At 37.8% G+C, this 144179-nt stretch overlaps 3 protein-coding genes across 6 annotated transcripts; all 3 read right to left on the reverse strand.

Annotated features, from left to right (window-relative positions):
* Positions 1-33284: 33284 nt before the first annotated feature.
* LOC113097461 (annexin A2-A) lies at positions 33285-38863 on the reverse strand. Its single transcript, XM_026262688.1, has 13 exons — positions 38749-38863; positions 37927-37987; positions 37744-37834; positions 36639-36733; positions 36434-36547; positions 36243-36333; positions 36090-36169; positions 35941-36000; positions 34817-34910; positions 34642-34737; positions 33988-34046; positions 33735-33857; positions 33285-33652 (listed from the first exon to the last, which is right to left on the reverse strand). The coding sequence occupies exons 2-13, from the start codon at positions 37975-37977 to the stop codon at positions 33593-33595; spliced, it is 1014 nt and encodes a 337-aa protein (XP_026118473.1). The 5' UTR covers positions 37978-37987; positions 38749-38863; the 3' UTR covers positions 33285-33592.
* A 2452-nt stretch (positions 38864-41315) lies between these two features.
* LOC113097463 (little elongation complex subunit 2-like) lies at positions 41316-52873 on the reverse strand. Of its 4 annotated transcripts, none has more exons than XM_026262691.1 (16): positions 52723-52872; positions 52506-52607; positions 51106-51355; positions 50901-51020; positions 50674-50808; positions 50457-50573; positions 50046-50202; positions 49763-49947; positions 48561-48899; positions 48059-48410; positions 47049-47215; positions 46501-46630; positions 43922-44006; positions 43637-43687; positions 43074-43314; positions 41316-41670 (listed from the first exon to the last, which is right to left on the reverse strand). In XM_026262691.1, the coding sequence occupies exons 1-16, from the start codon at positions 52734-52736 to the stop codon at positions 41470-41472; spliced, it is 2646 nt and encodes an 881-aa protein (XP_026118476.1). In that variant the 5' UTR covers positions 52737-52872; the 3' UTR covers positions 41316-41469. The 4 variants fall into 4 exon arrangements, with proteins under 4 accessions (XP_026118476.1, XP_026118477.1, XP_026118475.1 ...); XM_026262692.1 differs by having other exon boundaries at positions 48711-48899; positions 52723-52871; XM_026262690.1 differs by having other exon boundaries at positions 48059-48899; positions 52723-52871.
* A 1086-nt stretch (positions 52874-53959) lies between these two features.
* On the reverse strand, positions 53960-120764 carry LOC113097462 (nuclear receptor ROR-alpha-like). Its single transcript, XM_026262689.1, has 10 exons — positions 120450-120764; positions 73547-73632; positions 71418-71559; positions 67960-68355; positions 67113-67234; positions 66613-66745; positions 64194-64301; positions 61599-61709; positions 61367-61479; positions 53960-60303 (listed from the first exon to the last, which is right to left on the reverse strand). The coding sequence occupies exons 1-10, from the start codon at positions 120478-120480 to the stop codon at positions 60139-60141; spliced, it is 1407 nt and encodes a 468-aa protein (XP_026118474.1). The 5' UTR covers positions 120481-120764; the 3' UTR covers positions 53960-60138.
* Between the last annotated feature and the right edge of the window lie 23415 nt (positions 120765-144179).

Genomic DNA, 144179 nt, shown 5'->3' on the forward strand with positions numbered 1-144179 from the left:
CGGCTCTCACAAGACATTTCATCCCTAAATTGCCAAGATACACAACACAACCAATAATATAAAACATTGCCAGATTCACATTCATCTGTTTTGGATAAACCACAATATGCTTTTAGTGCCATTCAATTGACATTTCTATTTGAATGTGCTGCAAAACATTCAAGAAACAATCTAATATCATTTTGCAGAAATGTTGCAACGTGCACGCTTTTTCAATGAGCCTGGGTCAGTTTCTAGGGTTTCAACTTACTCAGCTGATTTGAAAAGTCTGGTGGTTTTAGCTGGTTAGTTTGGTGGTTTTAGCTGGTTAATTGGTTTTCTAGTCTGGCTAACTGAGAAGAACCTGAAACTCCACTAAAACCAGCCTACAGACCCGTTTGATCCAGCTGGGAGACAAGCAAACCAGGATGTTTTTCTTCAACAGTTGGGAAAACTCAGGTCTCAGGTTCTCAATATGCATATTTACATGCATTTCATTTAGTGAGTTTGTATTTGCTATCATATTTACAAGAGGCCTGGAATTTTTTTTTATGTGGGGGTATGTCTAACCTGTATTCCAGGCTGAGGAGGAAGATGAATTAGTCAGTGTACCGCTACCCCATCATGTGGTCTCTCTGGGGAGTTTCCCACTCCTTCTCATCTTCCTACAACTGATAGACACGGTGGATAAACATGGATAAACAACCCAAATTATATGTCTTTAAATCCTATTAATCTTCTTTTGTCATAGCTCCCTCTTGCTTTCCAAACGCTACCAATTGCTGTGTGATTTGTTTAAGTGCTGTCACTGTAGGAAAATAGACCATTTTTAATTTCCAAACTGTTTAAAACATAGGAAATTATTAACTGAATGCACTCAATCTCTATGAAGAGACATTTATGGAAGCCACCACAATGTAGGTTTTACCAAGCTCTATATTAGCAAAGCTAGAACCTCATGCTCTTTTACCTATGCATTTATCAGCTATATTACACTATAAAATAAAGCATATAAAGCAAAAACTATCATAATAAAATGAATTCAGTTGAGCTTCAAGAAAAAGCACTGCTAGTAATGCTAATGCATTAGCAGAGTTGGAACGACACAGTGCAACTAACTTTAATGATTTCAAGAACACTTCCGCTGAAGTACGATCATAAAACCTTTCACCTCTCAAGTACGTCGATTACTCCTTGAGCTACCAAACAAACCTAATGACTATCAAAACCCATAGATATGAAGCTGGATGTGTGATGCTAATCAGTTTCCTAATTTCCCAGCATATTAATATTGTTTTGAAGTCATAAAATGATATTCTTTAAGTAATTGTGTGAAAATTACGCTTTATTAATCGAAACTGTAAATTTGTGTGAAAAGAAATAAATGGTGTCAGAGTTTTACTGCCTCTAGTGTTCATTTATTTAGGAAACTGCAGTGATGTGTACTTATTGGTACGTATTTCGCTTCTCGATAAAAAGTGCACCCAGGTCCATTGTGCCATGAGCCCAGGTAGCCCTTTTCATACCTCAAATTGAATGTAATCAGAACATTTTACTTTTAGACACAAAAATGTTTTCATGAAGTTGGTTATTATTGCCCATGTTTCAAAATGATGTAACATCTACACTAAACTCAACCTTTAAATGTAAGTAATATTAGTTCATGAAAACAAATGTGTGATAAAAATGTATTTGTTGATGCAAACATGCCATTTTTTTAAGCCATTATTGAAACGTATTTTTCACTGTACTCGAGTGTTTGGCATTACAAGTACAATGCTGTACCAGGTGAACTTACGAGTAAAAACCATGCATATGGAGCAGGTTATGTGATGCAAACATGACAGTGTATTCGTTTGAAACCATGCATCATTGTATGTTAAACTAAGGTATGGAAATACATGACTTGCAGTGTTGTACCAGGTGCGCTACCAAGCAAGTTTTCTTTTTTAGGAAAGCCATACATATGTTGTAGGTTATGTGACAATTTATTAGTTTTCAAACCATTTACAAACTAGACAAGACTTTATTTCGACAATCAACAGTCTGGCTATGTGAAAATTAACCATCTTCTTGAAATCTCAGTTTCAACTTGACCTAGAAAAAAAACCCTGAAGAAAATACAGGCAGCGAGGTTGTGCTGTCTCAGATAAATGAAAGTCATGAGTCATCTACTGAAGAGTTTGCACCTTCTAGCACCTATGATAGCTTGACTTGAAACTTAGGCAGACAGATAGCATGCTAAAGGTTACATCGAGGTCAACTCAAAAGTGAAGATGCCCCCAATGCATGATTTTCTCTCATTTTCTTTTCTGCTGCCAAATCACTGTTCTCCATCCTTGGAAAGGGGGACTTGTTAATTGCCCTGTGATGCCATAATGCTGTGAAGCTCTATGACAAAGTGAGCTAGCGTACCATCTGTAGCAGCTGCTAACTGCAGGCGAATGCCCTGGGAGCCAGCATGCTTCACTGACAAGGCTTGCGAACTCTGAAATGTGTGGGGAGCAGTAGGTCCAGCAGTCCCATAGGTTAAATTATTCAGCCTTTTAAACTTGGAGCAGTCTGCACAAGCCACTCTGAGGCAAAAAGCCTCTCAGAGTCTCAGTAGAAACACTTGAAAGAGATACACATGTTCCAATTAGATGTTTACCAACCTACAAAGCAGATGACTCCCTTCATTTGTTGCTCTGACCTGTCAATCTGAATAGGTGTATGACTTAATGTGGTGATTTACCTGAACTACATTTGCGATATTAAGTGGTGTTGGCTAAGACTGTTGCAATCTGTCATACTTATATTTTTCGCAACAAAACTTTAGAGTAAAAATCATGCCTATGTGAAGGAGACCTCAAAATGCATGGCTTGACTTCTATTATCTCCAAATATTTCTAGGGATCAAAATATCATAGAGAGTTGGGGTGGGTTATATTCACTTGAGACTGTAGCCGGTTTTCCGTTACAGATCTACGCAAAACTTTTGCGATGTTTTGTAAAAACGAATTGCAAATTGACTGGGTTTCCATTAACCGATCTTATGCAGCTAAAATTAAATTTTTTCCTCTTGTGATAAGAAATGGTGACGGATGTTGGTAGGTTTATGTATATTGCAGTCGTCGAACTAGCCACTATTTTTTAATCGAAGAAGGCATATGCATGTATCTTTAGTGAAGCAGCATGGAGAGTTTCTTCTGGGACGCTTCTAAAACATCCCGCGGCACAACTGGTATAAACACAAGTATTGACTACAGTGACCGTGTTGGAGTCGTAATGCATTGCAAATGTGTGCAGTGTAAATAAGGGGGTATCCAAGCATTAATGGCAAGGAAAACCCTTTGTACATGAAAGCGGCGATGTATGAAGTGTTTCTTGGAGGTTATAGTACATAAGAAAATGACCATGTGACTTTAACATACACCAGGTGCACCCTAACAACCACCCAGAAGACCATGCAGACTAAAGGTCCTTGTACACTTGAGTCCAAAATTTGCGTCAAATTTTTGCACGTTAAAAAATAAATACTGTCTCCGAAACTTTTATCCATTATTTTAAAATAAGTTGGATCCGGTTTTCAGCATTGTTTGCATCTGTAGCAAACATTTTGAGATGTGTTTTGACAATTCAGAGCCACCGTATAAGCGAACGGAAAAAAATGACATCACTGTATGACAAAACTAATTTTAAAGCAAAGTTCTAGCAAAGTATCAAACTGAGCCACTGACATCCTGAAGTAAACTCTCAGTTGCTTGAGATATTCCTGCAGCTCCTCTCTACGAAATCTCAAGTTTGGATGGACACGATAGTTCCTCTTTCTTTTTCTTTTTCCAAAAATAGAGATGACTCCATTTTGTTTTGTTTTACAATTTTTTTCCGCAATGGATTAACTGATAAACACATCAGACGCAGTGTGCGAGGACCTTAATATACATTTGCATTTTTGACAAATAGACAGCCACAGACTGACATGCTTCTGTCACATTTTTGGATTTTGAGAGCACAAGACAACACAAAGTGAAGAAGAAAATAAGATCCACAAGTATGTGAAAAGGGACTGGAAGGAAAGTCCCAAATGGCCGACAGCCGGATTCTGTTTGATTTCATAAATAATTTGAGTCATCAGGGACGCACATTGTTTTAGGCTTAAACATGTTGTTTACTGATGCCACATGTTTGAGGGACAGACACCGCTGTTAGTACACAATAAGAGCCCTTCAGAGTTTGGAGAGAATGAGAATCTCACCCTAGGCTCCAATGCTTGGCATAGATATGAAAGACTTCTGGGAGTGCTGGCTGTGTGTGAGTGTGTGTGTGTCTAAAATGGTGTTCGTCCAAAATACCTAGAGGTGCTTTTGGTCCCAGTTGAATGATCTGCATCGCCTCAGAGCACCATCTTAGATGCATTAATGAGACACGCCTCATCAAACAATGTGGGAAATTAATCAATTCTTCAAATATGTCTCTGTCCCTGCCCACCCACACCTGTTCACCCTCAACATTGCTGCATGGGACGTTCAATTATTTAAGCATTTGGTTAAAAAAAAAATGTTTTGATTGAGTTCCCATTTTGAAATCAGTCATGCGTAGACAAAAATCTAGTTCTATTTTCCTCTTTAGGTTCAAGACCAAAAGTTTTTGCAGGACTTCTATTCATTTGCCACAGAGCAGGAGTACTGTTTAAAGGGGTCATCGGATGCCCGTTTTCGACAAGTTGATGATATGATTCCTTAGAGTCTTAATGAAATGTCTATAACATACTTTTGGTTAAAAATTCTCAATTGTAGTGTAAAACAACACCCTTTTACCTGGTCAAAAACAGCTCTGTTCACAACGTCCCATTTTGGTGCATGTCCCTTTAAATGCTAATGAGCTCTGCTCACCCCGCCCCTATCTTCTGTAGGGTGATGAGTAGTTCTCATGAGACTGTGTACACTTTAGCTACATTCGGCAAAGAACTTGCTAACTAGCACATTATTAGGAAAGGCGATTTGCAAAGTTTCATAAAAATAACGTATACTCACTTCTGTAGGTGAAGCTGGATCACGAATGATTTGCGCGAACATAGACTGATTTAGGTATCGGATTTGGGATCTGGGTTACACTCCCTTCAAAATGTCAGGGGTAAATTACAACAACAAAACACATCCAATAACGAAACACCTAAATCGCTCAGGAGCCATTCCTGTTTGCACCTTGGCTTTTTTTTTTTTTTTTTTTTTTGCATTGTTTGTCCACCTGGTGGATGGTATATGAACAGCAAAACAAGTTTACCATAACAATTCAACAGGATATTTATCTGATGTGCTCCAATATAAAACCCTACACATCATCATCACATCACATATAGCTCTCCCAGTGATTGTTTTTATGCCATGTTTGATCAGAATTTCATTTCCACATCAGAATTTGCGAGTCAGTGGAGAAAAAAGATGAAAGATTTTTCTGTCTTTGCCATTGGCCAAACCCCCACTTCCTGCACTCTCAGTAGACTGAGGAACTATAGGAAAACAATAAACGTAATTTCATTTCCACCAGTATACTCTGAGGCATTTTGGCATAGAAAGAAAAAAAAAGATTTCATTTAGAAGTGCTAGTTTGAGTCGTCTCTGCATGTCTCATGTGAACTGATGCTGGTTTGGCATGTTGTGCAAAAAAAAAAAAAAAAAAAGCAATGTGAAATGGCAGGAAGCACACAGCATTCATCTTAAGATATTTCAGTCAGTGTCATGGCTCAATCACCAAAAACCATGCCATCAGGTTTAATATAGCAATTAAAATTTTTGGTCTACAAATTATGGAAGACATCCGCCACATAAAAAAAAATGGCTTTGGTAAATCACAATAATGAGATAAAAAAGATGAAATAAAAAGATGACATAATAAGATGTTTGCATACTTTAAGTATAGTTTATGCCTAAGATATCTTGTCCTGCACTTGTAAATAAAAGGAGGTGAAAAAAAAGTCATAATTACGAAAAAATTCCAGAAAGCAGCAGCCTTAGATATCTATTGTTGTAAAGTTCCATTGTTACTAACGGTGCAATTATTCTGCATTTCCTGAAACCAACAAACATTCGCAAACAGCTTCAGAAACTTCTTTGATTAGAACTTCAGCTCTCATCCTGTGGTTTGAACCAAAGTTTCTTGTTATCATGACGTGGACTTCCATATCTTTTAGGCACAATAAGCACACTAACATGCAGTACAATAAATATTTTTCATTTAAATACATGCAGTCATTTTAATTTCTGATCTTGAATCGATTAATTAGTTGAAGCAATTACTCTACTCCATCTCACGTCATTGTAACAACACATTTTAATGTCGTTCAAACAATGGAGGTGAGACCACATCACTGCTAGTTAACAGCCACGACCAGCTAGTTAATTCCCCCAACGTTGCATCCTACCATGCTAGTTAAGCAGCAAATCACGCTGTTTTACTGTTTGGGTAGCTACCTAAACAAGACTGATATTTGAAGTTAACAGTAGCACCCCCAGAAGTTTGCTACTGCTACAGAGAAGCAAGTACACTGGCCAATGCATTTGCGTACTTGTGTAAAGTAGGCTATGTTTTTGACCCTAGTTATCTTGTCCTGTGCTTGTAAACAACAGAGTGTGGATCAAGCTGCCCTCCTCATCCTTTCCACAATACACTTCAGCGAGTCAGCGTGGTGCCAATTAGTATGTTTGAGATAAACACATGCCATATTTTGAAGAAAGCATATAGATGGTCTAAATTACAGAGGACAAAAGATTGCTGAGTGTTTGTATGTAAATGCTTAATTAACCCATGTCTAGATTATGGTCATAGTATAGACTGCAGGTGTTAATCCACTAATAGCACCAGTGACTGCAGAGGGGAGCGCGAGCAGCATGACATATTAATTGTCAACAGTGTGATGTTTCACTTACATACATTAACATAGCCAGTAATTCACAGTCTAATAGGATGTTTGTGTTTGTGCTTTCTCCAGCTATTCTAATGATAATAATCCTTCCAGCAGGTTCTGTTAAAATGTCTAAGGTCAAACATTTTTGTTTTAAGTACATTGAAATATTAAAAAAAGATTAAAAAACGAGAGTACACACCCAAAGTCTTGCAGGTTCAAAGCAATTGTGCAGGTATTTTTGTCTAGACTTTCAGAATTAACAGTTACTGAAGGCCACTGGATATGATGATGAAATAGTCTTTCACAGCTAGTAACTTGCATAATTTGTTTTAGTTTCATTCATGGTCCTAACTGCTTGAGAGATGCCTTTTTTTCTCTCCTTAAATTCAAATTTACACAACACCGTGAATATACTCCAAGATAAATGGCATGACACGTTAGGAATTTTAGAAAGGCAAAAAAGAATTAGGGGAGATCTATAAATTATGAATAATGAGCTGCCATTGTGTGAATAATATGTAATCGTAATCCACAAAAAGTAACTGTATTTTAAAATGTAGCGTACTCTAATAACAAGTACTTAATTTTTGGAATCTGATTATTAAATCCAGATTATGTGTAATCGGTTACCTCTCAGAACTGCATATATGTATATTTTGTTGATTGTACAGCTTTCTATTTATTATAATATTAACATAAATATAACGATTTGAAACTTCTGATAACCCACAGCAGAATTAATAAGCTTAAAATGAGGTAAGCCATGTTTTCACATCTTGGGCCTCCCTAAATCATGAAGCACATGAAGAGGGGTACAACGACTCTGTCTCCAAGGAGTATGTTGTTTTGCCTCCGAGGTATGAGTTGGGTTCTATGCGTTTTTTTTTTTTTTTCATTTAATCACAGAGTGCGCGAGTTTGGCAGTATGGGAGATGGCAATTATTTGCACCAAAACCACCGTCCTGTACATGCGTGACTATACCCAAGGGCAGTTGAGAGGGGGGCACACGGGGCAGCCTTTCCTGCCATGAAAGGCCTGACAGAGATTCCCCTCCAGAAAATACTGCAGCGAAGTGGATAGTTACCAAGGCTGCCTTTTAGTAGAAACTTAACTTCTGCTAAAATCTTCACATGCTAAAACTCTGATTACAGAGAATCGATAAATGCGGACAGGTTTTTAAGTCTTATCTACAGGCCTGTTTTCTTCAACAAAACACACTTTTCAAGGACCAAATGCTGTTTAGTAGGCTAGCTGTACTGCGCATTCACTTGAAACTCCCGAACTTTATGTTGTTTTAAAGATTTGCCTCTTCGTGCTAATAGACAAACACCCTTTGACATATCACACACAATGAAATCCTCATGAATATTTAATAGAATTAAATATAAAGACTCCGCGACTTGTTTCTGCTCTCGCGCTACTGTTTGCTTCCTTGCAGATAGCAACATAAAAGCTAACCTCAGCTAGTCACAGAAAACAATGCGCTTTGAGTCTGCTATTCAGAGCGAGCGGAGCGAAATAAAAAAAAGCTAGTGCTCGAAAACTTCATTATAAAGTCAACACACGTATATAAAGGAACGAAGATAAGTAGATTTGAAAATAAAACAATGATAAAAAACCTAAACAAACTCCTCCCTTATTGAGTAAACATGTGTCGACAACACCGTCACCGTGGCTCGTTTCCCGCGCTTTTCAAGCTGCCCTATTTCGCCTGTTCTTAATGTCAACAATCTAAAAAGTATTAAAAAGCGGTCTAATGATTAGAAATTAGACGACGTGATTAATTATTCATAGCTATCACGAGCTCAGCCTTCCTAAACAATTATAGTTTTGCCGAACGACAATATACCCGCTATATTTCTGAGCGCTCAGGGAGACAAGGTGACGTGGGGAGGCACTGTTTGTGGGAGGAAGGATGAACCCCGAGGAGATTTTCACGGAGAGAAATGATACGCTCTTTTCACAGCCGTCTCGGAAGTATGCGAGAGATCATATTGTCAAGTCTTTGCCGCGTCTTCTTGCTTCTTTTGTTTTCTCCTTGCATTCAAAATAATCCCCCGAGCCTACAGCAATCAGAGCAGCGCACGTCCGATTCAGACGGGAAGCGTCGAGGACGGGGTGGGTCTCTGGTCCCGCGCACCGGGGGAAAGTGACAGGCTGTCTAATTGGGACTAATCAAGCAACTGGGCCCGCACAGCGACTGTCGCGATCAGAAGAGAAGCGACATTGACCCACAGAAATAGGTACCGCCGTAGGCTGCGTTCATAACAGCCTGACTGCATATTAGATCCACCTGCCTCATCTCTTTGGTCAATAACAAAAAGCAGAGAGAGAGAGAGAGAGAGAATGCACGAATGAGAGAAAGAGATGCAGTGAAAAGAGCCACGCTTGACAAATTTCCCACCGCACATTAAAAAGGCGCCGCGTTCTGAGGATAATGCTACATTATTCTTTTTTATTCTTTCACTCAGAGCTATTGCTTTGAATTACAGAGGAATCTTTGTTAAGAATGAGAAGGAACAGAATCAAAAATTCATCAGAGAGAGTTCACGATGGGCTGAGGAGAATGTATTTCTGTGCTGGAACCAACATTTGCGAAAGTTCCATCTCCTTAAGCAATTATTAGCGGTGATAGTTTGACATGCTCAAGAGTTGTCAACAACTGACTTTAAACAAAGTACAAAGCAGAAATAAACAGAGCCTGGGGCAAAATTAACTTGGGGACCAGCAGCCCTATGAATTATAAATGGTTATCCATTTACCACGGCGAATGGTGATACCAGGAGGCCCTGTCAGAGCGGAATACAGCTGGGAAGGGTGTGAAACAAAGCAGTGCAGAGAGAAAACCAGCCAAACACTGTGTTTTGCGTGTCGTAAAGATAGCAAATAAATGACCCTTGCTGAGTGGGTGAACTTTCCTTAACTATGGCCCACTTTTCTGAATATATGATGGGATGTGCAGGTTGTGCGGTGACGTACGTAACTTGCTCCAATTATGTTTATGGCTATATCAGGTCTATATGTGGTCTGAAACAGTGTTTTTGTGTTAATTAATTTGTACCAAATCAGACAGACCAAACAAAGCCCAGTTTTCAACATCTATTTTTGGGTTAAATGAAGAAAGGTTGACTTGATTTAAACCAAAAACATTTCAACGTCTGGTGCTGGGTGGGGGAAGACTGCATCCATTTATTCACGTTACAAAAAAACTGGGCTCTATTTTAAGACTTTTCAAATTGATGCAGTTAAAATGTAAATGTTAATGACAATTTTACAAAAAAGAATGGAAGATTAATAATTATGCAAAATACAGTCTAGAATTGTCTGTGTAATTTCACTGCCAAAAAGACTTCATGAGTTTTAGTTACTTCAAATTTTTTTGTTTAACAGTATTTTTCAGACCTTTTTAGATTTTAAGTGACACAATCTGCCAGAGCAGTAAGACAGAATACAATTATATTCAAGATATTGCATTATATTCAGTGTTCTGTTGTTGTAAAGAAAATGTACTTAACTCACTCTTTACTGTTTGCATAACACCCGAAAATTACCTAGCAACTACCCAGAACACCCCATGCAGCAAAAAACCCTAGCACCAAGAACACACTAGCAACTGCATACAGCAATCATGCATGGCTAATTTTTTCTTCTGAAAACGTAAAAGTCAAATTGTATTTAATGTGTTTTGGTACTGTAAATCCTGTTATTAATTTAGCTGTTGATTGTGCTTTACTTAGTATAAATCATTATACACTGGCCTTCTGTGAAACATTGTCTTATTAGCAGGTTGATCAAAAAGGGTTCGCACCTCTAGAGGTTCAGATTTATACTGTGAAGAACACATACCTTCAGAGCATATTGCTTTTGGTTTAATCTCAGGATACAGCGGTGGCCCACATATTGACCCCTGCCAGCAAAGAACTGGGAGAAGACTCGCTCCAAAGGTGGATCTCTTAAGATATGCCAACCAAAGTGGTCAACATTGATAAAAGCCAATCGATTTGACAAGGGACCCATGACTGCAGGAGGGTGAACGACTTGATTGGCACCAGGGATAGAAGTTGAATTCCGCGTTTTCCGTCCCCACAGAACTCCACCAAAGGCATTGTAGGCCGAGCAACCATATCCTGAGACATCTCATTAATGGGATACAGGAACTAAAGAACGTGTAGCAGGTACTCCCAGCTGGCATGTAGCAGGAGGCTTTTTACATAATTTAAAAGTGAAACTTTCATATCAGACATTTTCAATTCAAAAGTGTACGGATTTATTCGGCCTGTCTGACTGTCTGTGGAGAACGAAACCCATCCCTGATGAAAAGCCAAATCTTTTTCTTGCTACACCTCTGCAAACTTCAAAAAGGCTGTAAATACAGTCTGTACAAAAAACACTTGAGAGAGAAAAAAAAAAAAGAACAGAACTTCTGACTTCATTTGAAGTAAACCCAACATTTGCTATCAAAGTAATGAAGGATCAACAACCCACTACTACGATCGACGGGTCTCGGTAATCACTGTACGTTTCCGTGTGCACATAATCGCATTATGATGCGTTAACCAATATATTTATTTATCATTATTCTGTTTAGTTTCCTATCTAAAAACACAACCCATCTTCAAAAGTAGCTGTGATGCTCGCTGTGCCGTATTATTTAAGGCTGACTTGAAATAGCATTGTTGTGCAAGTGACGCGCACTCAAACAACGAACCCTAAAGGTGTTGTTTTGGAAGTAAAAATATCTCTGGTTTGTTTTGAATTAAAAGTCGCTGCGAAAATAAATAGTAGGAGTAAACAGCATTAACAATTGTATAACGGCATCACAGTGTTCTGCATCGTATTTATTTATTTTGCACAGAATTATTTATGATAAATTCATGAACGCCTTGATGTCTTTGACAGTGATTACTGGCTTAAAATATATCTAGAAAAGAGACAAGCCAAGACATCGGTCAAACCAATGTGCCGCATAAACCAGAGCATCTTTGTAGACACCTAATAGTCCGTTGTGCCTCCGAGACACAAAGATGGAAGGTTTGAAGACCAAAAGGCGCGCTTGTATTTTGCATATGCATAGGGAGGGCCCAAGCATGAGTGACGGCCGTCATCTTACAGTCATTTTGTTCATAATTAAAATGAGCACTTTGTTCTATTATCCATGAGAGAACGTGTGTTAACAGACTACCACCCTTTCTTTGGTCAAACCTGTCAAATGCCTCTCCACACTTGAAGGGATGCTAACTCTACGACTCCACATCAGGTAATTACCACTACATACTTTACACCGGCTTTGGGCAGCTCCCTGAAGTATTTGCATTTTTATGTATAATTGGCCCCAAACATGGCAGTTTTTGATGCCATGAGGACTTCAGAGGAGGACCACGGGAGGGACAGATGGTGAAACGTCGTAGTGAAATGCAGCGTTCCTCATTCATCTGTGCTTCGCTTGTGCATGAAAGAACACGATGCTGTCGCACAGCTCTTTTTGATTGATTATTCAAAACAAAACTCCACAGCACGAGGCCCAGTGTTGAGCCACTGAGAAGTGTTCAAATAGAAAAGGAGAGCAGAGGTCTGAGGAGGTTTTTTTGAATAGCTGAGTAGCCAACGGCGGGCGTATCCTCATGCTTTTAGATCTTGTTTTAATCTTTCCCCTGCTTTTAATGATCTGCTTCCTTTCCTAGAGTTAAGTTCTTCACATGTCAAGTTCTTGCCTTTGCAGAGTGCTTTGAAATGAAATGTAAGCATATATTTATTTTTATAGTTTAATGGACTCAAGGCCTTGGCAGAAATACACATTTCAGCACTGGAATTAATAACCATCGTGACACTTGAGCACTAGCCAAAGAGGCTGCAACTACAAGCTTTACTGGACACTTTTAATTATTTCTTAATAAAATTTCAGAGAAATAAAGGTGAAACATGGTAACCAAAATACTGGACTGAAAAAAAATAGAGTCTTGCCCCCCAAAATAGCCCCACCATCTGACAGACAAGTAGATTAGGCATTGATGAGAGTTGCAGATTTTTTTCTTTCTTGTATGCACATTTTCATGGTTAAAAGGTGCATTGCGTACCCAGATAGTCAAATCAAACTTTGGTGAGAAATTATATTCCAGTTTTTTTTTCTTTTATTTAGTTTTTAGTTAGATATTTTTTATCTTAGTGACAGTTCTTTTGAATTCATTCATTCATTCATGCATTCATGCATTCACTGGTTAATTCAGTGGCTCTTTCTGTAAGTTACATTGTTACACCAGTATGTGGCGTTATTATTACGTCAACTAACAAAAAAAAGAGATCAGACGAAATGTGCTCTTTTGAATCAGCAAAACGATTCATCAAGATATATTCAATGATTAATTCAGTGACCTTTTGTAAGTTACATTGTTACGCCAGTAGGTGGCATTATTATTGCATCATTTTTAATTAAACAATTGTATAATTACATAATTGTACACAATTTTGAATCGAGTTTTAATAATACATTAGTTAAACAAACGCAAAGCTTCCACCAAAAAAAAAAACGAAACAAAAAAACGGTACCTAATAGAGTACTGCACCGACTACAGTTACACGGATGAGCCTGTGTTATCAGCTTTTACCGGTTGTCATTGAGGAATAACATACCCAATCAGAATCAAGTATTCCACAGAGCCATGTAATAAATCTCAATATTTTCTGGGATTTTCGATAACGATAACTAGACGATATTTTGCTGAGTGTGTTATTGCACTTGTATCTTAAGAACTATCGTGGATAGCTGACTTCTGACGTTTTTGATATTCTGCATATTCTGTGTAGTGGTCAGTTCCCAGCAGTGATCGAAATAAATCTTTTCCAATAAGTTTAAATGGATTTTTACCTTTTCTGGGCATTTTTTTTTCTAAAAGTGTGAATCATCTTTTAAGTCAAATTCTTAAACTGAATCAGTCATTTGGACTGTTACCAAGCAAATTAAATCAGTACTGACAAAATTATTTTTGCAATGCAGAGAAAACACAGAAGCTGTATTTTAGGGATTTACACACTGTTTAATGCAGGACATTAATGTTTTAAACCTGCAGTTATAAATGCATTAATACTGTTTTGATCAGGGCCGTGCAGATACCTTTGGAGGGGCAGGTGCTCAATGTATAAAATGGGCACACTGAACAAGGTTTAAATAGCGCGGTTCAAAATATCAATACAGCAATACATTGTGATGCATTCTTTGTCGATTCACGTGTCGATATGGATGATTATGTATTGATAAGGCAGCAAATGCTGTGATGCACTTTTGAAAAAGAAACAGATTAGAAGAGACAATTTTAAGTTTAAAAGTAAAAAAAAATAATAGCTCCTAATAATACTCCTAATAGCTCCTAATAATCTACCTAATAATAGCTCTGGGATTAGAAACTGAAATGTCTTAAACTGTCCCAACCTGATGCCTTTTTCTTCTCTGTTCCACAGAATAATTAAGAACAGCTGTTGTAGTAAAACCTATAGAAAACACTTGCCTCTACATTTCCTCTTTCTCACCAGCCTCTTCTGGCTTGCTGTTCCCTGCTCTCTTTGTCACTACATTTCCACTTTCTTGAAACAACTGATACACTGGAATATAGTGATTAATATTATTATTACTGTAGTAGTTCTTGTTTTCTAAAATTGAACACCTTTGCAATGTTAACAAATGACAGGCTACATGTGTTTATTCATCTCCTTGACACTGCACTTTGATGGCAGGGCAGGTATATTATTCATTTTTACTGACATTGATATTTGTAAATTTATTTCCAGAGAGATATTATTGAGTTTACAGGCTAAAGTGGTCTTGCTGTCGTAAACACTGTTGCTATTGTAGAAAAATATATATTTGTGTCACATTTAAAATATAATTATATTTTAATTCCTTACTGCCCTCCCTTTAATCCCTCTGCCCTCGATGCCTGTGAAACGATTCTCCCTCAAACAGCACGCTAACGTTACTTCTACACTACAGCTACACACTTCAACATATCTGCATGTTCTCACATCACGTCGTTCTTGTAAAAAATAATAAGTAAATAAAAATAAAAATCACTTCGCTGAGAATGAAAAAAACAATTCTAAACATGCTTAATATATCAGGAAATATCTCAATTCTCAAACGTGTAAGTAAACGCGTTTTGCACCTTTACAGATTGTTATTTGATCAATATATGAAAAGTAGTGTAATCTATTAACTACACATAATACCCCGACTTTTTACTTAAGTGCCATATAATATTTTCAATATGACTAAATTGGCATTTAATGTAAATTTTAATAACAATATTGTAAGTTACTTATTTTAACACTTTCATTTTACAGAGAGTAAAGAAAATTGACATTATCAAAGAACATTTTCATTCAGTCTAGCCAGAGTTCAGGCACTCTCAAAAACTCCCATTAAAATCACTGAAGCACTTTACATTACATTATGCACATCTGCACTTTTGTTGTTTCTGATGAGAGAATTCGCTAAATAATTCAGTCAGCGAGCAAGTGAACAAAACACCGCGTTTCAGTGACGACTCTTCTGCACGTCTCTGATTGGCCATTGCATTTATAAGCGCAACAGAATCGTTTCTGATTGGTTATCATGAAGCGTTATAAGAGCGCCTCTGTCTCTGGCTCAGCGCCAGCCAGCGAACACAGATTTGAATTTAGCATTGAATTTGGAAGCTGCATTTAAAATCCACTTTGCCCAGAACTCTTTGAATGGGCATGACGCCTCTGCCCTCGATGCCTGTGAAACGATTCTCCCTCAAACAGCACGCTAACGTTACTTCTACACTACAGCTACACACTGCAACATATCTGCATGTTCTCACATCACGTCGTTCTTGTAAAATAATAATAAGTAAATAAAAATAAAAATCACTTCGCTGAGAATGAAACACCACTTACCAGCTTCCGTGGTGTTGAAAATATCCTCTAGCAATTAAAAAATGCATGCGCGGCGTGACCATAGACAGTAAAAGAATCTTCCCGGTCATCGTCAGGTGAAAGGTCATCATGTGGGTCATCTTACTGACGGCTAAATTATTATTCAGAAATTTTACAAACATTTAGATTGGGCATGGACAGGCATTCACAAAAGGGTACGTTATGACAAAAAAAAAAATTTTGCTTTGACAAAAGGGCACTTTGGGCACCAAGAGGCAAAGGGGCAGGCTCATACCAGCCGATAAAATCGCCAAAAACTGTATATCGTTTGCGCTCTAATTGTTACGCCAGTAGGTGGTGTTATTATTGTGTCATTTTTACAACTGGAAAAAAAGAGATTAGACGAAATGTGCTCTTTTGAAATCACTCATCAAAACGATTTATTTACTGATTCATTCATGTGACCCTTTCTGTAAGTTACATTATGCCAGTAGGTGGCGAAATTGTGTTATTTTCACAATGGACAAAAAAAAATAAATAAATAAATAAATAAACACTGAGGTAAGACAAAACGATTTATTATCTTTAATTTGCGTGCCTACAAAGTAAGTCTCTAGAACAAAATTTAAGCATGTTTTCACAAAAGACAACAGAGCAGATACAAATTATGTAATTATTCGTTCACTTTTTTTTCAGGCCCCCCAACATCAAACTGATACTGCTCAACTTCTCTGGCACACGAATGAAGTATTTATACTTATTCATAATTAGAGAAATAAAAAGGGATAAAAAAAGACAATCAAAAAGGAAGGTGAACAGCCATTTATCAGCCAAGCTGTTAGGATCTGAATTTCAAAGCATCTCTTCTTGATTTCCCAGTGTCCCATACATGCCCACGGAGCTCTGGTCCTTAACTTTTATAATGAAGGACCTTCTTAAGGTATCTGTTTAATGTAATTAGCATGCTTGGCCTTTTTATCCTGCTTGCCCCCTCCTGATATCTCTCTTCCATCGCCCAGCAATACTTCAAAAACTAACCCTTCAAAAAGGATGGAACAGTTAGCATATACCAAAAAAAGAAGAAATAGAACAGACCTTAGCGTAGGCCAGGATTAAACATGGGGATCACAGTACATCGAGCGAAATGTAAAATTTTAAAATGCCCATGACTTGCATTAGCATTGTTACAGAAGATCAAGATGAGAGAGAACAAAATGAGATTCACTAGTACATGAGTGCTGATAATAAGCCAGCAATTTCATATTCATGACTAATTGCATTCATGCAAAGCTTTTCTTATAAGACTACTGTTCTCTTTTTATTTATATTACATATAAACTATTATATACTACATTATATTCAATTATCTTTAAATACACTACCATTCTACCAATTTTAAAGTCATTAAGTTGTGAAAAATAGATTTAATACTTAAATTGTACAGACATTTATAATGTTACAAATCATACTTATGTCAATGGTAGTGTAGATATGGGTTTATATTTGTGATATTTCTGAGATTGCTGAATTTTAGAACAAAAGTCTGCATTCGTGGCACTCCAGACCAGAGTATGTGAGCTAAAATGTTCAGAATGACATCTGTGCACTAACTACATTAGCGAGTTGAGGTGCGGAGTGAATATATGTCTTATTAGAAGAGGTAGAAAACCTCAGGCGTTTGTGAGCGTGTTTTTTTGTCCTCTTTTTGTGTGGGGATATCATGCTGCATGTTATTATTTACAAAGAGTGTTAATTAACATCCCTTTTAAATTCCCTGTTGTAGTTTGTATTTGCAGTGCTGACAGATAAAGTAGTTTAGCTGTGCATACCGCTTCGGGACAGGAAAACAAAACTGGTGATGCTTCTGTTTTTTCCCCATATTTTACCCCTTGTGTGGGTTTGTTGATTAATTATGAAGCAAGAAAGGTAAATGAGATTTAAGACCACAACAAAATTCCAACACAAACACATATACTTTCCAGTGTTTACATGCTTCCTATTGAAACAGGAAGTCGGGGGAGGAAACCAAGTGTGCCCATAGTTCCAGAAGTAATTTTCCCAAAAAGTATCTGATAAAGAGTTACAAGCTATTAACCAAACGAGCCAGCTGTGAGGTAAATAATAACATGACAAATTGTGCTATGAAAAATTAAAAAATCAGACACAAAACTGGATACTTTGTGTGTAAACATATTTGGCTTGATGTCCACTGATGAGGGGCTTGATGACACAGCTTCAACTCCAGCTCTGATCAATTTTATTTGGCTTATTTGTGTTAATTTTCTATGATATGGGCAAGGCGATGTTTTGGTGACATCTTTGGTGATAACCTTTATTCATCCATCATGAAAGCGCAATTTTACTCCGATTTCCGTCTTATGACACATCCAGAAGAGTTTTCCCAAGAAAACACTTTCTGCTGTCTCCTCCTGACAGTTTTCTGAAAAGAGCAGAAGGAAAACATGTGTTTAAACCCATTTCTCTCCATTTCCTCTGGGTTCTCCAGAGAACGAAGTGCTGGTAGCCATTTTGAAATGTGCTGGTTCAGGATCAGTGTGAGTATCCCAGGGCAGAGCTTTGATCAGTCCTCCTCCAGACTTCACCCGCAGGTGTGTTGTGCTCTCATAAGAACTCCCATCCCAACTAGAGATCACGGATGAAGCAGAGTTCTCCCCCAAACACTCAACCTGCCATCTTATGCGTCTCTAAAGGTCATCATTAGATGTTTATTTACTGAAAAAAGGAAAAAGAAATCTCCATTACAATATTAAGGTGCTGTAGGTGGTTGCCAGTGCCAGTGTAGGGCATTGAATTTTTGCAGTTGCTTAGGTTTTCAGTTGTAAAAATCTTCTCAGTGTTGGACCAACATGAGGGGAGTGAATGATGACAAAATTGTCATTTTTGGGTGAACTATCCCTTTAACACACAACTTCTAGTTGATGTGTAGATTGTCAGCAGTGCAGTTCTGCGCACCCTTCTCTGAGAAAGAAAGTTTGCTTTGTGTTTTTCAGGTGAGGGGAAAAGAGCACCACGTCTGCAAACGTCTTCAAAGAAGAAGAAGCAGTCGAATACTTCTTGCATATTTTGTGTGATTGCTGTAGGGAAGGAACCATATTTTGACACACATTTCCATTGCTGAGAGCGACACAAACGGGGTCAGTCTGTCCAGGCTACATTTAAGGGCGCTAACAAAGCTCTGACAGCGGGTTTGATGTACAGCGATGCATTTTGAGGAAGTCCAATGGAAATAGAGCAAAATGGGATTCCAAAAACTGGTAACTGGATGTCTGCATCAAAGCATATTGGAACAACTTTTGGTCATTACTTTGGCAAACCGTTGTGCTTTCCCTTGCAACGTTGTGTTTCAAACGTACCGAGCGCACCTTCCTCAGCCGAATCAAACAAGTCAAGAATACAGTGAGCGATGTGCGATAAAACAACTGCTTGTGGTAAAGATATTTTTTTTGTCTCCTCCTTTTCTTATCTCACCTCTTGATGTCTCTGATATTTTCTTCTTCAAAGCTGTAACTCTCTACTATGCCCTAGGGTTAATTAAGATGTACCAAACACCGAACGATCAGAGAGAATCCAAAAGCTCCACAGGTTAAGTGTCACACGGGAAACGTGTTGTCAGCCATGGATTCCTCCCGCCCAATCCCCTTGTTCTTTTCAAAGTGTTGTGATAGAGCAAGTAGTGAGGAATTAGCAGATACTTTTTCAAAACTCATTGAAAAAAAAGAAAGAAAAAAAGCTATTTTGGATTCAAACTTTGACATCTTGCCCCACTGACTTGCTGAGTAGACGACACAGCGGTAATATATATTTTTTGTATATTATTAAAAAAAATTAAATTAATCCTTTTATTTGGTGGGTAGGCTTTGAATTTATTAAAAGTAACAGTAAAGACATGTTATGCTACTGTGTGTGTGTGTGTGTGTGTGTCATATAAATGCTGTTCTTTTGAACATTCTGTGTGATGTTAGATGGAGTGGAATTTCCTTATATGGGTCCTAAGGGCACTTCTCCCGGAAGAGCGCGCGCTCCCGTATAGCAGAGCACTGAGAGCACAGACATCCACTGATCAGAGCGAGAGCGTCGCGAAATGTCACAAAAGGAGTGTGTTTTTGGTTGCCAGGGCAAGACAACCCTGCACAGATTACCAAAAAAAAAAAAATTAAGGGACCAGTGGACGGAGTTTATTTTTACAGAGCATCAACGGAGTTGTGCAAGTGTTTGTGTTTGTTCCCTGCATTTCGAAAATGCTTGTTTTACAAACAAGGCCCAGTTTGACGACGGATTTGCACATCGTTTAATTCTTAAGGATGATGCAGTCCCAACGAAAAAGGGTCACGATCGTGTGTTGGAACCGCAGGCGGTGAGTAAAACTGCTTCAAATATCTCTGCCTCCTTGTTAGTGCTTCCGCCTCCCATCGGAGACCCGGGTTCGAGCCCCGCTCGGAGCGAGTCGTTGCTGCTGCTGCTCTCGTTCAGTTTCAGCCTCTGGATCTGATTCTGGATCATAAATAAACGGCTGAATCTGACTGTTAGCCATGGTTTGTTTTGGATGATGGTTTTTTCCTCATGGTAATGTCACAGCTTCCAGACGCTCTCAACGCAAAAGCCTACTGGCGCTCGTGATTCTTTAGCTCCGCCCACACGTCACGCCTCCAGCCGGTCGTGTTTTTCCGGGAAAAATCGGTATAGACTATATTTCTCTTATGAATATAATAAAACTAAAGACTTTTTGGAGTCATGAAGGATGCAGTACTACTCTATAGGTACTCAAGATTAACAGGAGATTGAGTGAAAACGAGCATTTCACCCCTCCTTTAAATGTATTTTACAAGTTGCCCAATTCTTGTAAATGACCTACCCCTGACCTTGTCCCTAAACCTACCTGTCACTGGGGTCTAGAGAAATCATACAAAATCGCACAAGTGAAGACAAACGAATTCGTACAGTAAGAATTAAAATAGATACAAATTGGTTGTGAGATAGTGTTGCATATTAGCTAGTTACACGATCAAACTGAACCATTGACTTGACAGCTACAGTACTTTCACACAGCAGCAGAACTCAGTTGTTAGTCCAGTGTGGAGCTAAACTCTAGTAGCTTGTAGTAATTGTGGTAACAATCATACACAATTAGATTAGAAACCAGAATGACAACCGAATTCTATAACTGAACTGACTCCCTAAATTTACAAGAGAGCATGTAGTCCATAGGCTACATATATCCCTTAAAAGCATATTACACTCTATATTTTGTATCCTGTAAAGAACTCCAGCAGATCAACAGCGATAAGGAGATCTTCAAGACTGTGTGTCATACAGGTAAAAACCTAATGTTTCTTCTGTGGACTAATTAATAGCAGTACTCTTCTCTCTCACTGGCTTGCGGCTGACATTTGGTTCATGCTTGAGTGGATGTGGGGCTGATTTCCATCTTTTGCATGACGGGATTGCTGCGTGTGTGTGGGAATGGTTAAAGCAGTCTAGCGCATGGCTTCACAAGGACACTGGTGACGGCCCGTCTTCAGGAGACAGGATTAAGGTAGCGTGACAATCGTGTATTAAAAGCCCTTTGGCCCAGTCCGACTGCATTCACAGGTTAGAGGTTCAATGGCAGATGGTAGAATTCACACATACAGAAACACAAGGAGACTTATAACAAGTTGTGGTTGTGTTTTTCTTTATAAAATGAAATATGAAGGATTCAGAGCACCTTTAAGCATAGCATAAATGTGACCCTGCAGCACAAAACCATTCGTGAGTAGTACAGGTATATTTGTAGCAATAGCCAACAATACATTGTATGGGGCAAAATGATCATTTTTTTCTTTTATTCCAAAAATCATTGGGATATTAAGTAAAGATCATGTTCCAAGAAGATGTTTTGTACATTTCCTACCGTAAATATATCAAAATGTAATTTTTGATTAATAATATGCATTGCTAAGAACTTAATTTGGACAACTTTAAAAGCGATTTTCTCAATATTTCGATTTTTTTCTGCACCCTCAGATTCCAGATTTTCAAATAGTTGTATCTCGGCCAAATATTGTTCTATCGCAACAGACCAGACATCAACGGAACGCTCATTTATATAGCTTTCAGATGATGTGTAAATCTCAATTTCAAAAAATTTACCCTCATGATTGGTTTTGTGGTCACAAATGTTATGCAAAGCATGATATATTAAATTAATACGATGACATATCTTCCACTGGATGACCTGTGAAATTACCGTTTTTTCTACTTACATTGTCTGTTCAAAAATTATTCTCAAATTCAAGCCCCATTTTAAAAGAACTGAATAAACAGAAACCGCCGCGGCCATGTTTTTTGGATTAAACTCTGACTCTAGAAGCAAACGTGTTTTTCCAGCCTCCCCTCGTTGACCCTGACTCACTCAGGAACAGTGTCTGTTGTATAGTGAAGAAGCTTGTATTAATATGCAACCTCTCGTAATGTTTGCCTTAAACAGTTCTCAAGAAGTTACCATTACAAATATCGTGTCTGTACACAGTCACTGGCTTGCACAAACAAGCCGGAGAGTCGTGGCAGCTGAGCAGATGATTAGAGCCACTTCACGGACGATCATGATTAGCGCCGTTGGCTTCGTGCCACTGACTGCACCGCATGACCAGCACACACCAAACTGAAAACAAACCAAGAATTTGTGTGCCAGAATGTGGTACATCTTTCACAGCACTGAATGTAGATGATCAGTTATCATTCTTGATTTATTTAACAGAAAAATGAATAAAACACGAATCACACATAAAAACGTTTAAGATGTAAAGTAAAATGTTCTCTAAATCAATTTTAATGTGCTTACATGTGGTAAGATTTTTGTTAAAATTTTTGCTTAGGTTTTAGTAATTGTAGGTACTTTGGTGATTTTTATTATTATCTTTTTGTATATAATATATATATATATATATATATATATATATATATATATATATATATATATATATATATATATATATATATATATATATAGACTTTTGATCTGTTTTTAATTTCGGTTTTAGTTTCAGTCATTTTTGTTTAACAAATTACTAAATTAATCTCTTGGACATTTTTCATATTTGTATTTTATTTCAGCTTCATTACAATTATTTGACAATATCAGCATTGTGACTCTAACATGTCAAGTATAAAAAGTGATGTCACATATTCTCTAAAAGCCTTAGATATCATTCTATGTTATGATCAGTTATACCATTTGCTGTCAAATATGATCATTTTTATCTACTTACTGACCCTGTGCAGGTCTACAGCTGTCTTTTCTGTAATATTATTTCAGGTTTCATTGCTTTGTTCTCATATGACAACAAAATGGTTTGCTTGATGTTCTCGAAACAACAGACTTGGACTAAGCAGACAAACATTTTTCCAATATATAATATGCTTAAATATGAAACAGTTTAAATAAAAACTTGTTCGCTACTTATTTTTTATTACGTTTTTTCTAGATCTCAGAATAACTATATCAGCTTAACATTTATGGCACTAAACAGAATTTTATATTGATTATAAAAAGGGTCTATTGTAAAAATGGATGTAAGGACTCAAAAATATAGCATTTTGTTTAGCTTTTTGCAAAATTCTGCACAATTTCAACCAGTCCAGACAACACTTACAGGCTTCTCTGTTGTTTTGCAAACCTTTGGAAAACAGACTCTTTTCTCCAAGTCTTCTCTGTGCAGTAATGCTGCTATAGCGCTGCTCGGGGCGTGAAAAGAGGCTGAGGCAGAGCGAGCTGGAGAAGAAGAGAGGATGAACCCAGGCTTTGCCACAAGCGTCAGCGCACAGGGGAGAAAGACGGGGCTCCCTGTAGCAGCCCTCAAACAGACAGGCCTAAAGCAGTACATACTGCTGATCACACTGACTGAAGGAATCCAGCCATCCCGCCCTTTCTTTGTTCAGCACATCAAGACAACTTCGTCTTTCCAGCCGTTTTCTTTGGTTAAACTAGTATATTTAGGTTTCCCGGCACTGTGTTAGGTAATATATTTGGTGGAGCACTTCAATTAATAGATACGCAAACCATTTTTTGTGTGTTTTTATTTTACACCAGCAAATACAGTTATTTTACAATGTGTATACTGAGCAGTTTTTCCTGCTGTTTACTGCATACTATAATCTAATGCAACATAATAAGCAAAATGTAAACAATAGCACTTGACTCATTTATTTATATCGGAGTTTGACATTAGCATGTTGCTAAGCTAATGACACTATGATCTCATAAAAAACACATAGTATTATAGTGTAAAATCTAATTTTAGTAACAAAAAATTACATTAATGATACTTTTAAGCCCTGAATACAATCAGCATTTTTCTTAACTGTCCGCCATTTTGAATGTTTTTGTTTTATTTAAGGAGCTACTCAAAGTGCACTTTGGGATTTTCTTTTGAATTTAAGGAAATGAAGCATAATACAGCTATCGACATTTTAGATTCTGAAGTCGGCATGAAATGAAATTGAATTGATTTTTCCTTTTACTAGATCTTTAAAATTCTGTCTGTGGACTCAGTTTAGCTGGGTTTTAGCTTAAGTTATAAGTTATACACCCATTATTCACCCATCTTGCTCTATTTATAATCATTTAAAAATAGACATATATTCCAAGAAAATACAATTTTATTACTAATAAAACAATTCATAAAATTAGTATATTTTCGTAGCTATTCCCCTAGTGGCTCTTAAAAGCATTACTGCCCTTCAATAACTACGATTGACCAAGAAAAGTTACCGATTTGTCAAGTTGGAAGATGATGATTTGGAAAGGTCAAAACACTAATCTATAATATAAATAACATCACATAATGTATTTATAATCAATATCAGGAAAACAAGTTTCTAGCGAACGGCGTAAATCTAAACACTCAACTTCCACGGTTTGTGTCATATTTACATGTGATACCATGTATAATTAAGAAACAGAAATAGGCTACTTACTTATGTGTCTGAATGTAATGTTTGACCCAATTAAAAAACACACACACATGAAACAAAATGGTGACATCGAGGTCAAATAATGTGAGGGCTGCATTAGCCAGCCAAGCAACTGCCATTGAGGAAAATAAGAATGCGAACAAATAGCTAATTTCCACATTTGAACTAATAAATGACGAAGATGCATCCATGAGCAACTAATTAATAGCAGCCAGCAACATTAAACAGAGACAGAAAGGTTGCCAGTGTTTTCCAGTGCTATTGTTTCAGTCCTATCCTGTGCCGTAGTGACAGAATGACTTCCTCTGTTGTCTGAGTTTGAGCCTCATAAAAGGAAGCTGTCATGACAACACCAAAGGCACCAGCCTCGTCTTCCCATCCAGAGAGAGAGAGAGCGTCTGCTGGAGACGGGCCACCTCTCAACACGTCAGTCCTTCAGCGGAGCCCGTCTGCCCAGAGGGTAGAGTACAGAGGCTGGGGCCGCTGTTTACCATACGCACCTCCGACTACAGCACTAATGAACCCACGGGACAGCCGAGACCTCCGAAACAGAAAATAATGAGAATTAAGGAAATATTAATCAAACTCTGGTGCTCTCAGACTGCTTGTGTTTTAGGTAGCTGGTGAGGATGCAGAGTAGCTCTTCTGGCCTAGCCTGTGGAAATACAGTCTTCCAGAGAACAAGACGGCAGCAAGACTGCTAGCTGGAGGACATGGGATCACACATGCACACAAATATACTGATAAGCATGCACACTTTGTACCATTATGACTAGGAACTCCCCCTGTTTAGTCCATAATTAAATACCCAGCACTGCACAAGTAGTCAGGCAGGCCATGGGCATCAATAGAGACGACAGGACAAAATCTGTATTATACAACTCCTTATTCATGAGGACCGCTGTCTGCTAGTGTCTGAACAGATGTGCTCTCTTAAGGGGTATTCACACAGAGAACTGTAGCGACGAATCAACCGAGTGCCGTTTCATTGGCTACTCACAGAATAGCATACTAGCATACTATGCTCACTATTGCCACAGTAAAACTGTGCAAATTTTATATTTTTACAGTAGAATTTTATTGACGCTGCTTTACTAAATCACTGTTTGTGTTAGCGGGACGTTATGAAAACAGGCCTACACATACTGTTTTCACTCTGAGATCCGCAGGCAATCTCCTTCGCTGAACACTTAGATTACTGTAATCATATTTGAACATACTTGACACCTTGCCATTTGAAAACGTCAGTCATTTGCTCTTCCCACACCGGCGTGTTTCCAGCGAAGTCTCGCTGTGTTGTTGGTGCTGTGGTCTCCCTTTGACATTCATGGGCTCCAGGTCTTATCTGAATGATTGAATGCCGGCGTTTGCCGAGCTAAATTGCGTCGTTTCAATCCGGGAGAGAGTTGCCTCCGGATTCATGGCGGTCCCTGTAGGCCAGCCTTCGAGAAGAACAGCATGTTGTACATCCACATAAAACAGAAAAAATATGAGAGGTACTCTCCTCTTTATGACACAGAAATTAATCTGTCACTGGAGCTGGATTGTAAATCTCAGGCCTGCTTTGCAGAGATCCGCAGACAATCTCCTTCGCTGAACACTTAGATTACTGTAATCATATTTGAACATACTTGACACCTTGCCATTTGAAAACGTCAGTCATTTGCTCTTCCCACACCGGCGTGTTTCCAGCGAAGTCTCGCCGTTGTTGGTGCTGTGGTCTCCCTTTGACATTCATGGGCTCCAGGTCTTATCTGAATGATTGAATGCCGGCGTTTGCCGAGCTAAATTGCGTCGTTTCAATCCGGGAGAGAGTTGCCTCCGGATTCATGCGCGGTCCCTGTAGGCCAGCCTTCGAGAAGAACAGCATGTTGTACATCCACATAAAACAGAAAAAAATATGAGAGGTACTCTCCTCTTTATGACACAAAATTAATCTGTCACTGGAGCTGGATGTAAATCTCAGGCCTGCTTTGCCAAAATACTGTTTAACCCCTTTACTCTGTATTTTATCTTTTATTGGAATAAACATAAAACAGCACAAAGGGGTAATGTCCTCATCAATATTAAACAGGGCACAGTGGTTCCTTTTAAAATGGAAAAAGAAAAATGTTTTAGAATTTTTTTTTTTTGTAAATCCCACAAAGAATGGCAAGTTTAACTCACTGAATTAAATATTATATTTTAAAAAAAAATTATTTTAAACTAAATAAATAAAAGTACTCTAGTAATCTTTCTTTTATTTATGGTTTAGAAAAATCACGAACAGTACACAGTTGCCTTAAAAAGTGTGATTATCTTTCAGGTAAACTTTTTTTTTTCTTTCTTTCTTTTGGGTAGCTTAATAAAACTGTAATTGTAGAAATAAAAATCTGTTTCTATACAACATTTCAAATCATACACTGATTCTTTGTACCTTTATAAGTAATTTCTATTTATTTATTATACTTATTTGCATAATTTGCATAGTTTCCTATACCCACACACACACACACTTTTATTCTCTAAAATACAATTATTTCTGTATATTTGGTAAATAAAAGCATATCTTTTAAATATGCATTATGTAATATGGCATATAAAGTAATGATGTAAACTGATAGAAATTAAAACATTTTTTTATACAAACAACCTGCATTGTTTCTAATTCATCTTTAAAGATTTTTTAAAATAATTAAAAAACGTATTATAATATAGACGATGCCATGCAACAAATTCTATACCTTTATTAACACATTTTTAAGTACATAATAAATAATCTGTTTCTCTTAATGCATTATTTTTCCTCTCTGCTTTATTTTCTGTATGTGGGAAACATTATCTATGTGAAAACAACGTCCGTCCAGATCTACAAGTCCATTAAGTGGTGAGAGACATCTAGGCCCTTTTTTTTCATCTTCCTCCTCCAAACATTTCTTTCTCATTAGGTTTCTCTCTCTCTGAAGGAATGAGGCCTGCCGGGGCCGTTAGAACTGCATTGTCAACTCTTCAGCGGATCTCACCCTCAGAGACCACAAACTAAACAGGGGAAAGATCTAGTGGAGGAACCTCTTTCTGGTATGCTAATCAAGTTAGCTGGAGGTTAAATTAACATTTTTAATTAAAAAATTAGCACCAAACAAACACAGCAAAACACACTGATGATTAAAACATCTAAATAAAGCCTCCTCGCCGAAGAATGAGCAGGAGGAGGCAGCGTGAAAACTATTTTATTGCTCTCATAAAGCACATCCAGAGAGGAAACTCTCATCTGAATGACATTGAGTCGTTGGCCGATTATGTACGAGATGAATGGACTGGCTCAGGCGTGTCAATATGCTGTGGGTGATTATCATGGAAATGATTGGGTGGTAAAACACGACGCTCGATTTCATCAAGTATCCAGTCAGGGAAAGTGTTTTGTAATTAAAGCCTTTATGTGGCGATATGTGATGCATGTATGTAGAGCATATTTAAATTATATCCCTAGAAGAATCTCAAACACCAGGAACGCGCTCTTCTAATGTGTAAGTTACCACTTTTTAATTTCTTTTAAAATTAAGGGATAAAATATGGTAATTCCAAATGAGATCAAACATGAAGTATTTGTTAATGAATAATAATAATAATAATAAAATAATCATTAAAAAGGCAGTTACAAACATCAAAGTAATCCCAGAGCAAACTGCAGATGGTTTCCGGCTGTGAGCTGTGGCTCTATCGCTCTCTAGTGGAAATACAGTTGAAATGCAACTCACTTCTTAAAACTCATTTATAACTCACAGAAGCCCAGAAAGACTCTGGCAGGGGGTTTACTAACTTTTTGATGCCAGATACCACCTCATATTTGGTGAATCCCTTGTGAAAGCCTCCTTCCTAAAACACAAATATGCAGAAATATGGGACTCATTTATGGTATGTGTAAAAAATAAAATAAAATAATTAATATTATTACAATGTATTATCTAAATAATTTTAAAGCTCTAAAGCTAAAATAAATCAACACATTTTTTCTATGTATTTGTAATGAGATAAAAAATAGTATATATTTTTTATAATCTATTAATAAATAACATTTATTTGTATAGAGCTTTTCACTATAAATATGGGTCCAAAGCAATGCTTTTCTTTTATTTAATTTTTTTAAATCTAAAATTTGCAGTTGATCCCCTTGTGGATTAGTTTTAAAATTTAAGGCCCACTTAAAAATATATAAATAAATAAATAAAAAGGATGTCATTCCATTAGATAAAATTGGTGTTGGGCAATGATTTAATGTTTTTGTGTACATAACATACTGCATGTGTGTGCTTTGTATATTTATTTGTGTGTGTGTGTGTGTGTGTGTGTGTATATATATATATATATATATATATATATATACACACACACACACACACACACGAAAAATGTTTATATATTAAATATATATATATATGTGTGTGTGTGTGTGTGTGTGTGTGTGTGTAAATATTTTCAAAATATATACTGTATGTGTGTCTTTTTATACATATAATATATATACACACACATATATTATCCATCCATCCATCCATCATCTTCCATTCATCAGACGCCCAGACTTCCCTCTCCCTAGCCACTTCTTCCAGCACTTCCGGGGGGACCCCGAGGTGTTCCCAGGCCAGCCGGGAGACATAGTCCCTCCAGCGTGTCCTAGGTCTTCCCCGGGGCCTCCTCCCGGTGAGACGTGCCTGGAACACCTCCCTGGGAAGGCGTCCAGGAGGCATCTGAAATAGATGCCCGAGCCACCTCAGCTGGCTCCTCTCGATGTGGAGGAGCAATGGCTCTACTATGAGCTCCTCCCGAGTGTCTGAGCTTCTCACCCTATCTCTAAGGGAGTGCCCAGCCACCCGACGGAGAAAGCTCATTTCGGCCGCCTCGTATGGTGCGAAATCGTATGGTGCCCCAAACCAGACACTCTCCGGCCCTTGGCTGCGCATAGAAATTCTGTCCATAAAAATTATGAACAGAACCGGTGACAAAGGGCAGCCCTGCCGGAGTCCAACATGCACCGGGAACAGGTCTGACTTACTGCCGGCAATGCGAACCAAGCTCTTGCGCCGGTCTTACAGGGACCTAACAGCCTTAAGTAGGGGGCCGCCGACCCCATACTCCCAGAGCACCCTCCACAGGATGTCGCGAGGAACACGGTCGAATGTCTTCTCCAAATCCACAAAACACATGTGGACTGGTTGGGCAAACTCCCATGAACCCTCCAGCACCCTGGAAAGGGTATAGAGCTGGTCCAGTGTTCCATGACCGGGACGAAAACCACACTGTTCCTCCTGAATCCATGGTTCCACCAGCGGCCTAATTCTCCTCTCCAGTACCCAGCATAGACTTTCCCGGGGAGGCTGAGAAGTGTGATCCCCCTATAGTTGGAACACACTCTCCGGTCCCCCTTATTGAAAAGAGGGACCACCACCCCGGTCTGCCAGTCCAGAGGTACTGTCCCCAACCGCCATGCGATGTTGCAGAGGCGTGTCAGCCAAGACAGCCCCACAACATCCAGAGACTTGAGGTACTCGGGGCGGATCTCCTTGCCACTGAGGAGCTTTTTAACTACCTCAATGACTTCAGCCCGGGTGATGGATGAGTGCTCCTCTGAGTCCCCAACCACTGCTTCCTCAAAGGAACACAAGTCCGTGGGATTGAGGAGATCCTCGAAGTATTCCTTCCACCGCCCGATGATATCCCCAGTTAAGGTCAACAGGTGCCCATCTCTACTGTAAACAGTGTTGGTAGGGCACTGCTTCCCCCTCCTGAGGCGTCGAACAGTTTGCCAGAATCTCTTCGAGGCCAACCGATAGTCCTTCTCCATGGCCTCACCGAACTCCTCCCAGGCCCGATGTTTTGCCTCCACGACTACCCGGGCTGCAGTCCGCTTGGAGTCTGCTGGAGTCCCACAAGCCTTCAGGCCCGATAGGACTCCTTCAGCTTGATAGCATCCCTTACTTCTGGTGTCCACCACTGGGTTCGGGGATTGCCGCCTCGACAGGCACCGGAGACCTTACGGCCACAGCTCTGAGCAGCCGCAGCGACAATGGAGGTGGAGAACATGGTCCACTCGGACTCAATATCTCCAGACTCCCTCGGGATCTGGTCGAAGCTCTGCCGGAGGTGGGAGTTGAAGATCTCTCTGACAGGGGGCTCGGCCAAACGTTCCCAACAGACCCTCACAGTATGTTTGGGTCTGCCGAGTCTGTCCAGCTTCTTCCCCCGCCATCGGATCCAACTCACCACCAGGTGGTGATCAGTTGACAGCTCCGCCCCTCTCTTTACCCGAGTGTCCAAGACATATGGCCGAAGGTCTGATGACACGACCACAAAGTCGATCATCGACCTCCGGCCTAGGGTGTCCTGGTGCCACGTGCACTGATGGACACCCTTATGCTTGAACATGGTGTTCGTTATGGACAAACCGTGGTTAGCCCAGAAATCCAATAACAGAACACCGCTCAGGTTCAGGTCAGGGGGGCTGTTCCTCCCAATCACGCCCCTCCAGGTGTCACTGTCACTGACCACGTGAGCGCTGAAGTCCCCCAGCAGAACGACGGAGTCTCCAGTCAGAGCACTGTCCAGCACCCCTCCCAGAGACTCCAAGAGTATTATGTAAACAAAAACTTTTATTTTGGAAGCAATTTATCGCGATTAATCGTTGCCCAGCACTAGATAAAATATAAACCAAGTAGCATTTTTTGTAATTATATTTTAAATTAAATGGGCACAAACACATTTCAAGCAAAACAGAAATAAATTTGAGTGATAAAGCAATAGATATGAATTAATGTTCATTCATATGGTTTAAGACTAATTTATTGTGTGTGTGTGTGGGGGGGGGTAGTAAATAATAGTCTTTAAATAAAGCACTCAAGCCAAAATAAATGATTAATAAATTATTTTCAATAACGTTTTCATGAAATAGTAATTTAATAATTGAATGAAATAGTAATTTAATAATTGAATGAAATCATATTTTTTTATAATTATTTCAATTACACAACAATTAAACAACTTTAATTTTTGTTTTAATATATTATAATTATATTTTCATTCTTAAATTTGAAATATTTGTAAATGTCATTCTATTAGATAATGTAATCAAATTAATTTTTTTATAATTATTATTTACTTATATTTTTTATTAAATGAGTGCAAACATGCAACATTTAAAAATATACAGCCATTCTTTGTAGTTTTCTAAATAATTTATTTTCTATCTTATACTTATTGAAGTAATTTCAGTATTTACTATACAGGTGCTGGTCATATAATTAGAATATCATCAAAAAGTTGATTTATTTCACTAATTCCATTTAAAAAGTGAAACGTGTTTATTATATTAATTCATTACACACAGATTGATATATTTCAAATGTTTATTTCTTTTAATTTTGATGATTATAACTGACAACTAAGGAAAATCCAAAATTCAGTATCTCAGAAAATTGAAATATTTACTTTCATCAGAGAACATAACGTTGGACCACTCAGCAGCGGTTCTGTCGTTTTTGTCTTTAGACGCTTCTGATGCTGTCTGTTGTTCAAGAGTGGCTTGACACAAGGAATCCGACAGCTGAAACCCATGTCTTGCATACGTCTGTGTGTAGTGCTTTTTGAAGCACTGACTCCAGCTGCAGTCCATTCTTTGTGAATCTCCCCCACATTTTTGAATGGGTTTTGTTTCACAATCCTCTCCAGGGTGCGGTTATCTACCACATCTTTTCCTTTCCTTCACCTCTCTATTAATGTGCTTGGACACAGAGCTCTGTGAACAGCCAGACTCTTTTGCAATGACCTTTTGTGTCTTGCCCTCCTTGTGCAAGGTGTCAATGGTCGTCTTTTGGACAACTGTCAAGTCAGCAGTCTTCCCCATGATTGTGTAGCCGACAGAACTAGACAGAGATACCATTTAAAGGCCTTTGCAGGTGTTTTGAGTTAATTAGCTGATTAGAGTGTGGCACCATGTGTCTTCAACATTGAACCTTTTCACAATATTCTAATTCTCTGAGATACTGAATATGGGATTTTCCTTAGTTGTCAGTTAAAATCATCAAAATTAAAAGAATTAAACATTTGAAATATTAGTCTGCATGTAATGAATGAATATCAACTTTTTGATGATATTCTAATTATATGACCAGCACCTGTATATGTATGCATGCATGTATATATATATATATATATATATATATATATATATGTGTGTGTGTGTGTGTGTGTGTGTGTGTGTGTAATTGCATTATGTATACACATTACATATTTGAAAAAAAATTCACACAACTAGAAATGAAAAAAAAAATGCATTTGACCTGCATTTGTTTTCATTTTTTTTTTTCTAGTAATTTTAGTAATTTCTAGCAATTTAAACATTTTAAGCAATAAAAAAAGACATTTTTAAAGATAAAGCAAGCAATATTATAAATGTTAAATGTGGTTTAAATGACAATTTTTTTTTTTGAGAGGTCTTTGTATCTAAATATAATTTAAATGCAAAAAACGACCAATATAGAGTTGCTAGAAGCTCTTCATGGAAATAAAGAAAGAACAAAAAACTGAAGCAGAGATCAATGGTCTCTGTTCTTTTATTTCGTCGTATAGAAAGGGGTATGTTGTGAAAGAAGTGAATGTTCTTCGTGCAAGAAACTCCAGAAAGCCACCGACATCCTTTCAGATTCACTTTTTTTGGACAGATTCTGTCTCTAAAGGTCGATGAAACCATATAAGGCACATTTAGCTCTTACTTCTTAAAGGAAGCACGTGGTTATTTCCTGTCTAAGTGAGTGTGTGTGTACAGGACGCTGCAGCAGGGCAGGGACTATATTGAAGGCCAGGCACAGTAGATGGATGTCCTTCTCGTGCTCTTAATCGTCTCCACCGCACAGGCTCAACAGAGCCCTCTGGTAGTCTCCCTTTGTGTGCTCCTGAGGAAATTCAACACATTTCAAAATCAGTACATAGGATCAGTTGTATACACTGGCATACAGTAATATTAGAGGAACGTACAGCAATGGTCTGGTACAGAGACTTCCCGTGATGGGCCTTGAACTCTTGTCTGATCTTCTTGAGGTCCACCTCGCACCGGGACACCATGATCCGGGTCAGCACCTTTTCCTTCGCCCCTTTGCTCTAAAAGACAGAACGGCGCACCGTTATAAGAGAAGCGCCTGATGCAATTCCACTGCAAGACACGGTCTGAAACATCAGCAGATCCTTTGAAGATCTGCTTCCAAGCCCATGAAAGAATAAAGTGTGTTACCTTCATGGCGTCTTGCAGTCTGTTGGCGAAATACAGCTGTTTGTTTTCAAAGCACTGAACTGAGGAAGACAAGATTCGGAGATTAGACTCGGCCGCTGAGCTAATAGTAGCTTCCCCAAACTCTTAAACTAGAAAATATTCGCTAACATGGGCCGTCCAACTTAACATTTATAGATCTCTTTCAGCAAGGCCGAGCAAAATATTAATGACTGAGTGGAAGATAGTCCAAATACCAGCTTCCATTAGCAACTTGTTAATAAGTCATTCGTTGTGTTTTTGGCTTTCACTAACACTTATTATGTATGTCCTATTCCAGCATTCTTTTTTTTTAAACTGTCGTCTTTGTTTTCGCTTGATATCTAGGTCCAAGGATAACACTGAAAATTCACCATGGTTTTACTTAAAAACAACAAAAACAACAACAAAAAACATGCTATGCTATGAACTTTTGCTACAAACTGTGGTTATACAAATGGTATTCAATACGCCCCAAAAAATGTACTACTCTTTCAGTATAATAAAACCATAGTTCACTTTTGTAAGAGAAAGGCTAATGGCTAGCTGTACAAAAACAGACTAGGACTTCGTCATATCTCATTCTAACTTCCTGTTTCAACAGGATATACAAAGTGGAGGTTCAAAGAGAAATCTCACCCAAGGTGAGGAAGGACACCTCCAGATCTCCCTTCACCTCTTTGCGGATGCTCTCCTGCATGTCATAGGGGCTGTAGCTCTTGTATCTCTCAAACACTACAAAAGACAACACAAAATCACATTAATAATAATAATAATAATATGTGTGGAAGGAAGGGTTAAAAGGCTCACAGACCTTTCTGGAGGTGAGGGATGCTTCTCTCGGACATGATGGAGATCCAGCACTTCACATCAGTGCCCTTCCGCTTGACTCCAGCCTCAAACAGGGCCTGCACAGCAGATCGAAAATATGGAAATGTTGTAAATAAATGGAATAGGCATAAATCATTTCTATAAAGAAGTAATTTCTTTACGAATTATACATAAATAAATAAATAAATTAATAAAAAAAAAAAAAAAAAATATATATATATATATATATATATATATATATATATATATATATATATATATATATACACACATTTTTTTTTTAGTTATTTATAAATAAAAAATGTAAACTTATGCATTTTGCAGACACTTTTATCCAAAGCTACTAACAGTGCATTCAGGCTCACATTTTTTACCTAAACGTGTTCCCTGGGAATTGAACCCACAACCTTGAACCCACAACCTTTTGCTCTGCTAATGCAATGCGCTACCACTAAGCCATTTCAAAGTTTAATATTTACTTAATGAATTTAATAGTATATTAATAATATATGAATACTATATTATGAATAATAATTTTTCAGAAATATATCATTTATATACATTGCGTATAATTAAACGGTTCGTTTTTTTGTTAGTATAATTGAGTATTTGAATATAATTGCATAAAAGTGAATATTTAAAAAATAAAGTAAACGTAAACAAATAGTGTATAAAATACATTTCAATAAATAAACAATTTGTTTAAATTTTATATGAAAATATTTTTTTAAAGTTTAATATATATATAATGCAAATACATATATAAATAACATGTAATTGTTGTAAATATATAATTTATAAATCTTGTACTTGATAATATATATATATCATTATATGTGTGTATTTTATATTTTTTAAACTAATTTTAAAATATGAATATTTAAATAAATAGTATAAATTGCATAAAAAAATTGTAGTTTTTAGTTTTATGTAATTATATAAAAGTTAATGAATATATTATATATATAAGTTTATAAACTGAAGTTTAATATTTAGGATAAGATTTTTTTAAAACACTGCTGCTCTAATAAATGCTTGATTTCTAAATGTTACATTCAGATATTGATTCATTAATGTTTCAATGAGAGATAAACCTCAGGAACTCACTCTGGCATCTTCATCGATTTTCGGGTGGTCCACGATGGAGCTGGGCTCGGCTCTCTTGGCCTGGTGTGGAACATCACGGTTTGAGAAGTGACAGATACACTCAGGATCTTAATTCAGACACATATTAGTTACACAGCACACAGACCCACCTCAACCAGAGCCAGCAGGAGTTTAGCGAAGTCTCCTGAAGTATCTCCACACACATCCTTCTCCAGGTCCTTCTTGAACACTACAATGAGACACACAGTTCACACCACGGCCTCGTGCTCCTAATAAGAACACTTCTATACTCCCATCCTCACATTCTTTGTAGACTTTCTTGATCTCCATGAGCTCAGCTTTGCTTCGAGAGCAGACGATCTCAATCAGAGACTCTTCATCTGTTCCCAGACCCTGCAAACACACAGACATTAGGTTTCTGACCGTCTAGATTTCACTCCCACTTCATCTACGCAATACAAATTCAATTCAAAGTCATTCATATTGCGTTCACCTTGATGGAGGCTCTGATTTCGGAGGCGTCGTACTGCGCAGTGCTCTTCATGAGGCCCAGGATGACCGTTTCCAGAGAGCCAGACAGCGCCCCCTTCAGGGCCGAGATCATATCCTGAAAGTGAGATGAATAGGAGTGTTATTATGACAAATAATGGACAAGGATATGTTAATACAGAAGCACATGATATATACAGTACACTGACCTTCTTGGCTCTCCTCTCATACGCGAAGGCGATTTCTCTCCGTTGGTTATATGTACGTTTGGTGAGGACATCAATTATGGTTTGCTCATCCACCCCTAAAACAAATAATGTTATTTTTATTTGCTTAGTTATTTATTAAATTAAAATGTCACTTTACTTTTTAAGTACATACTTAAAAAGATCTATTGGTCTAAAATGTTTTTATATAATTTAATATGATTTTTGATTGATTTCTTAGTACATTTAAAACATATTTATGAAGTTTTTTTTAGTAGTTTTGAATCTTATGTGTATGTGTGTGGGTGTATTTACAGATTTATTATAGATTTTAATATCTATCAATATTTATATTAGATTTTATATCTATATAAATATTTTATATAATTTGTGGCTTGTTTATTTTTATACACGTTTGTATAAAATATTTGTATTAATTGTATTTAATAAAATACTTAATATATGTAGCTCTTAATAAAAATATTATAATATAAAAAGCCAAGATTGTTTATTTTTCTTTTTTTACATTATTTCACAATTTTGTTTAATATAACGTAAAACAAAAAACTCCAAATGTAGGGCTCTCTATATATTACTATGTATGCTCAAATTATCACTTTACAATTTCATAAAGAAAAAAATTGCTAAGGTCATAAAACATTTTTTTCTAACAACTGTTAGAAAAATCACAAATTCTTAGAAATTATGCAATTTTTCTGTGGATATTTTTGTACAGTTTGCTAAAAAGCATCGTTCATGCAGGCGATATTTCCTTTGCAAATGTTAGCTGATAGTTTCTAAAGCTAAACACAGCACAGAGTCATTGAGGGGGAGGAAATGTGCTGCAAATGTTCCACAAGCGCTTCGATCTCTTCCAGACCGGATGATGACTCACTTCTACCACTGCTGCCCGTTCTGGACGGTTTTCACCTCATTATGGGCACAGCACACAAAGACGGGCCGGGTTAGAGCACACAACCAAACATGAATGCCTATTGTTGTTTAATGGCCCGTGACCATCATCAGATTACAAGTTTAAACAAGACGCCACAGATGCATCTGGAAGCTCTCATGAGCTCAACAGGTTCCAGCTCTGCTGCTCTCTTACCTTTAGTTTTGATAGCGGTCTCGATTCTGGCAGCGTCCTTATCTGGATCAAAGTTCGGATCCGGCACCACAGTAGGGTATGTGTCCTCCCCCTAGAGAGACGAACAATGTGATGATGTATTCATTTTGTATATAGTTCATCTTCATCTTTAATGCAGATCATTTGTTTTGTATGAAAACTTACGCCGCCCAGTTGCAGAGTGAGCTGCCCTAAGTACTCCTGTATCATCGACATCCTGGACTTCCTGTGGAGAGCAGCCAAAACCATCTGATTTACATCGCTTCTCTCGGCTTTCAGAGGAGACTCTGAGCGTCCGTCACATGCTTCACAGAGTTACGTAATGCAGAACTGCAGAGGGCATGTCAGTTCAGAGAACAGCGCTCTATTGCCCCGTCCTGAGTTTAGAAAAACTTAAAAACGCCTCATCCAACCATAATGAGTCAAGACTGAGCCAAAATCAAATAAATAGACTGTGAGATGAACGAGATACTGCAAGAAAAGCCAGTTCTGGGCAGTTTGCTGCTACATTACAGTTCACTTCTAATCAAATCATTAACTTCCATTGCAAAAAAAAAAAAAAAAAAAAAGGTGACATATATATCTCATTACGTATGATGCCGTTACTAGGTAATTAGACCAAAACAGGACCAGTAAACAGTAATTTTAAAACCCAGCATCTGGTAAAACCTAAGCAAACAGACAGACACACCCTTGAGAGGGCATGCTGGGAAAATTCCTTACAGCAAGTAAGACAGATCCATCCATGTCTCAGGCGTTTCTCACAACCTTATGGTTTTAAAACATTTAAAACGTGCCTTTCTCTAGAAATCTGGTTGACTTGCATGCAAAATTGCTCGTGTTATGAGAAAAGGAGATCCTTTTAGCACAATATATTGTTTTTCATACCATAGAAAGTTAAAAGAGAACATTGATTTGCTTTATGAATGTTGATTTATTTGAATAAAGTGCCGGTTTACCAGCTGAAGGGAAAGGTTTTGAGCTTACCTTGAGTGATCAGCAGATCTCAGATGCTGTGCAGAAGGATCCCAGCTATGGAGGGTGTGAAGGGTGTGGTGCTTAAATAGCAGAGGCGGTCCAGGACGCTCCTCTCCCTGCCCCTTGAGCTTGGAGCTCCTGTTCTGAAGGTGGGCGGAGCTTCACTAAAGGCATTTTTAAACCTCAGAGTATGAAAGGAAGGAGGAAGCTGATCGAGGCTGTGGTTTCAGAAGGGAAATGAAGTATGTCTTAGTGAACCATTGGTTAAGGTGACTTCCAACTAATCTTCGAGTCTTAAAGGTATCAAACCCTCTAAAATGATCAATCGGTCGTCATTTACATATTTTAAATGTGTAAAACTTTCTTCTGTGGAATCTTTGAATATAAACAAATAACTTAAAAACTAAACAAATTTTCCCTTACAACTGCAGTACTAAAAAAAATTTAAACTGCCTGAAAACAAAATGAAACAAAACACAAAAAAAACGATTTATTTAATTCTAAGAAGAGTGCAAATACATGTACATATTAATGTGCTTAATAAAAATACCCTGCAATTGTACTTTTAGTGTACTAAACCCGTATAATTAATGTCTGATCAGTTTGAACAACTAATTTTGTACTTGATGGACGTTAATTGTGTGGAAGTATGCTGAAGAACAACTTAACATATGCTGAGATATATTTAATTGTGCTGAAAGGGAACTGTTGCAATTATACTTCAGGGACACTTTAAATATTTTGTATATAAAGACAGATATTATTCAGAGATCAAACAACCCTCATCAACAGTGACATTAAAACATGTCTTAATATGGAGATATGTGCATCCAAATAAAAGTTTCATTATAATTTTTATGTCAGAAAGTCTACAGCGATACGTCAGTAAATATATGAATAGATTTGAAGTATACATTACATTACATTAATAACTCGCCCTCATGTCGTTCCAAACCCATAAGACCTCCATTTTATCTTCGGAACACAGTTTAAGATATTTTAGATTTAGTCCGAGAGCTCTCAGTCCCTCCATTGAAGCTGTGTGTACGTTCTACTGTCCATGTCCAAAAAAAGCAATAAAAACATCATCAGAGTAGTCCATGTGACATCAGAGGGTCAGTTAGAATTTGTTGAAGCATCGAAAATACATTTTGGTCCAAAAACAGCAAAAACTATGACTAAGCATTGTCTTCTCTTCCGTGTCTGTTGTGAGACAGTTCAAAACAAAGCAGTTTGTCATATCCAGTTCGTGAACGAATCATTCGATGTATCCGGATCTTTTTGAACCAGTTCACCAAATCGAACTGAATCGTTTTAAATGGTTCGTGTCTCCAATACGCATTAATCCATAAATGACTTAAGCTGTTAACTTTTTTAATGTGTCTGACACTCCCTCTGAGTTCAAACAAACCAATATCCCGGAGTAATGTATGCACTCAAACAGTACACTGACTGAACTGCTGTGAAGATGAACACCGAGCCGAGCAAGATAACGACTCGTTCACGAGTCAAGAACCGGTTGCATCGGTTTTCGGATCACCAGTAGTTCTTTCTGACAGTTCGATTCAATAAACCGGTTGAAGAAAACGGTTCACCAGTTCTTTTGTGCTCAACGTAATGACGTCATTGTCAACACGTCAATGTTTTTTGTCCATTCAATGAAAATCAGAGGGGTTTAATTAAAAAAAATGGAACCACTTTATATTAAGTGTCTTTACTACTTCCATTTAAATGAATATTTGATACAATGCACTTGTGTACATACATGTCTTTATTTTGTACTTATATTTAAAAATACCTTCCTATAAGTCATTTCTGTAGTTACATCTATAATTACACTATTTGCCCTACACCTATACCTTTAAACCAGCCTTAAACCTAACCAGACCACCAAACCTGGCCCTTACCTTAACCGTATCCCACCTCAACTGAACACAACAAGTAACCAACATGATCATTTAAAAATCAATATTATCATTATTATTAAAACAGAAACATGAAGCAAATGTGCATGTTTTCAGATCTACCAACGAGTCTGTATGGTGTACAAACATACGTGGACTAATTCTAATCTTGCAATATATTTAGTATTTATAGTATGCAAATTAGAATATAAGGTGGATCTCTAAATACTAAAACACACCCACAACTTTCTCTTATAAAACGGATAATTTTGCACTGGCGTGTCCAACGTGAATGTGTGTCACTAATGGAAAGGGAAGTCGTAGCCTAATGGTTAAGAGAGTAGGACTGGCAATTGAAAGGTTGTGAGTTTGAGTCCTGGGCCGGCAGGAATTGTAGGTGGGGGGAGTACATGTACAGTTCTCTCTCCACCTTCAATACCACGACTGAGGTGCCCCTGAGCAAGGCACTGAACCCCCAACTGCTCCCCGGGCGCCGCAGCATAAATGGCTGCCCACTGCTCCGGGTGTGTGTTCACAGTGTGTGTGTGTGTTCACTGCTCTGTGTGTGTGCACTTCGGATGGGTTAAACGCAGAGCACAAATTCTGAGTATGGGTCACCATACTTGGCTGAATGTCACGTCACTTTCACAAACAAAATAATTATAACAGATGTTATATTAAACAATAATTTATTTATTTTTTATTTCCTGCTGAAGAAATGTAAGCTTGCTTCTTAATGGTAAGTCACTGTATATAATATCAGGGGTAGTAAGTGCTTTTAAAGAATGAATACAGTAATTATACCAAAAATAGATTTTTACAAAAATCAAGGCTTTCCGTCCTTTCCACGTTCACTGGTTTGGGTTTTTTGCTGGTCTTTCATTATCTTAACTCTCATGTTGTCTCTCCATGCTCTCTTTTTTTTGCCTTTTTTACGCTTCTTTGTTGACTGATTCTGGTTGGTTGCTTGTGGCGGTCTCACCGCGCATTTTCCCTGAAGTTGCTTAGGTCCTGTTTCACCTTTTGCCTGTATGAGAAGAAAGTAGAATGTTTACTTTATAGATCGTGGTATAGCACCATTTGCATAGTAGTATTAAAGTTTATCTAAGTAGACTTAAGGTTGTTGGTTCAAATCCCACTGGTGGACATCCATGAACTGGAGAATTACAGAGATCAATCGAGGACAGTGAGAGCACAGAGCTCAATGGTTTACACAATCGACACACCTCCCAAGTTCTGGTGTACGTTTTGCTTCAATGGAATTTTAAGTGTCACGTTTCCAAAGACAGTGCTTCATTTGGGACCAATGTGATGATGCAAGAGAGTTACTGAGCATAGAAAAGGATGGGTGTGATCTCTTTATTACCTGTCCCGACAAGTATCCCAGTCACAAGAGCCTCAGACCATTGAATAAAAGAACATCAACAATCCACAATCTAAATTTACTTTAATTTTTGTAAGAATGAACAGAGTTTGCTATGGCAAGCATCGCTGTGATAACTCAGAACTTATCACAGAACTCAGTAACAACTTAGAAATGAGGTGAAATAAAAGTTAGAAACCACTAAAGATAAGAAACTTTCACCATCAATTGTTACTCAAACAGATTCATAGCATGACAAACAGTCCTGATAGCAGAAAGGGTGTGGTAACTCTGTGCAGGAATGTTATTGGGACATCATCAGTGACTGTTTATGTTGGCTGTGAGTGTGTGTATGCACATACCTTTGAGTACCCTATTTTACGGACTATAAGTTGCACTTCTTTTCATAGTTTGGCTGGTCCTGTGACTTATAGCCAGATACGACTTATTTATCAAAATTAATTTGAGATGAATCAAAAGAAATGAACCAAAAGAAAACATTACCGTCTCTGTGCTGCTCAGTGCTCCTGTCGTCTACACTGAAGACATAGAACGCCCTCTTGTTGTTTTCTCTTTGTTCTTGGTTCTAAATAAATGCAACTTATAGTCCAATGTGACAGGTTTTTCCTCGTCATGACGTATTTTTGGACAGACGCGACTTATATTTAGGCGCGACTTATAGTCCGAAAAATACGGTATATGTTGCATATCTCTGAAAATAGACACTTCTAACGTGCTCAGTGGCTCAAATCATTGCTTGAACCAGCAACCTACCAGTTACCAAATCTTATAACCCAATACACCACACTCTAGAAATAATGATAAAGGTAAGTTGCAGGCTGAATTCAAACCCAAATTTCCCACATAAGCACCACAGTTTAACATATCTGGAGCACACATTTGAACCAACAACCTTCCATTTACCAACTGAACTATAAAGACACCACTTGGTATGCTGCAGGCTAAATTCAAACCCAATTTTCCCAAACAAGCACCAAGGTTTAACATGTCTAGAGCACACACAGCAAACCTTTGGGCTACATTTCAAAGCTAAAAGATGGTCATACCTGAGGGGGTGGACGTGGGGGGAAGGTGCAGGGCGGCCTGCTGTGTTTCAGGTGAAATGGCAGGACACACGAGGGGTCCAGGGGAACCCAGGGAATCCCTGGAGACACTGCTGGGGGTCCGCAGTGTGCGTTCTGCAGGTTGTACACCCCGCGAGCAGCCTTGGTCTCGTCGCTAGCTTTAAAGATGGTCAGGAAACCCTCACGAGGTTTGTGGACTAACAGGTATCGTCCTTCCTGTAATCTGGGGCAGGTGTTAAAAGACACCTTTATTCAATTACAACACCGCAACAGCTGAAAGGAAATTTGTAGCTGATGACACAAGCTTTCCAGCGCAAACAACGAAAATGTCACATCCTTACAAATTCTGAACTACAGCCTCAATACCTAAAGCTTATACATGTCATTTTTAATGTTAAAATGTTTTCAAATATCCGAGCTTAATATGCAGAATTACACACTTTTAAAGTCAGACTGAAAGACAAATTTCACATTACAATATGCAAATCGCGCTAAGGGTAAAGTGACAATTTTTAAATTGATCTAAAAAAGTGAAAGAAACTCACGATGAGACTTTTTTCAGTAAATGGTAGAGGGTGTTTAAACATCTAGCTGGCCTGGGGGAAAAAAATATTACATTAAAACTTTACACAAGAGATGATTAAAATGAATAAATATTTATAAATTATTAAAAAAAAAATACAAATAATTATAAATAAATATCATTACAGTATTTCAGATAAGAATCTGTCAAACAGACATTCTATATATATATATATATAAAAATTCGAAACTTTTTGGAATTGGAATTTTTATTTAAACAATTAAAAATTGACTATAGATTCACTCACTTGAAGTCACAGGTGACGCTCTGAATCCAGTCGTCGGGCAACATCTGCATATGTGCCACTTCTGATGTGTGCGCATTGATGCGACCTACACGGATATCAAACAGTTTGTGAACAACTAGCCTTTGAATGCACATACTACATTAAGTAGATTGCCCTTTTTCTTTTCTTTTTTTTTTTTTCAAGTCTTTAATCTTATCTGATAATACTTCCATTAATTTTATGTAACAGCTGGTTAAGTTACATTTCTGTTTAACTGTCAATAGCTAAAGAGGTTAAATTTGAGAGCCTTAAACCAGCTCACCATCTGAAGAACATCTAAATCAAACTCAGGCTGTGAGAAACACGGCAAATGTTGCAATAATTGTTCCCACGTTGTGTTTGTCTATTGTATCTCTGCCGTATCTCTATCGTATTTTCTCACAACTCGTGTTGAATTGAGTCTATTAGATGAGTGAAACATGTTCTTTTGAAAAAAAATTCTTAAATGTAACTCATATAACAAATACTTGCATACACAGTTTTAAGGCAGCTTTAATAGTCTTTTTGGTAACTTCATAACTTAACAGATGACATAATTACGACATTGCACAGTCGTAGTTCCTTTCGCGCTTTGATATGAAATGATACAGTCTACAGCGTGTGCTAGCACATCTGTGAATGCAATTAAAGAGCATTTGCTACTGTGCTATGAGCACAGTAGCATTTCTACGATAGTCAGACTCGAGCATAGCACTGAGGCGAAGTGAAGTGCGTGTCTAAAAAAAATCTCCCAATGATGTGGTCGTAAGGATGTTCCTCATCTAAATAAACGCAATTCTTGTCAAGAAAAGCAAAACATCAGTTGTGAGTGGGGTGGCTGATCGGAGCTCCACCCCTGTGTCAAATTTTTTAAACGCATTAAATTGAAAAAATTTAAAACGCCTGCATTAACATGCTAATTTGGACAGCACTAGTAATAATTTTCCACAACCTTGCTATTTAAGTGTAATTTTAATAAACTAAATGCAGGAAAAGGGGGCATTGTAGACTTCCTTCAAAAAAATAAAAAAGATCTTATATATGATCTTACTTACATTATTTTGTGACTTACTGCTCTAAACTGCTTCAGTACAATTTTCAGCTAGAAAGTTCTCTTGAACCTTATGTCCGTTACCATTAGGGCTGGATCCTGGACTAGACCCAGAAAAGACTAGATTCTTTTAACAAGCCTAGCAGAATCTCTAAAGCAAACGATCCGCCGAGAGCAAGGCTCTTCTGCATTCTTCTGTGATTCTGAGGTCTGTTCACCTGCAGGCTAAGACTGCTGTCAGGCACATTGAGGACATTCTTCAATTCACTGTCAGTGACACAGGTTTCCTCAGAGAGGATAGAAAATCTCTGCTTCCAAACTCTCCAAACTTAAGCAGTCTCTTCAGCAGAAGAGCAGTCTCCTTCCCTCTTTCTCTCGTAATGGAGAAACCCAAGTAGCCTTACACCCACAGCGATATATCACTCATGCGGTCGCATTCTTCTGCAGCCCTTTCAAAGCTGTAACGTTAGCAGCTATGGCAACCCTGACTCAAAACAGTGAGTCATGCATCATGAGAGAGGCATGCTGGGAGTTTACGGGAAATTCACTTTTGTGCTAATTCCCCTTGTTACAAAAAATAACACTCCAGATAAAACATGAATACTTCTGCCTGTCTGATTTTGCTTCATTCCAAAAATGTTTGTATATATATATATATATATATATATATATATATATATATATATATATATATATGTGTGTGTGTGTGTGTGTGTGTGTATGTGTATATATATATATATATATATATATACACACACACACACAATATTATATATATATATATATATATATATATATATATATATATATATATATATATATATATTCACCTTGACAATTTGTGATTTGCATTTAAGTTTCGTTTTGTTTTTATCGGAGGAAGCCAATGTAGCAAAAAGTTGATTTAAGCAAGAAGTAAAAAATTAAGAAAATTATTTATACATGATTTTTTATTTTATTTTTATTAACGTTTTTATTTGTATTTTAGGACATTATTATAAAACAAAAATATATTTAATATTATCATAAACATTAAATATTTATATTATAAAAATTCATCAAAATCGTATTAAAAAAAATATCTAAATTATAATTTTCATTAAATTTACCCACTATAACGAAGCCTGAAAAATGCTTTAATTTAATATTGCAAATGAATAATCAAGTCATCAATTTTTACCTACATATTTTTACAACATTGTCAAGACTCAAAAATGCTTTGAGTCAATGATTTGTTGCAATCTATTTTTATCAACATTTATTTTTACTACAACATGAATCAGTTCAATCTGTTATGAGCTAACACATTACAATTTTAGGTTAATTTTTATTACACCAGTTTACAAAAACTTGAATTGCTAATGCAAATAATTATTAAATCAGTCAAACAGATTTGTGACATTATTACAGCATATAGCACTATAAAAATAAATACATAATGCAAAAATGCATTTTAAGAACTTTCATGAGAGCTAAAGAGAAAGAGATCAGAGTTCATCAGGTCTCTTACTTATGAAGGACACAGTACTGGAGTGCAGAAGTTTCTCGGCCCACAGCTGACAGGCCTCGGTGTGGGTCAGACTCTCGGCCCCGTAGCACAGCTGATACTCCAGCTTGGGTAAGACATGCACCGGGACGGCCTGGAGGAGAGCAGACTCAATGATTACCCACTCAGACGGCAGTTCTGAGTCACAGTCCTCTATAAACACATGCAGAAGAGAACCATTGTCTGGACAGAGTCTGTTAATACATTGATAAGACTGAAAACCCAACTCTACAGCTCTGCACAGGAAAGCCGAGTGTTTAAAGAAGGGGTGTGGTGGACGTTCCTCAACCCTGGTTAAAATATCAAGATTAATGCTTGACATATTGACACACTAACTCAAATCCAATAAAGGGTGGCTAAAAAAAAAAATCACTGACAATGATAACTAGTAATGATAAGAGTTTTTACACAAGAGCTGAGGAGTTTAATGATGTTGCTCCTCCTGTGGCGTGTACTTCATCATTTTAACTACAGGATCGCTGTGTTCGTGTATTAGCATGTGTCCAGCTCACCCTGAAGGTGTCTTTGTCGTGTCTGGGGTGAGCGATGTCCACACTGCTGCGCACCAGGAGCAGGACGTCCAGCAGACTGTAGAGTTTGTACAGAACGCTGCCCTCTGCTGGAGGATCGAAGTCCATCTCATCCTCAGCACTGCCCTGAAGATCCTCCTTCAGAAGACCTGCCATAGATGGAGAACCTTATTTATTTCTTTCAAATGTAAAAAAAAATATATAAAATATGGGCCCTTTAGATCATAATATTATTATTAAATGCTAGTATTATCAGATTTTTCCCCCTCTTAGATGTGAGACATATCGGTTTTTTGAATGCTAGTGTGAATGGAAAAACCTGACCTGATTTGATTTGAAATGATTTCAATACATAATAATGGACTTAATCTTGCATATACATTAGTTATAAACAAAAATGTATTTTATATATATATATATATATATATATATATATATATATATACACACACACACACATATAATAATAATTCATATTTGATTACATTTAAACCTCCAATATTAAAACAATAATAAAATTAATACAATTAAACATTTAAAAATAAAGTATATAATAATATATATTATTTATTTTACTACAATTATTGTGATTCATCATATATATTATTTAAAAGCTACAGCAATAATAATAATAGTCACTAAATAACATCACTTTTTGGGGAGTTTCTGGAGAACGTCATCTTAATAATATATGTGATATCAGATTCTTGCTACTGTACATTTAAATAATATTTGAACAGGTTTAAATCATATTTACGCTTAATTAAATACTATTTATTTAAATCATTATTTCTACAGTAATTATGCAATTTAACTTTGACATGCACATAAGGTGTATTACCATTATGCCTTCATTTAGTCATTTCTAGAAAAGTGTTTTATCATAGATACAGGTCAGTTTTAAAGCATCATGGGCCACTTTTAAAAGGACGTTTGAATAACCTCACAAAAACATAATTTTTCCCCTTTGAGAGGGTGTTTTGAGCACTAACGTTTTCTTTGAGTGGCTAGCAGCAGAGGAACGTCAGCGGGCAGCGTGGTGTCCTCTTCCTGTCCCTCTCTGGACTCCAGATACGACGTCACACACTGTTTGACCAGCGAGTGGGTTTTCACTTCGGGAGCTTTGTCTTCTGGGACACGAGGCTTCACAGGCTCCTGGTTCTTGCTGGGGGTGGATTTCAGCATGGCGTCCTGCATCTTCAGAATCTGTCCGAGCTGATCGCACTCGCCGGATATTCGGGCTCTTTTGACGCCCTTCTTCGTTCCTTTGCCTGAAGGGTTTGCAGGGTCTGGTGTGGCTGGGTCGGAGGACACCTCTGCAGCCGTCCCCTGGGTCTGAGGTCTCTGTGGGGACAAAATGTGATCTATTACAAGTCGTTCTTCATCAGAATCCAAATCCTGGTCAGTCTTGTCTTTCATCATGTGTCTGGGCCGCTTGGTGGGAGGACACGGAGCAGAGCACATTTCTATCTTCTCCTTTGCATCTTCACTCACACTTTCCTTCCCCGAATTGGCAGTTTTATTCAGCGTACCGTCTCCCTCATCGGCCGAAGTGTCGGTTTCTCCTTGGAGCTTAGCTACGGTCGACTCGAGGGGTTCTGTGGGAGTGTCTCGAGATGTTGAGGTGAGTTTTGTTGTACCTACAGAGTCCGTCTGCCTCTTAAGGCTCGGGATATGTTGAGACGGTGTTGCAGAAGCTGTTTTTGGTTCGTTCTGTTCCTTCACTTTCTTACTGGGCTTGTAGGACTCCCCAAATGACTCCAGGTCTGTTAGATCGGTCCCAAAATCCATACCAGCATCATCCAACCCAGCCACACTCCTGGAGATCTTGTCCTGGGAAGAGTAAAGCAAAACACATACCATTTACAATCTTCATATTTTCAATGTTTCGAACATAACTCACAGTTATTTGGATTTACTTTACATTCATTTATTTAGCAAACACTTTCCTGAATAATAATATAATATACAGACATAAAATAAAACAGTTATACATTATAACATTAAATACAATAAGCACACATAATGTAATAATAATAAATAAAAATGTCTTCATTCTTTCATCATTTTATATATACATTACCGGTCAAGCCTTTGGAATATTAAAGGGTTTTTAAACATTTTTGAAAGAGTCTCTTATGCTCACCAAGCCTGCATGTACATTCTGAATAATAAAAATAGTAGCATTGTTAAATTTTATTACATTTTAAAAGAAGTCTTGTATTTTAAAATGCAATTTAGTCCCGATTCAAATTAGATTTTTCAGCAGCCATTACTTCGGTCTTCAGAAATCATAAAAAATTATAAAAAACAAGAAATGTATTACAAAATAAGGGTTTCCTTTGTAATAAAATAATAAACAGATATTTTAATTAATATCATATAAATACACTATGTGTGTGTGTGTATATATATATATATATATATATTTTTTTTTTTTTTTTTTTTTTTTGTTATATATTTTAATAATATAATTATTTTTCATATATTAATTATTAAATATATATATTTAGCTGCAGTTACTACATTTTGGCAAAGAATATTTTTGTTATCTATTTATTTTTTTATCCAAAACTAACTACAAATAAAGAATAATGCATACTTTATGAAAGTGTTTAAAAAAAAAATCCTATAATTACAATTCTTAATTTATTAACAATAATTCAGAGGGTTCACGGTCTGGTGTCTCATCTTACCTCAGGGGGAGGCTGCGTTTCAACAGGGAGCTCTTCTGAAGTGAGGAAAAACACGGGACGGGATACGGTCTTCTTGAACGCCAGCTTCACGCTCTCTTGATGAAACAGCAGACTCCTCTCTCTCCAGCTCAGCTCCGTCTTCAGCAGAGGAGGATCGATGTACGCCGTCTTCCTCCGACTGCTGCCTGAGAACAACCACAACATTCACCATGTGACAATACTGACCGGATTACGGATCTTACGGTCTACAATGAAGCATTTACAACATGAAGTGACCCTTCACCATTCATGGGATTCTCTCTGACCCAGACGGGGAGCTCCCAAGCTTCGGTGAACTCAGAGTTGTTATTCAGGAGCTGAAGGAAGGCCTCTTTAGACAAACACACCTGTGGCTCGTAAGTAGCGCAGAGTTTTTCTGCATTACTGTCATTGCTGATGGCCTGGAGATATTAAGAGACACCAGGATTAACAAAAGCACTAGATCTAGTTCCCACAGGTCCATCAAAATTAATTCATGAGCTATGGGGATCAGAATCAAATACATCAAGAGTGGAAATTCAAAACAAATGTAACAGTGCCCTCTAGTGGTTAAGTCCACATTTTGCACAATAGAGACCTACAGAATTGTACATTTTAGTTTGCGATTAATTTATCACAACACCCTGTAATTATCCATCTCACACAGGCTACTTACAGTGTGAACCAAAGTTGCTTTTTTAGCTGGAGGAACCACATTTGCCACGGTCTCATAGTCTACAGGAAGTTGGGTGTTTTCTGCCATGACCTTTTTGTCTAGCATGTCTATTTTACCCTGAGGAGAAAATACAGTAGAGCTAGATATAACAAACAACAGTATATCTCACATCCAAGATCATAAAAGAAAGAAAGAAAGAAAGCAAACTAAGCAATACCATAGCAAGAAGCTGTTTCTCAAAGTTGAGAGAGAGGTCACCCATAAACTTTACGCTGGTCAGGCCGCTGATCTCCTGAATGCTGTAAACCTGTGGGTAACTCTTCACATGCTCCAGACAGGCCGTCAAATATTCCTGTCGGGAAAAACACACACAATCAGCATACAAAAAAAGATCTGTATTAATCGTTTTCATTACAATTAAATAGTTCAATAAATGAGTAACACCTCAGTGTAGCGGCTGCTGCCTGGAGGCATGTAGCTGTACCCATCAGAGCATGCTCTAGAAACATCTTGCAGGTATTTCATAAACTCTGTCACCTCGTTCTTCACCTGCTCCGTCAGACACTGTGAAATGAGAAATGAGAAATGAGATGAAGCACACAGCCTTGCATCCACGCAGCTCAATCACATCAAGACGAGAGACGTCTACCTTTGACGCTTTGAAGTAATTCTTGCGGACGAGCATGTTGAGATACATCTTGCGGTTCTTTACGTTGAGGGTGGAGAAGCGAGGGTAGGGCACGAGAGGCTCGGGGAACGCTGCGGTCTCAGCTCTCTTCACGGGTTTGGCTTTGGTTGGTTTGCATTCAGACGTGAGCTCATCTGATGCCAGGACGTTACTGACTGACGGGGGTCCGTCTGGCTTCTTCTCACCGGACTCCTCGGATCTTCTACTAGAGCTTTAGAGAAAAGAGTTAAAGATAATACATCTCAATATCATATCGTGGCTCAACCCTCTTGTAGTCTTCTGATATTTTAGACAGAAACATTTACTTTATGATTGCTTTTTTTTACTTCACTGGGATAGGAGATGGGACTTCTGTGGCACTGAAATTGTGTATATGATTAAAAAGTGTGTTTTGCATTAATATTGCATAAAAAAAATGTTAGTTGTAAAATAAATATATAATAATAATAATAAAGTGTAACATGGCCATAAGTTAAGAATTCAATCCCTCGATTTAGTAAATTGTAGCCTTATTGCACGAAGTCTTTAACTCGTTTGATTTCATTAACAGGAACCTGATTTAACAAACTCGTGGGCATGATTTATCTAAAACGAGAGCAAAATAATAAAACGAATGAACAAATTCTTAATTTGCAGTCACCATAAATGCATTTGTGTGCACATGTTATGTTTAGGGCTCTGTGGTAAATAGTATTTAATGTGTATTTATTTATTTTTATTAATTGTTATATAGCCTATAGAAGTAAATTGTGCATAATTTAGAGGAGCATATTGATCATAATCACAAAACACACACAAAAAAATTTATTTTTATTAATAATTAATATTATATACTGTATAGATGTTCCATTTTGGTATCCCCATTAAATTAAATTTACAAAAGTGATTTCATATATATGAAAAACACAGTAAATCGTCTATTTCAAAGGACTTTTCTGAAAACAAAATGCCAAAATATTTGGTGTCTAAAATATTGAAGCAAAAATGGAGCAACATATTCTGACCTGCAACTGCTACTTTATTATTATTATTTGAAAAAAAGCGATCATACTAACGTTAAATGCTATTATACTTAAATGACATACATCCATAGAGTATCCCTTACAGTAATTCGCATGATTTTATTATAGTTACTAACTATGACAATCTGGTAGAAATGTTGTACATTCAAGTATTTAGGCTACTTTTTTCCCGATATTGTAGCCTTGATATTGGTAGACGATAGTTACACAATCCAATTGTGTTTATGAAGAGCCATTTCATATGTGGTTAGTATGGTCTCGCAGTATTAATAACACAGTTTTACAACAGTTATAAAGAGGTCAACAGGATTTGATTAGAGTCCCATAAAGTTAACTTACTTGTGTAAAAGAGTGAAGAGTTCTTTGACGTTGGGTGCGAGCGTGAACTTGTCAAACACATCTCTGGAGAACACGAGCGGAGCAGAGACAGGAGCATCGTTCCTGATGACAAACAAACCTCTTAGCTTTATACAACTCAGAACAAACACGAGCGATCTCAGGTCTGACTGGATTAGAAATAACATGTGTTTATTTAGCGAATCATATTGTCGCCTACCATTTTATCTCCATTGCAGCAGTTTCTTTTTCTTTTTTTCAGATGTAAATGTAGTTTACATAGTTAAATCATCCCACAGACTTCATGAGGGTCCCTCATCATTCATAGTGCGATAGTTTATCTTCCGGGGAGAAGCAAAACACATAACACGAAGGTTCCGCTTCGATTGACATTTTTGCTATATATATATATATATATATATATATATATATATATATATATATATATATATATATATATATATATATATATATATATATATATATATATATATTATAATGCTGTTGTATGTGCAATACATTTGTTACAATACAATAAAAAAGTACTTCCAGTAGGTTTTTGTCGGGACTTGCTGAAAAATATCACTGGATGACGTAGTATAACGGTTTATAAAGTTTCACATTGATTATTTTCAAAAGTCAGAATGTGTTTATATACTATAATACGTAAACGAACATGTTTATTTATTTGGTCTACCAATTTTACTTGCTCTTTCCATAAAATGTGTCTGGTGGTGAGACACTTGACTTATAAACTGTCACAGTATTTAGTCCTTTACATTTTATACAAGTTAAATGATTCTGAAAGCCTCCTGTTGGCCTACTGTTCGAAAATTTCACATTAGGTTTGTTCACTAGTGTACTAAATAATAGCTATAGTATGGTATTTTAGAGAAAAAATTACTAAAATATACCATAGTTTCACAATGTTTTTTTTCTACACTTGTTTAACCATGGTGTTTGTAGAAGCAGCCTAAAGCCGTGGTTGTACAAATATTAGTCAAAACACAAAAAATAAAATTAAAATATAGTTACTACCCTTTTACGATAAAACCATAGTTAAGGAAAAACATTTATTTTTTCTGACTTTTTTTTTTAAATTGATCTTTGCACATACTTTTATTGTGATGTTGTTGATTCCAAGTAAGAGTTATCAAACTCTGAAAGCCACTTCAAACTATATGAGGCCATACTCATATTCGATCTCAACGTTTTTCTAGTAGGCTACATTTTCATATTTGTATTGTTATTTCTAGTTGCTTGACACTGAAATATGCCATGCATGCTTTACAATAATACTTCATCTGTATAAAATATAACATTAAGGTAATGCAAGTTCCCTTTTAACTTATGTTCTGTTTTTCCACTTGTATCTCTTTTTTAATTTCTCTTAAGGTTGTGTGAAACTTCAACCATATGCACTACATGAGGAAGAAAGACACATTGAATAAGAGCCCATTACAAGCAGTAAATTTTATTATGGGATAACAGCACATAAAGCACATCTAAAATCGATGTGTCCAATGCACTTTTAATAAACGTAATATTAAAGGTACAGTTTCTAAGTACAATATAACAACATTCATATTAGAATGAAAAGTATTTAAAAGACAACATTAAATTTCTTATTTTTCTTTACAGCGGTATTTACAAAATGAATCAAAATACTTATTTTCATATTTAAGAATCAGACAAACAGAAGGAGCAAAACCACTATTGAGAGAAGAGACTATCTCCTAAAGCGAGTTCCAAAGAGCTGAATAAAAAGGTACATGATCGACTGTCCCCATTTTAAGATCAGTAGCAAACATGTTACATAAAAATTTGTGACAACCGCAAACCGTTCTCTGCTTTTTTCCCCCCACAGGAAAGCAGGAGCAAAGTCCAACCCATCTTGCCCCAGCCCTTGAGCCTTCCCCTTCAGCTCAACAAGAAATAGAAGTGTAGTATGCATCATTTTACATACACATATGAACACTTAAAATACATTGCATTAGTCATTTTGTTTCATAAACGTCAACTTAAATCCTAATTGGCAGGAAACAACAGGGAGAACACGGAGTGGATTGTCTATTGTCCGCCAGCTTGCAAATATCCAAACGGGGTTTGCGTTTAACATCCAACCAGGATGCAATGTCCCATAACCACGTGAAGTTGTTTGGAGGAAAAGAAAAAGTAGCATCTGAGAATCTCAGAAAATACAGGACATCACAGAGACAAGAAAATGCTGTTTCCATGGGTATAAACAAACATGAAATGCCTCATTTACATACAAAAAGACGGCTGATGAGAAGAAGAGTCGGTAACACAAGACAGAATTCACTTACGTGTGCAAACACAGTCATTTGAGGACGTGAAAACAAAATGGACGAATACAGTTTCTGCATCCTGTACCACTGAGAGGCACTCAGTGTAGTTTGCTATGTATTATTGCAAGTAGATTCTGCCTTGCTACAAAGATAAAAACAGGAAGTTTCGCACAAAACTTCATACAACCACCTTTGTCCTGTACAATTTATAACACTTAACCATCATGTATGTATGTAAGTGTACGTGAAAGGGAAAAAAAAAGTATGTTAACAAAGCGTGTATTTGTTCTAAAAAGAAAAAAAAATGGAGGGAGCCGAAAAGCGGCAGACAATCCGGTACTTTATCGCGTGTTTAAAGTCCTTCCAGCACCCAATACAGAAAATAAGCACTGGATTAGAAACACCTCCAGCTACAGTTTCGAAACAATCAAAAATAAGCACAATACTGCTGCTTTTTCCATTTTTTTTAAAGCATGAACAATCATCATTGTTGCGAAAAATTCTAAATTGCGAAGTTTAATAGAGATTTACTTAATCGATACTTGCTAATAATCTTAAAAGTGGGAAGGAAACAAGCCGCGTCCCAAGACTAGCACACTGATACAGGTACTTGCTGGGTATTCAAAAGTAAATTTACCACTATCATTATCTTTATCATTATCGTTATTATCATTATTATTATTATTATTATTTATTGAGTCCTAATATCAATAATGCATCAATACTCAGTGAAATGAATGGACTAAGAGGGTGGCCTAGTCTATGAATCCATAATTTTTGTTCACAAAGTAACTTACCTAGCACCACACATCAGTATAACACAAAATTTTATGTCCGCACACCCTACCGCTAATCGAACTAAGTCTAAAAGAGAGAAGTATACTCAAAACAGAGATATTGTACAGCATGATGTGTCTGATAAAACAGATAAATATTTGCACTGAGCAGGTCTTAATAGCAGTATTTTCTTCTTACCTATACAGACAGAAGTTACAAAGTTACTTTTATACATGTGATCGATAGAACATTAAATATTGTGAATTAAAAGCCAAAAGGAGGACAGGAAAACATAGCTGTACAGTTTACAGGCCATTTGACGTTCGTAGTTCTCCACCCGGGAACAGAACTAGTCAATACACAAATAAAACAAACAAACAAAAAAAGTGAAGCAAAAAAACGAACACATTTTTTTTTTAAACGCGATAAATAAGAAAATGTATTTACATGCAGATGTTCAAAGCCTATGCACAAAATGAATCATAATATACCATATATTATTGCTTGACATTCAATTATGGCTAAAGAGTTTTCTTTTTGTCTATTATCTAAACATATTTCACTTTTAATAACGCATCAGCTGTGCTTTTGGAAAGAAAATGCAAGGAAAATAATTGACGTAATTCTTAGTAACACTTCAACCTTTCAGCTCGAATGCTGTCGCGAGCATGACACGTTAAATTTGGTGATCGGAATTGCAAATAAAATCAGTAAATGTGCCTTTCGTTTGAAAGTGAGTGCATAGGCCTTGTTGCGCTTGCATAACTCTAATCGAAATGACCGTCGAGGTGCAGTGTGTCATGCTTGTACAGCCTCATCAAGGGATTCAAGCTCAGTGCTACGTAAAACATTTTAAATCCTGAAAAAAAAAAAAAACTTAAGATCTTACATACAATTCACCATCTCACCCTGCTGCGTCTGATCTTTTAAAGCCTTGTCTGGGGGTTTGACCTTAAGCAAACATTACAAATAGCACAAACACACACATTTCCACTTGTACACGCTCTCGCATTCACATTCGGACGTATATTGCTTCTCACATGGACAAACAAAGGAAAACCACATTTGAAAAAGGATTTCATTATACAATTTACAAGGGAAAATGTATGGATCTTCCACCAATAAAAAAAATTATCTTCACACGTCTAAAATACCACAGATCCAGGCATTTTAAGTACCTTTCTAATTGCATTAGAAAAAATAAATTTGTCCCAAAGTTCTATCCCATAGCATATTGCTTTAAAAGTCTAATACAAACTACACTGACAAAATACGACATGCAAAAAGTGGTAAAACGTGACTTTACTACAGCTTTTATGGTGTTAGAACGGACTTGAGGATCATTGGACAGGAAACAGCAAAGCTTGTTCATCAAGGGGACTCCACAGCAGTGGTTACCCTGTAGAAACCCGTATTTGTCACGCGTGACAATTCGCCCACACGGACGTTTGAAGGTGGAGAAAATCGTGAAGAGGTATTTGGCACATAGACTCAAACAATTATGGGTGACGATTAGAACAAATCCTCGTCCAGAGAAAAACAAAGCTGGGAATTAGCGTGGCACACTTGAGGTTGCTATCTTGTTTTGTTGGATTTTCAGGAAGTTGATCTTGGAGCTCGCTGGGTGATTTGATAAAGCCAGTAGCCTACGGCTAGGCGAATGAATGAAATGACACATTTTGCATTGTTTATGATGTACTGCCGTCTCCTTTTGACTTGGCAGCAATCGTGCTAGTAAATAACATGGTATGACATGCGCCTGTAAACTGTGATGAAGATGAAAGACGAAAATGAGATGAAGATGAAAAACTAAGTAAAAAAAAATTACTACAGTAACAAATGAGTGTTTGTTCCCATTTGTACTTTAACATAATTACCAGGTTGTTTGGGTTCATTTCTGTTCCTAGTGAGCTGCCTTCCTGTCTGCTTCCTCCAAAATAGAACCTTCTGAGTGACTGATTTGGAACAATCTACATAGACAACAATTCGGAATGTCACATAAATAGCTCCCCTTATGAGTAACATATGGGTTGTCTCTGTTGCAATTGATTCCAATGGAGTTTTATGTTAGCATGTTGCTATGCTAAAAACACAATCCTTGTAATATGAGACTGCTTAAATGCTGTCTAAGTAGGCAGGTCACTAGGATTTGGAACTGATTTAATTATCCCTGCTCAATTATTATTCAATATTACTCTCCCTGAGCCTTGTAGTACACAAACTGCTGATTTACTGTATAAAGAACTAAACATGAACCTGGATTGTCAATTACAGATTGATGTATTGTAATAAGCAGGACTTCTTGGGGATTCATTGCACAAACTCATATTTTGTCAACAGTAGTAACTGACACATAATTATGATAAAAACGCTACAGTATTTATCTGTACTGAACATGCCATCAAGATCAAATTATTGAGTTCTAGATGCAACATAGAGCTGACTAACGTGTTTAAGCTACCGGCTTTAGAATCGAGTTAGACAGACTCTTCCCTGAGGAAAATACTTTGTGTCAAGGGGAAAAGAAATTACATGTCGCTACCAAGATCTATTCAAAGATTCTCAAAATGTCAGTTCGAGGGCCAAGTTTTTCTCTGGATTATATTAGGATTTTCTAAACGCCACAACATAGATTTACTGGAATGTTACGATACAACAAATTTTTTTTCAGACTCAAAAAAGCAGGAAAGACCACTATGGCACATTCAAGAGACGTACAAACACGCGCAACACACAACAGTTAGGTATTCACAAAAAAATAGCACTATTACTACCATTGTATTGTTCTTAAAAAAAAAAAAAAAAAAAAAGAATCATAAAAAACACAGATTCGAATTATTGCAGGATTAAGTGCTAAATCATCCTTCGTTCTTTCCCTTTTTCTTTCATAGGCTTCATAAGCACTGTACAATGTTACAAAAATAGAGGATTTCAACCAGACAAGGCTTTTGAATATTTCTCTTTTCGTCTTTTTTGTCCACTCTTACACTCCCACGAGCGTTGTTGCTGGGCAAAGACCCTCACGAGAGTCAGTTTAAGGAAGATCAGCCGTTCAGAAACCAGATCTGCTTCCTCCACACATTTATGTGGGGCACCACCACTAGATGGAACCATTAAACAGCATGTGATGTGTGTGGAAAAGGGTCTGTTTGCGTCCAACAGCCCTTTAGACTCAGTGTGTTGGGTTTTCTCTGTGGTGGCAGATGAGGAGTGTTTGCTAAAATCCCCCCCACCCCCTACTAGATCACATGATCCGCCTTTACCCAGCACCAACCTCCGCCTCGCGCAAATAAATACACAGACACACTCGCAAACACGCACCCACCCTCAGCAGCGTTAGGGTTTCCAGCACTCGTTCTCCATAACCGTGGTATTTATACATGCAACACATCACTAGGTAAATATACAAGTCTTAAATTAAAGAAAGGTGCAAATAAAAGTGCCTTATCAATTTTTCACAATTAAGAATAGTCTAGCTACTAATATCATACATGTTATTTAAAATAGATTCTATAAACATAATTTTTTTTTTCTCGTATAGTTTGTACTTATGATCGTATACCCTGTAACACGTTAGAAAACAGGTGGAATGGACCCTTGCATTGCATTGATGTTGGTGGTCGGACCGTTATGTTATGTCACGTTACGTTACGTTAACACCATTCCAGAGAGGGACTTAATAGCAGAAGGCCTTAAATGATATCACTAAGCAACTATGGTTTATGGAGTCTCTGACGGCTAAAAGCAATTGCGACTAGAATTACCAGAATTCTACGTTGTTCCTTCTTTTTTTTTTTTTTCGCGATTGTCCGTAGAAAGGTGCTGTTTTGTGTTGACTCCACATCACACTCCTTCTCCGTATCTCTCTTTCTCTCTCACTTTGTATTCTTCTTCGTTAGGTGCTGGTTTGACATCCCAAAAAAGAAACCCAAGTGCACAGGGAGGAAGAAACTAACTACGTATTTTTCTACGTAGCGTTTTTTTTTGGTGCTACAACAACTGCTGGAACAGTTCGGATAATCGGCTTCTTGATCGCAACTTTTTATTTCATGTTCTTGGCTTGAAAAGGGTTTGTGTTTTCCTCTTCCGCTGGATTCCAGGCGAATGCTCTCTGGGAATCGTTTTTTCCGTTTTGGAAACGAGTCAAAACTATTTATGCTGATCATGACAAATCGCCATGGGACCGTTCGCGAAAACGAACGCTTGGACTTTTCAGGTTTAGCCAGAGAGAGAAAGAGAGCGAGGGAGCGTTCGGGAAAAACAAGTGTCTTCATCTTCTCATCCTCTCCCCTGGGCTCCGAATCCAATCCCACCTGTGTCAGTAAAAGGAGGGAAAAAAAACTCAAAAATAAACCGCTAGAGTCAAACCCAGTCCTTTACCTCCTCCCCATGACAAAAATAATCAAAACGAAAAAAGGGGGAAAGTGTGTGTGCAGTGTGTCGTCCGTCCAGGTGTGTGTATGTGCAGGGCACTGCTAAAGTGTCTGAGATTTATGCTTGACATTCCCCACGGTGTGAATTCTCCCGGGTGGGGTGGGCGCGGGGAAGCGCTACCCGTCAACGGGCATGGACTGCTCAAAGTCTGATCCAAACAACTCCTTGTACAAGGGGGGGAAGTGGGCGCGGACAATGTCTGGGTATATTGCTTTGAACGCAGTCAGTTTTTCCGTATGCCGGCTGCACAGGGCTCTCAGCGTTGAGACTTTGCATATCAACTGCAGAAAGAGAGAGAGAGAGAGATTTTAATTTGGTGTAAAAGACCTTGTGGTTCAGGGTCAAAAGGCAAAAGTCAGACCCTCTAATCTGCAGAAACAACACAGATGGTCCCAGGTTTTTGACATTAGCTAATCTTTCGCCCACCAGACCAAATACAGCGTTGTGGATGAAGTCATACATAAAATTCTATTTGTTTTCTTAATAAATGTCCTTGGCCCTATAATGCAAATGATTTAAACAAAGGGTCTGTAGAAAATTTACAAGAATTTGCAGCCCCCCCCCAAAACATTTAATTACACAACTCTCAAACTAGTTTACCGCAATATTAACAAATGTAATATTATGATCATTTCATTTTGCTTTCTAATAACCAGATGAAAAATATTTAATTCATTGTGGTTATTGTTAACTAAAACTATTGATAATTGTTTTCAGTGATTGAAATAAAATTAAATAAAAATTAATATTTTATATAAATATACATTAAATAAAAATATGAGATAAAAAAAAACAAAAAAATAATAATGTTGAATTGGCAAGTAACTACAATTGAATAAAAATAAAACAAGCTAAATAGAACATTAAAATAAACGAATAAATGACAAAAGCATAACAAAACAGCTAAAACTAAAATGAAAAAGAAACCAGGATATATAAAGAAAATAAAAGCTAAAGTAAATTAAAATATCAATAGTATTTAAATAATTCTAAAACAACACTAATTTAATAATTAATCACTTATTATATTTGCAGCCCTAGTCTTTAACAGAAAGAGATAAAAATCAAAACAAATCTGTTTTTTGGATTTATACATCTCATTTTACTGCAATACTTAAACATAAAGTAAACATTTTCTCTTTAAATATTTTAATAATTTGCTTCGGTATAATGACAACAATCATATGATTCAGAAAAAAATCTTTATAGTATAATACCACATTCACATAATATAAATTCATATTTGTAATATTTTACACAGTTCCTTGAGTACATAAAAGAATAAAATATATAAGAACAGAAGAATCTAATGACATCATATCCTGTTCCTTCTGTGTTCAGTACCTTTGTCAGTATGCCGTCCTCTCTGTGGTTCTTCTGTAGAACATGTTGGAGGGCCAGCTGGATCTTCTGCTGGAGTTTCTCCACCTTCACCTTCTCCTGGAGCCAGGATCGATCTAAACACACACACACGGGCGCGGGGATGAGACACTTTCACATTTTCACGCAGTCCCAACAGGTGAACAAGGGATTGTGGGTAATTTATGTGTATGCTTTAACACAGAGCCAGGCTCACCTGCAGACATCAACACGAAGGCGGAGAACAGGGCGATCTCGTCTTCAGAGAGGTGCATAGAACACAAGTTTTTCGCAAACTCGAAGACAGAGCTGATCAAGTCGTCGCAACCTGTCACCGTGGAGACAGAGAAGAAGAAAGTTGATGAAAAAAAAAAAAGAGAGAGTCAACGGCGGCTGAGCAGTAGTCAACGTCAAGTAGACACTTGATCTTTTAGCATGAGATGTCGGAGTGGTGCAGAGGTAAAAACAATACAATCCTTCAGCATTACAGAATGATTTTTCCCCTCCAGGCTAATCATGCTTTGGCGAATGAGAGGGGTTACATAACCATGACTGGGGTCACTAACAACACTGAAGAAAAGCCATGACTCAGAGCTCATTCAAACACTGGGAGATAGTCTACAGCAGCAGTTCTCAAGCTTTCCAAGCCAAGCACCAAGACACAACAATGTTCCCTCGAATTTTGTTTTTCACTTTGAACGCAAGCATTAGGACTATAGCAACGGTTAAGTGTTTTCAAATGTGGAAAGATGGCACTAAATCCAAACACAAAAAACTTGGACTTAGTAACATTTAGAAAGCATTGTGCTGTTTTTGCATGAATATAAAAAATTGCAGTCCAGGTCAGACACACGAATAGTACATCTTTTTTTATCAATACATTAAATATTTTATATTTTAATATTTTAAGAAATAATAAGTTGACTTAAGTCAAATAAAATTTAAGCTGGCTTTTTCCATCAATCATAGCTAGAAAACTTGAAAAAAATTAAATATAAAAAAATTAATATAAAATTCATGAAGTGATTTTGTCAGTATTACCTGTACAAATCTATATTAAACTTGTAAATAATTACAATGCTAGAAATTAAGCATTAAAATGGTGGAGACATATGTGTGTGTGTGTGTGTGTGTGTGTGTGTGTGTGTGTGTGTGTGTGTGTATATATATATATATATATATATATATATATTTTTTTTTTTTTTTTTTTTTTTCTTTTTTTATATATATATATTTTTTTTTAATAGCATTTATAGTATCTCAAGTTCAAAAACTTTTTTTTAAAATTGACTTTAAGGTGAAATATAATTATATATTGCCCTTTATATCATTTGCTGCTTACAAAAAATAGTTTTTTATTATTATTGTTTTTTTTTTTTGTTTTTTTTTTACATTAGTAGTCTAAGACACATGAATTAGTAGAAATTGGGCATTAAAAAGGGCAAATAATTTAAATAAGTTGTGTTGAATACCACCGGTTCACACATTTCCATATTTTGTGGAAGAATCAGACTAAAGCGAATACACACAAACAAACACCATAGCAGTAATATTTACAAAGGACTGCACTGTCTTTGCATGAATTAATATGCAAATGATGCATTCTGCATCCGACACATAAATAATAAATATACTTTAGATGATTTGCCTGTCTGTTTAGAATCATATCTCGCCTTTTATATCGATTGCAGCTTGAAAACACTGTTGAACACAGTGCCTATTAAGTAATAATGTGAGTTTTAGATGCACAAATCTATATCACACTCATAAATAAATCAGTTATTGGAAATTAAACATTGAAAAATGCTAAATAATTTATAGAAAACATCCAGAGTGTGTTGAGTACCACCTGGGAGCACTACGCCACAGTTTGAGTTTTCATTTCAGTTTCGGAGCTACTGGTTTAAGCTTGGCAAACACATGCAGGCTTATTAAATGCACTACAGATACAATAGGAAGAAGATATTGCAGTAGTTATAACACTGAGGACGTCCGTGTGAGATATGACTGAACGATGTCTTACAGGCTGCCATCTTTATGTCTCGATTTCTCATGTTTGTGTTTGTTTTGGCATTTGGAAAGCTTTCAGCCCCAAAAGGTTTCCATCGTGAGTGCATAATGACAGAGAAGAGATTTCACTAATGTCACGGCATTCAAACGTAAATGCTATTTGCTTACTCCAGAAAAATTCTACACCCTGGCTACGGCTGCGTGGATGGCGGGTTTGATAAAACACTCCTGGTAGACACTCAATCTTGCTTATGCAGTTCCAGACGCCCACCATACGCAGCAGCTACAGCAGAACTACTGCAATCCTGAGCAGCATCCTCAGCGAGGAAAGTTTAACTCCAGGTGTGGCGGATATGAGAAGCTGGTGCCGACCTGGTGGGCTTTATTTGCTTGCGTACACACATGATCCAAAATTAGCACTCAAGTGCCAAATGTGGGTATAATTGCAGTTTTATTTAATAACAAAAATGCTTTTCAGGCATTCATATTACATATTTAAATGATATATAAAATATAGTTAATTGGTTAAGTGTATAATTATTTACAAAAGTAATTATATAGAAAAAAAAATGTCATTGTATTTATTTGCGGTGGCATATTTTGGATCCTGCACACAGGTGTGTGTACAAAACAATTTAGACGTTGCTTGCAGTTAGGCAAATTGGTTGGGTTCTGCCCACATTTGCATGTGTGAAAGTCATTTAATAAAATAGGACACAAATAAGCAAAACACTGGCATGTAATATTCCAAACACAGAATTTCCACTTCACATACCAAGTCCAATCGGGTTTCGTAACTCACCTAATGACTTAAAGACATCAGGCCCGGCATACTTTCCGTCGAAATAGACTGTGTTGTTCTGAGGGTCGAAGGCACGGCACATTCTGATAAACACCACCTCCAAAGAGCCTACGCATAGATGAGAAAGAAACAAAAAGGGAATTTATAATCCAAAACAGAAATTCTGGTTGAACATGTGAAGGCAAAATGCTTTTAAATATGCATTTTTCAGAGTTTATGTATGTTGCATTCTCAGCACTGCCACAAGGGGTGCAATAGCAAGAATTAGTGTGAACCATCTTCTTCTACAATACATGTCCTCATTCAGGTTGATTATCGTGATGCTGGAACAACAATCTGATGAGAATCTTGTTCAGTAAGTTAGCTAACTAAGCTAAGTTAATGTTTATAGTTAGCGATAGTTGGCAAACACTGGGTTTAATGGGAGAGATATTATTGCAGATTGTTATGTAAAGTTTGCATTTGCGTATTTTCTTGAAGAATGCTTTTTTTCATAAGCAGTGCAATTATATCACTAAAAACCAATACACTACAGAAATATGTGAATATAAATGCTTCTGACTGCATTTTTTCCCCCCACAGTTGTTACGTTGCATTCTCAGCACTACCACAAGGGGCGCAATAGTTATGTTAATAGAATGAACATAAATAGTCTACTTCTACAATTAATTCTCATTTTTGACAAGTAATGTTATGGTGGAGCAACATTCAAAGATAATCTTGATCAGTTAGTTAGCTGAAATTAGCTAAGCTGTCAACGTTTAAATATATATTTTATTTTATTTATTTTTTTGCCGTTTTTATATCTTTATTTTGTTAGGACAGTAATTAGACAGGGAACGAAGTGGAAGAGAGAGGGGGGGCTGGGATTGAGAAAGGTCTACAAGCCGGGACTCGAACTCGGGGCATCTGAAGCGCAACATGTTGGCGTTTTGCCAACAACGCTATTGGTGCCGACACCAATGTTTATAGATAGCTATGTGAATAATGGTGCAGATATTTGATGCAAGGTTCGTTATTTAAGGTCAGTATATCATAACAAGGAGCAGTAACATAAAATAAAGCTTTATTAAGTCACCAATCATCTGATGTTTTTGAGCAGTGATGTGTGTGTGTCTCAGGTGGAGTGTGTTGCTGTTATTGTTGTGAGTAGGAGCAGTAATTCTACAGCGGAGTGCTTTGGTGCGCACAGGCTTAGAGGATAAAAGCCACGTAATAGAAGCCATTACGGAGCTTTAGAAAGATGCAGTGGTTTAAAATGTAATGTGTGAAGAGAGAGCGCTCACTCAGTATTTTGTTAATAATTTTGGTCGGGCCTGGAACAAACAGAAACACTGAAAGCTGTTTGGATCATGATGGAGATGGGGTTTGAGTATGATAGAGCACTTTGGTCCATTATTTGTGAGAAGATAGTGTGCAGCCGTGGATATCATCTCAATAGTGCTTTATTTTTCAAAGAGCTGACAGATCGTCCCAAAACAGTTTTCCTGTATACACAAGAGATACTGAAGCGCTGCACCTCCTGCTGTGTGACATCGGATTTGTTCGGAATTGAATACTTGCATATTGCTTACTGTGCAGTATACTATTTTAAGCAGTATGTAAAAAAAAGTGTGAAGTATGCAATAATAAATACTTCAAAGAGTAGTATTCTAAACTGTTGAAATGTAAAAAGTCTTAATTATTTTTTATTAGGAAAATGTTACTTTCAGTTCATCCATCACACCAAAAAAGAGACAAAGTTGAATGTACTGCATTGTATGATAAGTAGTCATATACTATAGAAGCCTGTTTTGGCCATTGAATAAAAAAATTAAAATAAAAATAAAAAGGTAATTGCATCTTTTTTTATCTCAATATACAGATTCTTAGTTTATATCTCACAATTCTTGTTTCATCTCAATATACAGATTCTTAGTTTATATCTCACAATTCTTGTTTCATGCAATTCTGATTTTTTTTTTTATAATAATACAAAAAAAAAAAAAAAAAAAAAAATATATATATATATATATATATATATATATATATATATATATATATATATAAAAAAAACACAGAACTGCGAGATGAAACCAATTGCAAACTAAGAGTTTATATCTTGTAATTCTAACTTTTTTCTCAAAAGAATGAGTTTATATCTCACAGTTCTGTTTTTATCTTAGAATTATGAGAAACAAAATCTGAATTGTGAGATATAAACTCAGAAGTATAAGAAAGAAGAAGAAGAAGAAAAAAAAAGAGTCAGATCTGTAAGAAAGTTGCAATTAAATTTTTTTATTCTCTTGGTGGAACAGTGCTTGCATAGTATACTGTAAATATCGGTCAGTGCATACTGTGCACAGTACAGATACGGCTAGTAGTATGCTATTCTAAATGTAGCCACAGTCACTGCAGAAAAAGGATTATTTGTGTTTACCTGCTTTGAGAAGCACTATCTGATCATTCTGACAGAGCTCCATGAAGCCGTCGATGCGCTTGGCAAACTCCACCACATACTGAATGGCCTCTGTGATTTTAATGGCACACAACTGCCACATGACTTCCCTGGGCTGAGGAGAAACAAAAGACACAACCAGTTTCAAAAAGCGGCCATATTCTTTTGAAGCAGTTTATGTAGAGTTATGATGTTAGTCAAGGCATAATTCAGTTTTAATGAAGGGTAAACTCTCAATGACCAGAATCTGATACTGTACATTTAATAAATTTATTATCGGCTAACCTATTCAACTGGGCATACTCTAAAGTAGCCACTTCAATGTCTGTCCGACTGAAAGCAAAAAGCCAGAACATTTTCTATCCCAAAAACATCACCTCATCAGTGTCCCTGCATGTTAACATTGACATTAAAGTAAATTGCAAACATCCCTAAGTAAAGCTTCTGAATAACCACATGTGGCTCTTCAAGAATGTGTTTACCTTGCTGTGGTAGCTCTCCACCTCCTCCTGAAGGAACGCCTGCCAGGTCATCTGCTGAAGTTCTTCTCTCAGGTACTGACACGTCTCCATGTGGGACTTGGAAATGTTCTGGGCCAGATGTTCTGAAACACAATGCAACATACCTTCAAAACACCTCTGTCGCGCCTGACTGCACTTAACGTACAGACATATTGAGCTGTTCTACACACACACACATATACTTGTGGTAAGGGATGGCATTTGTTTCCCATTAGCATTATAAAGTGGTTTTTCCTACTGGCGCATTTATGCTTACAGAACTGCTGAGGGAAAGGATCTTTCAAAAGATGCAGTGTTTTATTTGCTTCTCCAATCAAAGAACTACACTGTAGCGGTTTGTGATTTAAAGTCGATTTAGAAGCTTGTTGACCATCTGTGTTCCTCTGCAAGAGAAAAATAGGGCAGTGCTTCGAGTATAAAAGTGAAGAGTGTGTGTAAACTCACAGGAACAAAGGTCATATTTGCTTTCAGCAAGAACGAGCAAATGGAGACGAGAGAAAGAAAAAAAAAAACAGTATAAAAATTCAATCATGCTGAAAACACATCTGTTAAAAGGAGTCCCAGAGCAGGAGGGGAAGCTAAAAAAATGATTTCCCTTGGTGCGTGCCCTGCTGGATCCTGATTGGCCCTAATTAATGGAAACTAATTAGAAAAAAAAGAGGTTCTTTTAATGAGTCTTTGAGATGAGTCTCCAACCTAATGCTATTTTAAGACACCTTTAGCGACGTTTGCCCCACGGTTGGGTTCTTCCCCCAGTACCATCCCCAACCCAGAATACAATTTGCCATTCTCCAGAATTATCACTTACCCAATTCAGCCATGGAAACGGTGGGGGACGTCTCCCCATTGGTGAAGGAACAGTAGGGGAAGAAGCCCGAGCCCGGGGTGAAGTCGCAGATGGGCTCTGGCTTGATGCCGTTGATGTCCAGGCCGGACTGGTCGGGTGAAGGCTGGATGTCAAGGTAGAAGCTGCTGACACCTGAGTCGGGCTTGGTGCCATCAGGCGTGTGGCCGTTCATGTAGCCGCTCAGGTCATCGTGGAGCTCGGTCAGGCCATTGGTGGAAAGGCCGTAGGTTGGGGTGAGGGGTTCGGCCTCACCGGGCTGCTGCTGGTGGTCCCGCTGTTGCTGCTGGAGCCGGTGTTTCTGCACTTCTGCATAGAGGCTGTCCCGCTGTTTCTTTGACATCCGGCCAAACTTCACCGCTGTAGGGGGGCAAAGATGGTGCAATAAGAACAGAAATCTCTCTCAAATTGTGACTTCTTCCTTAAATATAATCAAATGCAATCGGAAAATGCTGGTGGACCAACCCTATCTTATTTAATAAAGTGGGAATTTTGTATGAATTTGTATAGAAATGTATTGTTTTTTAGAAAAGTAGTAAGCATGAAGGTTCAGAGGGGTATAAGCAGATCATACAAGAATGGTCAAATGAGACAGTTTAAATTCATGCAAACTAGTCATCAATTCATCAAAACATACAATAGTTACAAAATGCGATGAGTTAAAGGGATAGTTCACCCAAAAATGAAAATTCTGTCATTTATTACTCACCCTCATGTTGTTTAAAACCCATAAGACCTTTGTTCACCTTCCATAGACAGCAAGGATATTAGCCACGATATCCAAAAAGTATACGAGAATACGTTTTGTGCGCAAAGAAAACAATGATAACAATGTATTGTGCGCATACGCACACTGTTTACTGAACGTAAACCCTGCTAATTATGTTGATAACGTTCTGGGGTAGTCAAAATGCCCGAAGATGGTAACTCGGGGAGAAGAATTGCTAATTTTTTTTTACTATTGTTTTCTTTTGCGCACAAAAAGTATTCTCGTGGCTTCGTAAAATTAATTAAAAAAAACGGAACCCCTGATGTCACATGGACTATTTTACCGTTGTCCTTGCTACGTTTCTGTGCGTTGATCGTGGTAATATCATTGCCGTCTACAGAGGGTCAGAGAATCAGATTCTGTCAAAAATGTGTGTTCCGAAGATGAACTTAGGGTTTACGGGTTTGAAACGACATGAGGGTGAGTATTTAATGACAAAATTATCATTTTTGTGTGAACTAAGCTTTTAACATCGACTACGTACTGAAAGTGCTTATTACTGGAACAATCCCTTTGGTGCAACATAGGTCTTTGGGACAATGGCGGTAGCTCACTGTTTATGTTGATCAAACCAGCAACCTTCTGGTTACTAACCACCACACCAAAACAACCCTTGCACAAGATGACTTCACTCCAATTTACAGGCACTCACAAAAAGGAAGGGTCTTCACTCGCGAAACCTGGAGGAAGTGGCAGAGAGTCTGTTTAGCTTAAAAAGAAAGAGCGGCTACAGCTTCAGCCTGTCTTTGAACTGGAGGAGTGTTAGAAGCAGAGGAAGCTGGGGATGAGATATTGTGTGGATCAGATATAAGTGGAGATCAAGTGTTCATAAAAACGAAGGACGCCTGGCAGAGGACAAGCTGATCTACTGATGGATGGAAAAAGAGATAAACGCACTGGAGAGTTAAATGGAGAATGAAGGGGATAAAGGGGCTTGACTGCTGGAGACGAGAGGAGACAAAATGAAGGAGAGAAGAAAAATGAAAGATGAAAAGAAAGGGAATGAGACAAATGAAGATCAGAAGAGAGGAAGTGAAAGGAGACTTGAAGCTGCGATTTGAAAAGAGGACATGAGAGAAAAATTAGAGGACATGTGATACTTGGAAGGAGACAAGATGAGACATGAGGAGACAAGACAAGATGTAATGATAAGATGTGGCAAGGAAAAGAGACATCATGGCAAGACTGTTGAGACATGAGAAGAAGAGATCAAATAAGAATAAGCCTGACTTTTGAAGGAGAGACAAGATGAGATTTGAAGACAGAGGAGGGGACAAAACATTAGAAGAGGAGAAAATTAGAAATGAAAAATGGAGAGGACTTGAGACAAGAAGAGAAAACAGGAACAAAGTAAGAGGCAAGGAAACAAAGTGAGATTTGAAGAAAGATGTGGACACAACACAAAATAAACGAGTGGAGACCGAATAAGATTTGAAGAAACAACTGAAGAAATGAGACAGTGAGAAAGAAGACAAAATAAGATTTGGTGAGTGGAAAGAGTTGGAAATGAGAAATTGCATCAAACAGAAGGAGCCAAAATAATATTTTTAAATAAGATGATGCAAAATTAGACTGGAAACAAGAAGAGACCTGAGGTAAAGAGACAAAGGAGAATAGAACAAAGAGGAGACAAGACGAGGCATGAAGAGAGAAAATAAAAAGAGATTGTGAGCAAAATACACAAGATGAGAATAGAACAGTGGAAAGGAGATGAGACAAGACATGCAGGGCAGAGACAAGACAAGACACGAGGAGACGAGTGAGGCTTTTAAAAGAGGTACAGGATCAGCTCTGAATTTGAGGCCTGTGAGCGGAGGCCTACTGTCGTCTCAGACATGTGTGTGTCTGGGTAGCGCTGCGTCTCTGTCCCCGTGTAGGGAAGGCAGATGGGGACTGGTGAGCTTTAGTTGGAGTGAAGTCAGAAGTCACCTTGCCTGTCCTGGTTGTGTGTGAGAGAGCAGCCCGGTAGACTCGGAAGACCTGGCCTGATTTCATCCTCCTGTCAGGGGCCGTAGTCACACAGCCCAGCCGGAGGCCCAGCAGGGGGCCTCCACACACACACACACACAAACATACGCTCACCTGTGATCCTGTTAATGCTGTTCACCTGCATTTGCTTTAATGAGCCTGTTTTAATGATGCTCATTTAATAAAAGCTAGTTGCTGTCAGATTCTCCACCCTGAGTGAGCACGCCCCGCAGTCCAGAACCACAACTGCCTCTTAAATTAATCTTGTCACAAGTTAGGTGAAAAATGAATGAGTAATGGGTGCCAACTGCAGAACAGGTACTCTAAATTATATGACATGGCAAGACTGGGGACAAAGGTAAGTAGTGAATAAAAGTAAAAAAAAAAAAAAAGAACTAAATATATTCCATTATACTGATTCCAGGTACATTCACAGATGCATTATGTGATGCTTGTACTGCACTTTTGGACAATTTGGGTTGAACAATTTTCCATGATATTTCCCCCTATTACTTTATTCATTGCAATCAAGTTTTCTTAAACCGTAACTGGAAAAACACTCGCTGTCAGGTTGCTCGTTCACTTTCCATGCTGATCTATTTGGTATTTTGCATGCATTTGTTGCTCTGTATCTGTGGAGACTCTGTTTTCCCTCTGGTGCCCGCTGTACTGGACACAGACTCACCGTCACGTGACATGCCCACGGCCAGACACTTCTGCAGCCTGCAGTGCTGGCAGCGGTTCCGGCTGGTGCGGTCAATCAGGCAGTTCTTCTGACGCGGGCATGAGTACGCCGCATTGCTCTGCTGACTCCTCCTGAAGAAACCCTACAGGCCCGAGAGACAGACAGAGGGAAGGTTAGTTAACTCATTCAAGACTCAACCAAAAGGTTTTTTTTTTTTTTTTTCCTGGCTGAGTAAGGCCACTAATTAAAATGTTTTACTATCCCCACCATCAAAAATATATATATTTTGTAAGAACGCATATTTAAATGTGGAAAAAAACAATATAGTTAATAATAATAATATAAATTAGATATTTGTTATATTAATATATACATTGCATTTATATACTATTTATATTTGAAATATATATAAACCATTTCAACTCTTGTCTCTAATCTATCACAAATTATTCTTGCAATTTTGAACCAAACCTTATTTTTGCTAGCAATGTATTTATGTTAGAAAGTGAACTGAACTGCAGTTTTATTTTAGTAACACTGAAATATAATTATAGTTGTTATTATAAGTTTGAATTAGCTTTAGTCTTGAATTAGTAAAATTGTAGTAATTACTTTTTTTTGGGGGGGGGGTAATTTTTAAATATTATATTATATATACATAAAACATATATATATGCATAATACAATTAATTCAATAAAAATGAGAAATGTTTTGTTGGGAACTAACTGAATTTTTATATACAAATTATTTAATTTACCATTTATTTCAAGTACCTTTTTTTATTATTTATATTTGCTTTTAGTTAACTACACTAACCCTGCTGAATTAACCTCAAAAGTATGGACATGTCTCTATTTTACAAATGAATATTTCACATGAAATATGGCAAACTCTCAACAGATGGTGGCAACTCCTCAAACGCTTGTCTCAATCATATAGATGTGTTTATTTAATCTAGATATGTCTGAACAACTCATTTTTCACAGAGGTTACTATAAAAAGCAGTTTGGAACGAGTATTTTTCGTCATTAACGATTGGCACGGCTAGTTCCGAGACGGGCTAGAAAGGTAGTAAATAATGGCGAGTTTGTATAAGGTTATTAATGTTGAATAACAGAGCCCGAACCCGGTGGGTGCCGCCGGGAGGGGGGGTGTGGGGTGGGGGGGGGAGCGGGCGCCCACGTTGAGTAGATTTCTCATACCTTTGACTTAATGAATTGATTCCAGCTCGTCATTAACACACCCCACTCCACAGCTCCATACACATATGTCTTAATTAGTTGCTCATTGGCTGTTTAATTACTAGAAAACAGCTGACAGCTGCCAAGTTGCTTTCTAATGGCAGCCATTATGAAAGTGGGGTAGGACTGCCGGTGACAAGCAGCGCTCCTTAATAATGCTATGATTTATGGGCCGGAGCGGTGTGCTCGCACATATCATTAAATGTCTCTGTGCCTCGAGTAATTAGTAACCATTAAAGATACATTTCAGCAGTTTATTCTTCAGTATTGCGCGTTTCTGCCGCCGAGTGAGTGACGGAGGGAGATGCTGAGCAGAGAGAGTCTGTCTATTGTGCAGGAAAACAAAAAACACGCCGTTCAGGAGCCTCGTCCGCATGTTCGTTTCTGCCGAGCCCGCTTGCGGAATGCTAACGAGTCGCTCCGGTGACAGGCAGCAAACAGGAATACACAATAAGCACAAACTTCCTCTTTGCTGAGTGGACGGCGTGTTTGAAAAATGCACGAAAAGAGGAGCTTCGGCGGGAACGAACAGGGGGGGAGGACGTGGTTGCAAAACTGCTAACAACGTGCTGTGATCCAAAGCGCTTCCTTTTTTGACAGTTTTATTAAAAAAAAAAAGTGCAGCAGAAGGTAAAGAAAAACAAGACACAGGGATTATATTGTCGCTGTATTGTATTTGTGATGTTTTCATCAACGTTTCAATTTTTAGCAACACTCTGGCGTGTGAATTCCGAAGTCCTGTAAGCACAACAGTGCATTTTTCTTCCTTAGAAAGACAAAAAATCTGAAAGCAACTTCTCTGTTATTTTCCACGGCGTCTCATTTGTTGGCTTTTCCCGCTTTTTCTTTGTCACACACGCCGCTGACAGGGTTGTTTAGCTTCTTACCTTGCAGCCCTCACACGTTATCACGCCGTAATGGATGCCTGATGATTTGTCTCCACAGATCTTGCAGGGAATTATTTCGATTTGAGCTGCGGAGAGAGAAAAGAGAGAAGATACTGTCAGGATTTTTCACTGTCACCAGACACCGCGCAAACACCTCCTCCACGACATGAAACGGCGCTGAGCTTCAAACGCTTCACGTCCCTGCCACCAACGGTTGCGGTGTGTTTGGAGGAGGCCATCCTGACTTTAAACAGAAAACAGAAAACGTGATGTCAGCCCGTGATTTAAAATCAAATGCGGTTGTAATAAAGTGCCACTGTTCCCCGTGGAGCCTTAGGGCAGCATTGTCAGGACAAACCCAACTCTTTACCACATGGTTGGACCTTTCCACCACTGGAATATCGGTTCAAAGCTGCCTGTTCAATTTAAAAACCACAAAAACCAAGTAGACAGTTTTACCACCATGAGACAGTGTCCAAGAGGCCTAACCCTGACACAATGAGAAGATGGTAATAAGAAGGCTTGAGTTTTTGTTGAGGAAAAACAATAGCTTTAAAATTTAGTGTGAAGAAAGGCTTTTTTAATACATTAAAAAAAGGTATTTACCCCAAAAATAAACATTTTGTCATTATTTACTCACTCTCTTGTCATTGGAAACCCATGAAACACAAAATGAGATGTTTAACAGAATGTTCACGCTGCTCTTTTTTTATTCAATGAAAGTAAATGGTGACCAAGAGCGGTTAAGCTCTAAAATAAATGAATAAATAAATAAATACTATTAATAAAAAAATATTTTTTTCATCCAAAGCAACTTAACATAAGTTATGTAATGAAACTCTCAAACATCATTAATAAGATTCATATATTTGCATATTAAAATTTTGGCGGCCATGATTGGTTTTGAGACTCGAGAACCCCTACCATTGGGCATTTTTAATGTTAACCCTAGTGTGACATGATTTGACACATTATATCTTAATATACATGAATGTTAATGAGATCTGAGGTCTGCAGCAGAACATTTATTTTTATGACTAATCTACCCATACATAACTTCAGAGAAGTTAGAACATAGCAAGTTGGACAACTTTTATGGAGCATTTAAGGAGCTTGATAGCCCATAGTGCCCATTTACTTTTAATGCGTGGAAAAGAGCAGCGTGAACATTCTTCTAAATATCTAATTTTGTTATTTTCGAGAGTTACAGGTTTGGAACAACGCGATGGAATATAAGACGCCAGAACCATTCCTTTACTTGCAGATTTTGGTTCCGACAGATAAAACTTGGCATGAGTTGCTTAAAAGACTATTTGATAAAAGTCAGGCATCTCGAAGCAAAGGCCACGGCAATATAATCACATCAAAGGACCTGAACCAAACCTCTGGCCATTGCAAAATAGACCTTACCACGCAAGAGCTTCACTCTATATTTAGCCGGATTACAGCTGAACAGTCACTGTTTAATGTAGCCTAAGCATTTTATTTCTACTTGACAGAAATTGCTCCCTCTAGTTCCCTTAGATCCCGAGCCAAAGTTCCCCGCAGCTACTTGCCTACCTCCAGCCAAAATACTGTGGCTCGATAATATTTTAGTGAACACTATAAATCCAATCGTACGGAATTAATTTGCACGCATCAAATTTGCCACCACTGAGCGACGTATTCGCAGCGGCCCATTTCATCTACCTTCGAGCCTTCGAGCTCCCGTTGTGTCATCTGGATAATGTCAACGTCCCAGTGGCAAGGCCAAGGGTCTCTCTATCTTGTTCTATCTCTCAAATGATCCACTAAACCTGTATGCTGACAGCCAGTACACCATTGGTTCAGTCAACATGCCTGTAAACAGAACAGCATGCGTTTCAAGCTGGGCAGCATGGCCGTCCGTTAATATAAATTGTTTTAACCTCAAGAGAGCTCCTTCAAAGGAATTGTCAGAATTGTTAATTCACATTACTGATCTTGTTATTTTACCATTAACTGAAACTATAATCATTTCTTTTTTTGAATGCGGCCAGTGCACTCTGTTGTTTGTTTGTGTGTTCTCTCGGCATGAGCATTAGCGCGCCAGTGTGTTCCTACTCCTTTAGCATTTTCAGCCTCATTACTTACATAATTTGTTCTGACATGCACTCACAACAACTGAAGCATGCTGTAATTAAGGCTGGCTGTGGTTGAGGTCCAGGAGAGAAGCTGCAGTACCAGGCCCCTGCCAGTAGGTGGTAGTCTAGGGCTGTGAGAACCATCTATCCCAGGCTCATAATCCCAGCCTGCCCTAAAGGCTGAAGCGGTTTGCGCCTCCACATTGCTGGCATCACAGTCTAGCAGGCTGTGGGTTCGAGCCTGCGGGGCCAGCCGCCACACTCCTATCTGACTCCCTCCCTAGGCACTGCTCATAGGGCCCTTCGTTTTAGCCGGAGAGAAGCAGGTACACTTGCTGACGAAGCTCGTGCCACATCAGTCGACGATGCTGGAAGTGAAGAGGGCATAACGCTGCGCTGGGCACTCCGGTTTGGGTCCGTCTAGCGCCAATTCTCGCTCTACTCTCCCTCTCGCCAGGCCTCCACATGAAACACTCACAAAGCTCTTTGTCTCCTGCCTGGCTCAAGCTGCGGGTTGCCGTGCTGGATCGGAGCTTCCTTTGTCTACGGAGAGCGCTAAACCAAAATTGTTCTGCCGAAAAAAAAAAAAAATCCTCACAGCAAGATTAGGACGGGGAGTAATTCATCCAGCTCCAGTACAAACACACTCGCCTAATAACGCACACTGTGAGATATTCAGTTGCTCGAACAGTTCCACATGTTTACAGGGCGGTATCTGCCAACATAAGATAACTGAATAACCTCTAGGGAAAAAAATACTGTGCTATGGTATTACTATATATTTTAGGACATGCTAACATGACAAAATCATAGCTTTTTTGGTCACTATCATTGCGCATTGCGTTAAATACATAAATAAATAATAATAATAGACATCTGATCTCAAATAGATACACAGGTTATAATATCAGAAAAGAAGTGGACAGATATTGCATATCAGACTACGTTCATGCCATACACCTCTGCTCGTCAAGATGGTCTCAGGCTACATCAAAGACACAACAAAAGTTACGCAAACGAAAGTGCACAGTAAAAGGGCACAGGGCCACGGTAATGTTAAAGATCAAACCATGCACTAAATTACTCCTATAGTGCCTACGTTAAAATGCGTGGAGGAAAAGAGCAAATCTGATGCAGCTTGTTAGTTCAGTCCTCTCTGTTGTGATTTCCTGGAGCCAACTTCAAGGTCACTGAGTCAGAGCTGACAGCGAGACAGAGCCCTGAGGAGGAGTGACGTGTCACTTTGCTGTCCCCACTCTCTGCTAATGCTATCTTTCTCTCCGTCTATCGCCCTCCATACCTCTCTCATTCCCAATCTCAATCAGACCCTGTTTCTGCCTTGCCCTTTACAGCCCTCAAATCAGACCTCATGGGAGAAAAGCCCCTGCTCTTGCTAACAGAAGCCCCTCAGTTTCTGCTAACATCAAACACACTTGTCACTTGCTCACCAAATGGCCGTTTTAATTGGTACGGCACATAGTTCATGCACATAAATTCAGGCTGAAGCCATATTTCATTGCACACCATCAGCCATGACAGTCTGGCTCTCTGAGACTTCTTAGCCATACTACGCCGCAACTGCGAAACACAGCAATGATGGGTCTTATATTTAAGGATGCATACGATCTTCTGATATTTTAGGAAAAAAGAACTGTATTCTGCATAAAATCTGTTTAGGATGGAGTTTGTCTCATATTTTAGCTAGGCTACTGCATTTGAATCAGTTTAGCAACTAACAATGTAAAAATGTACAGATTACAGTAGAAAACTAACTTGAATAAGAAATACAGACACTTTTAATGTTTAATAGCCCTTGCTAAGTTACAGGCTAAGCTATAGGCTAAGTAGATGTACAGTATAATGTCATGTTAGTAGCTCAAAAAACCATGGTTAATTTATGGTAGCCATGGTTTAACTATATTAACCATAGTTTTTTTTTTTTTTATTTGTCACACAACCATGGTTAATTTTCATAAAGGAAATGAAACAGCGACTGTCCCTTATTTCACTCTGCTGAAGTTTGGATACGTTCACAATTTAAGTCTTTCTTTCCAAATAAAGCCACAAAAAGTGGAAACGGCAGCAAAAGGTTGCTCATCAAAAAGTAGAGACAATAATCATTTCACCATAACGCAGCTACGCCTCAGCGCTAACTGTCACAGTCGCTCTGTATTCTTTAGCGCATTAGCGCTGACATCAGCATCACAAAGGCACTCATTCTCCGTGCTGAGCGCTTCTTTAAAGTACTCTCGCCTCATTTGTACCTGAGGAGCTTCATTCTGAGAGTGAGACGAAAAGTGTGATGTTGACACAATATATTGAAGGCGTGTGAAATATTCAGGAATGTTCACTTGCTAATGGAGGATTCCAGGAGTCAGCTAGTGGGGGAGGGTTGAAAGCTAACTTCTCCAGAGTGCTCCTTCCTGTCTGCACATACAAAATGATATGTTTTTTTTTTTTCTGTTCAGCAGTATAATAACATCCTGATCTCTGTTTCTGCACACAGACATTGGTGATATTGTCTGGAGTGCTGAAAATCAAGCTAGGCGACTAGCGATGGGCGAAAGCGCTAACAATTCATTTGTGGCACATATCCTACTGAATGCAAATCGGCACAAAACTCCTCCAGTTATTCCCACTCTGGGCTAAAATCTTGCTGAATTGTTGGATTGTTGACATTATTTGTTGGATTGTTGGATTATCTGCTTATGCTATAAGGACACATAATCATAAAGCTGAGAGCTTAACCCATTACACTAGTACACCAAACACAGTCGTTTATAGCCAACACTTTTTGCGCAAATCTATTAGTGTTTCCATAGATTCAGAATTTTTTCCCTAATGCATAAAATCAATACCACGAAGGGCGTTTTTTATTTCACTTCTTTTGGACTGAAGCAATGCAACAACCATGGACTGCAACAATAGATCTTGAAAGAACAAAGAAAATTTTTTATGTAACTCAGACTGGATTCGTATGAAAGAACAAAGTCATATACACTTACGATCCCTCGGAGGGGTGTAAAATGCAGATGAATTTTCATTTTTGGGTGAACTAACCCTTTAAAAACCTGCAGTGTTTCATTTTTACACTATTAGCAAAACCAAACTAAATAAATAAATCTGTTTGTTTGAATGATCTCACTGCAAAATTTGACTCAACCAAAAGGCATGAGTTTGGGATGCTACTACCCGTTTGAACAGTCAAACTATTTTTGCAGTTCTGTTTTGGACCACTAGTGGCACAAAAATTACACTGCACCTTTGTGTGGCAACTGGGCTTCACTGTGTGTGTAGAAGGCTGCTAATGTGTTTGTGTGTTGACAGTTGTCAGTGACCAAATGACACAAGCCAGTGAGCTCATGTCAGGGGATTATGTAAGTGATTGGACAGCCATGCTGGAATTGCACAAAGTGCCACATTACAGCCAGATTAACAACGCTCCTCCAGGCCAGAGAACATGCAGTTTAATCAAATTCCTCTGAAATGTTTCACTGCTCTTCCAGATTGTTTCTGTAAATAACAAAGCCCGTGAACATTACCCAAGCACCCTCAGTGGTACGACACAAACCGCTGGGGCTACTTGGGTAAAGTATAGGTTTAAGAAAATATGTTGTGGCCTTATTGTTGGAAAGTCAGACTTGCAATCGAAAGGTTGTGAGTTCGAGTCTCGGGGCCGGCAGGAATTGTAGGTGGGGGGAGTGCATGTACAGTTCTCTCTCCACCTTTGATACCTCGAATTAGGTAGCCTTGAGCAAGGCACCGAACCCCCAACTGCTCCCCGGGCGCCGCAGCAAAAATGGCTGCCCACTGCTCCGGGTGTGTGTTCACTGCTCTGTGTGTGTGCACTTCGGATGGGTTAAGTGCAGAGCATAAATTCTGAGTATGGGTCACCATACTAGGCTGTATGTCACATCACTTTCACTTTATCTTTCAGTAGGAAGAACTCCAGGGAAGCAGGGAATCTGCTAGCTTCTGTTTGATTTATGAGATTGTGTTTAATTGCATGAATAGTCTAAAATCATTATGTCATTTGTCCAAGTATTTTGGCAACTAAAAATAAGTTTATAACTTCTCATAATTTTCTTTCATTTGCTTTTCAGCTGAAAGAAGGGAATGTTATTTGAATATCAGCTTCAAAAGATCGGCACATTCTATGGAATGCAGAATATAGATACAGAATTAATAAACAAAGGTAATTGTGACATATCTCAAATTTTGACTTAATCGCAATTCTGAGAATGAAATTCAGATTTGCCTTCAAAATTCAAATTTGGATAGATTTTTCTTGCAGTTCCAAGTTTGCATTTCACAATTGAAATTCACTGTTTATATCTCAAGTATTTTTTTTTCTCAGACTAGCGAATTTCATGTTTAAATTTCGACATCCTCAGAATTCAGTTTATATCTCACAATTCTGACTTCTGTTCTCAAAACTTACAAGCTTTTATCTCACAATTTGAGAGGATATCTAAAATTCAAGAACTGTGGGATAAAAAGTCGTAATTACCTTTTTTTTCTTTTATTTTGTGGCAGAAACAGGCTTCCATAATATTCCAGTTGCACCAATAGAATAGCATAAATACTATATGTAATTTGTTGATTTTTTTCATGTTGAGATATTCTGAGACCTTGCTTATTGAAAATCAAACTATTAAAATGTTACTAGAAATTTTGCAACCAAGCAAAAAATAAATGTGGTTTCAAGTGCAAAAACTTCTCATTCTTTTCCTCTTGTTGCTCCTGTAAATCGCTGAAGTGGCGGGTTCGACCCAGTGCTGGCTGCTTGCCTTTGGGCAGCTTTCAGGAGTAACTCATGCATGCATCTGTGTGTTTGTTTGTGTATGAGGCCATTAATTTTTCAGTGCCACACACAAAACTCAAGATCCCTCCCAGCAAACACAGCAGCTTGTGTTACCGTACTTCTAGATGTACCCAACCGGCTCAGTCAAATGTATTTTGACATGCCATATACAGCAGGGCTGAGCAGAGCAGGAGTGTTTCCCAGTAGACAGTAAGGAGACATCTCACTTCAAGTGCCTGTGTGTTACTATTAGGGCCCGAGCAACGATGCTGTGAGTAACACACACGTAACACACCATTACCTACAAAAAAGTCTCTTGGTACATAATCCAAAACCCAACAGGAATCAGTTATTTTTAATTTCCCGATTTTTGTGCAGTTTTTGCCATTTCCAGGCCTCGTACTTTGACAAACTCCTCCTACAGTTTTAATTGGATCACCTTCAGATTTGGTGAGCGTTATTATTAGGCCTTTGTGACATTAAATTGCGAAGATCTTGAGTTTTCGTCAAAGGGTGTGTCCCTGGCAGCTTGATAAATTTGATGTGTCGCCATGAAACAGGAAGTTGTTGTAACTCAGGCAAGCAATGTCCGATCTGCCTCAAACTTCCCATGTTAGATAAGAGTCCTGGCCTGAAGATATCTTAATTATCATATTCAGTTATAGTTATAGCACCACCTACTGACAACAGGAAGTGACATGTTTAACACCATGATGCACTATTAGCAGTACAGTAAAATATGCTGTAGTGTGTTAAACATGCTAGAAATACAATACATATTGCATACAATGCCCAATATAGTTTATAAGAGTCTTGTTCTGAACGCATCTAAAGGCCAATTTTCATATATAATTACAGCGCCAGATCGATCGATCTATCTATCTATCTATCTATCTATCTATCTATCTATCTATCTATCTATCTATCTATCTATCTATCTATCTATCTATCTATCATGTACTTGTATTATTTAATTATTCAAGCAGGTTTGCAGCACTTCATTCTTCATGCAATCCTAAAGATAATAATAATAGTAATAATAAAATTCCTTACATAATTAATTTAAAACATATTTATGAATATATATATATATGATTCAGTATACTACTAGCAAAATATAATAAAAAAATACAATAAATAATACAATGACTGCATAGTACAATTGATACATTATGAAATAAAAATAGATAAATAAAAAATATTTTAACCTTCTTCTCTGCATTAATTTAACTAAAAAAATAGTGTTTTAATCTACTTTGGTTACTTTAGATTGACTGAAATGGTTTTGTTTTTTTCTGATTCTGATGGAAAAACTGCATTTTAGAGCAAATATCTAAATCATGACATATGACATGTACATCAAATAAGAGTGAAAAATATCAAAACACATTTTTTCAGCTATATTGCCCAGCCCTAGTCCTCGTTTATGCGTTATGTGGCAAAGATTGACGAGCTTTCTGGCTGCGAGTATGAGTGCGACTGCACTCAGGGGAACAGAACAAAAGGATGGGGGTTACGATACAGACAAGTTGCACGGAGAGGAGCATGTGTGTGCCAAACTCACTCCTCCGCCCTGCCCCGACACCCTTTTTCTCTCTCCTTCCGTCTGTCTCCATCTCTCTTTCCTCCTGTCCTCCTCTGTTCAGTGACAGGCAAAGTGTTTCCATCGGAGCAAGGAAGCCTAGAGCCACAGGGCACGCCACCTCTCGCTGTGTCACAGTGCACCTGAATCCCAGGGGAACGAGAGACAGGGAAAGGAAGACGGGAAAGACGGAGAGAGAGAGAGACAGAGAGGTGCATTTGCATTGCACCGTCTGTGCCGTGTTCCAACAAACACAAATCAAACGCAGGCAAACCTTGCACATGCATAAACAGTTATCTTCCATTTGAAAGCGAGCCGAAATCATTATCGCAATCATACGGTGCATAAAACAGAATTTAGACGAAACACGTCATTTGTTTGTAAACTGTCGTTAAAACGCATTATAATGTGACAGGGAATTTTGCGCAGTTGAGCAAGAGCTCGCCATTGTCTATTTTTGTTTACGAATGCCATGTGTGGCGACGCTTGACGTTGCACATCGCTGAGGCTTAGAATCATTGAAGCTGAAACATCAGAGGAGCCATTTTTGGAGTCATGCTCCTGCAGTTTTTTTTTTCCTGTGTCGGAAGATGTTTTTTCCTCATCTGAAACCAGTTTCCAGACTGCTTACGAATACGAATGGGACACTGCCAACCGGGCAGGAGAGGCCGTTGCTGATCTCCAACATGCAATATGAATTTGAGCCCTGTATGGCTGATTTAATCTTCGATTGGGAGCTTCAATCTCCCACGGCTGAGTGCTTTAGTTAAACACCAATCAGATCACACCAAGTTCTCAAGGGCGCCAATCCGGCACAATGAATGACAAAACAATAAACACGAAGGAATGAATATATATATTCATGCACAATTAAAATGAGAAATCCTTTGCACAACAACAAAGCAGCTTGTTCGACGGCACAAGGGAATTCGGTTTCCATGTGGCGCTGGTGTTTTAGACCAGTAATTGCTGCATTAATATGTATTTCCGGGAGAAGCATCATGGCTGTGGATTAGAGGTGTGCAAAACTAAAGATTGACTGTCCAGTTCATTTATCGGTTTTATATGGTGTATAATTAGGCTCGTTTTGGGTTAACTTGATCCTGTGTTTCTTAGCTATCCACAACTAGCCAAAGATGTTTATCTTAATGTGCATTGCTATAGCGCAAATAAATAAAAAAATAAATTAATTAATTAATATATAAATTCATATAAAAAGTATACATCAATAGGAAAATCATCCATAAAAAAAAATTAAGAAAAGTGTATTTATATATTTGAAAAAAATATTATAAATGTTATTAATCGTTAGAATTAAAATTTTAGCTAGTTTTTGTCATTTATTAGTTACTGATTTTTATTTATTTATTTAGTTTTAGCCGTTTAGTACATCAAGTTAACATTATTGAAAATGGGAAATTTTGTTTCCTGTAAATTAACTGAAGTAATATATAATTTCAGTTAACATATGTATACAAACAACTTAATATACAAACTAGCCCTTATGTACATATGTACATAAAAATATAAAACTCTAAAATATACCTAAAATCAAGAAAAGTTCTAGAAAAACTAGTTAAGTATTCAACTATGGTTAAAATAAATGAATGTTGGATAAAAATAAAACTGCAACCACAGACATTCCTACAAGGAATATGCTTACCATGGTTGTGCGAGAAAAACAGACATGTTTGATTCAGACAGGATTATAATAAAGTAGTCTACGCATCCAGTGCCACCAAAACAAGTGGTGAGCAAAAGAGAGAGGAAAGACTGTGTGTGCGCTGGTATTCCAACTATACTTTAACCACCAACACCAATCCCAAACCTGATTGACTCAGGCCAGACGAGAAAACACTGACTGATTTCTACAGAGAAATACGTTTTCCAGCAGTGACACAGCCAATGGGACACGACGGGCCGACCTGCAGCTGGATCTCTAACAGCTGCCTGCACAATGTTCCATCCACAGCAGCCCACGGTTCCACTCGCCACAGGTCCACGAACAGCCTGTAATCACTGCGCAGAGAATTAAAGACGAAGCTAAACACATAACTGTCTGGAAATGCAGTTTCAAAAGTGGTTACATCACAGTGTGTACAAGGTTATTTTGTAGGAAATTTAAACAGGCAGTGTAGATCAACCACCAAAAGGTTTTTTCACAGTGATGCCATAGAAGAACCATTTCGGGGGTTCCAGAAAGAATCTATTTGTGAACAGTTCTTCTTAATGTGAAGAACATTTAAATAATCTAAAGAACTTCTGTGCAATGAAAAGGTTCCACGGATGTTAAAGATTCTTCATAGATGCCAATAAAGAATGTAACAACGAATTCCTGGTCTTATTGCAGCTCATTCTTCAAAAAAGCCTTAGTTATCACAATACTTGTCCACTGACAATTCCAGTAGTAGAATTGCTATTTAGCCACTGTTCGTGTTCTATGTAGCCAATTTTCACAATCCACTGTGGATAAAATAGATTTATGTCCAACATTTTTCTTATTTAATAAGCAGTTTCACAAAAAAAAAAAGTTATATTACTCAATTCATGCTAACTTTAGAGGGATAATTCCGTGCAAATTCTGTAACAAAGTACTCACCTTCATGTTGTTCCAAACCTGTATGACTTAGCCTACTTTTCTTTTGTGAAACACAAAAGAAAATACTTGAAAAATGTCTTATACAATGGAAGTCAGTGGAGTCCAAAGTTCCTATCTGGGCCCCACTAATGTCTCATCATATGAAGATCCATTAAAATATCTTATATAAAAGAAAGAAAGCCATACAGGTTTGGAAAGACGATAAAGAAATGTGTAAATGATGACAGAATTGGGAAATTTCTGGGTGAAATTATCTGGTTTTACCATTAAATAAACCAGAACTTGTCAAAAAGCCCTATTTGCATGCTCTAACTATTGCTACTGTAGATATGTGGTATGCAGCTTTAACTGGTTGAAACTGTGTTGTGTTGTCTTGCGTATCTGTGTGTGTGTGCTCGTACATGTGTGTGTGGCTCTGCTGAGATAGTTGAGGGATAAAGCGTTCCATTTACCCAGAGACCAGCTCTGCTTTTCTGCTCGTTTCAGGGGAATCGGACCAAACACCTGGCCTGATTCCTTACTCAGCTGTTCCTTCCTTATCCAAGCCTGCATTCACACATAAATCATTAGCCGATCCTTTCCTTCCCAAACGTCTACTTATCTTCAGATGTTCAACCGCCCAGCTCGCAACTCCTTTTTACTCACTCGGGCCTGTTTGTGGAGTTCTGTTTGATTCCATCAGACGACGCAGTTGTTGTTGTTGTTGTTGTTGTTGTTGTTTTGAACTGGCTGCCGTCCGTCCGGCCTCGGTGTCGTTTCTTTCAGAGTACAGTAGGGCACGCTCGGTGGCCCCTGCCCCAGCTGGCCCTGTCTGTCAGCCCCAATAACGTCTCCAGTCTGCTCAGAATGTGTCACCCTCCTAACCATCATATCGGTTTACATAAAAAGCGCTGTGTCCTGGGCTCCAAGGTCAAAGCAGTTACAGTCACTGCCTTTACTGTGGCAAACGTTGAGGAGCAGACAAACGTCCTAAGAATGCAATTAATAAATCAGGCAGAAATTTCCGATTGGAGACTAAAATGACATGCATACTCAATGAAAAGTTGGACCACTGGGGTGTGTGAGTGTTTCTATCCCAGCCATATTTCAGGAAAGAACTGATGAAAAATTCCCAGACATCCTTTAATGACTTACATCAAGGTACAGAAAATGAACAGTACTGAACAAGGTATTTTCAAATTAAAAATGTTTCCAACTCCACTCCAAATTCCACACCAGATTTTCTCCTCACTGATGCTATTTTCGTATTAAAAATGATGTCTACTAACTAATGTCCATAGAGAGAAGGAAAAAATTGCGCCACTACATACTCAAATTTAGGCTTCAATTTCTCTCTGATGCTATTTTCATTATAAAATGTATTCTACCGCAACTAACGTCCATACGAAGAAGGAAAAAACAGTTGAGTGGAATAAAAAAAAAAAAAAAAAAAATACATATATATACAAAATCTACCACCCATTTTAACTTTTTTTTAATATTTTTTTTTTCACTCCAGGTTTTCAATTTCTCCTTAATGACAATATTTTTGCATTAAAAAATGTTGTCTACTCAGAATAACATCTATAGAAAAATAAAATCAGTTTGGTGTATCAATAAAAAAATTAAAAAAATAAATGAAAAAAATCACAATTTAAAGCTTTTTGTAATCACGCCACTCCAAGGTTTTTTTATTTATCCATGCTACAAATTTCTTTTTAGTTCTTCTTAGCCTTTCAATAAATTGTTATGATCGCACTTGATTACATTTAATTAGTTAAAACATACGTTAATGCCTTAAATATAATAAACTAAGAATCAACAAAATTACCGAATTTTAATTATTATATATTTTTTATTGTTTTCATACACTAATACATTTATAATATTTCAAGTTATTTAAAAAATAATGATTGCAATTTATAAATATTTTCTAACTACATTTACAATGAAATATTATTTTAATAAATAATGCAATACGAACAAGATGAACAAAACGAATGTTTAATACATATTTTTTATTTTCACGGTACCTAATGCATTAAAGCTGCAGTTTGTACCTTTTTTTGTTTAAAAAATGTACAAAATGTATATAATAAGCGAGTAAGCGAGAGATTCTGCAAATGACATGTGCAACTGTCAAACGCGTCTGTTTAGCACAAGTTTACACAGAAAAACTATGTAAAAGCAACATCGCAGACTGCAAAACACAGTGTGAACAACTCCTAGTCCACCAATTAACGTGCTGAATTCTTGCTGACATGCAGATGCATTATGAGCCGTTAGCGTGTTACGCTCGTGATGAAGCGGTATCGCAGGGATCTTAGAGCGAGAGATAACACAGATACTCCGAAAAACGCTCCCGGCAAAAACATACAGCCCTGCTTCTGCTCCGTATTGCTCTCATACTCAGGTTAGAGATAGCAGGTAGCAACTCCAATTAGCTTAATTTTGAAAACAACAGGAGTCTTCTGGCATTCAGGTTACCGGTGAAGCACTAGGGAAGCACGTGTGTGTTTGTATGTGTAAAATAGTGTGTATTTGTCTATGTAAGGTAATGGATTCATTACTCAACACATTGGGTGATTCTAGCCTTGATGAGAAAGCATTATACCACCTCTCTCTCTCTTTCTCTCTCTCCATCACACTCTCTCCCTCCCCTCCAGCTACCTGAGAGTGCTGCTCTCTTGTCAGTGAAGGAAAAGAGCGGCCAAGGACAGGCTAGATGAATGACATCAATAGCTTTAGCAAGGCACTTGCAAGGATGTGTGACTGAGACAAATGGTCCTTGTTACATTAGAAGGCGATACCGAATCCTGCCATTCTCTGATGGAGCCCTGATAGAGCTGTAACCAGACGCACCCAACCTTTCCACAGATCCGCTGCGTCATGGGACCTCCGAAAGGCAGCTTTCTCAGGCATTCAGCTGGGGCGCCTGCTATCTCTGCTTCTCTCTCTTTCTGCTTCCTTATTATTCTCAGTCATTCGTTGCATTATCCAAATGACCTGTTTGCTAACAGATCAGCAGACCAATAGCATCCTGTCCTTAAAACAGGTTATAGAAGTTTTAGAACCAATATATATATTTTTTGACATGATTTCCACCACCATTAACCTATTTGATCCCACCACTCACAATTGTGACCGTAAAAAAAGGTTTTCATTTCTAAAGCTCAAAATACCTCTCTGACTGATTTTTTAGTGCACTTCTAGAGCAAAAATTGAAAAAAATATGAAGCATCTCAATTTAATATGTGCAGTTTCACTTGGTTAGGGCAGATTGTTACATGATAAAAGCAGTTTATTAACTGTTTAAACCTTGAGAGGATGCAAAATGAAAGGCTAGTAAAATATTTTAACAAAGGCATGAGAAAGTTTTTTGGTACACATTATCTTTAAGGTGTCTAGTATTAATTTATGAATTCACATATATTCAAAACATGAACATAAACATGTTAATAGGCATAATAGTGACCAGTGGGTTAAAGCTGCAGTAGGTAACTTTTGTAAATATATATTTTTTACATATTTGTTAAACCTGTCATTATGTCCTGACAGTAGAATATGAGACAGATAATCTGTGAAAATAAAATCAAGCTCCTCTGGCTCCTCCCAGTGGTCCTATTGCCATTTGCAGTTACGGACCGCTCCCGGTAAGAAATCAACCAATCAGAGCTGCGGTCCGTAACTTTGTTTGTGTTCAGAATGTAGAAAAATGTATATAATAAGCGAGTACACCAAGAACCCATTTTCCAAACCGTGTTTTTAGCTTGTCCTGAATCATTAGGATGCACCTATAATAAGTGTTTATATTCAGACTATTTTAGATTGCTTCGGGGGTACCGCGGCGGAGTAACCCAGTACCTTTGTGATTCTTCATAGACATAAACAGAGAGAAGTAGTTCCGGCTACGATGTTCTTCTGCAAGACGCAAGCAGTTCTGTTTATTAACCGCTAGAGCGTCAAAAGTTCCCTACCGCAGCTTTAACAGTGAATTTAGGTATACAATATAAATCCAATTACAGTTGTTAGTGTAAAATTGCACTAAAATGTTGCTATGAAAAAATATCGCACTACATTACAATTTCTAAATGTTACAAATAAGTTACAATATTGCTGTCTATATAATATTAATTTGAGGATATATGATACAAAAAATAAAAGTTGTAAAATGCGTTGATGTTTTTGTCTTATCTCAGTTGTCCTGTCAATGTTGTATAAGGGATTTTTTTAATCCATAACGGCAATCCTATAATGTGATCAAACAGTTTAAAATAGTTGGGCTAAGATATATATATATATATATATATATATATATATTAAAATAATTATGACTGCAGAACAGTGTTAATTTTGACAGCAAAAAAAGATTTAGTCTTAGTCTTAGTCTTTTGAATAACACACCATTTAGTTTTAGTCACATTTTAGTCATCTGAAATGTTTTAGTCTTAGTCTAGTTTTAGTCGACTAAATATCATAAGAGTTTTAGTCTTAGTCTAGTCTTAAGTCTTTTAGTCTTAGTCTAGTTTTTTTTTTTAGTAGAACAAAGTCAACTTAGTTGAATTGACTAAATGTTTCCATCAGTCTGTTATGGAATGGTATTTATAAAATAAACATAAGGCCTGCTCTCAATGAAAAATATACATGCTCTCTGAAAAAGATATGCATTCGTCCTGAATGATATGCAATGCAAATGACATTCTTTCAAGATGAAGTACAGTATTATTGAAATAGACAACCACCTATATTATATTTGTATTGTATGTTCAATCTATTTCTTTATTTGTGCTATTTACACAAAGTTTAAATTTTTTTAAGTTTGTTTTTGTTCATTTAAAATAGCACTGCATAGTCTTCACTGTAAAATAAAATACACAATCAAACCAAAATGTATTCAGACACCTTCAACGTTTCTTACAATATCACAGTTTATTTGCTGTAGTTTAGAAATTGGTAATAAAATATGACAATAACTCAGGGTTAAACTGTGTCAGAACAACAAATTCATCTTGATAATGTCTGATGCAATGCTTAATTTGGTTCAGTCTGTGGTGTGAAAAGGTTGCATTAGAAATTAAAGAAAGAAACACTTAAGCAAAACATGCTCAGGTCCCTAATAATTTTTTTGTATTAATTTTTTAGTCACTAGTAAAACAGTATAATCTATTCTATCTGATTTTCGGATTGACTTTGGATAAATTCTTGTTAAAACTACAAAGTAATTCAATCAAGAGCAGTGAGTGATTTACTTTCATTTTCATACAGTAAAGACACTGACAGCAGAGCTAGTAAATTAGGCGCGGTCACTTTAAGAGACAAATGCATCCATTATAAAGATACGCATCCGATTTCTTTCCAACGCTTTACTTTCACTGAAGACATAACTACAGACTTTTTCGAACACACTTTCCAAGACTGGTATTTCGACATATTTAGTATGTATTTGTTGTCGGTACAAACGCAAGAAGACTTTGAGACGCGTCTCTGCTTGCTCCCTGAACACCAGAACACCACGCTGCTGAATTGAGCTCTTTCACTTTTCGCTCTTTTTCTTATGTTTATTTAAAATGCGATTTGTATTTGTTCGTTCAGGGTGCAAGAGGACGGAAACGTCCTGAAAGAGAGCTCGGTTCAGTGTTACGCGAGTAACCAGCTGCTCAGTTCATCTTTCCCGCATCGCGGGGCTGAAGCCAACTTGATGTGTTGAATGCTTGGAGCACGTTATAAAACGTATTCTTAAAATACACATTTCTGTTTTAATAAATGCTCATATTAAAACATAGCATTACACATAAGTAGGTACAAAAATAATCAGTGATACATTTACGACCTCATAAAAATTTGGGTCGCAATGGCATTTCAAAAGGTTGCAGTGTAGTTCCCTGTGTAAACAACTTAACTGTTATGAAAACGTCCTCGAAACTGTGCGAATTTCTGCAAACTCATCTTTGTTCTCTTTTCTGTGTAACTGCTGCTTTGTTTAGCTGTTGCGCTTGCATTTGCCGCGGCTTTTTAAAATGGCTCGGCTGCTTCTGCATAGATCAACCTACCCTCAAAGATTCGCTCTGATTGGATCTCTTCTCCATTCGTCCCTCCCATATATTTTCGTCTCATTTTTATTCGTTGACTAAAGTGTCAGTTATATTTCGTCACGTTTTTCGTCATCATATCTGACTTTTTATTTAGTTTTTATTTAGTTTTCGTCCGTGAAAAAGGTTAGTTGACGAATATTTTTCGTCATAGTCTTCGTCAACGAAATTAACACTGCTGCAGAATAGGGCTGCACGATAAATCAAAATGAAAACGAAATCGCGATTAGAAGCTGCGATTGTCATGCATATCTTTCAGTGAAACACGGTTCTTTGATCAGTAGTACATCTCCATCCGAAGGCTACTGAACATGCAAAATGTACATTTATTATTTATTATTACATTTGCTTGCCTCTCTGTGCCCACATACTGTATTTTGATGCGGTTAAATTCTAAATAAAACTGTTTTCAAGGATATATTTTCCTGTTTCTGTTGTCAGAGAGCGGAATGAATATGAAATAGTTACTGAAATGCAACCTATTAAGACGAAATAGCTCTCCCTTCCAAGATATTAATCAGCACAAAAATCCTGATAATCGAGCTATCATCTGATCAAATCAAATAGGCTACACATAAAATAAAGACAAAAACCGTTCTTGCATGTAAAATGAGAGAAACAACATAATATCTGTTTTAACTGACAGCGCAAAAAGGTCGCTAAGTTAGCAACACTGTGCATCTCCATTTCTCCAACCACGGGTTAGATCAGGGGTCAAACAGAAAATGCGCAAATGCGTGTAAATCATTTAGCATTGATAATATTTGTGTAGTTAAAATTAATTTGCGTTAACGTGTTATGTATGCATTCATTTTGAAAGACTTAAAAAAATAATAATGAAAGTATGAATCACAGTGTTGATGATAAAAAAAAAAACTAATTAAATTATTATTTATATTGTGTAGAGGTTAAGGTAATTCCTGCACCACTTCCATTTTTTAAATAGGGGTGAAAAGTGATCTGACCCTGTTCTTGACAGGCTTTGTGAGATTAACCAAACAACTTAGGAAATGAAATGTCTTTGCTACTTTTCTGTCCATCAGTTATAATGGTTGCTACAGCCCTGATGGATAGAAAGAGTGAGAGAGAGTGGGCAGCTGGGAAAAGGAAAGAGATGGATGTTTATTCCAAGGCAGTAAAACGTCTTTGTGTACTATAAAAGTTATATTCAAAGTGGTGCTGTTCTTCAAGATAAAAAGCTACTGAAGCATTTACTGCACGCTTGCACACACATAATCACTACTAATGCAGACTAGTCCGATTCAGATTAATAATGTCAATATTTACCTCTTAAAACATAAACAGCCTGGCGAACCTACATTTACGGGCACAAAACACTTAGATAATTCACTCTCGGATTTATAACGTAAACAGACAAATGATATAAAAACATATGTACATATGGTACCACAGTAAGAAGGTATTTTCTGCCAACATTTTCATAGACCTCACAAAAAAAAAAAAAAAAATATATATATATATATATATATATAAGTAAAATGATACAACTAATAAATACATTAGTATAAAATAGATCTATGTATACAATATTATTGTAAAAATACTGTAAACATTTTATTTTAAGATTCCTTCGCAGAAAACAAAACTTTAAACAGTATTTGTACACTTATATAGATATATACCTATATATTAATAAATAAAATGTTTTTTATGCAATTCTCACAATAACATATCATTAAACCTTACCATCAGATGCTTCCAAGCCTCTAAGTTAAGTAGATAACAAAATCTTGTCTATTTTAGTCAGAGGCACAGAACACTGTTGTATATGGTTAACAAATACTAAATGTCATACCATATCATTGGTCCAATGGGCATGTGACATTTCTGTTAACTCCGAAATGCTCGCATATTCCTATTGTTGATCCCTGATGTGTTTTACGACCTGAGCAGACAAACATTCCTTGATCCTACAGTGTGAAATGTGGCCTCACACTCTCTGCTGTCAGACAGAGTTCAGAGACGTCTTGCAGCGCACAAATCTAGTGCATTCACAGCCCTGGCCTGGTTCCATTCTGCATTACACAGCCATATAAAATTCATTCTGTAGCACTAAACAGTGTTTAAATGACTGTATGCTACCTCTGTGTGAACCTACCTGGCACCCAATGGAGGGAACTCTAATCCTGGCCAGTGAAAAGAGACGGCCAGATTAATGATTGCATAAATACATCACAAATCCTGTGGAATTATGCTGAACCACAGAGCCACATTCAGCAATGAGGGAAAAAGGCTATTAGAGTCAGCTGATTTGCTGTAAATCCCAAAGACCTGGAAGCCTTCTTGGGTTTTCCTTCACTAGCCTCATTAATACTCGGAAAAGAGAGTCATCTGAGGATGAGGGATGCTTGATGTTGAGGCGTTTAGGATCACCTCAGCAAACACCACTGAAATGTACAACAGGGAGGTCCAAATCTGGGTTTCCATCTAAAGCTGAGAATTGAACTTGAAAAATTGTGCAAAATTAGAATTTGGCATAAAACATTTGTATCCATCCAACAAGTCAAAGAGAATAAAATCATAACTTCCTGATAAACTGGCACTAAATATCACAAAGAAAAGTGGGAAAAGCCCTCAAAAATAATAATTTTCATATAGGCTACAATAAATGAGTTGCGCCTCAGAGCGAGAAGACGAAACACAATGAAAGGGTTCGGGAACACAGTCGTGTAAAAGTTCTGAGAGGCAATAATACAGAAACACTTTGACAGCAGACTTCATTTTAGGCATTTCAGAATGACCATAACATTTCAGATGCTGTGGAACGAGATTGTTCCGCAGTCTCATAGTCACATGACTTTTTTTATGCGCATAGACACATTTATTTGCCAATTTTATTTCCATCTGCCATTATTCGCATTAACCATTTTTTCTAATTTGCCGTTTCCATCAATAATTAATTTGGAACTGTTTAGAGCTAAACTTTACAGGAAATTGGCTTTCCAGGAGCAGGATTGGATCCCCCTGATGTACAGGATAAAATCATCACCACGAATTAAAATCGAACCATTATAGAAAGACTCTACTAGACAGCTCAGCTCAAGCCGGAGAAATCAGAGGGACATCCCTATCCCTGCTCCAAGGGGCTGTTCTTCAGAATGAGTACAGAACGCAACTCCCCCCCCCCTCCCCCCAACTAATGAGGGGTGTCATGGGCCCCCTCTGAGGGAATCCTCCAGGCGGGACCCCTCCAGGCACATTCATTAAGAGATGAAACGCCATGTCCTGGGGCAGTGCAACCATTCGCCTGGATCCGGACATGTCTAATTTGGAGACGGCACGATTGGCTGCAGATCGGCTGGAAGAGCAAAGGGAGCCAATAAGAATCTCAAGGCAGTCGCCTACACGTAATAAGATCAAAAGTGCACATTAATCAGACACTATTGTCCTATTTGTGCTGCGTGTTTGCCATTTTCTTCATAATTTCTCTTCGTTATTGGGAAAAATGGGAGAAGAAAGGAATAATTTGAATACAATTATACAGAAAAAAGACCAAGGGCCCTTGGAACAGTGCTAATTAGCAAGTAGGCTTTATATCATGTACCTCACCAATCCCTCTATCCAATTCAACTGTAAAATATTATTGTGGAATCTCTGTAATGATGCTGAATGCATTATGTGTCCAACCGCAAATGTTTCTACATGGGCCGCAGTTCTGGAATCCAATGTGATCATTAGCTTCACGAAGTCTCGTATTTATTACCAATGTCTCTTTGTGCTTGTTATGTAGAACCCATTTCCCGTAATTAGTAACTTCTAACCTTTGGAGCTTCTAATCCCGGCTGAATTGCGGATTTGTACATCAAAGCTCACTTTTCGATGTAGTCAGGTCCTCGAAATTTGAGAACTCGCAATTATTTGTATGGCGCAGATACAAACAGCACTTCTTCAATTTCCCCTTTCAGCCAGAATCCCGTGGGTTTGCAGTAAAGACTTCCTAATCCACTCCAGTGCAATCCAAATATAGAGTTAACACTGCATCCCAAAAACTCTAATGCCGTGCCAAGAGACGGGCTGCGCACGTAAGGCAGAAATGGCTTTCCAATCTTTTTTTATTATTCACATTGTAGATTAGATTTCTTTGGATGCTTAACGTACATGCTGTAAGGAGCATAGCGATCGCTAAAGGGGGTGAAATCAAACGTGCTCAACCAGCATGAGCGTGACTGTTCTCTGCCGTCCTTTCCCTCAACCATTATTGAAAGTTAATTAAACAATCAATGTTCTCTGTCCTGGGCGTCTAATGTCTCAGCTTGTCCAGCGCTTTTGATAATGGGCTCTTGATGTTGAGAGAGTTCCGGCAATTGTAGCCTCATGACTGTCCAGGTTTAAGGGGAACCCAATGTTGAATAAAGTTGACATGACAAAAAAAAAAAAAAAAATTGAGTCACTATGTAAAATTGTTGCGATTGTTAAAAAGAAATTAGTATTGTGCCATACAAAATCACAATTGTGAGAAAACTGCAATTATGAAAAAGCCATATTAACAAGAAGTTGTAGAACTGTGTCACAATTATGAGATACATATTGTTGCAATTACCTTAAAATATTTATGAGAATTGCAATACAGAATCACAATTACAATACATAAATTTATATTTACAAAAAGCTGCAATTGTGACAAAGGTAGTGAGGTGTTTGCAATTATGAGATTTAAATTGCAACTGTTAAAAATAAATTAACATCGTAAGATACAAATCTCAATTGTGAGATATTAAACTGCAGTTATGAAGTACTTATCGCATAACACACTCATAATTACAAGAAACAACACTGCATTGTAAGAAAATCACAACTATGAGATATAAAGTCACTCTGTGAGATATGGTTGCAATTATGACAAACAGTAACAAGAAATGGTCACAAGTATATGAAATAGTTAAAATTACATAAAAATAAAGAAGCAATTATAATTTAGCCATTTTGTAAGTAATACACGGGCAATTGTTACATAAAAAAATAACATTGTGAGATTTAACCTGTTAAATGTCACCCCGTCCCGTATACGGGACGCCTACATTGACTATACTATATTACAATCAAATTTAATCTAATCTTGACAGACTCCCAAATATATATTTTACCAATATTTCTTGTTAAAAATTATGTAGGAAAAGTAATAGATCAATTTATGACAAGAGTGCACCCTCAGAAATCTACAATACAAAAGGAGTTTTGACCTTTGTTTAAAAAAAAGACTTCCTGGTTGCCTTTTTCTTTAATACACGTTTTAGAAATCATCAGAAGTTATATATCACTTGAAAAAATAAAATCTCAAAATTCATCCTTTAAAACCCATTTTAAAATCAGACATTGCATTACCATGTAAATGGCACATCAAAATCATGTTACAAAATGTTTTCAGTCATGAAATATAAAAATTTAGGTTTGTATCATGCACATTCAAGTCTATCTTCAAAAACGTGAGTGACAGTTATCAGGTTAAAGTCACACCTGCGAAGTATAAAGTTGCAATTATGAGTAAAAGTATTGTTATTATTATACTTTAAAATAGAAACAGGCTTCCATAGTGATGATTGTACAGAAAAAAGGAGGGGAAAAGAAGGTTTCCACACACTAAGAAAAAAGGGCAGTAGTGGAGTGTGAGCCAGGAGCATTAATTGACTGTAATGAGGAAATAACATATGCAGAAGACACACACTGTGATACAGAGTATGGGCATACTGTCGATCTCACCATCACACACAACCACGTTTAACACATTCCCGGAATATGAGCTGACGAGATTTTTTGAACACTTTCTCAAACCCACCCACGACTATGGTCTAACCAACAAGTCATGTGTGAATCTCTGGAGAACTTGATGATCTGACACAATTTTAGGCTTTTTTTTTTTTTTTAAAGAAAATGTGAGCGGTGCATGTCTGCTTCCTCAACATCAAAATGCTAGTGTTCTGAGATCTTATCAGCTGTATTCTTGCCCACCAGGTGAAAATTGTTAGTCCAGTCTGGCAAAATTTGAAATATCATTTATTTTTGTATCAGAAACAGAAACAAGGTAATACTTTGATTTAAGGGGTTTGTTTTGAATAATAAAACCTGATATGTTATGTTGCTTCGATGTCCCACTGTGGTTTTACATTCCCAGTGCGTTAAAGAAACATGCAATTACTTAAAACTGAAAACAAGGTTCCTGTTTAAAGTTTGACACCCTTATCTCGGGGGCTATTTTTTTGTTGTCCCATTGGCGAATGATAAGAGTTAAACAATGACGGTGAGGGGTATTTAAGGGTAAACAGATACTCAGATAGAAACACAACTCAGAGGGGACGATCTCCTTCCCTACCAAACTGAAAAAAGAGACGCCTCACACAGACTTAAATTACTGTGCTAGTAACCGAATACTTGCTAGCGCTAGTCAGGTACGCCTGCAATTCAATGTCATGGAAAATCGCTATCTGTGACAGCACCAATAGAGATTCATAGCCCTGTCAGGCCTATGTCTTCATATATAGCGAGATTACAGCAAGGGCGAGCGCGTCTTCTTGAGTCCTCGCCGCACATGTCAGATTTATTGTTCGATAGAAATATAACATATGAAAAACTCCAAACATGGCTTTGAGCGATAGCAATAACCTTGCACGTACCCGAGCGATGATTAATGATCGCACGGGCGGACGGATCGTCGGGGGTGGAACGTGCCGTGGATCGTTTGGTGATCTCGGCGGAGACTGAGAAAATATCCTCGCGCTGTAACAAATTGCATTGTCTGTTTATTCCAGTCGGAGTTTATGAAAGAGACAGACAAACAGGAGGTTGATGTATTGGCCTCATGTCACGGTATGGCAAGCACATTCACACATACATTCATCTCTCTGTTTAGAAGCCAAATGATACGTCTAATTTGCTGCGAGCCCGGTTATTTTTAACTTCTCCAGCTGTCAGATAATGGAGCTTGACTGTCAGTGCCGGTGTGTGTGTTAAAAAGGTTGCACTCTTTTTCAATTTACCGTTCTGTTTGAGTGAATTAGAAAATCCACAATCCATTAGTGGCGATGACTGACATGTCTTTTTTCCTTATCAAAACCAAAGGCAGATGTTGAAAAAGAGAGAGAAAGAGAGAGGGGAGACAGTTGACTGGGGTTGGAAACGCATCTTTTCCCAACAGCTATCTGAACTGTTTTGACATTCCCTCCCCAATAATTACAATGCTGTGAATTTGCCTCGAAAAAAAGCTTCTTCTGAAATCACTTGAAAGAGCTGGTTGCTCTCATGCTTATTAATTAGATAGAACTATGTCTGTTCTGAATTGGGTTGAATCGCTAGCTTTTTAAATAAGCCATGAAAGCTTCCCAATCATTGTCTGAAAATCTGTCTCATGATGTTTTAGCGTAATGCATGCAACATTACAAAAGTCTTGGAAACACTCAATGTTATTCTCGTCTGACTAAAAAAAAGTTAGCTGATGAAGGGCTTTTTGATTGTCAGTGCTAACAAGGATGAAATGAAAACAGTTCTGACAAAAAAATAAGAAAAATAATACCACAATATATTAATGCACTGACAATGTTTTTTAGAAGAAAAAAAATGTAGAAAGAATTCAAGTCAATTCAGTCATAGTATTGTATGTTGGCGATTTGGTTGAACACTGGGAAAGTGAACCAATTTTCTAGACATTAATTTGCTAAAAAGTTTAGTCATGTATATAAATATATATTTGGGTAAAATCTGTTACAATTTAACACAATTTTTTTAATTCTGTATGTTATAATAAAAAAAATGGCCTGGGTATAACCAACTACTTCAGGAAGGAATGCACATGACAGTACATTTCTCACATTTTAACTGCAACAAAACACAATGGCATGATGGACTGCGGCAGAAACCGCACCAAACACAACCCAAGCTTTCTGCATCTGAAGAGCGAATAAGTAAAACTGACTAATCAAAATAACATGACAAAATATTGACTAAATATAAAAAGCACTGTAAATGGTAAAACAAGCCACAGTGCACATTTCCTTCACCCCTGGGGGCCTAAAAGAGGTTAGAATTCCCAAAGACAGCATCTTTCACTTTGTCTTTTTCGCCCAAACTTTCATAACAGCTCAGGCAAATGGACTGGCTGGTATTCTTGAGCAGTGGTGATGAAGATGAATCTGAATGCTTGCTGTAATGAGAGCTCCAATAATGGATCCTGTGGCATCCTCACTTCACTTGATAGCAGTGTAAATCATGCCGGCTATGCAGCATCAGCACTGAGAAGGGTTCGACAAAATGGTGAAGCTAATATTAACCACATTCAGAAGACTGGTGTGGTCTCCCCACCAGAGTTCTTAACTAACTTAACCACAAATACTACTTTGATCAAACACTATCACCACCATAGTGATAAGTCGCATGAAACAAGTTTAGGTGGTCAACAGGATGACCCACCAGCTGGCTGTAAACACGCTAACACTAAGCAACATAAACTGACCTGTGCCAACATATGAATTCATGCTAGTCTAATTTAGTCTTTAATCATCTTAAAAAAGAAAAGAAAAGCAAGAACACAATGTAAACATGTCAAATAATAAGACGATGTAAGAGATAAGATGCTAATGCCGACTAGCATTGAAAAACATGTCTGTTTCCAGTGAAATGTTTACTGACAGGAAACCCTTGCTAATATCAGTCTCATGGAAGTGGTCTATATCGCTCGATTTCCAGCTCCTAACAGAAACATATGAAAAAAAAAAAAAAAAAAAAAAAAAAAACAATTTATGGGTGAAAAGAAAGAATATCTTCAAGTATCTACAATGGGGAAGTTGTTACTTATGCTTACTACAGAATTCAACTTTCCTCAAGATTTCTCATGCCCACTTTTGCCATTCAAAATCATCTAGACAGAACAAAATAGTGTGTAAAAGAAGCAGATAAAGATAGAGAAAAACACATAAGTGAGAAAAACAGTAGCGACTGGAAGCGAGACAGAGGAAAGAAACTAAGCGTCTTGAAATACCAGTACATGGATTAAATCTAAACCAGGTTTACAGGTAAATGAAGTCAAGTGTCCTGCTCAGGTGCTGACCTGACTCCAGAGCTCAGGTTATTCAGGTTTGACCTCACCTTACTCTAGTTAACTGCTTACCAGCGCTAGTGAAAGTCTCTATAACGGCTGTCTTAGGTTGTGAAACGAGACAACATTTAGCATTACTATATACCCTAGATATGGGAAACCACAACGGCAAATTACAAGATTATTTCATGTTCTAACCTCATATTCCCCTATTACCGAACCCATACAAAGTAAAAAAAGCAGCAGTGTGTAACAACATGACATCATGTCGTGGTACAGATGGCATGACCTCACGGCGGTGGAATATGCAAAAGTACATGTTCTTGATTACACGTCTTTATTTCAGTGCCACTAATCGAAATCAGATGACATTTCCTGAAAATACACCAAGGAAAACTTTTAAGTTCACTTTTTCCAGAGAGCTGGAACATTTTATTGACTCCAAAGCCGCCGCTTTGCTCACTTTTTTCAATTCGGAAATCTTAAATATCTAATAGCTAATTTGTTTTTCAGAAGCGCTAGCCAATAAGAAAACAGATACTCCTTTGCATGAAGTGTTACATAAAAATGACTTTTTAAATCCTGTATCATGATTATTATTTAGCATATGTTGTGAAATAGTATTGTAAACTGTATTGTATATTGTATAGTACAAATCATACATGGAATGATGCTAACAGCTGCTTCGGGCTAATGTTGCTTTTATAGAAATTTATAAGCAATGAACCTTTAGTATAGATTTAGTTCCTCACAACATTCCACATGTACTGTTTGGCACTACACTTTCCAGAATGCAACTCTTGGCCTATTACACAGTCTACATTGCTTTTTCCTTCAAAATTCCAGCACACAAATTGTATTCAGCTTTCTTGCAGGAATAAATAAATAAATGACTGGCAACCCATGTCGTAGATGATTACGTATTGCTGTAGGAGTTTTTTCTGCAGAATGATCCTTTGTGACGTTGCTCAATGCTAGTTACATAAATTACAAAGAGGGCTGTAGTGGGGGATTCCTCCTGTCGCAATTCTCCCGGCATGTTTGTCAACAGTGCAGCATTTCTATAATTGGCGTAATTGTCAGGTTGTGTCATGGCACAACCAGGGCCATGTCATTAACCAGGACCTGGGATATGTAGACACTTTCTTGTAAAGATTGGGTGAGAAAGCGAGAGGAGATGATAAAAATGGCTGCCTCTTATCTCTGCTATGCATATGAAAGGCTTATGCTGTCTCCATGACAGACTCTACGCCTCGTCAGTGTGGGATCCACTGAGGTAGAGTACAGCAAAGGACAGAGAGAGATGAAATAATGCAAGGATGGCTAGGCATACGTTTCTGTACATGTGTAGGTGTGTTTTTGTATTTATGCATCCACATGTGTGGCTGAGCATTTGTGTGGGGGTGTTGAGCGAGAGATAAAAAGAACTGAGTTGGTTTGGGTATAAGAAGGAAAGTGTCAGGGATAGATTACAAGCCACCCTCTGAAAACACACAGTCACCCGCTTGAGAGGTTAAAAAAAACTTGTTTTTTCTCCCGTGAATCTTAGCTGAGGTTTAGCCTTTTCAAGTATGTAGTCAAAACAGAGTAGTGTGCGTTCTACAACAAGCTCAAATCCGCCCCTTAATCTGTAATTCTGTAATGAATACTTAATCTGAGGTGTAATATAGAACCTATAATTACAATAATGAGGAAGGGTATTTGAAGAGCTGATCATTTTCATTTCTGAGCGCTGCTGTAGCAGTTATTCATCTTATTAATCAACATTCTCAGAGCCTCTTCTTCTTTTGTTTCTTCGGTTGTGCGCCGTTCCCAAAATAAACAACGTGTCTCTTTGAGCTACAGCTGTATAATTTGTCAGTGCAGCGAAAGCATTTATCTATAATTTTATTTTAAATTTGAGGCGTGCTGGTGTATTGAAAGCCGAATCAAGTGTGAAGAGCGGATTATTTTAATAAACAGCAATACCGACTTGTTGGAAGGATATGGGAAAGTTAGTCACACCTTTGTCAAGTTCAAGACAATGGACTACACATACAGTATACCTGGTAAATTACCTGGTTAATTTTTTTTTGCATTCTAATGTTGAATAGGTGGAAAGCTTATAGTTAGTTATACCTGTAAGTGACATACATGCCTAGCTTTGTGAAAATATCAAAATATGATGAATATTGTATAGACAGTCTTTTGTTTGTTATTTCCAGTTAAAATAAGATCTACTCCCATTACTTACAGGGAATTCTGGGTTAACTTGAATTAGCAGGGTCATGTCCTATTGGGAACTGAATTCAGAATGCCTTTGAAATTCCCAAAATGCCTATTAGTTTCCAATTGAGAGAGGATTAGACATACAGACAGGTATACAGCAGTGGTGAGCAGTGACTTTTTTTTTAACCAGGCATGCTGAGTGATAAGACCACCCACCCCCATTGGCTTTTAGGACACTCAGAAGGGGTCCCCGTTCTATAGTTCTATACATTTGCTAAATAATTTTTTTATTCCCAGTGAATAGGAGTTAAAACTCCAACCCAGAGGGCACTACTTCAATAACAGACCATCCAAAATACCCAACAATATTTAAAATATTGCAAAGTAACGTTACAACCTTCAAACGATAATAAAATCAGAAAAAGACTGTAACCGTAAGCAACATGAGCATATGCAAAACAAATGAAAAAAAAAATTTGTTTTATATAAACTTTAATTTTCCGCTTAGGCAATAATGTTGAAAACAACGTATCTCTTCAATATACGATGTCTTTGACCAAAAATGTAAGATATGTTTTCAGTGGACTTGTTTTGTTTGAGAAAACTAAAATATACAGTTACAGTGTTTTTTTATTTATTTATTTATTTTTTGTTCTGCATCAAACACTATTTAAATTTCGGCAATCGAGATCTGACAGTAACAGTGCATTTTTCCACTTGGGTGAGCACTTCGTGGACAGCTTACCTCACGCATTAAATCAGCCGCAGGCCAGTAAATCACTGAGAACACAGTACAGTCCTAACAAGTCATAGCAATAGAGAGGAGGTGAGAAAGCTGTGGAGAATCCGCTCACTCAGAAGCAACCGCAACTGGTAGATTTAAAGAAAATTACGGCCGTTTGGCAAATAAATCATTGTACGTACTTATTCCTAACTCTTTAAGCTTTAAGGTACATTTCAAATTACAAGGGATCAACTTATAATCATGTTTATATGAATTATCCTATGAACTTATTCTCTCAAATTGCCTGGGTATGTGGCGCATTCTCATCTTATATGGACAGATTACCACAGGTATATAGACAGATGTACAATTTCATGTTGTACAAATAAAACACAATATATATATATATATATATATATATATATATATATATATATATATATATATATATATATATATATATATATATATATATAATATAGCTAATGGATTTTTTTAAAGTGCAGTAAATGAGACACTAACTGGGCATGAACTTTCCAAAATACATATGACACTAGAGACATAGCTCATAAAACGTTCAGTTCAACAAAGGGATGAAAAACAGTCGAAGTATGTGACTTAATCTTTGAAGACTCCCTTTCTGTGCTCTTGATGCTAGGTGTTTCTGAAAAAAGAAACTTAAGACATTTGTTCAACATCATTCCCCTGACATTCTTCAGTTATGTGAAATCCTTTTCTTTAAGCCCTGAAATCAGAGGATGGTCCATCAAGGGAACTTGTTCCATCCTGTGTTAAAGGTGCTTCCATCATTGTCCATGTCCCCCATGGATTTGCTACAAGAGCCACTGATAGGGCTTGACAAAGTCTTCAAATACTGACTTAAACTGATTCCTCTGATCAACCAACCAGTCATTTCAGTTGTAATTAAAGAAGGCCACTGAAGTGAATCCTCTTCTGGCTGTAAACAATTCCTCTAAAGAGACCAGTCTAAGGCTTTCTCTTTTACAGTAGTGTTATGAAGGGGGCTTGTTTCTTCCAATCCAATAGCTTTTCTGTAAGAGTAATATAATGGTATGGTTGCAGACCAAGTGTAATCAATCCTAGTCCTGGAGGTCTACCTTCAACATTTACACACTTCTTACCTGCCATGCAGTACCCTACCTTTATTCTTGGTTGAAGCTAATTTGAATTTGGTAAGGGTTTTGCAGAACCATTTAGATGTGCCCAGAGTAGTCCTGGTTGTGATTTTCAAGGACACCCAAAACTCTAAAGAGATAGTTGAGTTGTGTTTAGTTAGTACTAAAACAAATAAACCTCAGCAAGATATTGAGTTCACTGAAATTTTAATCTTACCCCTCTGATGGGATCTGCTTACCAGCTTTAAGAAAGATCTGTATTTTCCTTCATCACACAGCTGGGTTTTAGTGTCCACTATCAGCAGCTGGCTGGCAGTTAGAGACTGCCATTGGTGATCACTAATGGAGATCATTATAATGTATTTTTCTAGTGTGTTCCCATACTGGCATGCATTGCATGCAGACAAAATTAAACACACAAAGGACAGCATGCCAGTCAGGCCTAAGAGGAATGACACTTTAATCTGTCTACTATCACTCTTACACATAAACGTTGTACATTGTCCCCCAGAATTCCCACCAAATCATCCCTCCAAAAACAGAGAATCCCCAATTCACCCATTGCATGCTTTGTTTAACATGTTCGTTCTTGGTGACAGCTGTATAAAGGTGATGCGACTTGTGTTGAAAACATCATGGCAAGGCAGCTGTCCGTCAAGTCTGCAAGGGGGCTGACGAGATGGGAAAATGTGCAGTATGTCGATAAATATTTAATGCAAAGTAATGCAACGCAGGACTCTTCCCCACTGGCCAGAGGGAGGGGAAATAAGAGCAGGTAATTATCCCAGTGCCCGAAGGCCAAAAATGATGGAGATTGCAGAAAGCAGGGATATTTAGCCCAGCTAATGAAGGCTTGCGTTCTCTTGGTAGGCAGAGGGAGGTGAGTGTGTATCTCTATGCGTGTGTGTGACTGTGCGGAAAAAAGGAAGATAGAGCTACAGAGAGAATCCTATGTGTGTCTGCCCATTCAGGCGGTGGTTGTTGATAAGGCATGATTACATAATGCTCTATCCAGCGTACTGTACTGTGTTCTAACATTGGAGCTCTCTGCTGCCCCATCCCTTTCTCTCTCTCTACAGGACCTGTCCAAACCGAGCCATCACACACAGGCCCCAACAGAGAGCAGAGCCTGAGGCAGCAGCCAGTGTTGATTACTGAAAGGAATCCTTGCCTTTCGGTTTAAGATCTCTTTCTCCTGAACCTCCTCTAGGATCTAGAATGTTTTCAGTATCGGAATTAAGCAGATTCACTTTTGCTGGACTGGAACTGAGATTTGAACCTGAATTCACTCTTATTCTACACCTATCGATCGCAAAAACACGATCTAATATAGTGACATTCCTACAGACAGTCCCTGTTAAAGATTAAATCATGGTTGTGGATCCAAGTAGTGCAAATCGTCATGTGGGGTCAGTGAATTTCATTACCACCTGCTTTGGACCTGTCAAACTAAATGTTCTTCCTTTAGCTTGGCTTGTTTAACCCCACTGTAAGGTCTGCATCATCTCCCTTTCCGTGGCCCTACAGTGTAGGCAAATTGAAAGCAAGTGCTGAGTTTGTGCAGCTCTCCGCAATTCTTATGAAAATTTAACCATGCTATTTGGATTCACATGCTCCTCCGAGCTAGGGCAGCCATGCACTGGCATTAAAATTCTTAATTCTGTTCATGCTGGTCGGTGGAGGAAATGAAGTGTAACAGGATTCTGATTTGCACGATAACCTTCCACCTCTGGACCCCAGGTACCTGCCAGTCAGTGCCCTCTTTATCATGTTAATCTGAGAATGTGTGTACACCACAGGCTAAGCAGGAACATTGAACATCCGTAGTCTGAGTAAATTGGCTTCGTAGGACGAAATGTCAATGTCAATGCGGACCAATTACAGAATAAATAACTGTGTAGAGGTTAGCACTGAGTGTAATGTAAACTGAAGTAACTAAAGTAATTAGGTATAGCTTTAACACTGAATTTAAGCTCTAGTAAGGCAAGAGAGAGAAAAATAGAGTGAGACAGAGACAGTGTAAGATGCATGATTTGTGGGTTTATAGGGGTAGACCTCCTGCTATTAGAGGCAGAACAGTACTGATCTGTTGTTTGGAGAATTTGTGTGGAGAGGGTGCATCTCTCTCTTTCCTGTCACCATCACTGCATGAGCACACGTACACACACCTTTACCACACAAACTGTTTGCTAGCCTGCTGTGCACTGAATACCAGACACAGCTACGATTATTTCACCTTACCCCTCAACAAGTTAACAAACGCAGGTACAAATGCATACACAAGCTCTCCAAAATTCCACACACATGCAAATTCTTTTACATTTTTACGTTTTAACAGTAATTTAAATGCACCTTGTCATGTGGTTGCAGCAAGTGTCTGGGACTGTGATAATTGCATCCCCATAGTTGAGCAGCTGGGCTGTGCAGCAAACAGGGAATTACCCAGCAGGTCCAATGCTCACATTTTCAATGCACTCACAGATAATCTGGTAGACAACTGTAGCATTTTGGGATGTAGACAACATACACTCACATATGTACAAGGTTACTCATTCACACCTGTCCTTCAAACATAAGAGAATTTGATCTTCTGGAGATGTGAATGAGCAAATGGAAGACATTCCTTCATTAACTGTTTTAGAAATTCTCCACTAATGTGGGTTTGCTTCACGCCATACTCGGGGGGAATGGGAGTGTTTTCATTTGACAGGGCTGTGCCAGATTGGGGTGGAGATTCATAGGCATTATTAATGGAGCACTACCATCCCAAATGACCTTGAGCAGAGCGAGCCACCCACCACAACAGTGATGGCACATCCGAACTGTATTTAGATAACAAACGCCATGCACTGGGGGCAAACACGGTGAGCAATCAATGCCACTATTCTGCAACTAATCCCATCTCAAAGACTCACTGGCTGCTCCACCACACTCTGAGAATGTTCCCGCAACCAATCATATTTCACACAGCAATGCTCTGTGCACCAAAAATAGATCTCAATTCATGCCGCATTTGCACTAATTCCATAAATCTCAATTTGTTTCCTGCATAATGGGAGCTCTGGGCTGAAATTAATCTTTTTACCTTTTTTTTTTTTTTTTTGATAGGTTGAAAAGTAAACCCATCATCTTTGCATGATTTACTCAATGTATTTGTTTGGGGGTTGTGCTGTTATGATTTCAAAATCAATGAGGCAGTCTTACGAACATACCAGTCATATTATCTGACTTGAAAATATAATAAAGTATTAAAAGCAACCAGCCACATGTAATTGAATATCAGCAGTCTCTAATATATCAATGGCCTGTGAAGTTCTAAAATAAAAACTCTTTGAACTTAATGAGACAAAGTAACTATGTTTTAATTTAAATAATCTTTGCATAAATAAACATTGAATCAATAATGCCCAGAAATGGGGCGGTTCTTACTGCTCTTGCTGTATTTCAGGTCTTGTAGTTTACACTAATGAGCTTAATAAATAAACAAGATATATTAAATCCAAAATGTGCAGTGCTTTGGTACTTCATGACCAGTATTGAGTAAAAAAAAATGAAAATGAAGCCTAAATCTGGCTCACAACTGAGATATTGTGACCCAGCTGGTTAAAATAAAATACTAATAACTAACTAATAAAGGATTTTTATATAAATACAATTGAAAATTAAAATACAATACAAATATATCTAAATATTATATATAGTCATGTAATTTTCATTCATTACAAACCCAAAGCTGTACATGCAACAGACGCTAATGTATTTTCCAGTAATTACAGAACCATAGAGTTCTATATACATAAAAAAGGGTTATACATACATACTTCTATATTTTTACATACAACGTCCTTGTAATACCATTAAGTTTTAATCATCATTTCTCTTTTTGGGGTGGGGTAAAGGTTTTTATTTTATTTGTATTTTTTTTTTTTTTTTCAGCTAAATATTCAGGCTCATTCGGAGTCCTACCCTGCGGCCCACAACAGAACTATGCTTCATTGGCTTCACTGTGTGAGTTCCACCGTTATCCTGCCTTTCAAGGACACCGTGATGACATTTTTATATTTCACGCTTAAAAAAACAAGGGTAGAACTGTCCCGAGAAGTGTTTAAGAATTCATTGCTCTTACACAGTGCCTCTGTCTTTAGGTTTAGAAGATGTGCAGGACTCGACTGATTTGAGATGGAATTAATCAAGAATGTAGCGCCGGCTCGCAGTCTGTCTGTGTATGAGAGAACATAAGGAACAGAATATTTTCACCATCATCCTGATAATTACCACAGGGATCACTAATGAGAGGCGCGACGTAAACGAACACAATAGCACGCACTGTTTACTTAAGGTTGCTCAAGCTTGGGAAAGAGCGAAAATAAAAACACACACACACACACATACACACACTCACGTAAATCCCTTTTGTATAAATTATGAAACTCCCTAAACCTCTAAACCAAACAACAACGTATCCCACAACAGATCAAAGGCTCGGTCTAAATCAATGCCTACGAAATATGTCAAAGATCAAAAAAAACGAGACTCCTCGACCGGGCCGGGCACCCATTATTGTGCTAACGTCTCCCAGAGCATTTTCACACTCCTCTCATCAACAGCTTTGTTTACAATTTCAGCTTGTAATTAAAGCTAGCTGGAGTCTTGTGCTAGAGTAGCCATGAGATTCGATCGTAGCGGCAAATAACATACAGCATGATGTTAAGGATGCTCAGCCGCTGATCTGGTTTAATCTCTGGGATGTTTGTTACACATCACTGTAATGAGCTCCAATGAGCTCCTGTTTTCCTCTCACATGCGTTAATAACAGTTTAGACACCAGGCGCTGGAAGAAAATGTATTTTATAACAAAGACATTTGTGTGTATGCAGATTTTGGTGTCTGTTTCCTTTTGCCTTTTACTTGTAAAACATGAACTGTTAAAAAAACAAAACCTGCTGTCGAGATGAGATCAGGCAAACAAACCCACCCACACATACGTATGCGGTGCACAAATGTTTAATTTCTCTACCTTTTTCTGTCTTTCTGTGGTCCCCCATACAGAAACACACACACACACACGAACCACATACCAGCAACCACCTACACAAAAGCAACATGCACACATCTTCCTCACAACATCTCTCACGTATCTCGCAAAAAAAATCTCATCGTGTCTCTGCTGTCTGTGTATGAGTATCTCAGACAGTGTGGTTGCACAGTCTCACGTAAGGGCATGTTTTGTCTCTCATCCTTGCAGCGGTCTATCTGTTTGTACATTTCATAACTTTTTTAATGTGCAAAATCAAGATTACACCTTGATTGTCACACACAAAGATTTTTTTCCCCTGTTATACAGGGGAGATTGGAGTAAATTATGCACATTTTATTGTCTTTTAGGCAAAGCAAAACATGGGATTTTATTTTTTTCTTTGGTGGGAGTTGGGACACAAAGGCATCAAAAGAAAGCTTCATTTCAAACTCTCAGTTAAAAAACAGTCTGTAATAAAAACAAATGAAGAAATGTGCAATAGCACAAATAAATACAACAGAATAAAGATAGAAATAAAATGAACAGTGCATTCAATTATTCAGTTTAGGTCTTACAGTAATATAATACAAAGAAATGAATAAAGTAATCAATTAACTCTGGACAGTCTCGTTTAATACAGGTGAATCCTTACCATTAAAGTTATTCAGTAAAAAGTTGTGATTTTTTGTTTTGTTTTGTTGTTTGAATTAAAAGGATTAAAAGAAAGGAAATTAGGCTGCTGTCACTTTAAGAACTAATGCATGGATCCAATATACTGACACCCATGCATTTTCTTTCTCTACAGTTATTCATGTAAGATATAACCAATTGTGCTTATGTTTATACTCACCAAGACAGGTATTTTTACAGCATTTGATTGTTAACAAACTATAAAAAAAAGTAAAAAAAAATAAAAAAAGACAACCCAATTCGGTACACACAAGATGTTCCAATGTTTAAATTGGCAAGACTTTAAAACATATGCAAATTATAAATTCTGCTAAGTGTCCCGAGCGCTGAAATGTTTGACACATATAAGCATGGAATCTGTGGGAATGAGTCAAATTATGCGCAATACCTGCAACGAAATTCAAACCCTGATTGAAGTTAAATATAATGTAGAATCGTGACAAAGCGTGACCTTTTTTTTTTTTTTAAGCCCGCAATATACAGCCAGTCTGTCTGGAAAGAGTTTTCAGTCTTTGCTAAGACAAGACACCATAATTCACAACCGCCCACACTGTGTAACTGGTAACAGAGTGATGGTATTCATAGAGTGACACTCTTAAGACGAGTGCTGGTCTGAGAGGCTGTGATAGTGATTCGGAAGGCTCTCTGTGGACGAGCATGTTGTGTCCTTCAGTCGACATATGAGACGAATTAATGCCACTATCATCGCCGTTCCATTCCCTCGAAACTTCTGATGAAAACAAAAGAAAGAACAGAACAAGGAGTGCAGATGACTGCTGCTGTGTAATGACCAGTCACTGCATGGAAATAAAGGTGGTTGAGAACTATTAAAAAGTAAAAAGGAAGAGAGTGAGAAAGATTTTGGGGGTGATTCTTGTTTTGATATATGGTGACAGAAAATCCAGTTCCTAACCTAAGATTCATTTATAGCAACTGGCAGGATTTTTCCTAAAGCATAAAACAAATACACTCAAGTACAAAATCTGTCACTGTACTTACTAAAATGTTATCCCTTATTGTCTAAACACATTTTGGTGTGTATGAGGATGTCACAGTTTTCTGGGGATTGAGCCAATAAGGCAGACAGAAATGTGGACTCTGAGCTCACTGCCTTTGTGCTGATGCGGCTCTTGTTCGGGATGGACAGCTTAACAGCATACTTCCAGACAGAGGAAAAGAAAGCAAAAAGGAGGGAGAGAGAGAGAGAGAGAGAGAGAGAGGAAGAACAGACAAGAACCTGTGCTCAGCAGAGGGAGAGCTCTCATCCAGAAACAAGGGGCCCAGGGGAACAACAAAAGAAGAGAGATGGGATAAAAGAGGGGGAAAAAAACCTTCAAAACAACAAAACACTACTGGCTCTCTCTAGAGCGGACTCTGGTAGAACACCAGCATTCAATCTAATCTCAGAGAAAAAATAAATAAAAAGGGACAATAAATGTAAAAATAGGACTATTTTTGTATTAAGTAATTCGATGTACTATAAAATATACATAAAAATCATAAAAAAAGAAAGATAGATGGACAAAAAAAAATTGAGTGAAAGTGATCACATAACTTTCAATTATGGGTAAACGGTTTCTTTAAGAGAGCAAAAAATGGAGCAAACAGTAAGAAAACAAAAGAGACACAGCGACAGTCAGTCCAGGCTTCATCGTCTTCAGCAACTCATTCTTAATCAGTGCAGTGTTGGGTAGAATGGATGCTGACATGCAAACTGCTCCGCACAACAGGGAGTGAGCTCCTAATCAGTAATCAGACTGTCTGTTTCAACGGTAGGGGCTCTGGGTTTCACTCTGGCGCAGGTCAAGGGCCTCTCCACAGTCCCTCTTCCCTACTGCGGTACACCCATGCATTGCTACAGAGCAAACAGAAACCCCTACCATCACCCCACGGGACTCCAACAGGCAAACAATTCCTGTCATCTCAAATGTCAGTGCTCTGTTCTGACTAGCAACGCTATTGCTTTTAATTGATTTAGTCGTGATACGTTATTTCTAAGGAATGAGTTGTGAATTTGGTTCAGGACATGCTAATAATGCCATTTGCTTGGGGTTTCGATCAAAAACTTTCAGTGTTTTTCAAAACATTTCAAGAACGTCAGGAAAGCTCTGGTGATTTTATTGTATGCTTTAAATAAACAAATAATGGGGGAAAAAATCCTTTCATCTTCATCATTAAAACGGAGGCATGACTTAATTTCTAATTAATATATGTGCATATATAACACATTTCAGAGGACGGCGGGGCTGAGAATGGTTGGCCTTGTTGTTGTGAAGAATTAAATTCATGCCATGTGGTTTGTTTAGAACACAGCAGGCCTAATCAAAGTTACCTTGAGATACAATTTCACGCTTAGACTGCATGCAGACTTCTAGAAGATGACGTGCCAACGTTTCTTGTGATATAACTGAAGTCGTGTTTCTATATGAAAGCTGCACCAGGTTCACACACACAGACAGCAGTTAAACGGCACGTCTCTGGTTGCCATTAGGTGTTCGTACTCATGTATAAGTATTGACTGCAATCGTCATGTCAAATCCCTACGTATGTAAATCTTCTAGTAGCTGTGCGTGCACACTGCCATCGTTAATCTTGCATAGACGGCGAGGTTGAGCGGGGAGTTCTTTGTCGTGAGTGAGCAGGAGTAAGTATTCTGATTAATTTTTTTGTATATGCATAATGTAACATAGAAGGTAATGGAGCCCTTTATACATTGTCGTGTATATTTAGAAATAAATAATGGACAAACAGAGTCTTTAAACGCCTTAGATGTAAAGTTATTCGCTGTCAAAGTGACGCCAAAATGAATGGGAGTCAATGGGAATGCTAACGCAAGTGAAGTTCTGCTACAAGATGGCAGCACGCAGCCGACTTCAATTTCCGGTCGACTTCCTTGCCGCCTGCGTATCATGAACAAGGTCTGGTCACCATTTTTGGGCTACTTCCCAAAAAAATCTGTAAATAAGTACTTTAGTATTCTGCATCTGTCACACTGCCACCTAGTGGTCTGGAGTGCCATTTACCTTTCAGTTGTTTTCATATTTGAGTGAGTACATGTGCTTGATCAGGAGGAACATACTGGATAAGAATGAAACAGCGGGACCTTCGATGGCCCCGGCAGGAACCCCTCTAAATCAACTCAGTGTTGCTCATCTCCCTTCCACAATCAAGCCTCCCACTTGAAGCTGCTTCTATTGTTCTGCTTTCCTCCCGCTCTTTCTCCCTCTCTCTCTCTTTCAGTCCTTTTCCCTAATCTCATAAAAATTCAGAAGGATACTCCCACATTTTGCTCCTCTCTCTCCTGCCATTCTTGAGCACATTAAAGCTGATCTCCATGGTGAAGAAGGGAGGATGAACTCCCTGGCCTCTCAAGTATGCACTCCGTAGCACCCTGCTCCTCGCTGTGAACCAAAAGTGAGGCCTCTTTTTTTTATATGTCGTTCCTTTTTTGTACGTTTCAAGTTACCTGACTGATACCTGAATTCCAAATCTTACATTTATGTCCTCAAGTACTTGAAAGAATGCTTGATGTGCGTATAAAAGACATTCACACTTTTAAAGTTTTAGATCGTCACTGTAATGCGAAAGAAAATAGCGAAAAGCTCTAAGAATAGACCTGCATTATCTCTTTGATACCTCTGTGGATCATTCTTGTCTGAGATGAGTGTAAAACCTGCAGAATAATGACCATCGACACTAGTATAACATGACGATAGTATAAAACAGATGGAGTCTCGCACATAGAGTTGAAATATTATCCAAGTCTGCTCAGCAGAGTTCTGATATGGGATCAGCAGCAGAGGCTCAATTAGTTACTTTTGGAGCAACAATAACAAAATCGAGACAAGCCCGCTCCTAGACCAGGCTCTGTGGGTTAGGAATGACTTGAGACAAGCCCCAGAGGTCTCTGCTTATGTCACAGCATGGTCACTGCAGAGTGAGGAGAAAGAGAGACAATCAGATCTCATCTACCTCCCCTGGGTCACCCTCTTTCTCTCAATCGTTCACTCTCTCCAAACACAAACAACTACGCTCCTTCATACATGCCTGTGGTGCAGATTTGATTACCAGTAAACCCTCTGCAACCCTTTCCGACTCTTGTCAGAGAAAGCGGGTCAAGTCTGTGAGCTCACGGGGAAGATGATACCGGTCCGATAGAGTTGGGATAAGAGATCTGACATCTTCAGGGTAGAAAGAGCAGGTTTGTCTGTCTAAAAGGATTTGATTTACCCAAGGATTAATAGCACAAAAGCACAGGTTTGAGGAGTAGAGCTCTCGGGAGCTCCAGGTGGCACAGTGGCGTAGTCAGAACCCAGGGTTTCTTGCTCTCCCTATTAGGGCCAAAGAAAATGGAAAGCAGTCCAGACCCCGATCCTGAGTTTCTGTTGCACGCATCTCCATTCTTTTATTTTTGTGTCTGACAAAACGCAAAATCGATAATGCCCCCCCCCCCATTTCCTCTCTGATGCAACTTCAAAAGGTAAGTGGACTGCTCTCAGAGGAGTGTTCAAAAGGAGAAGGAAGGGGCAAAAAAATATAAGGAGAAAAAGACACTCCCTGGAAAAAAAAAAACCCTGAAGGAGCAAAACAATGTGCTTGGAATTGAAGTTGTACAAGAAAAGCACTGTGCGACTATGAGCACCTTCAATCACCACTGTGGTTTACCGCATTCAGCCATTGTGAATGAGAGTAAAGAGCAAAAGAACAATGCGGTCTCACACAATAATCTCATCGACATCTGTACCTGGAGGAGTGCATGGTGGGGACTAGCATACACAAACCAAATATGTCCAGCGCAGTTTCATCTGCATGCATCTGCTGGGTTAATAGGTTACACTCAAGGTACACCCCACTAATCTTGACTTGGAGTAAAAGCCTCATCTGAATCACAGAAGCTTCAGTAAACCCTGACCTGGTGGACAGAAACTACTCTGCTCCCAGTGACACTTTGAAGACAAATGAGGCAGTGTGTACAAACTTCCAGCACTGTTTGTCCGGGATACCTACTCTTGCTCTTGTGCAGTCTGTCTATCCACTTCCTCACTCTCCTTGTCTTCGAATAAAAACAATCTCTTACTCTTTTCCGACTGCATTTGAGTGTGGGAATAATCACCTTTCACCCTACTCTGTGTCTGAGAGCAGAGACCATCGGTGTGTGTAGGTGCAGCTGGACCTGTGGTGAATGTGTTATCAGTGAAGTACTGTGAGAAAGAGAATTCTGGCAGGCCTGAAATACATTCTGACAGCCTGAGACATCAAAGGATTCCTTACGACTGTGCTCTTAACGTGGAGTCAATGTAGGAAATTACTCAGAAGGCATGAGATGACTATCCCTCTGAACAGTCAAATCTCTCGAACATAAAAAACAATACTGGATGCCACACAAAATCTACAGAAAAATGTTCAATAATCAGTGAAACTCCTTGCTTCAAGTGTTCAGTCAACATGAAACAACATTCGCAACCCAATTACTTCTGACATTTTTGAGTGAATTGGGATATTTGGCAAGACAAAAATAAAGGATGGGACTTGACTTATCTCCCTAGGAATTTATTGGATTACTGGCACCTGCTACTTGAAACTTACTCTGGGTAAAAGGAAAACTCTGGGTTCATGACAGGTTAGGCTGAATAAACAGAACTTGTTGCATAATTGTGATTACCACAAAAATATATTTGCACTTCTTCCCACAAGATCTGGCTTACTATGGAAGAGAATGGAGCCAATAGATAAATATGACCCTGGAGTACAAAACCAGTCATAAGGGTTATTTTGTTTTATTGAAATTTATTTTAAAATTTATACTTCATCTGGAATAATTAAGCTTTCCATCGATGCATGGTTCGTTAGGATAGAGCACTATTTGGCATCTATTTGAAAAGCTGGAATCTGAGGGTGCAGAACATTTTTTTTAGATATATATACAGTAAGAAAATTTAGTAAATATCTTTATGGAACATGATCTTTAATTAATATCCTAATGATTTTTGGCATAAAAGAGAAATCTATATCTAAAATCTATTTTGACCCATACAATGTATTATTGACTACTGTTATAAATATACCTGCGCTACTTATGACTGGTTTTGTGCTCAGGGTCATAAATGTTAAATATACACAATACAAAGAATATTCATGGTAACATGTTTACATTGTATAAAATAGCTTACTTATCTCAATTAATTTACTTACTTAATCTAATTTTTTTAAACAACATATATGTTCAAATAATTTCTAGTAATACACAATGTGTCACAAATGCTGCTTAACTTGCACAGAACCTGGGATGTTCTTTTAAGCGGCCTTGATGACGTCAGCTGAAATTGCAAAGTTGATTCAAATAAGGTAAAAGTAACATTTTGAAGATGGTTTAGAAATATATATTTTTTTCTCTCTTAGAAAATACGTACTGATGAATCAGCCATAACAAATATTCTTCTCATGTTGACTTACAGTCTAAAGGGATAAAATTAGCACAGGTTTGATTGAGCGGAGACAGAAGCATCTGATGTAACAAGGATCTTTTTTCTTTGGAGTGGAGATTGTTTTGCCTGCCAAGAGGGTGAGTTGAGACTGGCACATGGGACTCATGCCAAACTGTCCGAGGCGCCAGGGCTCAGATGTAGCGTGAGGATGGGTGTGTCCGTGCATTGCATGGGTAACCAGGAGAAGTGCCAGACTACTATTCTTCAGAGAAACTCTCTCTTTCTTTCTCTCTCTCTCTGTTTTCTACTCTCTTTCGTTTGCTCGGTCTCGATTTCACTCATTCATCCTCTCCACTTTCTCTCTCTCACCATCTTCAGACCTTCTGGGTGCTTGTTTTTTTTCAAACACACACACACACACACACACACACACACACACACACACACACACACACACACACACACACAACTGGAGCTAAATCAAAAATCTATGCTCTCAATGGCCAGTCAATATCTCATTAAGCAGTCACCGTGCCCAAGCTGGCAGGTAATGCATTTCACAGTTCTGACACACACTCATACACACTCTGACACACTCTCTCACATGCCATATACTGTAATAACCTGTGGAAATGTGGCACTCAGCTTCTTTCTCAAGTTGTGGTGGAATATGGTCACTCAACCTCCAAGGTGAAACGATGACAGACTGTGTGTGTGTGTGTGTTGTGTGTGCGCGCTTGTTTATATGCTCTTATCAATCCAAAAAACACTCCCACACACCAGGATTGATCCATTGGTTTGATCCAGTCATGTCTTTTAGCAAGTCTAGACTGGAGTAGATTAAAGTCGATTACACAGCATTCAAACGTTACACTGCAATGACATATAGAATTAAACTTGCTGTGCAAAATTTTGCCAAAACTTGCTCCACAAAAATTACGAAACTGTGAAAATGCAGTCTTTTCGAAAATATTTCATTATTTATGGTGGTGATAGATACTATGCCATACAAACAATGACCTGCAAGAACGTGAGAGAAATTATGCAATAGTCTGCAAGCGCCCCTGTGGTTACCATGAGAATGCAACACATTTTAAATTGCATTTTTTTTCTGAATACAAGTAATTAACATTTAAGTAAATTCCAGGCCTTAGATTCACATAGCCATTTAAATTTTTATAATTATTATTATTATTATTATTATTTAGAATAAATTCTGGCTTATTTTTAAACTTATTCAAACTTTTTAACCACTTATACAGAACGAGAGCATTCTGAATATCCTCTAAATGTTGTTGTTTTTTTCCCTCAATTTTAATGCGACTTTAAAGGGCAGCATAATGTGGGTTCTTTGACATTGTAAACTTTTCTAAATAAAAGACATTGACACTTGAGTATGTTTCAGTCTTTATATTCACACAGATAGCTTTTTGCCAAATACAAGAAAGTCTGGTTTATTTTTTTTACTTATTCTGACCAAATAATTGGCCACTCACACAAGACGACAGCATAATACGTATATAAAAGATAACAACTTTTCTGTATTTTAACATTTTAACAGTCAAAGACATTCAAAGACAGTGTGATACATTATTTTTCCAATGTAGGTTTTTTTACATTTTTAGGTTTTGAAACTGCCAAATGCTTGATATTTAATGCAAAAACACTTTGCCAAGTAGAACTTAAATATCCATAAAAATGACTCCTTACCACACTCCATAGCAAAACCCAAAGCCACTGCAGAAATAGTCCACTTAACACTCCTTGCTGGCCAGTAATCTTGCTCTTTATTTTTAACCCTAGCTAGTGGGCTACATCTTTACTTCACCTTAATCAGATTTTGCTTGCCCTCTTTCTGTCCTTTGTGGCTAACTGGATTACAGCCAATCTTGTTAACCTCTGCTGTTACCGAAGTGCCCAGAGAATTGCACTAGTCCAGAACACTCTACTAGCCTAGTGACTAAAGAGAGAGAGAGGAGAGAGAGAGAGGGGGGGGGGGCAAACCCCTAACGTTCACTTGCATGCAAATGTTATTTGTTTTAACTTTGTTTGTAACGTCTACATGCGTTTTAATTCATTCTAGTCTGGTACTTTTCAGAACATGTGCAAATCACGCAAAAAAAGAAAAAAAAAAGAAAAAAGTGAGGTTTCAAACAGCTCTTTTTCAACATACTTCATAGCTTATTAAAGGGTTAATTACCACACAGATGAAACAGGCCTGTTTTTTTTCTGTCTTTGGCACATCAAACAACTTTCTTTAATTATGTAATTAATATTTGGAGTTTTCATCTTAATTGTGTGGAGCAGGCTAGCTCATTTGCATAGGGTAATGAGAGGGATGTTTCCATTACAGGTAATTAGGTACTTGAGAGGCAAGTGTGTGGCTAGGAGGCTGGGAAAGAGGAAAGCAAAAAGGAGGGATGAGGGGTACGATCGGAAAAAAGATGGATAACCGTATCGTATTACCGAACAAGAAGGCGTTAGCGTCTGTAACGACATGCCTGTCAAATGACTTGCAAAGCAAACACTTAGTAATTGCCAGATGTGAATGAAATGTGGTTTCACAGCGCTGGACTGAAATTAGGTTTTATGAAGACTTTTACTAAAATAAAATAAAAATAAAATAAATGAGAGTGTCTATTCATAATTTTTAAGTTTTGGCAATGTTTTAAAATTTTTAGTTAGATAAAAATACAAATTGTTTCCAATAGGAAACCTTGAAAAGCAACTGAAAAGCAGTCAAACTACAAAAAAAAAAAAAAGTATCATCCTCTCTAAAACATTACACCGTTTTTTATTAAAACATTTTAACTTTGGAATGATATAAAAATGCAATTGTTTTCAACCAAAGCAATCTAATAACAAAATTCTATTAACATACTGTAACGGAGTCACTGCAAACAGTATCAACTTCTCTAAAACAAAAGGAAATCATTCATTAGAGAGTAAAATTATTAAATTACACACAAATACAAGTTGTTTTCAATAGAAAACATCTAATAATACACACTTTTAACAAAATATTGCAACTGGTCCATGCAAACAGTATCAACCTCTCTAAAATCTTTTATTTAAGAGTTAGATCCCCAGTAGATGTATTCTGGTTCTGCGATTATGGATTCCTCCAGTCTCCAAGAGCTCTATTTTCAGTTTGTAAGCCTCTTCAGAACAACCCACACATGAGACACGGGGTCAGAGGCTATCGCATACACCTGCTCGATCTCCACAACACACACGCACACACGCACGCACGATCATACCCACAAACACACACTAACGGCTGCATGCATGCAAAAAACTAAACCCACACGAGCACTCAGACAACACGCTTTCACATTCAGATGCGTATGAAGGTATAACCAATCCAATCCCTCAAAGATCTGAACAAGAAGAAAAAAAAGGTTCATAAAACATAAAATTCAATGCACGTCCTTTCAAAATCCAGTTAAAAAAATGTGCATAATACACAATGGATGTATAAATATGCATTTTAATGCTGCATAAGAACTCATTAATAGTTGCTATTTAACTGCTCTCCAAAACACAGATACTATAATCACAAGGTGGTGTTGTGGTAATGCAATGAGTGCAGTGGAGGTGAACTGTCGAAAAGCTTTCAGTGGGAGGTTCACGGAGAGTGTGCGAAGGAGAAGAGTGGTGTTACCGAGGCTCAACACCAACATCCATTGCTTTTTCCACTCTCAACACCTCTCGCCTAATACAGAATGACAGCTGTGTGTGTGTGAAGCAGAGGGGATGTGTGTGTGGCGGCACAGACGCATGGAGCACTAATGGATCGGAGGGTGTATGTATTTTTAAGAGACTTCGACTGAAAAAAAAAAAAAAATGAATGTGTGAATGCAGGTTATCCAGCCAAGAGGTGACAGATGAGTCTCTGTGTGTGTGTGTGTAAGTGTGTGTGACCCAAAAAATAGGTCAGTGGAACACAACACACACCGACATCAACCCAAACGACACGTCCTGCGTCCCGACTCAAAGTCTCCTTGACCTTTTCCCTTCGGCAACACACAAAAAAAATCTCGGTTTCTGACTTAGGGGCGATGAGGCATCCAGTTCTTGGCTTAAAACTGAAGCTCTGAGTGCGTAAAACAATAATAAAAAGTAGAATGTTGAGTTAAAAATAATGTATTTTCTAATGCATCTCAGGAACAGAAGAATCAGACATCAGCATACAAACAGCCGCTCTTTTTGGGACGTTCAGCTGCTTCAGCAACACAACTTTCTCATTCATAAAGCACAAACTTAATTTCCTTGCAAAACACAAATGTAAAACAATGCCACAACTTAATTTCACACTTGCACAAGCCCCAACTTCTCTCTTCTCTTTCTCTCTCGCAGTTCCTCTCACTCTTTCTCTTTGCACGAGACGCTCTAACAGAGAGTTGGCTGACTATGAATAAAGCCCTTTGCAGCTACACTCGCTCGCAAAAAAGGCAGTTTACAAAAAGGTCAGACAAAACCTCAGCATGCTTTTCTCCTCTTACCTTTCATAGCTGAAATCACAAAATACATCATTAAGCTCGGCGGTCCATAGGCGAGCGGTATCGCGAGTGCTAGCTCAAGCAGTCCACTGCTGTTTCAGCAGCAGCTGGCCAGCATAGCTCTGCCTCTCAGCTGCGCTCGCATGACCACACCAGAATCCATGTGACTATGACATCAGCGCTCCCTCGCTCTTGGGCCCGCCCCTGGGATGTGATTGGCAGAGGAAGAGGACAATGAAAGGGGAGGGGAAAAAGGGGGTTGGGTCTTTTTCTTCAGACTGCAGTGGCTGTGACCGGGGCTGATGGGATGGGTGAGGGGGGTACGGGGCGGCTGTCACTGTCTCTTGTGCTTCATCGCAAACATGAGAAAGTCATAACAGAAGCACAACAACAAACAAGGTTTTTTTTTTTTTTTTCAGCTTGTAGTCATGATGGTGAAACGACTGAGAGAATGGTTAGTGGGACACAAAAAGTAAGGACTTACATAAAAAAGAGGACAAATAAGAGGTGTTTTACAGTGACATATTATTATTATTATTATTTTAATATTGGTTATATATTAAAAAAATATTATTAGATAAAAAAAAACACAGAAATACTATCAACAAACAATATTTAAGCACTCAATCCAGAGTCTATCTATCTATCTATTTAAATTTCAGCAAATCTCGATTATTTACTTGATCTCACTATTCGAATAATTGGTTGTTGAGTTATCTAATTGTTCACCGTGACCCATTCTAAGCAACTAATTCCTTAAACAATTAGTCCAATTAGTAGACTGTACCATAGTGTAATTTACCGGACACACATTCTTCACAGGTCCCGGGACATTTTCCGTCCAGACAAACGCCCTGTAATTTCTAGTATGTATGCGTGTATATTTAATGTAACTAATGCTGTGGAAAAGCAGAGCTTGTTTTATCATACCAATAAAGGCTTTGAACGAAACAGTAGGGGCAGAAAAAGGCGAGATTAAAAAAAGGAATCATGTTTTTTCTTTTGTCTTGGCGCTGTGACGGCAGTCTCTCTCTTCCTGTGTGCTAATATTAGATGGGCAGATGAGGCTGCAAGCAACTCCAGATGTTTTCGGAGAGAGAGTGAGCGAGAGCGTGTCACTGGCCGTTTCTCTGACCTCCCTCCAGGAGGCTGGTTTCATCTTTTCCTCTCTCGCTGCTCGGTGTCCTGCCTGCTGAGAGATGCGCTGACATGGGCTGCCCTGGCAGCGGAGCTCCAGAAGATAGCAGGAGAGAGAGGAAGAGAGAGGGACTCATACTGATCCTCCCACCACACAGTGACTGTCTGATGAGTTTCTCTATCTCACCATCCTTTTCATTTTCTCTCTCCATCGCTCCGTCGGAGACCCCCTCCCTCTCGTGAGCACGCTCTCTCTCTCTCTCTCTCTCTCTCTCTCTCTCTCTCTCTCTCTCTAATAATCTGCTCAGGCTTCTTAGCAGCTGGCTGCTCATGATTCTGGTCTTAGAGAGAGCTGGCTCCGGCCACAAACCAAACCCAGCTCCATTTTGAGCCTCATAAATAAGCCCCTGCTCTTCTCATCTCCACCCTGGACTAACGTGAATCTCAGATAGCAATATTTCAGAGCATTAAGAGACAGAGAGAGAAAAATATTACTGAAGCATCTGAAGCATGACCTCTAATAAAAATCCTTTTATTGAATGATCTACTAAATTATCTACTAAATATACTTATGTCAATTTATATATATATTCGTATGTACTAGGTTTTATTCCCTATGTAATTATAGTATAAGCAATTATCACACACTTAAGCAATTAATCAATTAACCACACACACAAATCGATCCATCTTTTTATTTTTTTTAACAAAACAGTAATGTCCCTCTATTCAAATCAAGTTAATAATTTATATAAAAAAGCAATTATGTTTTTGCAATTACCCAATAAATATTTTAAAATAGCAATAATAGCAATATTCAAGCCCTTTAATAAAAGTACTGCTGAACAATTTACTAAAACATACACCTTTTCACCTTTAATTTGTCATAAACATTTACAAGAGTAATCATAATTTACACAAAAAACCAAAGTAACTTAATGTTAAAAAAAAGAAAAAAAATTACACAACGCAGAGCAAAGCTAAGCAAAACTCAAAACTAAACAAAGATTTGAAATTTGGAGTTCCCTTATTCATTTATTAGGTTATTTGCTGTTGCTGTACCCAAAGTTTTGTTATAAGCTGTAAAGTAACAGCAGTATTTTAATAGAACATACTGCATGGCGAACACAGTAGATTTATTTTCATTTAGAGTTATAAATATGTCTGTATGTGTGGTAGGCTAAAGGTAAAATCATTGTTTACCTGAATGGCTGCGGTTGCTATGCTAATTTAACACTAAATTAGCAAGAATAACTGCGCTGTGAATCCCCTGAATAAAACAAAAAACAAAAATGCAAATACACACTCCACACCTGATGCCATAAATCTCTGAAATTACCGTCTGATCACGACCTCTTGTGTGATCCATTAGAGGCAGCGAAAATAAATTAACTCATGTTATGTCAACACTAATCCGTCAATGGTCTCCGCTTAATAAGCAAAATATAATTTACCCTCCATGATTATCAAATGAGGTGTATCATAGCTGAAAATTAGCCACGTTGAAAGTTGCATTAGCTGCCGTGGAGGTAGTTTAGCTAGTGTCACGCTGTGCTGTTAGCATTGGTGTTAGCGGTGGGCTGTTTTGCTTCTATTAGGCTACTGTGTTTTTGTCTGCGTGGTGCTCGTGCTCTTTGGTGAGTCGGTCCAACTGCAGCTTGAGGTAAGGTTAAACTGCTTTGCTCTGTCGAGATACTTGTGGTCGGTACAGTGCTGTGATTAGAGCAGACTGCTGAAAGAAAGGCTTTCAGAACAGCATGCAGTAGCCTCTGGGCAGAGCAGTTCAGTCGCGCACGTGTGTACGTGGAGCGGAAAAAAGGCTACATGTGCACTTGCATGCAAAAACTAACAGCACGTTTTCGTCTTCCTAAACCTTTAGATCTCAGTGCGATAACCCCAGATTAGACTGCAAACGAGTTATCAGTGATGGTGGAAAAAAGATGTCTGTGGCTTTGAGAGTTGCTGATGAAAAGAATGGTGGAACATTTGTCTTGTCATGTGTGAATGTTTACAGCCGTGGTTAACTGTAGCTCTGACAATGATTTCTCGACTTTGCAAATACATTACCACATGATATAACCACCGTGCCACTCATTATAAGGCCGATGAGTATCATTGATATAAAAAAGCACTGGTCTCTACAAAACACTTGGTATTTAGACTAGCGAGGCATGTCAAATCACACGCTGTAATTTCCTAGTGTGTCCCTAAACAGTCACTGGAGATGTTGGCATCTCCGAGGTGTCAAGAATCAAACTGTGAAGAACTGCAACAATCAACGGAGGAATTAAGTGGTGTTAATGAAAACAGCTGCCACCAGACAGGCCTCGTCTTTTCTACTCCATGCCCTGGAATGCATTTCCCCTCCTTTCAAACCTAGCTTTCCCATACTCAGTATCAAGGCATGTGGAGTTTGATGGTAGTCTCAGAAGACATTGCCCATTTTCAGGCAATTAACTGATTGAATTGCTTTGCTCAATCAAAGCACTAACCCCAACCCAGTGACTGTGAATCACCAAGTAGGACATGTTCCTGGATTAGCATCCTTATTGCAACCTTCCAATCAATCGATCAGATTTTAGGGATAAGAAAAATTTTAAGGTTATGGGTCAGAGGCTTGAAGATTGTTCTTCTAAATCAGCAGTTTCCTTCAGATTTATGGTTTGGATTTGTTATAAGGAAATTTTGAGAGCAACATTGTTTCAGGACCAACAAAAATAATCGATCCAGGAACACGTTTTACTTGATCTTAACGTGTTCGAAGATTTTAACCCTACAACTGGTCACCTTGATTTTGCCAAGACATGTTCCTGGATGAACATATTTTCTGTCCAAAAACAAAGTCCCACTCTTATACCCCATATTAACCCTACTTATAAGGGAAGTGCTAAGTGACTAAGAATGATGTAGAAACCGCTAATCCTGGTTTTAAATCTAATCTTGACATTAACTGCTGACGTTTCCCACAAATCTGACTGGAATATTGTTGATGTTGATCCAGGAACCTGATCTACCAGGTGAAATCACATTCACCCACTCGAAACCAACCAAAAATTGGTTGATGTTAACATTGTTCTAAGAACGGCAAAAGATGTTGATCCGGCAACATCCCATTTTTGTGAATCACATGAAACATAATACAAGGTGAATGAGTTTAGGAAAGTGTACAACCGTTGTTTACTCCAACCTTTCTTTGCCTCAAGCATAGCTACAATCCAATCTGGTTCTTCATAAAACATTGGTAAAGAACCTTAACCAAACAAGACGATCTTCTAACCAATTTATTATATCAAATATTGGCCAAGCGTGGATGTACCCCTACCGTGGCCCAGCGAGGGCTAAAGGTGGGCTCTGTCAATCTCGTTTCCCTGTAAAAACAGCAGCCCTAGTCAAGTGTCTGGCTCTCCACCTCTTGATTAATTCAAGCAAATGTATTTATTGTAAACAACCCCTGTGGGATGGAATTCAATTGAGAGGGGACGCAGAGCATCCACTGGTGCCCCCGAGGAGCCAGGCGGAGGACTGCAGCCGATAATGGGCTCATTAGCAGTCTGTCAGTAGCATCCCACGCACGGGCAGAACAGCAGCTGATCCTCGATCCTCTTTAACTCCTGCCTCTCCTCAACACTGAAACCACAGCTCCATGGCAGGAAGGAGTTCGCTTTATTGGAACACGTAGAATGCAATTGCAGGCAAAATAAATCGACCCGTTTATGTGTGAATGATTCATCAGTACAATATTAAAAAGAAAAAAGTTCCTTTTTAGAACGTTTCAAAATGTAGCTACTTCTGAAACTGCTTTTCTTCTCGTGCAAAAGAGGCATTAGAACTGGAACAGAGTGACTACTCACATATTTAATAAATGGGAGGAATCATTTCATTAAATAAAATGCTACAACGTTTTTAAATAAAAAATGCTAAAGTGAACAGGATAATGGTCTCATCATGACAGATGTCACATATGTGGGAAGGAACTAATATCAGTCTATCAAGAGCATACATCCAACAACATGATCACCAGATAGAGGCCATAGCCACTGCTTTATCTGTATTAAGCCAAGAGCTTCTGTTACAGACCACCCTGACGAGAGTAACAACAGATATATCACAGAAGTGCCACTTTCTCACAGTAATGCCAGAAGTGACATGGCAGCCAGTTTAGACCATCACTGAATTAACAAGCTCCCCTAAATATACACCAACAACCTCAATATGGATCAGTTTAATACATACACCGAAGAGTGCGGGGGCACAATATCAAACCGTAAGTGCACGAGCCTGTATAAAACAATCATAAACCAATTTAGAGCCATTCCAGGCAATTTCCTGTGGCTTCCATCTGAGAAGAGGACTTCAATAAATCACTCCGACAACAAGGGGAATATCTATTTCCAGGATAAATAGACAAGACTATTGGGCTTCTTTTCTTTGAAAGAGAGGGAGACATTAGAGAAGTAGTTCAAACAAAAAGTGGAAATGATTCAGAGAATTAGCATGTCTTTTTATCCATTGAGAAACAGTTTATTTTCAAGATAATTTTTAGCACTGATTTAATAATCCAGAAATGTAGGTTGAGGATATCTAATTGAGATGTTTGATGTTTAGCTAGCCACCAACAGGAAGTGTTCGATTTCTAAAGACCACTTTCTTTTAAAGACTCTGCGGCCCTCCAAATTTCACAATGTTTTGTTTGAGTCTCACAGCAGACGAAGAAAGAGGGTTATACGACCTAAAAGAATCCCGCCATCAAGATCCAGACAAAGTGCTCCCACCAGCATCGAACAAAACCCAAAAATGGCTTTCTTCGTTAGTGTGCGGTATAATGACACTATGCTCCAAAGAATGACTCAGCCTCAGTTTTGGAAGCAATTATTGAAAAATGGGCCAATGAGATTGGTTTCATTTCACGTTTTGGACACCACTTTGGGGAGACGGCTTAAAATAAAATATTGCCAAAAACCCACTTGATAGCCTACTGGAATGTTCACACTTTCTGTGAATTACTAAAGCTTGTAGCCTTCGTTCAAACTCTGTATAGCATACTATGGGTGTTCCAACTAAGAAACATTTCTTTTTCCAAAAAAACATTTACAAAATCATCAAAATGTATTTGTGCTGTAAGCAAAGATTAATAATCAACAAAATAAAACGAGCCAAGTCACCAGACGAAACGTCTAAAGCAAATACAAACAGACTTGTCAAGAACAAAGCGCGGAGACTACAGACAGACAGCTCTGTTTGACATGTTACTCAAACAAATCTCCAATCCTCCTCTACACTGAGCGTGTTTACTTCAAATTAAATTTGAACCCTTCCAGGTATTAATAATATGGAGACATTTGGCAGTAAACAATTTGATAAGCATTAAACTCCCCTTGTGCTCAGTCTAATTGAAAACATCAGATGGCCCCAAGCGGCTGTTTGCTTGCTGCTGCCGTCGATGTTGTCGCTGCTCGGTTAGTTTTAATAGAGCAGAGATGTCAAACCAATTTCTTTGTCTTTGGGCATTTTCTCGTGTTGCCGACGTGGCTGAAAGAGACAAACAAATAAATGTGTTTATGAGATTAATTCGTGAGAGGCTGTCAAGGTGAGCTGCAAATCGCTAATAACAAGGACAAAAAAAAAAAAAATAACCCAAGAGGACCAAGGTGAAAACACTTCAAAAATGAGAAGAAGTGCCTCGGGTGTGGGATCCTATTTGAGATCGTATCAACCGATAGATTTAACCGAGTGGGGGATTTGTGCTTCACTACGGTAAATGTGTATCGCCTTAGAGCTTAAGGAAGGAGAATAAAAAAACAAGTTCTTCTGTCTTAAAAAATATGAAAAGATCTCATCCAAGACTTTGGAAAGAGAGTTTGAGAGCAGGAGGCGAAGAGGAGGAGGAGGAGGGGACGTAGCACCATGTACCGGGGTCTGAACCAGGCCCAGGAAGAGACGTTCAGCATCCTAATGATCTCTTTCTTCCTCCCCGCATGAAACTCCCTCTCCCTGCAAAAAGGAAGTGGAGGTGATTGGAAGGGGAAACCTCGCCAGCGTCTCTACAGGAAGTAGAGAAGGTGATTTTGGGTGTGATAATTATGGTCATAACTAGGCATGAGGGATAGGTAATGGCCCTTCTTATCCTTCATGTGGAGTGTCGACGGTCACGGCGACGGTCGCGGGCAAAAAGCATGATTATGTATTTCTTCATGTGCCTCTATGACTGTTGTACGAGCGCCGCCGACTGCTGAAAAGGGCAGCGGGGGAGCGTGGCCTTTGAGGGGAAGTTAACGAATGAACTTCATTATTGAGGAGCATACTGGGGAGATCCCCTGGAGCGTGTGATGTATTACCCTGTGTCAAAAAAACACGCAACGTCCTCCCCCAACACACACTACAGTCTACACATCCTCAATGCCAAACGATAACATCAGATCTGGAAGAAGGGATAGGTGAACGGAGAAAACGTTTACATGGGATCGAGAGAAAAATAAACAGAAGGTAAAGGCATGTATATTTACAAAAACCGAACAAAAAAGGATGAAGATTTTACTTAAGATTTTGGGAGAAATAATGGGAGAAATTGGCAGCTGTACATTACAAAGAAATAAAAGGGAAAAAATGTACAAATAAATAAAACGATCTACTTAAATGGCCTATGAATTGTAAACCAATGTGACAGCCAAACCAAAAAAAAAAAGCTAAGATACAGGAAAGTGCCAGCTGTACAAAATGTCACACACACACAATAACTGAAAAATTAAATAAACAGACTGAATAAAGCTGTGGGTTTTAAAAAAACAAAAAACAATAGCGAATTAATGGCCCATTTAAATATATATATTTTTTTAGTAAAATAAAATGATAAAATATATAATGTGTGGTAACCCTGGCTGCTGTACAAATAAACAACTATAAAAGACAGGTGTGTGCAAATTAAAAGTTGACTTAAAATTCCATGTGAAAAATAAAAAGAGTAACACAAGAAATGCTGTGCATAATGTCAAAAGGGGGAAAAAATATTTGAAAAAAGAAATGAGTAAGCAAGTAGTACGAGAAAACTCTATAATAAAAAGAAAGAAAAGAAAAGGTATAAAAAATAAATCATCTGAGTTATGTAAGAAAAGGGTAGCTGAACATACAGGGAAAACTGTCAAAACCAGAATAAAAGAATGAGTAAATCATTACCTAAAGTGACTTAATCTTAATATTGCATAAGACAGAAGATAAGTCAGTTACAAATAATTGAGGAACATTTAAGAGAAAACAAAAAACGTCATTGGCATGTACATGTTGTTGTTGCTGCTGCTACCTGTTCTCTGGTCCATGAAAGTACTTTCCAAGTTATAAGGTCAAAATGGCTTTCGACCACAACTGTGTCATGCTGAGACTCTTCTCGTTAGTTTTAAAGTCAGAGGTGCGTCACCCTACCACAGAGCAGCAGACCGCAGAGACCATCTGCCTCTTTCTTTAGCTCCTCATTTCTTAGGATTTGCATTGTTCTGAAACTTTCCCTCCTACTAAAACACCAATATAGTCCTTCAACATACCATACCTGCGAGAGAGGCTTTATCCACAAGATTGAGGGAGTTCTTGAGGCTCGATACTCCTTGAATCTGGCCCTCTTGGTAGGCCCAAAACAAGTCTTTTTCTTTCTTCCCTTCCGTTTTGGAGCTCCTGGTCAGAGGGCTTTCGGCTTTTCTCTTTTACTGTTGACTTATGAGTATGCCAGGGGGGTTTGGGAGCTATTTATCACGGGCCTGGCTCGTCCTGCACCCTCACACATTAGTAATGTTCTCCACCGAGGTGTAGGCCTGTCACAGCTCTCTTCCCCCAGAACCTTTGAACAAGGTAGGTCACGGAGAGGCCTCATGCATGCCCCACTTTTAGTCTTTCACGGCACCTTTAAGTTCGCACAGTCCCGTTCGGACAGAGTCGGACTATGGGCATCGTAGGTACATCGTAGGTATGCAGAAGTAGCGACAGATCTTTTCTTCTGTGTTGTGAAGTACAGATTATCAAAAAAAGAAAAAAAATTGTGCAGGGACTTGGTCCTATCCATCGAATGTTGAATACATTTTGAGATGTGAATGTTGCACTTAAAAGTGGACGCAGACAAATGTGATCTTGCTGGGGCAGGAAAATCCAGTTAGAAAATATCAACAACAACAAAAAAACAAGAAAGAAAACCCATATGTATGGATGAATTGTTCACAATGAAATATTTTTTTTGGTTCTTTTTTGGCACGGAATGAAAATATAAATTAAAATAAGGCAATTGCACATTTTATCTATTTTTCTTTAAATTCTGAATTGCGAGAATTGCAAGCTATGATGTTAGATTCGCAAGGTATAAATTCTGAATTGCAAGTATAACTCGAAACAACTGAAAGAAAAAAATATCAGAAATCTGAGAAATCTCACAAAAAAATCTTTACATTCTGAGTTTAAACATCACAAATCAGTTTTTTTTTGTTTGTTTCTGCTATGAAATTAAAAAAGTAAACTTTTTATCTCACAATTCGTACATATTTCTTGCAATTGCAAGTTCAATTCTCATAATTCGGAATTCTCATGATCCGCAAGTTTTTTTTTTTTTTTTGCAATTGAAAATTATAAACTTCCAACTATTCCTCTCAATCCTGTAAATTTGAATCCTGCAATTGCGAATCAAAATGAGAGTTTATATCTCGCAGTTCTGACTTTATATCTTTATATCTATAGTCAATTTTGACTATATCTTGCAATTTTTTTTTCTTTCACAGAAACAAACTACCATAATAAAATCTATAACATGCATTTGAAAAATTTAATTTTATTTCACGCTGATTTTAAAGTGCATTAAAGCAATGCATTTCAATATGTGCATTACCTGCACTGAAAAAATAAATAAACAAACAAATAAATACATTTTAAGATTAACATTTTGAAAGAAAATATGTATAATGAAATATGTATAATGTATTACTTGCTGTTTCTTTATAATTGTATACAAGATTTACTAGCAATATTATAATATATCTGAGTAACATGAGGGGTGAAAAGAGGTCTCCTATAATCAGCAAGCGAAGCGGTAACCTCATGCGGGGAATTAAAAAAAAATCCTCCAACCTTAAGACCACTTCTTATGTCTCTTTCTGTTTTCAGATTTGTCATTTTATTTTCAGTTTGGACGACAAATGCAGTTTGAAACCAAAACATGGGATTAAGGGATAAAGTTGCTGTGCGTCGACCTTGATTCGGTAATCCAGTACATTATTGGGTAAATGTACATTTCTCAAGAACACAACTCCTAGAGGAGCGTAATCTCTCTCTCTTATGACAGCTTCTTAATGCAACACAAAATGAGATGAGCGCTTCTTTCTGCGAATCAATCTAACAGAAAATTCCTCTTGAGCTATTTGTAATCTGCGAGGCTAAGGAATGTAATATTAAAGGCAATATTCATGTCATTTTACTTTTTCTGTGAACCACAAAAGGAGATATTTAGTAGAACATCCTGGCTGCTCTTTTCCATACAGTAAAACTAAATGGGTAAGGATGCTGTCAAGCTCAAAAATTTAATAAAAGACATAAAAAAGCAGGATTTTAAGTCTTTTAAAGCACGTAGATCTGTCTGAGACAGAAAATATCGCCAAGTTATGATGGATGTGAATATGTTCAGACAAAAATTTCTTAAAAATACTTACTTAAAACTGCTACATGGTTTCAGAACATGTAAAATATAGTTTGTGAGATTGGTAGAATACTTTTATGGTGCTTTCTTATGAAGTCAATATGCACTCAATAATAATTTTTTTTAGAAATTATATGAACGATAACATTCCTTCAAATCAATAATTAATATTCCTTTACAAGAACTATGCTTGTGAAAAATGTTTTCAAGATTTGTATACTTTTTTCAGTGTTTGTCCATAGTGTATATGGCAGGGTGCGACCGATAGAATTATGCAAGCAGAAATTAAAGAGGCGAGTTCTTTAATGACCGTGTGGTGAAAAATGAAGTTGATCTTTGGAGCGAGTCCACCACATCATTAAGGAGTCCGCCACTTAATCAGAATGGATACAAAGCCGGCAAGGTGCTAAGTGTGCAGGTGGAGTCACTGACAACCGCTGATACATTAAAACACTGCGAGGGAAGATGGTAGGCTACATGTAGAGGAGGAAAAGAGAGAGGGAGGACCTGAAAAAGTGAGATGTGTGGCCATTATTTTATCCATGCTCAGAACCCAAAATGAAAAGTATGTCATCATTTACTCCCCTTCATGTCATTCCAAACTTGTACGAGATGTTTTTCTATGGAACACACAGACGGAACAATGTGCTGGTTGCGTCTTTCCAAAGCAATTACAAAAGAATGAGGACTGGTTCTTTCAAGCCTCAGAAAGGATGTAAAAGTATCATAAAAGTAGCTAAAAAGAGCTCTATATCACGTATATTTCAAGCCTTCTAAAGCCATATGATAGCTTTGTGAAAGGGATGTGTTAAAATTTTGGGGTGAACTATCTCTTTAACACAACTTTCAAGAAGACCAAAAGACCCACACAGATCTATTTACTCAGATACAGCATCTGCAGTCTGTTCTTCTGCGGCTATGAAGTGGTTTTCCAATGGTTTTTAAAGTATCTCTAATATGAAAGACTGATCTCTTTGAAAATCCCAGTCTTTTGCATGGTTTATTCAACAAAATTACAGCTGAATAATTTAGAAACAGAAGTTTTACATGATAATTATAGTTCTCATTATTCCAGAGTGCATAATTGTCTCTGCAATTCTGAAGTTATTGCCATTGTAACTCACATAATAAAAGATGGTTTGTGAAGAGGCATAATTCTTAAGGTGGAGGCTGACAGTTCAGCATAATATCCTTATTTTTGTAGCAGCTCAGCTTAGATCATATATATGTTTGGGGTCAGTAAGATATTTTACTGCTTTTTTTAAAGAGACCTTTTATGCTCACCAAGACTCCACTTACGTGATTAAAAATACATTAAAAACAGCAATATGGTGGAATATTATTAGAATTGAAAATACCTGTGTAAATGCAATTTATTTTTGTAATTGCAAAAGTAAATTTTCAGCAGACATTACTACAGCCTTTATTTCTTTTCAGGATTCTTTAAATAGAAAGCTGAAAAGAACAGCATTTATTTAAATTAAATATTTCGTAACATAATAAATATCTTTACTGTCAAAAGGATAAAAAATTATCTTACTGACCCCAAATTTTGAAAGGAAGAAGATGATGAAAAAAGAAAAGAAAACAGGGACAGCATGCCATTTAGTCAAGGCTCTGGCTGCGCGAGACTAGGTGCGTGTTTTCAGTGCATGTGTGCATGAACGCGTCTGCTTGCATGCATCAGACCGTAGAGGAAGCTAATGATGGCGCAAGGACATTTCATCAGCACCATCTTAAACATCAGCAGTCAGCCTCCATCAGTGGTGTTCATATCTGCCAGAGCCAGATGACCTCCGTTTCTGTCCTAGCCCATGAATCAAAGCCCTCATTTCATGCTGACATGCTGCACTTGTCGGCCACTGGACGGCTGCGTGAGACAGAAAAGTGATGAGACATGGAGAAAGTGGGGAGTGACGGATAGCCCGCTTTAGCTCATACAAGGCTGTACCACTTCACCGAATGGCTAGCCAGGTGCACTATGGTGCCGCCCAAGTGCCCACATAAGCACGTGCCTGTCTGCTGTCACTTGCAGCGATCTGCAAAGTTGTAATCCACCATAGCAGATGGAGCTCTGTATACAATCCACAACAGCAAACAGGCTTTGTGTGCGTGACACATGTCACTCGCCGTTGTTTTTCTAGTTTGACATCTCTTCACAACAAGGTCTTTCAGGTTCAGAGGGACTCACAAAGGGACAGCACGGCTTGTCGAAGAGCTGACGAAGCTGAGGGCGGCACAAAGCATGCCTGCCACAGAGGGGAAGAGACAGATTAAGTGACTACAAAGAAACTGAAGGGGGCCCAGTACCCGTCCCTGAGTAACCCCTACTGTAACAACTCCACGCCAGACCCCATCCTTCTCAAAAAGGACACAAAAGCAACCGTCATGCCAAACCTCTCCCATTCAGACACCTTCAGCCAAAGAAGGTGATGGAAGAGCAAAAAAATAGCCTTGCTTCAATTTATACAATTTATGCAAAAAACACATTCATTTTGCAATTCGGCAAAATGGCCGACCATAACGCTTTCGCTGAAAAATGAAGACCTGTCATTTTGTGTGGATGGAAGAAAAAGTATTGAGGGAGAGAGAAGAAAGGGATTAAAATCATGCTGTCCTGGTTTACGACAAATAGATTTCTCTATTGATTTCCTTTTTACTGAAGCGGCCCATCCTTCTCTGTTGTGAATATACTGACCTATTTCTGATAAAAAATGGCAGACTATTGTGGATTAAAGCAAAGTGTCCAAAAAGAAAATATTCTTTCTATGGCACAAACAAATGGATAAAACATGAAACATAATCTATTGTTAAAATGGAGAGTGTCAATTTGAATGTGCTTTTTTGAGTGTCTCGTTGTTTAAGGATGGAAAAACTTCAGGTTTCTGAGGCATGCTGAGAGCAAAATCACTTCGTCAGAAAGCGCACTCCTGGGATGCTCTGTCCATTCAAAACAGTCTCTTCTGACGAGCTTGTGTTCACTTCATTTACCAAGCACTTAGCCAACTGGCATGACAAAAAAAAAAAAAAAATACACCGTAGCATGCTGTGACCATCACTTCTCTTGATAGACGACATATAACAAATCTCTTCCATATGTCAGTCTTCACAAAACAAGATGCTGAAGGTCACTCCTTTGTGACTTTTTGCTTTTCGATCTCGTGTCACTCTTAAATCCTTTCAATACTTTCCAGCCCTTCATCTGGTACATATAACCAGTGTTGACGAAATAATCATATAAATGTCTCCTCTGAGAGGTTGTACGCAAGCCCTATTTGTGCCAAATCAAGACAAAATGACTAAATATATTTCAACAAATAGGCTGCACCATGCAACTCTCATTTTACGTTTTACAGAAATATGTCAGACCACTGCTGGGACGCATTATTGGCTGTGTACAGCATGATTGTGTTTAATAAATCCCTACAGTGTTAGATTATCCATAGACGGCTCTCATCCAAGTTCCAGCAAATGACCTCGCTACAATGACAACTAATTATTCACGAAATGCCATAAAACATCTAACACAAGGAAGTTGTGAAATCCATGTTTGATTAATCATATATGAATGGGTACTGTTTATTGTGGTTTTTAGTGTGAGTTTTGAATATATGATTATGCTTTTGCCGTTGTTAGTTGACTCCCCTGATTTACCCCTTTTTTTCTAAAATGGCAAATATAATTGTAACAGGATTGACTAACAACCTAGCAGATTGAGTAAATATGATTGAGTAAAAATGAATAAATAAATAAAGTTATTTGCATTTTGTTGATGTTTTCAAAAGAATGTAACAGAAAACATTGGCATCAGCTATTCATTGTTAGCAATTTTTAAACACGCAAGACACCCAAGAGGAACCTGCATTTTAGAATGGTCCATTAATATTTCAGCAAGGTCGCCCTAATGTCTTAATCGTTTGATGGAGATTAGCATGGCTGCCTCTTTGTGACTCTCTCAGTGCTGGACGGGGCGGTAAACAAATGAACTGGCAAGGGTGAGGCCATGCTTCTCAATAAACACTGACACAGCCTGTCCTCGCTATGGAGACAGATAAGCCTTCTCTACAGCTCTCTCACTCCTATTCTCCCTCCTTTTTCCAGACTCTATTTCAATCAATGTCTTTCCATCGCTTTTTTTCTCTGCCTTTCCTCCAGTTTCCCTCTCTCTCTTTCTTGCACTGGATCAATGTCTCTGCGTCCCCCCGGTCACGACTAACCTGCACGGGACTCAGACGGGCTCCATTAACACTCCGCTACAGTTGTCGCTCTCCCTGTGCCTCCCAAAACAAGCAAATACTTCATTTGCTCAATACCTGTCATCCATGACTAACAGCATCATGGCAGAACAATGCGTTAGGAGAGAATAATTCTCGATAGAATAACAAACCACGGCGTATTACAGAGCCCATTTATCTTCTGCTCTTCATACCCAAAAGTTGACAACCTCGGAATATCACATATATCTAGGCAGATTTCCATGTGCATGCAAGTAGGTTGCACGTTTGCCATTTGGTATATTTGCTGGAAAATAAGACATACAAAACAATCTGACTTTGAAGACCCCATGGATTCCAAATTTTTCAAAGTTGTGTGGCTTTGAGTCCATGTCTCTATATGCTAAGCATACTCCTAAAAGTTTAACTTTAACTTTATCACATATACACATTTATATAAAATGTAGTCTTTCTCCTCTCAGCAAATGCATAAAAAAGAGTGATGATTCATCCCGCACTTGAGGGCGTGTCCAAATTTTTGTCCAATCAAATGTCCTCTGGAATTTCCTTACCCAATGCCACTTGCCTCCAACTAGCTTGCCTCCAACTGGCAGCACACTATGGTTTATAATGTTCTTAATTATGGACTGAACTTCTTTTTAAATTAAGAAATATAACTGACCATAAATGTTGATAAAATAAAGAATATAGTAACTATAAGTAGCTATTACCGAAGCCGAAAATTAAATACCTCCCTATTATATAGTATGAGTAAAACAGTATTGCAAAAAAGTAGTATGTCAAAATTTATAGTATTCGAAAAACAATTCACAAAAATTACCTTTACTACTTCCGGCAAAGCATTGAAGAGTGCATTTAATTGACACTTTACTATCCCATGAGGCCATGGAGGAGGATTTACGAATGGCAGTGAAGCACTGCAACTGACACTTGCAGGTCATTTGAAAATAACATGGCAGATGTAGTACAATCCGAATTTCATTCATACTACCAATATTCAAACTATATAGAACTTACTTTTTTTAATGGTCGCCAAGTAGGTTATAATTCTTATTTAGTACATACTCCGTACACAATTTCAGAAGCAGCAGTTGTCTATGTGGTGTTTTCAAAACATTGCTCTGTTTGTGTGAATATCCCGACTAGTTCAGCATAGCAACATCATCTCAGCCAATGGCATGTGTTTAAGGCAGGATATTTGTTTGTTCAACCAGTGCAGAGAGTGATGGAGAAACCTGTTTAAGATCTTTTAAAAATCCACAGCACTAATCATTCTGCTGATCTGCTTTTCTATTTATTTTTTTCTTGTTAGGTGCAGTGACTTGGCGAGACAGATGCTTTCTCTGGCCAAGGATCGGCTGTGTGATATGAGAGATAGGAGACACACACATATAGTAGATCCAAACATACATACGCAAATAAAAGATTACAGCCTAGTCTACTGCTTGTTATCACCTAGTGAATCTTATCAACATGTCAGCCCCCTAGACAGGTTACAACAACGCCAACTCATCTCACCAGAGCAGAGACTGGACTCTATTGTAGTTTGAATTCTGAACATAGTCACACTCTACCAGTGATTTTAATTCAACTCAAACATAATTATATGGGTGTGGAAATAATTAACAGTGGCAAGTCAGTGGCAGGTAACAATTTCCTTGAACAAAGTTTAGTAGTTCCGCTGCTACAGACGTGAATCACACTTCAAATTATGTGGTTTGTTGAGGGGAGGTGATCTGTTACTGTAGACTGACATTGAAAGGTCCAGAATATCACAAACCTTTCATGTATGCCCTAAAATCTCCCTGTAAACACCCATATAGTAACATGCGAAAACCACATTTGTCACATTTAGATGACAAGTTTTGCACAGGGAAACACCACTGATACTTCTAGCTTCTAGCTAATCACGTTCATTTTTTTCCAGTCTGACAAGCTTGAATAAAAGAACTTCCCTTAAAATTGTTCTTTTGTCCTAAAAAGCCCTATGGACCTTGTATAGGACGATATTTTATTTCTGTTATTTATTCAAATTCTTTAGAACACCCTGTTCTTAACGGGAAGCATCCAAGTACTTAATTCCTGTCCGGTGTTGTGTTTTTCCTCTCAAAGAGCTATTAAACAGCACTATTTATCTAAGTAAAAGAGTCTTTTGCCAGAATGAACCACATGGCCTTGCAGTAGCACTATATAAAAAGTCCGGCCATAAAACTGTCAAGTTCAAATGTAAAGCAAAACCATACATGAATCTGAGCTGTAAAACAGAGCCTGTGGGGAGAGTTTCACAGTCAGTGTTTATGCCACATTCTCAAATGACTTCGGAGCATCTGTTGTGTTCACACCAAACGCGAATAGAGCGTCTGGCGCTAATGATTTCAATGTTAATTCAATGTAAAGGCGCGTTTACCCGTGTCTGGAGGTCGCGCGGCACGAATGAGGCATTTAGCGTGGCGCGGAAGACGTGAATTCGCCTCATGTAAGCGTCTAGTTCGTGCGAATTGAGCATGAAATGCGCGTTAAGTGAGAATGGTGCTTTTTGTTCATTTAGCGTTTGACGCGAATTCGCGTCTGCCGCCCGAAATGAAAAATTTTAACTTTGGCATCAATTTGCGCTGCGTTAACCAACCAGGAGCCTGCTAGGAGTCACTCATTCAACATGGAGGAACGACTGATGTTGTCAGTGAGCAGTCAACCGGAGCTATATGACAAAAGTTAATATTTCTATAGAGACAGGAATAAAAAGGACCTATATATTAAAACATATTAATAGATTAATTAAATAAAGGCCAAAGATAAGAAAAATGTTTCTTTTTACCCCAAATGAATTATATTTTATCTTGAACCACTAAAAGAGATATCAGAGCCAGTGGCAAATGTCAGAAGGTCTAGCTGAGGTAAGGCTGATCGCATGGAGCTCATCTCCGAAATCGGCAAAACACATTTTTTTTTTTAAATAGACGCTGTCTTTATAAATAAACCACATATTTGAGTTTAAAACAACTACATTCTCGCCTGAAATAGTTTTAAAACAACATTTCATGACACGATAACAGTAATATTTTGAAAATTTTCAGAATAAAAATGGTGGTTGAAAATGCTGCGTGAACTCAGCTGGCTCTTCTTTTGTATCAACTGAATAAATAATCTCATACAGGATTGGAACAAATAGGCTGAGTAAATGACAGCATTTTAGAGTGAACTGTCTGTCACTTTAAGTTGTATTATTTCTATTTGTGCAGTATATTAGCTTCCAACTAACCAGCTCTGTAAACAAAAATAAATAAATAAAAATACAACACATTGGTCTGTCACAACCACTTGTTCTATAGAATTGTCTGAAGTGAAATTCAACTTGAATGTTCATTTTTGACATTAAATGTTCATTCCTACATTGGCTACATCTCTTTGGCATTTCAATATGATGTTGAGCTTGGTCAGAGACACGGCCGGTGGGTTGTAAAGAGGAGAACTGAAGTATCACCCAACGCAGAAAATTGTCATATTTAGAAGAATGTTGGTAACCAAATTGGGATATAACAATAGCCACTGACTTAAATAGTATTTCTGTGTAATTAATGGAAATCAGTGGCTACTGTCAACTGTTTGGTAACCAACATTCTTCAAAATATCTTCTTTTGTATTCAACTGAATAAATAATCTCATACAAGATTGGAACAAATAGGCTGAGTAAATGACAGCATTTTAGAGTGAACACTGAACTGTCTGTCACTTTAAGTTGTAGTATTTCTATTTGTGCAGCATATTAGCTTCCAACTAACCAGCTCTGTAAACAAAAATAAATAAATAAAAATACAACACATTGGTCTGTCACAACCACTTGTTCTATAGAATTGTCTGAAGTGAAATTCAACTTGAATGTTCGTTTTTGACATTAAATGTTCGTTCCTACATTGGCTACATCTCTTTGGCATTTCAATATGATGTTGAGCTGGTCAGAGACACGGCCGGTGGGTTGTAAAGAGGAGAACTGAAGTATCTGTTCTCTTGCAGAAAGTACTCAGGCTTATTAAGGGCCAAACGTGCAGCCAGGGAAGGCCGAGAGGGAGCGTGAAAGTGCCTGCTAGCCAACAGCTGCCCTGTAATTTATATTGATGAGGGGACTGGTGGGCCACTTCCATGGTTTTGATCATTCAGGCTAGAGTGGAGAGATGAGGCTGATGAGTCTGTGTGATGTGTGTGTGGGTAGGTGAGAGTTTGCGACGAGTGTGTATGGTTAAGATTGTTGGAGTAGGAATGGGTTGCCGAGTCTGTGGGAATTCAGCTTCTTCTGCTTTTCTTGTTTTGCGGGTTAATGCTCAAGTTAAATTTGTATAATATGAGTTTTTGTCAAACCAAGTCAAAAACAGGTGATAAGAATACTTTAATGAAAAGAGTCAGCTCAACACTGTGAATTTAGAGGTGAAGTAAGATAACTGAGTAAGAAAGAAAGAAAAAAAAGAAAGAAAGAAAGAAAGAAAGAATAAGATGTTAGGGGTGAATTAGAAAAATAAATTCACCACATATTAATACTAAAACTTCTAAAAAGATTTACAAAATGTATCTTGAGGAGATTGATGGGGATTTTTTTATATAAAAACTTGGATACAAAAATTTGTAATAAAATTAAAAAAAAAAAAAAAAACCTTAGACATCATACACTTGAGGAAATTATTCTATAAATGATTGCAGAGAAAAACTGGGAATTGTACACTAAACGACTAGGGATCACACACCAGACTTTCAAGTGATTTCAATGTGTTATAAAATCAGCTCAAAATATCAAACATGTTTGATATCCTCTGACTGAATGGAATCATAGTCTGAAGCTAAACTGAGTCACTCGGTGCCCATCATACAAGCAATTTTCTGTAAAATCTCTCCTCCAAAAATCTGCAGATTGGCTCTGATATTTGGCAACTAGTAATGACTCTTCCAGACTGCAAACTGAAGGAAAAATCTGGACAAAATTTTATAGCGTATTCCAACCTGACCCTCCAAATCAAAGACAAATACACAATAGCGACTCTAAAAATGGGCCAGTTTATTAGCCTTTTCTGATTGTTCATTGGGCTGTCTTTGTCTCACAGACCTGGCAACCCCATATCGAGGGAAATGTGTGCAAAAATAATGTTTGGGGGTTATAGCCTTGGGTGTGTGTGTTTGCATGTGCATATGAGCATGTGTATGAGCATGTTCCAGTTCAGTTGCTTCATGAATGCATTATGAGTGCATATGTGGCCTAGTCGATTGTAAAACGCACATTTGCACAACCCCCCACCAAACACACTGCACATCCTTCAGCCAATCTCAGCTGATCCCTTCATTCAAGTCAACATGAACATTTTATTTCTCTAGTTGACATTAAAAACCAAAATGGGCTAATTTAGCTAGCATGTTTCAGTGCAAGACCAAAGCTAGGTGTTTTCTAGGGTATGCTGGGTGGTTCCTTACTACTAATTAAAGTAATTAGGGTCAACTTTGATTTCATTACTAAAAATCAGTCAACTCATTAGCACATTACAAGCGATAAAAATGCTAATTTATTTCGGAACTGGCAAAGCCCTTTCTCTGCCCATTATGTATCTTTTGAACCATTTCTCTGTCAAACAGCGCCCTTTGACCTGTACCATCATCCCTAACATGTTGTCTTCACACTTCATTCTCTACTTCTTTCTCTCCAACGGCCTCTCTTGCTTTCACTGACACGCGTCATTAGCATTTCTTTCACTGAGATTAAATAGTGAAGTCCAGTCTGTGGCTTTGAACCTTCTCACTTGAAACGTTCTTTGATTTCATTTCCTTCTGTTAAGGAGAAGTGATCAGCGCCGTAATTAAGATAGCAGTAGGGCCCTGGAAGAAAAGGATGAAAGACCACTGATCCACCTTTATGCTGGTTGAATGGAGAAGACAGCTACAACCAGGTATTTCAGCAAGTCAAGTGAATATTGACAGATGAAAGGATGGCAGTACTGCATTTTCAAATAAAATGACAAGATGATCTTTCATTAGCTAGATTTATAGCTGACAAGAATGCAAAACAAATATAGCCTCTCAGGATCTGGCTGATGCTAAATAGCTAGCAATGCTAAAGACACTATCAGCTCTCCTGTATAACAGCTGCAGCTGAAATGCTTTCAAAATAGTGTAGCTTTTCTAACGACAAGCTACAGTATTGGACCATGTAGCGGTTAACTATTAGCATGACTAAATTAGATATTGTTAGCTTGACTTAACTTCTTCAGAACTAGTCAAGCTACAATCTATTATAATTTAAAGTAGCACTGAAAAAGGTGTATTAAACAATGCAGCTTTAAAAATCTCTTTACAAGCTAAGGAGTGAAATTGAACTTATCTGCAACCTCAACAAAACTTGAAGCTTAGATCAAATCACTGATATACAGTACTTAATCTGTAAGATGCACAGAAAGGTCACGTATGCAACCTGTAAGAGATTCTACAGTCTTCCCTCCAGAGCTGATACCTATCTCTCTCAGAGACTTATCAAAAGGAACGTCTTTAACCTTGCACATGTAGGTCACGCACAAACTGCATCCTTGTTTTCAAAGAGCTAAGTAGATATATCACCTTCTTTAAAAAATAATAATAATGTGACTTCTATGAAGAATTCAGATTTCTTGAATGAACAATAGCAAACCAGCATTTTTCAGCAGTGAAAATTAACCTGAGAAACAGTTTTCTTACAGATAGTACTATTATAGCTGACCACAAAAAAATATATAATAATAATAATAATTAAATACAAATAAAGTCAAATCAATTCCATCAATCTACAGACATTCCATTCTTGCTTAAAGTCTTAAAGTGCAATAAATATATGAATCAAATTAAAATCACCAATAATATAAAAATTATACTTAATATCAAAATAATTTAATTATAATTAACAATTGAATGAAAAAAAAAATTACTTACAAGTGTGTGTCTTCTTTGTTACTGAAATACCTGAAAGAAAGAGAAATAGTAAAACATATTAAATACATGTTGTACCATTATGTAAAAAATAAAATAAAATAAAAATAATATATACATATATATATATATATATATATATATATATATATATATATATATATATATATATATATATATATATATATACACATACATATATGTGTGTGTGTGTGTGTGTGTAAAATGACAGTTGTGTACAACCAAAAGTTATGTAAAATACAGAAAAAGCTGACAGCATATTGGAAACGGAGATGCTGTAAGCCATGTCACTGACTGAAATCTAGCTTCGACTGTGTTAATGCTTCCTAGTGCTGCCACAGGCTGTGCACCTAAGCAAGGTCAGGCAGGTCAATATGTTGCCGTCACACGGACCAGGCAGTTGCCTTGCTGTCACAATTGACCTCTACGCAATGGAAATTAACAGGAAATCACATACAGAATGCTAAACAGATCTGTGAATATGTTCATGTCTGTTAGTGTAGCCCAGAAGCACCGGGTGCAACTTTATGTCTGACCTTATAAAGGATGACTAATGCCATAGAGGCACGGATGGATGTGCATTATATCTGTGTGTGTGTGCGCGTGTGTTTCTGAAACAGAGGGTCCCATGTGGACTGAGCATGCTCATGCTCTATGGGCCAGAGCAGACTAATAGATCCCACTTGTCATGCGGAAGCAATGGCTAATTTTTCTACAGCTTGCTTTTGAAACTCAAGGGACGTCGAGCTGACATGATTCAGTAATTCCACAGAAAAAAAAGAGTCTGGCCAGCGATAACGATGCTTCAGATGTTTTTGAGAGGGAAGGGGGAATACAAGTCAAAGACGGTAAAGCAAATGAGCAGGGACACGTGAGCAAAGACACACCTGAGGACACGGCAGCAAAAAAAAAAAAAAAAAAAAGGCCCAGTAGCGAAACTTGAGGCACTCCGGTCAAGCTTCACAGATCAACAATGCTATTGCTGGGAGCACAATGTCCAACAACAACATTGCACTAAAAAAACAAACAAGCAATAATCCTTTTGTAACTTACACCTGCAATCAAATCACAAAGCACTCAGCATCGGGGTAAATGGCAATTACCGAAATATGACGTCAGTCTGTGTCTAATAGTGACAATGGGCTAAACACAGGTCTCATTCTAGGAAACGTGAAATGCAAAATATTAAAGCGAAAATTAAACTTTGATTTTCAGAACTCCAGTAACTGTCATGGTTAAAGGTCTGGCTAGATCAAAGTAAACTCAGGCAAACCTGAAACGGCGATAAGTGCATGGGAACAAACCAAACAAACAGTAGAATAAAAATAAGTAACAACCCGCACACTATCAATATGGCTAACTCTTAAACTTTATTAAGTGCAACGTTTAAAGGTCTGGCTAGAAAAGCGAGGGTCATTGATATCTGCCCTGGGTTTAGTTGCCTGTTTATTCACTGCAGAAAAGTATATATATTGGTTTAGTTTAGAGATGATTCATAACATTCCATCTTTTAAGAGTGGAGGACTATTTTATTAGTTAATTACAGGGTTAAATTGACTAATACAAGACATTGTATTTCTGAGTTGATAGTAACATGCCTGTAACGTAAATATTAGGAATGTCTCGGCATATCCCAAAGGCAACACTTTTCTAAAATATCTTCATTTTACACAACAAAAAGAGGAAGTCATAAATGTTTGGAAGATATCAGAACACCTGCATTACCTACAACAGTAGCCTAAAGCAAAGTTA

This window comes from Carassius auratus, unplaced genomic scaffold (assembly GCF_003368295.1).
Source record: "Carassius auratus strain Wakin unplaced genomic scaffold, ASM336829v1 scaf_tig00216283, whole genome shotgun sequence".
Taxonomy (NCBI): Eukaryota; Metazoa; Chordata; class Actinopteri; order Cypriniformes; family Cyprinidae; genus Carassius; species Carassius auratus.

Bases quoted from the DNA above. Each gene is read 5' to 3' on its own strand.
- LOC113097462 (XM_026262689.1), bottom strand. From the start codon at position 120,480: ATGATGTATTTTGTGATTTCAGCTATGAAAG. The intron at 68,356-71,417 runs GTGAGTCTGTGT...GCCCCCCTACAG, and splicing joins CGTGGGCATGTCACGTGACG to CGGTGAAGTTTGGCCGGATG. The intron at 60,304-61,366 runs GTACTGAACACA...CTCTTTCTGCAG, and splicing joins AGGACGGCATACTGACAAAG to TTGATATGCAAAGTCTCAAC.
- LOC113097461 (XM_026262688.1), bottom strand. From the start codon at position 37,977: ATGTCGATGATACAGGAGTACTTAGGGCAGCTCACTCTGCAACTGGGC. The intron at 34,911-35,940 runs GTGAGTTCCTGA...TCTGCTGTGCAG, and splicing joins AAATCGATGAAGATGCCAGA to GCCCTGTTTGAGGCTGGAGT. The intron at 33,653-33,734 runs GTACGTTCCTCT...GAATTTCCTCAG, and splicing joins CTCTGTACCAGACCATTGCT to GAGCACACAAAGGGAGACTA.
- LOC113097463 (XM_026262690.1), bottom strand. The intron at 51,356-52,505 runs GTAAGTTAACTT...TTTTCTCTAAAG, and splicing joins CTCTTCACTCTTTTACACAA to CTCTAGTAGAAGATCCGAGG. The intron at 50,574-50,673 runs GTATTGCTTAGT...TTTTCTCCTCAG, and splicing joins AGAAACAGCTTCTTGCTATG to GGTAAAATAGACATGCTAGA.